This window comes from Geotrypetes seraphini, chromosome 2, assembly GCF_902459505.1.
Source record: "Geotrypetes seraphini chromosome 2, aGeoSer1.1, whole genome shotgun sequence".
Taxonomy (NCBI): Eukaryota; Metazoa; Chordata; class Amphibia; order Gymnophiona; family Dermophiidae; genus Geotrypetes; species Geotrypetes seraphini.
The window spans coordinates 145,032,250-145,176,428 of NC_047085.1; positions in this window are offsets into that span (position 1 = coordinate 145,032,250).

The window sequence follows — 144,179 nt, forward strand, 5'->3', positions numbered from 1 at the left end:
GATATTTCTTTCTCTTGTAGCCTTTTCCAGAGGACTGAGGGCAAGTGAATTGGTGGCGTCTTCCAAGACAGCCACTGCTTGGATGGGTATTTTGTTGTCTGATGTGCTTTTGGCCCCTCAGGCTTTATTCATGCATATTCAATGAACTGATCAGTTGGGAAAGGGTTGCATATGGTTGAGCACTTGTCTCTTTGTCCTGTATCTTTGGAGCATATGTATATGCAACTGTGGCCTATGGGTGGCCTGTATTGGTAGGTTTATGAAGATGATGTTCCCTACACCCTTTTTCAGTTTTCTGCAATGTTGAAGAGAACCTTGGGTTTTGTGGACTTGGATTGCTCATTGTTTGGTACACATTCTTTCATGATTAGTGCAGCACCTTTGCTGCGGGTAGTGACACCAGCCGGGCCCGCAAGGAGACTGCGGGGGTCTGCCGACAGGTGGCAGCACAACCCTCGCGTGGCTCCTAAAGGGGGAGACCCTACACAGTAATACAGTTCTCTGGTGTAATAAAGATAAACCAAAAAGCTCTCAGACCATTGCAATAAGTGTAATAATAAAAACCTCAAAAACTATTATACTGGCTTTCACTCCACAAACACACAGTTTATAATAGCCAGTTTGTCTTCCCAAAACACACTCAAGTACTTCTCCCAGGTAAGTAACCTCAAGTTCCGAATAATGTCCTAGGCAGCTTCATACAGCTCCAAACAAGGAAAAAGAAAAAATCTTTTATTCTTCTTCCTAGAGACCTGGGCTTCAACTAACTCAGTCCTGCTCTTCATCAGGCTCTTGCAGTTTAAACACCAAAACAAACACTTCAGCGCAATGCAGTCCACCCTTTGCTTCTTTAGGCTGTAGCAACTCTCCAGTCTCTGGAGACTGGGAACAGAATTGCTGGGTCCCCTTTTACTATTGGCTTTTTCAAGCACCCGCAAAAATCCCAACCCTAGGTCTTCAGGGAACCCTCCCAAATTCTGCAAGTCATAGGCTTGCAATGCAGCCAACAAAAGAAAACCACACCAGCTTCCTACAAGCTCAATCCCAGCTGGTGTAGAGCAGTTCAATTAGTGCTGTGCACAACTCCAGCACTACTTTCAACCCAGCCCTCACTGCTGTGCAACAACAAAAAAAACCCTCTCTCAAAACAGTTCCTTCAGTAAATTGTCCCAACAAAAATCCAAAAACAGCAAAAATAAGTTACTGGCAAGAAACTGCCAAACTCACATCCATCGGTTCCTCCGATTCAGCTTCAGGCACTCCAAACTCAGCTATGTCCATACATTCTTCTGGAGCCTCCAGCTCTGTAATCTCTTGGGGTGCAGAGCTTTCCCATTCCATGGGCTCCTGGCTTGTGCCTTGCCTTTGCCTGGCCAGAAAAGCCCTATCTGCCAGGTCTTCCTGTGCTGCCTGCTTTACAGTCTTTGAGAGCTGTTTTAAGGTGTTCAAGCCACTCCCTAGCTTACGTGGCTGGGGCACAGGTTTGAGTGCTGTCTGGCTCCCTCTCAGGTCACTGGGAATATTACTGTTAGGGAACTGATTAAACTTCCTAAGGGAGCTTACTCTCCTGACAGGCTCTGGCTCTAGCATGGGTTCCAGTTCGGGGTTAGGTTCATGCTCCTCAGGATAGGCAGCCCTATCCTCAACAGCCTCTGAGGTTCTACCTTCAACTGGTTTCCTGCCTCGGGGAACTGATTTAACACCTGAGTTAACCCTGACAGGTTCATCTCTAGGGATGGAAATGTCACAGTAGGGGTAGGTCACCAACATTTATATGCCATTTGGGGTGACAGGATGTCCAATAGGTATTTGAGCTTTGTGTGGAATGTACCTTGTTCATTTACACAGTTTCTTTTAGTTGCAGGGGTTCCCTCTCTGCCTGTTGACATCGACATCTGGCTATGTGGGAACTCCAGTATATTTTGGTCCGGGAAGCATGCAGTGGAGTCCCGTTGCATGCTTCCCTTAGCTTCTCTACATTGGGCATTGAGATTTGGTGGCTGGGACTTCATGGGATGCAGTGGGACCAATTGATTCCAACTTTGCTGGAGGTTCAACATTGTTATTATTTGGACTTACTACTGTATTTTTGTATTTGGGGCTAATTATTTGTGTAAGGGAAATGAGATTGCTTTAATTCATCAAATTAAGAGGGACTTTATGATTATGGCTTGTTCTTTTCCTTGCATATTTTTGGTATGATCCCAAATTATTCCTCAACAGGTTTGGCAGGAGGCTAGGAATAGTAAGGTGTGGGGTGCCTGCTTAAGAGAGTGAGGCCCTGATTCTCCAAAAGTGCGTCCCGATTTTAGGCAGCTGTAGGTGTCCTACAGCTGTCTAATCAGCCAATCGGGATGCACGTTTTTTAAAAAAAAATGCTCCCCAGGCAGACTGCCTATATTGAAGGCGAGGCCCGCAAGACACCTAGGCCCTGATTCTGTATAGGACGCCCGAGAGAGGCGTCCTATTCAGAATCGGCCTAAACTAAACCCCGATTCTGTAACCGGCGTCCATGTTACAGACACTGGTTAGAGAATCGGGTTATATTAGACACGGCCCGCTACACTTATCGCGGCAAGGGATCTCTCTGCCGCTATTATAGCGGGCCGCGGCCCCCTGACCGATCGCTGGCAGGAGGGTGCCCAAACCCTCCTGCCAGAAGATGCCCCCCCCGACACTACCGACCGCCCCACCCGACACTACCGACCGCCCCCCCCCGACATTACCGATCTCCCCCCCCGACAATATCGATCGCTGGCAGGAGGGTGCCCAATCCCTCCTGCCCGAAGATGCACCCCCCCCCCGGCAGTAACAAACCCCAAACCTCCACTCCACCAAACCTGTTCTTATGGCCAGATGAGTCTTGCACGTCCAGCCGGCAGGCACACCTCGTCGAAATGAGGCGGGCCCACCCCTTCCCGGCCCATCCCGCCAAAGCCTAAGGCCTGATTGGCCCAGGCTCTAGAAGCCTGGACCAATCAGGCCTTAGGCATAGCGGGTCCGCCCATCCGCACTTAATCTAAGGCCTGGCCAATCAGACCTTAGACTTAGTGGGGATGGGCGGACCCGCTATGCCTAAGGCCTGATTGGTCCAGGCTTCTAGAGCCTGGGCCAATCAGGCCTTAGGCTTCGGCGGGATGGGCCGGGAAGGGGCGGGCCCGCCTCATTTCGACGAGGCGTGCCTGCCTGCTGGACGTGCAAGACCCATCAGGCGGTAAGAACAGGTTTGGTGGAGTGGAGGTTTGGGGGTTGTTAGCGCCGGGGGGGTGCATCTTCGGGCAGGAGGGATTGGGCACCCTCCTGCCAGCGATCGATATTGTCGGGGGGGGAGATTGGTAATGTCGGGGGGCGATCGGTAGTGTCGGTGGGGGCGGTCGGTAGTGTCGGGGGGGGTGCGTCTTTGGGCAGGAGGGATTGGGCACCCTCCTGCCAGCGATCGGACAGGCCGCGGCCCGCTATACTTATAGCGGCAGAGAGATCACTTGCCGCGATAAGTAAAGCGGCCGCATTTTGCTGGCCTACATTTTGCTGGCCGCATTTTGCTGGCCTACATTTTAAGCTTCTCCTCTACTAGGGAGAAGCGTAGGGCAGCCTAGGTTCGCCTAAGGCTCCCGGAGGTGCCTTCAGGCCTGCCTGGGGAGCATTTTTTTTTAAAAAAACGTGCATCCCGATTGGCTGATTAGACAGCTGTAGGACGCCTACAGCTGCCTAAAATCGGGACGGCACTTTGGAGAATCAGGGCCTGAATGCTGAAGTGTCTAAGTTTGTGAGGCATGGTCCTAAGTCATGACTTGTTGATGCTTGATTGCCTTGGACTTTACTAAACTAAACTAAACTAAACTAAACCTTAAGTTTATATGCCGCATCTTCTCTATAACAGTAGAGCTCGGCACGGTGTACAAGAAATTAAAAAGGAGAACAGATACAATATGGATTTGGAATAGGATGGAGAGGAGCGGAATTTACAACTTTTGAAATGGTTGGAAAGAGCCCAGATTGCACAGTTGAATAGGAAAATCATTCCACAGCTCAGTAATTTTGAAAAGTAGAAACTTCCCTAATTTGCCAATGTAGGTAATGCTGGATGGTATTCATTTGTCAGATATTGATTTGGATATTTTTTATCTACTATCCAAGATTTGTTAGAATCCATCTATGGGAGTCCTGGTGGTTGCAGCTGGTATTTGGTGGGAGTGATGACAAGCTTCGGCTGTCACTGCTTTGGCAGATAAAGGTTCTTCCAAGTGGTTAATAGTATGGGGTTGATGGTTTAAATGTATTATTGCTATGTTAAACTTGTGTGTAATATTGCAACAGGTATCGGTGAAGCCAGGGAAAACCTATGATCTTGCAGAGAGGGGAGGGTGAGAATTTGGCTTAATATTGAATGTGTATAAACTTAATGAATTTGACAGACAGCGGGGTTGTTACCAACCAGCTGACTGGCTGTGGGTAGTAAGAGGCCATTCTGGAAGAATAAGAAATTAAAATTGAATTTTGAATTGTTACAATTTATATTGGGGTTAGAAGTGTTTGATAAAGCTGTAGTCTAAGTTATTATCCACAATAATTTTGTTTAGATAAGTTATTGGAGGTATTGATGGAATTGGTATGTGTGTGTGTGTGATGGAAGCGGTGCAAGTGCCAAATTTTGGGAAATCCATGGACTGAGTGGGCTGTTAACATTTGACTGAGCTGCTGACCTAGATTTTTATAGAATTTGAGAGACTGGGGAGAGGGTGAGGGAGCTGAGGTAGGTTAAAAGGAGGTGAGCATGGCAAGAGTTAAAGTGAGATGACTGGTTTTATTTATTTAATTCAATTTCTATCCCGTCCTCCCAATAGCTCAGAATGGGTTACAAGCAAACATTCATAGTGGAATGCATTTGGACAGTTAGGGTTAGGGGAAACTGTTGATTTGTGGCAGGGAGAAGGATTCTGATTGGTTTGTTGGGTGAACAGCAACACGTTTTGTGAAGAAAATATTTTATTGTTTGGGGTGGTAGATGGAAGAGAGGAGAGGTGTGAGGTTGTGTGGCTTTGAAGAAAAGTGGGGTGCTGGAGTAAGAGTTTGACTGCCCATTCCCACCTGTTCTTTTTATTGACCAATGGATAGGGTTGGGGGATAGCGGCTCTGGACGTTGTAGTGCCCTGGATGTTTTGTTAAATGTTCAATTATCACTGCAAAATATCTGAGTCCTAAGCCCACCCTAAGCATGATCAAAACAAGCCTTCAACACATCCTATTGGAATTTAGATGAACAGGATATTAAATTTAAAATATGAATTCTGAAAATAGTAATTTGAACATTTCAGCAAGGAAAACATCCAAATGTTACTTTAGGCCATTTTTTTTGGATCTTTTTCTCTTTTGAAAATGAACTCCATGTTTTACAATATATTTGCCATGGAAATTTTGAAAAGAAAAGAGCTCCTAACTGCAATACTCCAGGGCATAAAATCAAAAACTCCCTGTGTGTCATTCTGATTTTACAATTCAAATCAAGATCATCCTTATGTTTGGGGGGGGTAGGGGGGAAAGGTGTAGTAACAAATCCCAATCAGATTTCAAAGAGAAACAACAAAAGCAGCTGAAATAGTATCTTTATCTGATATTTTTAAGATAGCTACAATATCTGAACCACATGGTTGAATTTGCTCTGCAAGCTTATTAGTCAAATTTTTCTTAACCACAGGAAGATAGAAAACCTTCACAATAGGTGGAAGTGTTTCAGGTGGTATCTCCAAAATCTCGGTCACATGTTTGACAAAAGTTTCTCCAGAAGATCTTAAAGACTGTTGAGGAAAATTCATTAAATTGAGACTTGAAGATCTAGCTTCATTTTCCAGAGCCTCAATTTTAATTCATATAATCATATCATCACATGCCAGAATTTTTAATCTTTCATCTTTCAGTTCCCCCATTGATCTCTTCAAATCTTTCACCTCTGGAATGAAAAATGCCAGCTTCTTCTCATGATCCCGTATACTTTCAGTGTCAGTAAATTAAATTGCCCTAATTCAGATACAACTTGCCAGATGGATTTCAAGATACAATATTCTGGCCATGATAGAGTAAATTGAAATTGTATCTGACAGGAAGCAGCAGGAATTTAATCTGCTCAGCAGTCTCATTGATGGAAACAGTCTCTTCAACAGCATTTCTTTCTCTCACCAACAAATGCTGAGCATGGGGTGTAATAGATTAATTTCTAATATGTAAATTAGATTACATATAAATATTTAGCAATTTATTTATAATGCTAAATATTTACAATTTTATAGGATATTTTTAAATTAGGATTTATACCCCCTCTCCTTTTATCAAGCTGACCTAGAGGTTTTTAGCTCAGGCTGGCAAGGTAAGTACTCCGCCGCTCATAGGAATTCTACGAGCATTAGAGCATTTACCGTGCCAGCTCATGCTAAGAACCTCTAGCGCAGCTCACGCTAAGAACCTCTTTTTGAAGTAATTCACCTAAGGCTGTTTCAGTGTCTAGGCCCCATAGTATACGAACATACATGACACATTCAAAAATATATGCAAGAAAAATAAGTGGTTTCAAACATTTGTCATTCTCACTGCTTCTTTCACACAAACGTGGAAGAGCATAATAAAGAAAAACATCTAAGTCCCCTTTTGGCCTAAGTCACTAGACGCAGAAAGTAGGCAGCAGGGAAATGTCCATTCTCAAAAAAAAACAAAAAACAAACCATCCAAAATGAGGTGGGTTTTTTTAATTATTATTTTAGAATGGCCTACCTCTATGTTCACTAGTTTAATCACCCAAACCACCACTACGTTTATCCTTAAGACACATTCCCAATCAAACAATTGCCCAAGTCCCAAACACCCAAAACAAGATGTTTTAGGCAAAGGAGGGGCCAGTCCTTCGCCTAAAAGCTGGATTCTGTAACCGGCATCTGTCAAAAACGCCGGTTACAGAATCCTATAACCATCCCCTCCCCCCCGATCATGACAGGAGGGATTCCAAGCCCTCCTGCTGGCAAACCTCCCCCCCCCAGAACCCGCGATCATCGTCAGTAGGGATCCCAAGCCCCCCCAAAACCCCCGAACCAACTCCAAACGTCTAAAACCAGCTTTGATTATCGGTACTTGGACAATCTGTCTTTTTGATCATCCAAGTACTGACTTAGGCCACTTTTTGAACGTTTATTTTTATTATTATGAGCCCCATACAGTATACTAATTTTGCCAACACCTCCAATAACTTGTCTAAACAAAATTATTGTGAATAACAACTTAGGCCGCAGCATTTTTAAACATTTCTAACACCAATATCCATTGTAACAGTTCAAAATTCAATTTAATTTTTAATTCTTCCAGAGCGGCCTCTTACTACCCACATCCTGTCAGCTAGTCACTAACAACCTAGCTGTCTTTGAAATTCATTAAGTTTCTACACACTGTCACCCTCCCGGCCTACCGCCAGGTAGCGAGGGAGCTGGGCCGGGTGACAAGGCCGATTGCCACGCGCCACTCGAACAGGTAAATGGCCCCTCAGGCAAAGTAATGTCAAGCCCAAGTAAGTAAGGTGAGTTGTAAAGTCAAATAGCACCAAAGACACTTTCAAACAGCTCAGGATTTTTTTTCCAAAAGAAATGAGTTCTGTTTATTATATCCAGCCGATAGAATATTATACCAAAAAACAAAACAAAACGGTCCTGGCTTATAATGCATTCAGTCAGGCTTTTACAAGAATTATAAGAGTTCAGTTCTTAATGGACTGCCTTGCTCCCAGGTAGGCCCAGCAAACAATTAACAGAAAAGCAAACAGTTCTTCAAAGAAAAAAAAAACATACAGTCCAAACTTCAACTCAGTGCTTTGGGCTGGCAAGAAGGCCACAGCCTTGCAAGATACCTGGACTAACATGAATTAGGCAGAGTTCTCTTCACCAGGTTCTTGAAGCAATTGCAAACAAAATTCAAACTCAGATAGAGTAAAACAATCACTGTTCCCAATGCCTGCCTCTACCACTATGGGCAGGTGAGACTGCTCCTTAGAGCTAATGTGGGACTCAGGCTGCTGTGTAGCTTCAATCACCTCTTCTCCATGCAAACATAAGGGAAGAAAAGTCCCTCAAAATATCCCACCCAGATGACACAGCATACAACTACCCCTCAGCTTCAAGCACTCCCCAATAATTCTTATCCCAGTAGGGCTGGTAGTCAAGAACACAAATAGCAAAGAAAAAAACTCTCCATAAGCAGAAGTCCCTTGCTAGTAGCATAAGGTAGTGCTGCTAGCAACACACAAGTCTTTCTCACAAAGTTCCACAAAAGGTTCTGGTAAGCTCCACCACAAAAGAGAGAGATAGAAAAAAAAACCCCACATGCCACAAAATGGCTACTTGCCCATTTCACACCAATTGATTTCCATAGCCTCTGCTTGCTCAGGAACTGGCTCTGGTTCAAAAAAGTCCATGCTTTCCCCTGCTGGATCTGGGTCTGGAGTCTGAAAATCCTCAGCATTCAACCACTCCATGGGGTCTCCTTCCTGGGCCTGCAGCTTTGACTGGGGAGCTCTCCTGTGGCACTGCTCCTCAACTGCACTAGCTAGCTTCTGTAAGCTAGACTTATGTCTATTGGGACTACACCCAAACCTAGCTGAGGTGGCAGTAGGCTTTCTCTCTCTCTGGTTCTCCTGGTGGTTATTGAGGAGATTTTCCTCCTGCCTGCTAAAAGGGGACTGCCTAGGCTGAGCTAGAGGGTAGACAGCTTTGGAAGGTTTGAAGTGTCTTTTACCACAGGTCTGCTTTACTCAGTGGCATGGCAGCACAAATTCTTGCCTTCCCTGTGTGTCAGGGCTGACCGGTGGGTCGGAACTGTCACAACACTCAATATTATACACACTCAATATTGAGCCAAATTCTCACCCTCCCTTCCCTGTGAGATCTGTGGTGTCGCCTGGCCTCACCGATACCTGTAGCAGTAACACACTCAAGTATTACAGCAATAATACATTCAAACCATCAACCCATACTACCAGCTGTCTGGAAGAACCTTTCTCAAACATAGCTGTGACTTCTTCCCCCCCCCCCACTACCACTACCACTACCACAAAACAGCTGTTACAAATCCACACCTACAACCCATCCACCAGTGGCGTAATAAGGGGGGTACGGTCTCTCTAAAGACGTAGCACCCCTCATCATCTCCATTCCCCCGCTCCTCTCTTTGTCACATGCGCCTGTGCCCCTTTACCTTCCCCCATCCCTTTTCTTCTTCCCTGGTGCGAGGTTACTGCCCGTGTCTCTCTGACATCACTTCTGGGGCCCATGCCTAGGAAGTGGCCTGAAAGAGAGAGCCATGCTGCCCATGCTAGAGAAGTTAAAAAGGTGCTGGGAAAGGGAAGGGGCGGGGCATGGAGACACATGGCAGGAGGGGGCGGGGAAGAGGGTGGGGGAGGGGTGCCACCACCCCGGCCACCACTCACCTTTACTACGCCACTGCCCTCCACAGCAAGTTATTAGTGGGTTCTCTGTCTCTCACTGTTTCTGAGAATGGTGTACCTTAAATAGTTATTTAAGGACCTGTTTTACAAAGCCACGCTAGCGGCTTCCACATGGCAATGGCCCCGAAGCCCTTTAAATCTCTATTGGCTTTGGAGCCGTTACCCCGCTGCAGCCGCTAGCACGGGCCCTAAGTGTGTGCCAGTTCTCAGTCTGTTGCCATTTTCTTTGTAGATGGTTTAGATCCTGATTTTCTTGTGTAGAATCTATATTGACTCCTTCTATAATTTTGAAGACTTTAGTGCATTGATTTTCTCTTGTATTACCAGAAGAGATCGGCAGAGCTCCAGAGTCTCAAGGCAAGAGTGAGATGACCGTGTGGGAAGAGGGTTTTAGATTTGTTAGGAACTGGGCAACATTCTGGGGAAGGGGGAGCATATTCCTTAATTAGGGTGGAACCAGGCTGCTGGTATCAACATTTAAAAAGGAGACAGAGCAGCTTTTAAACTGGGGGAAGACCAACAGTCACTCAAAAGCACACGGTTCAGAACAATGTTGCAATAAAGACTATGGACTTGACCAACTTCTTAGAATCCTCCCTGGAAATGGTCACGCAGAGATTGATTTTGGTGGTTACTTTTTTGTTGAAGAGTGACCACAATATGGTGGTGTATTTATTTTTTTTGCTTTTTGATTGTTGAAAGTATTATAGCTAACCCTTTATGGATATGATTGGAAATATGGATTGTGTCTTTTAATTTAATTTCACCTTCTGAAATCTATAAATTCTGTATTGATAAGGACACCTGAAGAAGGTGCCTTGTGCCAAAACACAGACCATGTTGAGTCCTGTTGCTCCCTATGGGCTTTTATTCTGCAAAATTATGGAGACTTATCTACTTCTATTGTTATTGTTTAATAAACTGATCTTTTGTCCAGATTATGTTCCACTCTGGTTTTGTTATCTGTGTATATTCTTTGGACATTTATAAGACCAATTTATGGATTCTGCAATTCGTATATTTCCTGACCTCTCTAGGTCCACCCAGAAGACAGGAATTCTTGTCTTAAAAGTCAAGAGTTCTAGCCTTGAGTGTAAATATTCTATTGAAATTTCACTGTAATTGTTTAATTGCGTTACAGGGTAAAACTTATTTTTCCTCTGAACCCAAACAGCTTTGTGAATTTGAAACTCATAGAGAGGCTGTTAATACACTTGATTTGGTTTCCCAAAGATGATGCTGTTAGTGCTGACTTTTAGGAATAGGTTTGGATTCTTACTATTGTAGTATATTTTTCACTTTAATATTTCTATACTTGCCTCGTATATTGTAGATGGACTTTCTTGATTATTGTGATTGACTTTATTTTCTTGTTTTGTTTTTCTAATTTCTTTAGTCACTTACAGCCTTTTTGACCAAACTGCTCTAGAGGATTTTAGTGGGGGCTTGTGAGGTAAGTGTTCCGATGCTCATAGGAATTCTATGATTACCTATGATCACCTCCAGTAGCTACTTGTCTCGGCTGTGTTGAGGGTAGGGCTTAGTTTTGGCTGACCCTTTGCCCCGCCACAGCCTATATTCTGAAGTTTCACTAGCAAAGTGTCATGACCCATCAAATTGAACGTGCTCAAGAGATCAAATTGTATATAAAAGCCCTATTATTATCTCAGTAAAGATCTTGCTTTATCTAGAAGTGACCTAACATAAATCATAAATCATAGCTCATGTATTGTAACACCATTACTGAAGCTCATGTAAACCACTCTGAATTGACTATCCATTCATTTATAGCAGTATAGAAGTTCTCAATAAACAATAAAACATGGTTTCTGTACAATGCCTAGCTCGAAACCCTGAATGGGATGAATGTAAAACATTATGATCAGATAAATATTTATTGAACTGATCACAGACTAAACCTTCCATGAGTTTAGTAAACAAATGTATGGATGCAACTGGCCTATAATTTAAAACAAGATGGATAGTCTTCCTCAAACTTTCCACCATCAGTCAATAGTTTGCAGTATCACAGTACAGGCAGTCCCTGGGTTATGAACGAGCTACGTTTTTAAAGCTATTCATAAGTTGGATTTGTATAGAATTCAGAACATGTACATAATATAATATGAGAAAAAAAATCTGTGTGTATGTATGAGAATCTGTATTTATGTGTGTGTTTATGTACAGTACTATATACAGTCTATAAAATCATTAAAGGAGGTTTACACTTCTCGTACTTTTGTTCCATAGAATTCTTGCATACTGGAGGGGACGTTTGGATTTGACATTATGGTAACATTAGTTGGATGATGAAAATGATGATGGAGAGATGACTACTGTTGAAGATGGGCCTGCTGGAGACTCAGGATTTACTTCTAAACAGTCAGGGTTTACTGCTTGTTGGGGAGGGTTAGTGCAGGCAAAGGCTCAAATCCTTTTCAGTGATTTAAAAGCCCATGGAAGTTATGAAGAATATGATGACAAATTTATAGCCAGAGTAGGGACTGGATCAATTGCTTTAAAGTGAGAGTGAATTTGTACAACATTAAAGAAGAAGGTTAAGTGCCGATGTAAGTGCTGTGAGTGCATTTCCTGAAATGTTGAAAGAAATCATTACGCCAAACCACATTTTTAATGTAGATGAAACAGGACTATTTTGGGAGAAAAATACCTGCAAAAACCATACATTTTGAAAGGGGAAGAAAGTGCATTATGGAATAAAGCATTGGAGGATAGGCTAACATTATTGCTTGGCGGGAGTGTATCCAAGGATTTCAAAATCAGTAACTTCCATTTCATAATTAAACTACTGCGTTGTTTTGTAATAATTATAGCTTTCATCTGCACAGAGCCTTTCACTTGATCCTTCATTTTCACTTTATCATTTACAATTGTTGTGATCATTGATCGACTGTAGCCTAACGCTCAGATGTTTTACTTCTTTCCAAACGCTTTATTATTTCCACTTTTTGTTCAATCGTGATTGTTTTCCTTTTCTTTGATGCATCACCTGTACTTGCATCAGATTTGCACTTTTGAGGTATTTATGTAAGCGCAAATTCCTAGTAAGAGAAAATATGTGATTCGATTCAAACTAGCTGAACGTTTGCTTCCTCAAGCCACCAATCTCCTACAATCCCCCCTATACACATATCCTGCAACCACTAGCATTTCCCAAATACTCTCATATACACACACACTCTGGAACTTCCAATCTTTCCTAATCCCCTCCATAATACAAACACACCTGCCACTGTCAATCTCTTGAAGCTCCCGCACATAAACCTCCACAACTTTTCTGATCTCCTTTTCTTGGCCTATAATATGCTAGTCCCTTATGCCAGAGCTTCCTCCTTCTGCAGCTGCCTGGGGGGTGTGGGCAGTGGTGGGCAGCAGTCCAGGGAGTTGGACAGCAGCAGCAATGGCAACACTTTGGGGGATTGGGCAGTATCAGCAACATCAGCGTTCCGTGGTTTGGGCAGCCAACATTCCTCCAATGTCATCTTCAGCACGCCAGAAGTGATATCAGTCAGATGAAGTATGCATGTTAATTGTTCGGCTTGTAAGTATAGGTTGTACATAAGTCAGATATTAAAATCTAGGGGACTACCTGTACTTCAGGTTAGAGACTCTGATAATATATATAAACTATAGAGCTTGTGATCAACCTTGCAAGCTACATTATAAGTAACATAGTAGATGATGGAGCATCTGGCTGCTAACCAACAGCTCAAAGTTCCTGGCCTGCATCTAAAAGGGGCTAAGCAATAAGACTCTGATTCTATAAATGGTGTCTAGCTCCTAGGTGCCATTGAGTGCGATTGTCAATCATTCCCTAGGTTTCGTTTATAGAATCCTACCTAATGGCATCTCAGCAGTCATAGGCGCCTGTAGGTGTTAAAATGTTAAGTGTACTCCCATTTAGGACAAGGTTTTCTTGGCCTACATGAATGCACCTAACTCAAACCACAACCAAAGTCCTAAACACACCTACTTGCTGGTACGTGCCTCGGTATAGACTCCTACTTTGAAATGGTAGGCATCTACTCAGTTAGGCACCTACCAGCTAATTAATTTAATGGCTTCTAATTTTTTTTTTTTAAATGGCACTTTGAATTATCAGCACCAATTAAGAAAATTAACCTCCCCTTTTATGAAGCCGCAATAGCATTTCTTTTTTATCGCCGGCTGCATCGAAGCTTTTACTGCTGGCCGCATTGGAGCTTTTACCACCACAGCTGGCGATAAAAAAATGTCAATGCAGTTTCATAAAAGGGGAAGGGGTAATTTAGGCACCTAGATCAGATAGACACACCGATCTAGGCACCTAACTTTGTAGAATCTGGGCTTAAGAACTTACCTCCTCTTTTACTAAGGTGTGCTATCGTTTTTAGCACGTGCTGAATTGCCGCACACGCTAACCCTGCACTACACACCAAGAACTAATGCCAGCTCAATGTTGGCGTTAGCATCTAGTGCGCACAGCAATTCAGCGCACGCTAAGCGTGCGCTAAAACCGCTAGCGCAGCTTAGTAAAAGAAGCCCTTAATCTTGACCTCCCTCACCCCCCAAAAGAAATAACCTTCCTGCAAACACACCATCCTCCTGAAGCCCTCCAAGCACAACTTCCTTTAAGAGTGCAAGGATACATTATTTCCCATGTCTCGACAATCTTCTATTGCCAACAACAGTTCCAAATTAATTGCAGATTTCTCAGACTCTAAGACCACTAACCCAATTAGAAGTTGGGCACTGTTTATAGAATAGCGTGTAGTGCCAGGATCTGTGTCCAACTTTTGGCACGAGATTTGCACCAGCTTCTTGCTTAAATTGGGTTTGAGTCCCCTAAATTCTATAATACTCTATGCATCTTTAGTGAATGTCTTGACCTTTACATGCTCCGCCCATGGTCACACCCCCTTAGCAAGATGCATGCATAAATCCAAATTGTTAGCAATGAATGTCAATAATTGATAGTACCCAATTATTGGTTCCAGTTGGCTCATTACTCAATTAAACTGCATGCTCAAATTCAGCATATGCCCAAATTTGCATGTGCAATTTTAAGCTATAGAATCCGGGGTAAAACTTTTAGAATACTAAAAGTTATTTGCATATCTATGGAAAACTGGTGCATACACATCACTTGTATGGCTGGCATTTGTGCTTGTACCTACAGTAACTGAATGTGCATGTATATACCAAGTTATTCTAGAATTCTATAAAGAAAAGTAAGTGCCTCTTTTCCTTTTTAGAATAGCCACCCAAATATAATCACACGGTTATAGAATAAACCCCATGCATAAGCATTCCACAAAACTGAACAATGCACATACATGTTTTCTTTCCCCAACATAACCACAACCTAGAATCCATCTACTTTCTTCTCAAGTAAAAAATATGCTTGTTTTTGATGCCCATGATTTAACATTTTTTTTTCCAATGAAACTGTGTTTCATCTAAGAAGACTTCATCAAAAATCTTCAACCACAGCTTCTCATCATCCTTCCTTATAAGGGGTTGCTGAAAAGTTCTAAGCCCAACCAAGAAGAGAATGATGTGGAGCCATGAAATTTATAAGTTATTCCACATATCACTGAAACAAAATTGCCAAGAAAAGTGTGGCATAACTTGTATGTCTCAAGGGCTCCTCGGCTAGGTGTAGCTCACTGGCAGAGCCGCCAGTTGTGAGATCATATCCCAGTGCTGCTTCTTGTGACCCTGGGCAAGTCAATCAATCCTCCAGTGTCCACCACTTTGAATGTCAGCTTTGAAATGTTAAAAACCACAAAAAGATGGTATACAATTCCCCATTCCCTTTCTTGGTTGGGCTGAGAACTTTGCAGTGGCTTTTTGTACAATTTACTGTATACTAACTGTCTGTCCTCAAAACCAAACCAACTAAATATTTTTTCCCCTCAAAAGATGTCAAATTTTCTCAATCTAGGGGTTTGTATCATTCCTCCTAAGAAATCTGATTCTTATATAACAATTTATTTACTACTTAATAAAGTTCTCTAGGTGAATTTCCAGTTGATATAATTGCTTTTGAAAATGCTTTGCTTCTTTCCCCAATGAATTGTTCCCATATAAATTTTATTGCTTATACTCCATTGGCCTTTATTTACTGAGTTATTTTTATTTTCTTTAGTCTCCCAAAACAGTGCTTTTCCTTGTTCAACTTTGGAAAACTAAGGGACTAGTTTATGTCTAGTTTTTCTTCCTTTTCCTCCAAGGGGTATTTTAAAGTTTAAGACTGCTTCAGATGGTGGTTTTTTGAAACATTCAACTGTCTGAACCCATAAATAAAAAGGTTGCTGAGAAAGCAGTTTGGATTTCTCAACATAGAAAAAAAAATCTCTTTGGTTTTCTCAGTCTCTCATTGTTGGGTTTTTTTTGTTTTGTTTTGTTTTTAAGTAGAAAGTTCATTTGCAGCACTAGGTGGAAAATAAATATTTGTGATTTACCAGACAGTTGCTTAGAAATGTGAGATTATAAAATAACTATTGAGAAGAGAAAAAAAAGATTTTATATAGATTAAGGGGCTCATAATCGAAAGAGAAAAACGTCCAAAAACCAGCCTAAGTCGGCACTTGGAAGAACATTTCCCCAATACGTCCAAGTGCGAAACTAAAAACGGGTTTTGGACGTATTTCTAAACGACCTAGGCCTTCATAGTGCCGCTGAACGACCAAAGCTAAACAGGGCATTTCAGGAGGAGTGTCGAGGGCGGGAGTTGGGTGGGATGTGGGCAGGCTTAGACTTAGTTGTACAGCATATATAACCAAAAGTTATACAGCCCACGATCGACGGAACTTGGATGTTGTGACTTAGACCATCTAAAACATGGTCTAAGTCACAAAAAAACACCTAAACTCATCAGATAAGCACTGAAAACACATAATACAGACCCCCACATACTACCCCAGTGATCACCAACCCCCCCATCCCCATAAAAATATTAATCACACCATTAAAATTCAGCCTCCAGACCATCATCACCTGGCCGCCTGGCATAGGAAAGCCTAATCGTCCAGCACAGAGGCAGCTTAAGCCATCTTGGGGGTGGGTTAGGGACCCATAGAGAGGAGGACCCATGCCCATAAGTTCCTGTAATCACTGCATTGATACATAAACATGTGCACTCCCCTATACACCCCCAAAACCCTTTTTTACTGACATATAAGTGGCTCCTGCAGCCATAAGGGCTATTGGAGTGGTAGATAAGTGGGTCTAGGGGATTCTGGAGGTGGTTTGGGGGGCTCACTGTAACCTATAAGGGAGATGTAGGGAGGAGAAGAAATGTTACCCTTTTTGTGAAGTTCACAGCAGTGCCCTGTAAGGTACCCCACTATTTAGGTGCCATGTCTGGGTGTGCAGTCCATCACTTTGCAGACCCCTCCCACGTCCAACAGGGCTTGTTCTAGGTGTTTTGGACTTGGACGAAAAGTTGGACGAAAATGTGGTATAAAGAAGGACAATTTAGCGGCTTGGATGATCAGATCGGCAGGACGTATAATTAGACGATTTTCGAAACAAAAAAAAATTTTGGACGTATTTTTTGAAAATGTGTCTTAGGCTGTTTTTTACTTTGGACGACTTGCGAGTTGGATGTAAATGGACTTAGACATCCCTTTTGATTATGCCCCTCCATGGATATGATTAATAAACCTGATGCTATTCCATTTGTTACTTATGTGCTTAATTATTTTTCTATTATTATTGAATGATTTGTCAAAGTTGATTTACCACTTGGTGGCAATAGTCCTTCAGTGGTGTACAAAATGATGGGGCAATATTCAGCTGGCAGGAGTCAGCATACGAGGGGGTGCTGAAAAGTTTGCAGCTCAGCAAAGAAGAGAATGATGTGGACATAGTTCAGTCAATGATGTGAAACAATGTCAAAACATAGAATTTTGTTTCTGCAGATTGGCACATAACGAAATAAGATAACACTCTTTTCGACTACAGTGGCAAAATAATGCTCAGAATTTAGGAAGTTGGTTGGTTGGGCTGAGAACTTTTCAGCACCCCCTCATATTAAATGCTGGCTATTACCTGCTAAGTTAGACCCCCAATATTCATTGTTGACTTTAATCTGGGTATTGACACTGAATATCTGAGCATAAGGCAGTCTTTGGGAGTTACCTGGATACCACCAGCATTCATTAGTTCAAGTTTCAAGTTTATTATATTATTTGATTAAACGCTTTTCAGGATACAAAGCGTTTTACAAAAAAATAAAATTGGATTTCTTAAATCACAAATACATCGTAAATAAAAATAATTACTTTAAAATTAAAAAAACGAACTGGGGTAACAAACACATGAAACAGTAGGAAAGGAGGGAAAAAGAAAAAATACAATTTAAAAAAAAAATGTGTTAATCAGATTAGGTTAGAACATAAGGATGGTGTGAGGAAAAGAATTTGAAAACAGGAAAATCTAAAGAGAGGGGGTAGATAATCTGAATTTAATACAAGACGATAAAATTAGGAATCTACCGGAAAATAAACTTTTAGTTAAAGGCTTCTTTAAAAAGAAAACACTTTAAGCTATTTTTGAATTTTTTCAAATCTTGTTCAAGACGTAAATATAGAGGGAGTGAGTTCCAAATAGTTGGGGCTGTAACCGAGAAGATCAGGTCACGGCGAGTACCAATGATTTTTAAAGAGGGGACATATAGGGAAGCTTGTGAGGATGATCTGAGAACTCTTGACGGGCTGTAAGGAATCAGGAGCCTATCTATAAATGCAGGAGTATTATTTCTTAGTGTCTTAAAGACTAATAGAGCTATTTTATATGTTATCCTATATGAAATTGGTAGCCAGTGAGCGTTAATTTAAAATAGTTGGGGTTTTTTTTGCATTTTTAAATCAACTGGATAGATATGGACTTCTTTTACAAAGCCACGGTAGAGGTGTCTACCATGGGCCAGTGAGGCAAATGCTCTGATGCTCATAGGAATTCTATGAGCATCGGAGCATTTACCTCGTCGATCCTTAATAGAAACCTTTACTGCAGTTTTGTAAAAGCCAGCATATATAAACACCACTGCTGAGTATCAGTAATGCCTGGATAATTGTCCCAGACTCTGCCCCAGACCATCCTGGCACTAACTAGAAAGTGCTGTGGTGGTCTGTCCTGATTTTCAGCATCTCTATGTAGTTGCGTGCTTCTGAAAAGATGGGTATGACCCAGTCTAGCTACTTGACTGAATAGGAACCTCTCCTACACGGTTAAATAGCACTGAATATCAGGCCCAATAATTTTAATAAAATATAAACCTCATGAATAAAATAAGAATAATTAAATACAAGAAGCATATACTGTAATCCTGTTGAGATAGACATGGGAGAAGCCACTGCTTGACCTGGATTGGTGGCATGGAATGCTGCTACTATTTGGGTTTTTGCCAGGTATTTGTGACTTGAATTGGCCTCCATGAAGATTGTATACTGGGCTAGATAGACCATTAGTCGGATCCAGTAAGTCCATTTTTATGTTCTTATGAAGTAAATAAAACATATGGCCATGTCAACTGATGTCACCGCAAGATGGATCGTGTGGATTTTTTGTGGTGCCCTCCTCCTGAAATGAGCCCCCACCACCCTCAATTCTGCCAAGGTCTAGGTAGGCCTCTCTGAGCCTACCTGATGTCCCTGGTGGTCTGTGGAGGTCATTAGGGCAGAAGTGAAGCCCTCTCACTCCTGCCCTTGCGGCTCCCCTTAAAAAATGGCTGCTGCAACAGCTTACTGTACTCCACAGAATACCATGAGCTGCCACAAGAGGTCAAAAACAGCCATTTGCAAAGACCAGCTGCAAGGAGTGAGGGGGCTTTGCTCCTGCCCTATATGACCCTCAAAGACAATCAGAAATATGAAGTAGGCTCAGGGGACCTGCCTAGACCTCAGGGGAATTGAGAGTGGGGGGACTGTTTTGGGAGAGAGGAAATCCTTTGATACCTGTGGACTGGGGGGAGGTAGAGGTAGATTTATTTTAGCACTGATAACTTCACAACTTCCATCATATATTAAGAATATATCTCCTATGTTCCAGCTGTTAATGGATATTAATAATGTACCCTAAGTGACCTGGCTGGTTACTATGGAAATTACAGCACTGTAAATTTAATTGCCACAGAAGGAAGCTTTGAGTAATATATATATATAAGGTTTTGTCTGTTGATAACCAATATGGAAGCATTCCAACAGATTTTTTTTGTTACAACTAATTGAATTAGTTGTTTTTTTTTTAAACTATTTTTTTATGTGAAGCTCAATTTTATCTGCAGACAAGGGGCAGATATGGGCATTTTCTTGGCCCCTTCTTTAGCTATATTATATGTTAATATGCTGATGACTTCAAATACCAGGTGCTCTAGCCGTTTTATCGTGTGCTAAATATTAGCATGCGCTAAACGCTAACACGTCCATAGACTAGAAAGGATGTGTTAGCGTTTAACTCGCGCTAAAACGGCTAGCGTGCCTTAGTAAAAGGACCCCTTTGTTATTATTCTACAATGGTGACATTTTTGGCTGGATTAAGTCATGTGAAACCTTGGATCAATTCCACTACTCACCAAACTTCTTGAATCACTAGTATGCAGGTTACTCACAGCCTATCTAGACAAATTTGCCTGTCTACATCCTTCTCAGTATGGATTCAGGCCCAAACACAGCACAGAATCATTACTGCTCTCGCTATCCACGAGAATCAAGCAAATGCTCAGCAAGGGACATCAATAAATCCTCCTACAGTTTGACATATCAGCTGTGTTTGACTCTGTAGACCATCAGCTCCTACTGAGTAAACTCAGTGAACAAGGCCTAACTAGAACCATACTCAGCTGGTTCAATAAATTCCTGACAAACAGGGAATACTGTGTATGGAAAGATGGAACCTACTTCCAAAGCTTAAAAGCAGTCTGTGGAGTACTACAGGGGGCCCCACTCTCACCAGTGCTCTTCAACATATTTATGAGCACCCTGTGTAATCTCACCATCACTGATAGAGAATGCCTACGGAGAATGTCATATTCCTCCTAATCCTACTGTATACCGACACCAGGGAATCCACCAAAAAAGTTTCCAAAGACATTGACAAAATATACTCCTAGGCAACCTCCAACAAACAAACTAAACACTACCAAAACCAAGTTTCTCTGGTTCTACATTGCAATGCAATCGGCACCCATGGTCCTAAGCCTACCATCTGGTACAACACTAAGGACCTGATTCAGCAAAGCGTGCCTAAAGTTAGGCACAGTTGGGGCATCCAAGATAGGCGTCCTTTGTAGAATCGTGCTCAGTGACGCTCAGCACTGTTTAGATATCCAATTTTTGAGACATCCTTTAGAGCAGGGGTCTCTAAAGTCCCTCCTTGAGGGCCGAATCCAGTCGGGTTTTCAGGATTTCCCCAATGAATATGCATTGAAAGCAGTGCATGCACATAGATCTCATGCATATTCATTGGGGAAATCCTGAAAACCCAATTGGATTTGGCCCTCAAGGAGGGACTTTGGAGACCCCTGCTTTAGAGAATCGGGTTTTAGTTGAGAGTTAGACATCCAAACAATGTCCTTAATGTTATAATACTTTATTATTAGAATGGCAGTTTTATGGTGTTTTTCATTATAATTGTGATACTGGGAGTTGGATCTGTTTAATGCTTTTATTTATTTCTCTTCCATCAGAGAGAGTGACTGGGATTTGAACCAGCAACATTAGGATAGAAGGCTGTAGATTTAACCAGTGTGCCACACAGTGAGCTAGCAATTGTAAAACTAGGTCCATAGGCATTATAAAGGAAGTCTAGATAGACCTGAGTTCTATGGACGGAACTTAGGCACAGTTTGGATGTCATTAATACAAACTGCTAAATAGCTCTCTGGGTTTTTATTTTTGCTTTATTAATATCAAAATACATTTAATAAGGCACCACATAAACAGGGCACATCAAAACAGATATATTGCATGCAAACCTTCTATTTTTGTGGACAAACAGCAATGCTATTTGCTAATTACTACTACTACTATTAATTATTTCTATAGTGCTACCAGAGGAAAAGATCCATTAACTGAAGCACAGCACATGAAAAACACAACTTTAGGTTTTTTACTAAAAAGCTACCCTTTTTTCTGACTAAACAGTGCTCAAATCAGCTCATTCTTGAAAGCAAAAAAAGCACATGACAAATACGTATAGATTGCATACATAACTTCATTTGCAAAAGCTTAAAAACAGAAAAAGACCTTAGCATGGCTTCTACTTCATTGCAAATGAAGGTGTACAGCTGCACAATGCTTATTGTGAGATCATCAAAGTGCACCTGCAAGATAGAATGCCACAATCAAACTATGTGCTGGGATTTGAACCTATGACCTCTGAAAGATAGGAACAGATCTTTTACCCTTTGAGCTACAGCAGTTTACACTAATATCTTTCTTCCTCACATCTGATATGATAGCTTAGGAATCTGCTAAGCTATGATCTTCTCAGATATTTTCACCTTCACATGGCTAGGATCACTAAGCTCTCATGGTAGGAACCCCCACAACCAAAAGGAAACAGCTGTGGCTGACCACACCTAAGTGCCAATTAACGCTTGTTAAGGCTCTTAAATGGTTCATTATCCACTTAGTTTGGACATCTAAGGGCTAGAGTCACTAAGGGCATGGGTCCGATCCGTGAGGGATCCGATCCGATCCGTGTCTGGAGGGCTGATTCACAAATCTCCCTCATGCAAATGAGGGTGATCAGAATCACACCCCCAACTGTCTGACCGGATCGCTCTATAGTGATCCCAATGCATGCACAGACCATTTGTAGATGGTCTACACATGCGCTGGCCCTCTGAGCCCGACAGAGCTAATTTTTCTTTTTTTTTGACTGGTTTTAATTTATTTGCGAGCCCATGGTTTTAACCCGCTTTAAGCCCGTGGGCTTGCACTGCGGGGAAGGGCAGGAGAGTTGGAGGAGGTAGGAGAGATTTGGGGGTGAGAGCACGAGATTGGGGCAGGCAGGAGTTAGCAGGAGATTGGGGCAGAGAAGCAGGGCAGCAGAAGGCAGGGCAGTCGAAAAGGACTGGGGCAGGCAGGAGACAGCAGGAGATTGGGGCAGAGAAGCAGGGCAGAGAGTAGGGCAGCAGAAGGCAGGGCAGTCGAAAAGGACCTCAGCGACTGGTCCTCAGCAATCGCTTATTTTGGATCGGCCAGCCCAGTTGGTGTTGCTTTTTAATTTTAGTGATTTGCTTACATTTGAATGCCGTTCCCCCTCATTTGCATGCGTGGATCGGAGGATGATCAGGACAGAGGTTAGTGAATTGGGTCGGAGGGAAATTGGGTCGTAAAGAGGTCGCTAAGCGGTCGGAAGTTGATCGGTGGGCTTAGTGAATCTAGCCCTTAGTCCCACTCAGCGTTAGGCGTCATTTAGGTACCCTTTATAGAATCATGGTCTCAGAGTTCATATAAGCGTCAGGAGCAGCACAGAGCATATAGCATGCTGGCCTGTGCTAAAAACCACTTCTGCGGTTTTGTAAAAGAGGGGATAAGTAACCTGTGGTATCTCAGGATGCAAAGGAGGCTAATTAGGAAGTGATTTCTGAACAAAATGGATGAAGCGGCCAACACAACATAAAGAAGCTATGAAGAGAGGCAGTTAATGCTAGGGAGACTAGATAAGCTAAGAACTACCACCTAAGTGAAGGAATTTATATATATGTGTTGGAAAAGCCTACTGCTAGAGTTAGCAGCTTGGGCAGGTAGATAGCAAAGAAAAGATCTTTGATTACTGTACAGAGGACATGTAGGAGGAACAGTAATGCACATTTGGCTTATTTCAATGCCTAATACATTTTAGTGCATGAAAATTGATGATTTTGCACTGATATTGATAAATTAACACGTTCAGTTGATTTGTGTTAAAAACTTTCTTTTTTGAACAGACGTTTTGCCTTGTGCATCCCTGATCACACATGCCTTCTTTCTTTCAGTACTTCTCTGATCTCTTATTCCTGCTTAGTTGGAGCTTGGGGAGTTCCTTTTTTAATTTTAAGTTTATAATGTTGTCTTCCGCTTTGACCCATGTGTTGGACTAAGTGGTATATCAAACAACAAACATAAACATAAAAAATTCTAGCACTCACATTAAACATGACCTTGTGAAATTAATGTTAAAAAATCAGAAAATTGGAAAAAATTCAGAAAATTATTTTTGTTGATAGAAACATAGAAACATGATGACAACAGATAAAGACCAAATGGCCCATCCGCAGTAACCATTATCTCTTTCTCTCTCTAAGAAACCCCACGTTCCTATCCCAGGCCCCCTTGAATTCAGACACAGTCTCTGTTTCCACCACCTCTTCCGGGAAACTGTTCCAAACATTTGCCACCCTTTCCGTAAAAAAGTATTTCCTCAGATTACTTCGGAGCCTATCACCTCTTAACTTCATCCTATGCCCTCTCATTGCTGAGTTTCCTTTCAAATGAAAGATACTCGACTCATGCACATTTACATTATGTAGGCATTTAAACAATTTTAACATATCTCCCCTCTCCCGCCTTTCCTCTAAAGCAGGGGTGTCAAATGTCGGTCCTTGAGGGCCGCAATCCAGTCGGGTTTTCAGGATTTCCCCAATGAATATGCATGAGATCTATTTGCATGCATTGCTTTAGATGCATGCACTGCTAATAGATCTCATGCATATTCATTGGGGAAATCCTGAAAACCCAACTGGATTGCGGCCCTCGAGGACCGACATTTGACACACCTGCTCTAAAGTATACCTATACATCTTTATGTCTGTCCCTATACACTTTATGATGAAGGCCATCCATCCATAGCATGCAGACCTGTATGCAGTCATCTGCACACACCAAGAAAGTCCTAGTGTCACAGCAACTGTGTTTTGTGCTATGAAGTAACAAAACCCAGACAGCACTAAAGACCCTCTTATTTGCAAGTGTGCTCATCTATGCTGTTTTTTTACAACCATCTGAAAGGGTTCTAGAATAACACACACATGGTTTCTTTTCACACTGCAAAGATTAACAAAAGAAAACATAAAAGCAGTCTATACATTTCTTTTGATATGTGAGGCAGGATATGTTGCAGTCAGCAATTTCAGCAAAAGGTTGTTATTGCTAATATAATTATGTTTAAGTGCCCTGACAATTTGTGAAACATGTTGCACAAGAAATACCTATATATCACTCCTCCCACAAAACTCATATAGATAAAAGCAGGAGCAATGTGAGCTGAAATGCTGTTTGTGCAAAATACTGTATGTCTATTACAGATACAGATTAAGTGCTCTGAAGTTGGTGAGGATTAAACATTTGTGCTCAATGCAGTTTCAGCACACTTGATCAAGAAATATATGAGGGGCCGCTGAATGATATGGAGCCATGAAACAAGTTATTCCACACTTTTTTTTGACACTTTTCATTTCAAAGAGGCAAATGCATCTAGTAAATGGGCACAAGTATAGGGAAACCAAGCCATTGTGACATCACCGATGAGGTTGACTTTTAGACATTGGTGGAATGAGGCATTATGACATCACAATACGAGGGACCACAGAAAAGTTCTCAGCCCAATCAAGAAGAGAATGATGTGAAGCCATGAAACTTAAGGGTTATTCCACACTTTTTTTTCAATGATATGACATGAAACAAAAAGTACTAGAGCCTAGTACTAGAGCCTGTTGGTTGGAACAATGGACAGTACTTTTCATACTGCTCTTGCTTACGACTTTGAGCAAGTCACATCACCCTCCATTGTCTCAGGTACAAAAGAATTTCAGATTTCATTTACTAATGTTCATTAACCAGTTAACATGCAGTAATGCAAAAGAACACAAGGTTCAATATTATGGAGTCTAGTTTCTTGTAAGTAGCTGTATTTAGATATACAGGAAGCATACTAAGTACATGGTTTACTTCTGGATCCACCATCATCTTAATGGTGCTTAGTCTTCCCCACCAAGTGAGTCACAAAGGGGACCATTTTGTTGTAAGTTCAGCAACTGCTTTCAGAATATACTCAGTATTGTAGTCAATGGTTTCAGCAATGGAGGGTCCAAAGTATAAACCCAGGTATTTAAGTTTAGTGCCCGACCACTGAAGACCTAATTCTTGTACTTCGCCATAAGTTTCAGGATAATTCAATGCCATAACTTCTGTCTTAGACCTATTCAATTTATAGCCCGAGAAAGTCGAGTAGACAGACATCGTATCCAATATCTGTTTAATAGAGTCTGGCATGACGTACAAGAGCACATCATCTGCATATGCTGATACTCGTATTTCCTTCTCACCACATTTGACTCCAGTAATGCGATTATGGGTTCTCAATGCCACGAGCAATGGCTCCAGTGCGATGTTGAATAATAGCGGTGAAAGCAGACAACCTTGTAGGTTGAAACAGAGCAGAATATAATCTAGTATTAGGCGAGGTGTAGAGCTTTGACTTTCTTGATGAATTCTTGCTGAAATCCATATCATTGCATCACTTGAAACAAGAAGGGCCATTCGACCCTGTCGAAGGCCTTCTCCACATCCAAGGCCAAGGCCACCACAGGAGTATCATCATGATTTGCATAATTAATCACATTCGTAAACACATGGGTGTTGCTACACAGCAACAGCCCCGAATCTCTATGGGCTTCAGGGCCATTAGCGCAGTGCAGCTGCTAGCGTGGCTTTGTAAAAGAGGCCGATAGTGGTGTGTGGAACACAGGTCAGTTAGACCACCAGTGGTGAAGTATCAAAGCAACACAGCAAGAAACATTAATAGTAAAAATAATCTGAATCAACAGCATCATATTGAAAAAGCATCAAGAAATAAGCACTAGTGTACTTATGTAAACATAAGCATGACCATCAGACCTTAATATCAAGAATGATAGGAACCAGCCCAGATGAGTGGCAGCTCAGTTATATATATATTATACGTACACTTATCAAGTGTTGTCAATATTAATGTCAATATTAGTAGGTGCAAGTTGTTCAAGATAATAAGCCAATTCCAGAGGTTTTGTGAAATCATTAGTACAATTATTATGGGTAACTCATCTTCGCAGGGTACAACATCCCAAACTTCGATCCAAGTGATTTTAATTTTGGGCGGTACTCAAGTAGTAACTTACAATTTTTAGCAGTCTACTTATTTAAGTCTGGCATAAAAATCAGGGAGTGCCCTTCAAATTTAATTGGAGCCTTTATCGAGCCTGTTGCATTATCTTGAGTACTTGGTTGAACCTCAGTAGCTTTACTACAACCGGCCGAGGGTATATGTCATTGAGGGTCAGTTAGGACGGCACCCTGTGGGCCCTCTATTTCAAATGGTTGTTGAAATTCCAACTCCAGAATTGTAGGGAGTAAAGATTCCAAAAATTTCAGCATGTTGCGGCCTTCATGTGCCTCTGGTAGACCGAATATCCGGAAGTTACTGTTTATTGGCATCTTCAATCTCCAATTCTAGGCGTTCGATTCTCTTGCTCTGCCTTTGTAGCGTACTTATGTTCTCCATATTTACAGAGACTGTTCAGTCTTTTCCATGCACTCATTCATATCAGTAAGTTCAGCTTTAAACGTGGTAAGCTTGGTTCTAATCTCCTCTACTTCATGTTTAGTGTTGGCCATTAGCGAGCACATGGCATGCAGCTCCCCATCAGCGCTGAGGCCGTGTCTTCATCAATCTTTTGCAACGATTTTACTGGTGAAATCAGATTGGTGTTTCGATGTTTACTTGATTTATTAGTAGCCATAAGCAAGCTCTTTTGAAAGATATGCTGACTGAGCAAGTCTCACCCAAACAGATGTTGATTTTGAGGCTTTAATGAAGTTTCATACCGGAGCTCTGAATCTACTTGACCATGCTATTTGGTGCTCACTAGCGCCCCCTAGTAGAAAAAGATGTTTAATAATGCATTACTCAAGTAAGCACATGAAATATATACTTTATATTGCGTACTAAACCTCACTTCCAAAAGGTTAAGAAAATAAAAAGAGAAACCCTACTCACAATGACTGTGGTTCAGAGCAAGTAGACATGTCTGATACACAATCTTGACATGTGTTCAATTGGTTTAAAGAGTACCTCATAGGACGCTCTTTCCAAGTGAAAAATGGATGTATGATCTCAGGAGAATATTCAGCTAAGACTGGAATACCACAAGGCTTGGCGCTTTCTGCCCTAGTATTTAACATCTATATGGCTGCTATAATGCAATAATGTTATAGAGACATTTATGTGACACCTAAAAGGCAATTCTATAAAGCACGGCTAACTATATAGACGCTCTTACATTCACTGAGTGCCACCGAGTGTGATTTTCTATTGTGCATCTATGTTTAATAGAATCGTGCTCAGTGTTGTGCTGCTGGATATCTATAAGACGCCAAACATTTAGATGTCTTTTACAGAATTTGTTCCTAAGTGTATAGCCCTCGTTGAAGACTGCCTGAACTTTATTGGTCGGGCTGAGAACTGTTCAGCAGCCGCTCGTACCATTAGTTCACATCACAGGGGGGGAAAAACGTACACTGCAAAATCTGGATATAATAATTCATAAAAAAAAAAATACTACACTTCTGTTAATGCAAAAAGAAAATAATTAAAGTAAAGGAGAGCAGAACCAAAAATAATGTAAATTCACTTATTTGATAGAATATACCTGCAACTGAGAAGGTGCTACAAATGTTTTCTTAATAAACCTGAATGCTTAGCTATGTTAAATATGATAATAGACTTTAGTAAACTACATTTCAAAACTGACGCAAATGCATTGTTTTCAGTTTAGTACTAGTGTTGGTTATATATGTTCTCCTCTATGTAGTCTATGATGGCATTCACTCAGATCATCCTGATTTAATGGTAATTATGCATTGTGATACATGCTTCATTCTGACTCATGCTTGTTTGTGTAAATATTAGGATTAGTAGAATATTCACTAGGTCTGTGTGAAATATTTGAATTTAAAATTAAGGTTTGTGGAATAGTAAACATGACTATGAGATATGTACATAATCTTTCAACAGATCTACAATTAAAGCATTTGTCACTGAAGATAAACACAAACAGATTACAAGCACTTAAATGTAGGTGACTTGGTGTATTTTATATTTGGATGTCTTATGGGACCCTTTTACTAAGCTGTTCTAAGAAGTAACAGGTGCTGACTGCAGGGTAGAAAGCACTTCCATGGGCTGTGTTCAGGCTTCCCGCAGTAATTTTAGGACTGCTGCTTGCTTCCCACACACTAAAAATTGATTTTAATTTTTAGCACTGGGAGGGCAGAGAGTGGGCATATACTGTGCTATTCGGTTAGCTCAGCGACATTGCCATGCAACTAACCAATTAGCATGTAGTTAGTGTGTGAGCCCTTACCACCTAGAAAATAGGTATTGGTCCATGTTCATGCACTAATGGCTACTCATCAAGGGGGAAATTAGTATGTGGACAAGAAAAACAAAGATGAAAAACCTCACACTGTCCAATGAAAATGTATAACAAAAGTGAGGTAGCACCAAAATTGACCTAGAATCGTGGCTACTAGTGCTGCCCAATTTCCGATTCGAATTGATTCACTAATTCACTTTGGGTGAATCGAGTCGAATCGATTCGTTTAAAAAAAACAAACAAACAACGGCCTCCCGATTCGGTGACTGACCCTCCCCCCTCGACCCCTAAAGCAGGAGCGGCTGGCCGGCCGCTGCCGCTCCTGCTTTAGGGGGTGAGGGGGGATAGTCAGTTGGGAAGTGCTGCAGTGACCTCTGGCTTCCCCCTGACCTCCCACTCTTACATTTAGAACATCTGGATCTCCTGCAGTTCTTCCTGTACGTCTTGGACGGACGACCGAACTTCATCTGTTTGCAGTCGCCTCGCCTTCCCCGTTTCCCTCAGCCCATTCCCCTTCCACCTTGGGGGGGGGGAGACAATATAATAAAATCATTCTCTGAGCTAATTGCTTCATGAAGGGGTGGGGTTGGAGCGTTCAGGAGCTCTCCGAGAAAGAAAATAAATGATAAACAGCTTTTTATCCAACTAGAGTAAACATCAGTGGACGGACAGAAGACAGTCACCAATTAGTGCTCAGGTTCTCTGCCGTCCTACTATTTGCAACCAATGGTAAGGGGACAGAGTAGAGCTACTACTGCTTCTTGTTCCAGGATTTTTGTTTGTTTGTTTACCTAATTACATTAGCGGAACAGCCTAAAAAGAGGATCGCTCGTACTGTAGCGATCCTTGCAGGCTGCCCCTATCCTCTGAAGTTGTTGTTCCCTCTGCTGCGATCCTGCCCCTGACGTCAGAGAAGAGGCGGGACAGCGGTCAGAGGGAACGACAGCTTCGGAGGCCGGTGGCAGCTTGCAAGGATCGCTACAGTACCAGCAATCCTCTCTGCAGGCTGCTTCACTGCTGTAATTAAGTAAAAGTTTGACCGGGAGGCCAGGGGGCAACATGCAGGCCTTTGGAGGGGGGGTACAGACCTTCTAGGAGGGACAGACATTCAGGAAAGTGCAGGCCTTCGGGGGAACAGGCCTTCAGGGAGGTGCAGACCTTCAGGGGGGGACCCTGGTGTAGAAGTACATGGAGGGAGGGAGAGAAGGGGGGTTCAAAGAGATGTTCATATGGACTGGGAGAGGGAAGAAATAATGGGTCTAAAAACAGAGGGAGAGAGATGGTGGACAATGGGATTTAGGGAGGAAAGGAACAGAAAGGGAGAGAAATTGGACACATAGGATGGTGTGGAGGGGGGTGAGAGATACAGATACTGGATAGGAAGGTAGTTGGGAAAAGAAAGGGAGAGATGGTGGATCCTGGGATGGTGGAGAAGGAGGGAGAGATGCTGGATGAAAGGATAGTTGAGAAAAGGAGAGATAGTGGATCTGGGGTTGATGGGGGTCCATCGCTGCAGCTGCGGGGATGGAGATGAAAAAAAGGAAAAATGCCATACCTCCGGGGGATGGAAAGGAAATGGAAGAGGAGGACAGAGATGGAAGATGGATGGTTAGCACGGAGAAAGAAGAAAGAAGGAGACCCTAGTAAGCGAGTTATTAGAAGACAACCAGAGCCTGGGACCAACATGATTTGAATAATGAACAGACAATAAAAGGTAGAAAAAATAATTTTATTTTCTGTTTTGTTATTACAATATGTCAGATTTGAAATGTGTATCTTGCTACAGCTGGTATTAGACTGCGAACGTGAGCTAGGATTTAACAGAGAGAGGAAAAGTCTTTTTTGTTTATTTTGTTTACACCACAGCACCAGTGTGGGTAGAAGAGGGCAAAGGGGTGAAGAGGCTATAAAATAAAGCCAACAGGATGTCTGAAAAAAACACCCAATTGGGCAGGAAAATAGAATTGAATTGAAAAATCGATTCAATAGGCTGAATTGAATCAAAAATTTTTTTCCTGAATTGGGCAGCACTAATGGGTACATATTGGATGGATGGTTCCTTAGAGCAGCAAGTTTCATTTTCTGATCCCCTGAAGAAGCCTAATATGAAACGGGTTCCAAGATAAGTTTTGCTGTTTTTATAAATTGTACATTCATGACAGTTAATATTACATGGAGTTAGTTTTGACTGATGATTGAGGATATCCCACTCAATAGGCTTGTATAGCCAAATGTTTAAAGTCAGCGAATAATATAAACATAATTGAAATGAGTGTGTGACCATTAATAGGAAAAATGGTGCCACTTTACTACCATGCTAAAAGTGGCTTCAGCGCGTGGGAAAGACCCATGTTAGGGATAGCACTGATGAGAGAATGACAAATTTGTCCCCATCCCCATGAGATCTCAGTATCCCTGTCCCATTCCTACAAGCTCTGCCTTAACCGCACAAGCCTCGAACACAGGACAGGATATAGGGAAAAGAACAAAAGATGGATGGGAGTCATGGAGTGGGGGGAGAAGGGGAACAGAACAAAGATGAAAGGGACAAGGTACAGTAATGGTGGGGGAAGAAGGAGAAGCAGAATATCAATGGGATTTAAGTTTGGAGTGGGATGGGAGAGAGACGAAGAACAGAGAAAAAGATGGATGGGACATCGAGATGCTGAGGAGAAAGGGGACAGACGAGACAACTGATGGAACTCTGGAATGAGGAGGGGAAAGGGAAAAAGAGAAGCCAAGCAGTAAATGAACTTTGTGACTAAGTAGAAGAGTGTGAGTTGTGGTGGATGTGAGAACAAAGAAGGGAATTATGGATAGGAGAGATGAGTATGAATTTTGAGGGGATAGTGAGGATAGTGAGGACCTGGCAATTGGTAGGTGTGAGTGGGGTTTGTTGATGGGTGTAGAATATGATTATGGGTAGTAAAGTGAATAAGAAAAAGGAGATATATTGTGGGGAAAGGATAAGACATTGTGTGAATGGCATTAAAGAAAGGAGTGAGGACGAAATGTATTGAAAAGAGATGAGGGTACTGTGAAGAGCTATGAAAAAGGAAGGAGATGGGTCTCTGAAAGGGTTGAGCGAAGGTGGAAATGGGGTTAGAAAGATGTTGAAAAGATAAAATTAGAGGATATAAGGTAATGAAGAGTAGCATGCAGAAAGGGAGAAGAGATAGGGATGGTAGTAGAGCTGGTGAGGAGATGAGAGGCACTGAAGTATAGATGAGGGCTGGATAGTGAGTACAGAAGATGGAAATTGGGAAACAGGGAGGGAGTGAAAGATAGAGTGACGATAGGAGACTAGGGAAAGAGAGAGAGGGGCAACAAGAGTGTTAAAGAAGGGATGAGAGAAAGATGAAAAAGCTATTAGGTAGATGAGAAATCAAAAGAAGAAGATTAAGGACTAGATGGTGAGAGAAATGGAGCACGATGAGTAAAATTGCATATGGGTGGATATAGACATATACAAAAGTAAAAAAAAAAAAAAAAACATGAAAGGGCCAGACAGATGTAGAGAAGAAAGGGAAAATGAAAAGAAAAGAGAAGAGAGAAGAAATGGAAAGACAAACCTGGAGAAAATGTAGAAGAAGACTGATGCATGGAAAATGGAAAAGATACTGGGAACAGCCCAATTAGAAAAATAAAATGTTCAGATGACAAAAATAGGGGGGAAAAAATACTTTTTTCTTTTTAACCAATATTGCAGTTCTTATAGAGTCTAGCTTTCTTGGGGGAAGGGCTCCAATTCATTTTTTTTTAAATCTCCATTTCATTTTTTTTGTGGCTCCCTATTGTCTATCAGGTGAGGCTCTATCCACGTTCATCTTCTGTGATTGAGCGGAAGGATTCTACCAGCATGTACTGTCCATGTAAGAATCCAGCCTCTCCAATTTCCCAGTAGCAGCTCTATTGGTGTTCAAGAGCCCAGTGTAATATTTATAGCACTGTCTATTCATAGGTGTGTTAGGGCTGGTATGATAAGTTGTCTTTATGAAGGGTTTTGAGTTATTTTGCAGTCTGGCCCTATTTAAAAGGAAGATCTGGGGCTCAAGACCTAGTGGTCTCCACATCCTATGGAGTCACCACACAAACAAAAACCTGACTACTTTAAACAGTCTGGCAGTGGAAGAAGTGTGTGCTGTTCCCGAGGTGATAATCACAATTTGAGGTAGTTTTTTTGGGGGGTGGTTTGCATTGAAAGTTATACTTTGGGGGAAAACAGAGTTTGATCAGTCCTGTACAGACTCTGCTCCCACATAGAAAAATGTGTTGAATGGTAATTTTGGTTTATCTGTGGGTTTGTTTCTAACACTTTCAAACAGCTGGAGACCTGAAAAACTAGTTACTATGTTTATTTAAATCAACAAATAAATTCTCATATACTCGTAAATATTGGCAGTAGGGGAAAACCAGTTAGGGGATGTTTTCTACAAGTACTAATTTGAAAAAGATCTATCTAAGGTTTCAGTAATTAAAGTTATAGCATGGTGTTTTCGATTCAAAGTATTTAATATTAGATATGGTTATTACAGGGATATCAAATATCTGGAAGAATATCAAAGAATAAGAAAATATGATACCTGAGCATAATGATATTTCAGTGCAATCCAATTCTATTTATCACCTGCCTATCTAATTTAGAAAATGCTCAAGGCTGGGCACAATAAAAATAAATCACAGTAAACTAATTGTAGTGCGAACAGCTGAAAAGTTCTACATACAGACAGCAGACCACAAGCAGCGATGCTTATCTGTCCCTGAAAGCAATGGAAACTCACTAGATTCATGTGCAAAACAAGATGGTAGGGAAAGGAAAGCATAAAACATAATTACTAGGGTCACTATGGGGCCCTTTTAGGGTTACCATATGGCTCCAGAAAAAGGAGGATGGATTGAGACATCCGGGTTTTACTTCTGCTGAAAGCAATGGAAGTAAGGAAGACAGATAGACTTTACTTCTATTGAAACAAATGGAAGTAAAACCTGGATGTCTCAATCCGTCCTCCTTTTTCTGGAGCCATATAGTAACCCTACCTTTTACTAAGCTGTGTTAAGGAACTAACATGGGGGTTTGCCACAGGGTAGACAGTAGCACAGACCTGCACTACTGTTTCCTGCACTAAAAAGGTAGCTATCCTAGTAAAATTCCCAAATTAGTTGCCTAACATAAAAATTGATGAAATCTGGACATGACAGGTAGAGTGGAGGTATGATAGGCTGGGACAGCTAGGTGACTGGTTGGTACAACATGCCACTTGTCATGACCACCGATAGTGCAGCTGCATGAACTGCCACCTCAAGATGAGACAGTAAGTGCAGCTGTGCTACTGGAAGTCTAGTAGCACAATAAGTTGTCAGTGGTAGCACATCCCGTGATCCCTCCACCCCCTTACACAACTCAATACTCCAATCAAAAGCCTAACCTCCTAACAGAAATCCGATTCCGCTGATCAACACTCTAACCCCTGATACAATCCCACCCACCCCCATTCAACTCAGAACCTATCCCTGACACAAACACATTCCTTGTTAGAGGCCCATCCCTGGGCAGAATCTTGACCTCCCAAGTACAACCCTGCCCCTCCCCCAACACAAACTTGACTGTCAGTGACAACCTTCATACCCCAAAGACAGCCCCTATTCTCCTTTGTCAATGAGGGGTCACCAGTATACAAATCCCATCCCCTTCATAACACTATCTCTCTGACCAAAATACCATGCCCCCCTACCCACCCCGAGCCCAACACTTCCCCTAGTAAATAACTATGCCTCTATAAGTTACATGCAATACATGGCACTTTTAAAATGCCTGTTTATGCCTGCCATTGATCTACCATAAATGATCATGTCTTAATTTAGGCTCATCAATGCAGGTTTATGTTACTATTCTATAACAGAATTTAGGTGCTAAGATACCTTTATAGAATAGGCACTTCCCATGATGCATTAGAGTACTTAAAAGGGATGCTGTGTTATAGAATTGCCCCATATCTGTATAGTACCTCAGAAAATTGATGGTTTGGGGAATTATATATTTATTGGCTGCTGTTAAGTATAAACTGCTTTTGAAAATTGACTTGGTAGTAAATGATGGCAGATAAAGACCAATTAGCCCAGTGGTCTCAAACTCGCAGCCCGGGAGCCACATGAGGCCCGCCAGGTACTATTTTGAGGCCCTCGGTATGTTTATCATAATCACAAAAGTAAAATAAAACATTTTCTTAATCATATGTCTCTTTAGCTATAAATTACAATATTATTATTAAGACTTAGCCAAAAGGAAAGATTTATAAACTATAAAGAGTTTTACATCATGCAAAATTGTCATTTCTTTAATAAGACATCAACTATTTTTTCGGAGGCCCTCCAAGTACCTACAAATCCAAAATGTGGCCCTGCAAAGGTTGTGAGTTTGAGACCACTGAATTAGCCCATTCTTTTTGTCTATACTGCTGTGAAGATTGACTGGAGCAGGGGTGCCCAATAGGTCGATCGCGATCGACGGATAGCTCGCCAAGGCAAAGTAAGTCGATCACCCAGGACTCACTTTGCCTTGGCGATCTATCGGGCTGATCAGTCTTCCTCTCCCCGACATCAATTCTGCAGTCAGAGAGGAAGTTCGGGCCAGCCAATCGCTGCCTGGCTGGGCGGAACTTCCTCTCCGACGGCAGAATTGACATCAGAGAAAGGAATGCTGGTCGGCCCGAAGCAGGGAGAGCATGGGGCGTCGTCGGCTTTGGGGCCTGTTATCCATTGGTGGCGGTTTGGGTCCTGTTCCTCGATGGCGGCAGCAGTGGCTTGGGGAAGGGCAGGGAGAAAGAAAGAAAGGGGCAGGCAGGGAGACATAAGGAAAGAAGAGAAAGAGAAAAAAAGAAAGGGGGCATGAAGAGAGAAAGAAAGAAAGGTCAGGGAGAGAGGAAGAAAAAGTTGGGGGAGGGAATGAGGTCTGGAGGAGAGGAAGCATACAGGCTGAAAGAAAGATTGGATGCACAGTCAGAAGAAGAAAGTGCAACCAGAGACTCATGAAATCACCAGACAAGGTAGGAAAAAATGATTTTATTTTAAATTTAGTGATCAAAATGTGTCTGAATTTATATCTGCTGTCTATATTTTACAATATGGTCCCCTTTTATTAAACCGCAATAGTGGTTTTTAGCGCAGGGAGCCTATGAGTGTCGAGAGCAGCGCTGGGCATTCAGCGCAGCTCCCTGTGCTAAAAACTGCTATTGTGGTTTAGTAAAAAGGGAGGGGGGTGGGTATTTGTCTATTTTTGTATGGTTGTTACTGAGGTGAGAGTGCATAGAGTCATCTGCTTTGACCTCTTTGAAAAAACCCCGGAATAGGAATGATAATAAACAATTCTATGCGTACAGTGTGCGTTGTGTTTTTTTTTTTTATTTTATTGTTGGTAGATCATTTTGACTTGGTCATTTTAAAAGTAGCTCGCGAGTCAAAAAAGTGTGGGCACCCCTGGACTGGAGGATATCACTACTTATTTAAGTCAGTTCTGATTGTCTGTCTCATTAGTGCTGTACTGTATTGGATAAATAACCAATACAGTAGAGCACTAATAGAATCATAGAAACACAGAAAAATAGAAACATGGCAGATAAAGGCCAAATGGACCATCCAGTCTGCACATCTACAGCATCCACTATCTCCATCTCTCCCCATGATATCCACATGCCTGTCCCACACCTTCTGGAACTCAAATACTGTCTTTGTATCCACAAGCTCTATCGGGAGAATATTCCACACATTTACCAACCTTTCTGTTAAAAAGTATTTCCTTAGATTACTCCTGAGCCTATCATCACTTAACTTCATCCTATCCTCTCTCATTCCAGAGCTTCCTTTCAAATAAAAGAGATTCACCTCATGCTCATGCTACTCCAACCAATAGGGATGATTTTACTACTACTATTAATTATTTCTATAGCGCTAACAGACGCACGCAGCGCTATACAGAGTCACAAAGAGTAAGAATCAACAGCATACCAGACTGGCTCCCCAATATTGCACTTTGTTTAATAAAGATGAAACTTTTTGGGGGAAAGGAGCTCTGTGAACAGTATTCAAAATTTAAGTTATGTATATTTAAGCAAATAAAAAGTAGGCTAGTAAAAAGCATTTCAGGACAATACTAAGTTCCGCACAGCAATAAGAACATTTAACTAAAATATGTCTTCTGCTGGACATTTGTGGAAATTTTCAAGCTGGCAGTGTTGATTGCAAAAAGAGATTCAACTTAATGAATATCATTAAAACTAATATGAGAAACCAGATAGAAGTTGAGCACTTTGATAATTTTAAGAGTAAAATATTTAGGAAACAGTGTTAATCTGGACCAGTGGTCTCAAACTCAAACCCTTTGCAGGGCCACATTTGGGATTTGTAGGTACTTGGAGGGCCTCAGAAAAAAATAGACAATATCTTATTAAAGAAATTACAATTTTTCATGACGTAAAACTTTATAGTTTATAAATCTTTCCTTTTGGCTAAGTCTTAATAATAATATTGTAATTTATAGCTAAAGAGACATTTGATCAAGAAACTGTTTTATTTTACTTTTGTGATTATGATAAACATACCGAGGGCCTCAAAATAGTACCTGGCGGGTTGCATGTGGTTCCCGGGCTGCAAGTTTGAGACCACTGATCTGGTCAGTGCTCAGGGCCGCCATCAGAAATTTCTGGGCCCCTTACTGAGCAATCCTATTGGGCCCCCCACGCACCCCTTCCCGCCCCCCCCCCCCCGGAAGACCCCCCCTTCTTCCATGGGCCGAATACACACATACTTTTCTGCTAATGCTCCACCTAAGCCAGTCCCTTAAAATCTTCTCACATCCATTGGGTGATTTGGCATAGAGGAGATATTCATAAAAAGAACGTCCATCAAGATCTTTACTCATAGACTGTGCCATTTGCTTTAAATCATCTTCCATCATTAATCCAAATTGCACAATTCTTTCTCTGTCTTTGTCCTGAATGACATCTGGCCACATTGCTGGATCCTTCCAGTCAACAAATTTATGAGCAGGCGCGGAGAACGCATTTTTAAACAAATGTAGTTTATCCTTGTACTCCTTATGTAATTTTAATCATCTATGGATATGTTTGTATGTTTATTGTTCAAATGGTTTTATTTATTTCCCCAAATTTATTTTTGTTATACGCATTGAAAATATTTGATATTGCGTTTAAATCAAAATCTCAATAAACTTGAAACTTGAAACGAGTGCCCGTGAGATTGTGAGAGGGTTAAATACTCAAAACTTAGAAGAATAACAATTTACTTAAAGTTTTTGCTAAGCCAGCTTTCTGGTATCTTTACATACAGTGGCGTACGTAGCATATGTAACACCCAGGGCCCATCATTTTTTGGCACCCCCCCATCTGTATGAAAAACATGATTTTTAGTAACAAACCACAATTCACACATGAGTACCTAGGAAAAGGCAGCATCTTACATATTGCAGTGAGCAGTACATCAATACACCCATTGTAAAACTAAACAAGCCAGACCAGCACAGATCAATCCTACACCGTCAATCCTAACAGAAAACCATGTCTTTCGAACACACAGAACACAGAAAACACCTTCGCCTAGTATGGAATATGTCATCACAAACTAACCCCTCACTCTTTTACAAAACTGTAGTGTGGATCATAGAATTCTGAGCATCAGAGCTGCTACCACCACGGCTGGCGCTAAAAAACGCTCCACAGTTTTGTAAAAGGGGGGATAAAATAGAAATACACAGTTTCAATGCTCTAGCTCAGAGGTGCCCAAACTTTTTGAGCTTGTGAGCTACTTTAAAATGACCAAGTCAAAATGATCTACCAACAATAAAATTAAAAAACACATAGCACACTATACGCTGAGAAAATGTTAATTATCATTCCTATTCTGGTTTTTTTTCAAAGAGGTCAAGGCAGATGACTTTATGCATTGTCACCTCAGTAACAGCCATACAAAAATAGACAAATATACCCTCCATCCTTTTTATTAAACCACAATAGCAGTTTATAGCGCAGGGAGCTGCGCTGAATGCCCAGCGCTGCTCTTGACACTCATAGGCTCCCTGCGCTAAAAACCACCATTGCGGTTTAGTAAAAGGGGACCATATTGTAAAATATAGACAGCAGATATAAATTCAGAACTGTGCATAGTAAGTGAAGGGAAGTTTTCATCTCTGGGAATTTACCCAGTTAACTATTAAGTTATTTGGGCAAATTCCTTTGAAAACTGTGGTAATACTGCCTCCACTTTGCTAAATTTAAAATAAAATCATTTTTCCTATCTTTGGTGATTTCATGAGTCTCTGGTTGTACTTTCTTCTTCTGACTGTGCATCCAATCTTTCTTCCCTTCTTTCAGCCTGTATGCTTCCTCTCCTCCACACCTCATTCCCTCCCCCAACTTTTTCTTCCTCTCTTCATGCCCCCTTTCTTTTTTTCTGTTTCTCTTCTTTCCTTCTGTTTCCCTGCCTTCCTTCTGTTTCCCTGCCTTCCCTCTTTCTTTCTTTCTCCCTGCCGTTCCCCAAGCCACTGCCACTGCCGCTGCCATCGGGGAACAGGACCCACCAATGGATAACAGGCCCCAAAGCCGACGCCGATGTATGCTCTCCCTACTTCAGGCCGACCAGCATTCCTCTCCCCGACGTCAATTCTGCCGTCGGAGAGGAAGTTCCGCCCAGCCAGGCAGTGATTGGCTGGCCCGAACTTCCTCTCTGACTGCAGAATTGACGTCGGGGAGAGGAAGACTGATTGGCCCGATAGATTAGATCGCCAAAACAAAGTGAGTCCTCGGTGATCGACTCACTTTGCCTTGGCGAGCTACTGGCGCCCCTGCCTTAGAACACTGCCTAGGACCCTGGAGGAGCCCAGGCCCCCTGTCAGCTCCGGGCCCCTGAATGCAGGACTGGTAGTACTGGCCTGATGGTGGCCCTGTCAGTGCTTATAGTTTGTGGGAAACAGAGAGGAAGAAGGAAAATAGTTTGACTGTTTTTAAGTATCCTTTCTTTTTCTGAATATTTCAGCTGTCAAGTGGCATGTGATATGTCTTACTGGGTTTTTTCTCAGCAACAGAAGGTCAGTCTCAATCTTTCTCCCCTCCCCCATCACTTTCTCCAAACAGTAATTGCTTTGGTGGATTACTTCCAGCCTGAACACTTACTAAGAGCATAAGACACAGCTGTGATGATTCAAAACTGTGTGCTATATGTATCCTTGAGTGTTTATTGAAGCAGTACATAACATCGGTAAAAGTTATTACTGTATTTTAATTTTATGCTATGGGGCCATGAATAGTTTAAATAAACATGCCATTTTAATAATACATTTTCAAATGTGTTCTGTAATGAATTACAAGGGGGTGCTGAAAAGTTCTCAGCCCAACCAAGGAGAGAACGATGTGGATATGGTTCAATCAATTATCTGAAACCATTTCAAAACATAGAATTTCATTTTTGCAGATTGGCCCTTAACAAACGAAGGCCCTCTTTTACTAAGCCAAGGTAGAGGTTTCTACTACGGCCTGGGGCGCTAAATGCTCCAACTCTGCTGTGATGTTCGTAGGAATTCTATGAGCGTCAGAGCATTTAGCACTCCAGGCTGTGGTAGAATCTTCTACCGTGGTTTAGTAAAAGAGGGTGGGGGGTAAGATAGCACTTTTTTCAGCTACAGCGGCAAAATGCTCAGAATTTAGGAAATTGGTTAGTTGGGCTGAGAACTTTTCATCACCCCCCCCCCCATATAGAATCAGCCCAATAATGTAGAAGTTTGCCCAGCACTAATCTTATTTCCCAACTACTAGATCTGACACTTAAACATGACTAAGTTGTTTTGATAAAGTAAACACCAAAAAGTCCAACAGGACAGAGAACCTGCTTGTGTCCTTTTATGAACTAAACAAGTTGGTTTTACATCAGTGATCTTCAGAGGAGTGTCCACTGTCCGTTCCCACTTCCTTCTGTACTAAGTTGTTTTCATTCCATTCTCTTCCCATATACCCTTTGTGTTTATCTGTCAGAACTGATGTTAGACATGGCTGGGGACCAGAGCAGAAATTTTGAAGTGGGCCCCAAACACCACTAACAGTTTATGCCTTTCAGCTTCTAAGAGGCTTGGAGCCCTCTCTGGTCAATAGGCCAAGGACAATTGCATTGTCATATACCAGCCCTGACAAGTGCTATCTTTATATTTTGCACACTAAAGGAAGAAGCACATCCATTTCTATTTTTCTGGTGTACTGCATTCAAAGGACTCTTTCTTCACCAATTTGATTGACTTTTTTGAAGTTCTTAATAAACATGTGGATAAAGATGAGCTGGTTGATGTAGTGTATCTAGATTTTCAGAAAGCTTTTGACAAAGTTCCTGTAGAAAGATTTATGGATGACTAATCAGTTACATAAACAAATACGTGCCTGTTTTAGTCAGATGCTAGGGAATACCATAATCTCCTTACCCAAGGTTCGTTATTTTGCCAGTTTATACTAAGAATAGAGACCCAGGCTATGAGAAATACTTTATTAGAAATATAAAAATATAATTCATAAGCCAGCAGCAATAACTAATTATTGTTCACAAAATATCCGAATATATGTATGAAACTCAGTACATAATTATCACACAACACTTGTTAGATAAATGATTCTTACACTCTAAATAATTCCATATAATAATAATTCCTGATTAGCAGCAATCTATTACAGTTTATCACAGGTGCTTCACTTCTCCTTATCCCGAACCATAATAGGATTCATTTATCTAACCCCAGCTGATAAGATAATAGAATTCTGTATTCTCACCATCCGATTAGGCTGTAGCACAGAATCAGGTGAAAGGGAAGACGTCCTCTACTCAGCACTGAAGATAAGAATTCTTTTGGTACAGGAAAGAGTCTGTTAATCACTGGAACAGCTGTAAATTAGGTTGGCAGCAAAGGTTTCCTTTATGTGATGGAATCCAGAGGTATAAAAGTCCGGTTCTCTCTCTCTCAGGTAGAGTCACAAGAGGTAACTTTTCAGGTCTTAATTATTATAGAAAATACACAGAGAAACCTATGATAAGATGCAAGTTCACTCACATTCCAGCATAGACTAAATTAATAATTAGCACGTTTCACTTGGATCTCGTCGGATGACCTCTCCGGACCAATCCAGAAACATAACTTAGATGAATAGCCTTTCTGTATAGAGTTTCGCTCAGGCCGTGAAACAGAGGCATCTTCGTTAGATAAGACCAGCACATGAGGTTAGACTTCCCCAAGATTCACACAGGCTGAACATGTAGGCATAGCTGAATGTCCTTGACTATAATACAGTTCTGGTACATACCCAGAATGCATCAGGCAGAGTTAGCAAAGATGTATTCTTCTTTCTCTTCTTGCTAGGTTTAGGCTGGAATGATTTCTTCCAAACAATGGTTCAGGCTTGATGATGTCAGAGAGGCCTAACCTTCAGGTGCAAATAAGGAAACATCTCTACATTCCTCATGAGAGGCTTCTGAGAAAATTAGAGTCATGTGATAGGAGGCAATGTTCAGTTGTGGATTAGAAATTGGTTATCAAACAGAAAATAGAGGGTAGAGTTAAATGGCCATTTTTCTCAATGGAGGAGGGTAAATAGTGAAGTGCTGCTCTGGGAATGATGCTATTTAACTTATGAGTATTTATAAATGATCTAGAAGTTGATACAACGAGTGAAGTTCAAAGTTGTTAAAGCATATGCAGACTGTGAAAAATTGCAGGCAGACCTTTGGAGTTTGGAAATCTGGGCATCCAAATGGCAGATGAAATGTAATGTGAACAAATGCAAAGTGATGCACATTGGGAAGAATAACCCAAGTCATAGTTACCGGTTGCTAGAGTCCACTTTGGGAGTCAGCACCCAAGATAAAGATCCAGGTGTCATTGTAGATAATACGCTGAAACTTTCCACTCAATGTGCAGTGGTGGCCAAAAAAGCAAACAATATGCTAGGAATTAATAGAAAAGGCATGATAAATAAGACTAATTAATGTTATATCTCTGTCTTGCTCCATAGTGCAACCTCACCTTGAGTATTGCATTCAATTCCGGTTGCCTTATATATATATATATATATATATATATATATATATGTATGTATGTGTATATATATATATATATATATATATATATGTATGTATGTATGTGTATATATATATATATATATATATATATATATATATATATATATATATATATTTATTTATTTATTTAGATAAGGCAATATATATAACAGAATTAGAAAAGGTTTAAAGAAGAGTGACCAAGATGATAAAGGGCATGAACTCCTCTTGTATGAGGAAAGACTAAAGAGGTTAGGTCTCTTCAGCTTGGAAAAGAGACAGCTGAGGGGAGATATGATTGAAGTCTACAAAATCTTGAGTGGTGGAGAACAGGTGCAAGTGGATCAATTTTTTTTTTTTACTCCATCAAAAATTACAAATACTAGGGGACGCTCAATGAAGTTATAGGGATATACTTTTTTTTTTCTTAACCCTAGCACTGTGACATTAAAAAACAAAACAAAAACAAACAACCCCTTTGGTAGCTAAAACTGTAAACTATACTTTGATTTAACTAATAAGATTTGCTTCTTCTTCTTGTTGATTGAAGCAAAGCCTATCAGTCTGCACCCCTGCTTGCATTTCTTTTATTAAAGGAATGTGTGAAGGAGTAAGTCTGTGAAGGGGAGAATGCCACATGAATTTTAAAAAAGAGGAAATATTATTTTTTTCACTCAGAAAACAGTTAAACTCTGGAATGTGTTGCCAAAGAATGTGGTAAGAGCAATTAACAAGGCTGGTTTTAAAAAAAAGGTTTGGACAAGTTCCTGAAGGAAAAGTCCATAGTCTGCTATTGAGACAGACTTGAGGCAAGCCACTGCTTGCCCTGGATCAGTGAAAACAAAGCAAAAAAAAATCACTCAATACTTGTAATAGTCAGGTTATCAGTGATAAACACAAACACTTAGACCTCAAAAATATGCTCAGAGACACGAAGGCAAAAGGCTAGGGGCCAAAGCCCCAAGAAAAATTGCCTCACCACCCAATCATTGCATATTGTGAAGTTAAGTGAATAGCATGACTTATTTAATCAAAGGTTCTGACGGGGCCCGTTTCGATCCTGCAACAGGAAACCAATTTGAATATTCAACATGTTCAAAAAAGAACAGTGGTGTCTCAGAAAGTTAAAGTTTCATTCAAAAAATAAGCACAGAGGTGGCTTAAGTAGTCTGGGGGGTGGGCTAGTGAATCATTCAGTTGAGATCAGAATTTAACTTGATAGGGGATATGGATGTGAGTAACATGATGCAACCAGTAGATGGACTAAGAATTGATATGAATTGGTCACATTTTAAATCTCCCTGACTGGTTCCTTTTTTGTAAATTATTTGGGAAATACACTAAATCTAATTGTATACTTGATAATTGCCCTCCTAATCTGTTAAGAAATGCATCATATACATTTAAGGCCAAATTATTTAAATGGATCACTTTCTTACTTAAAAAGGGATATTCCCGGAAAACCTTGGTCGTATTGTTGTTACACCAATTGTAAAAAGCTCAAAGGAATCTATTTCCTGTAAAACTAATTACATGCCCATATCGAGTATCCCATTGTTTGTAAAACTTATAGAGCAGATGGTTAATGTGGACTTAGTAAACTATCTGGACAAATTTGATATTCTCCATGATCGCCAATCTGGTTTTTGTACTGGTCACAGTACAGAAACTATTCTTACTTCACTATTAGATTATTTATATAAACAATTTAGTGTAGGCTTAAATGTTTTGATATTACAGCTAGACCTGAGTAGTGTATTCAATTTAGTATCACGATCTACTACTGATATGTCTGGAATCTATTGGAATTACGGGAAATGTTCCAAATTGGTTTAATGGCTTTTTGAAATGTTGTTCGTACATGGTATACTCGATGGGGACATATTCTTCTAGTTGGTGTAATTCTTCCGGTGTCCCCCAGGGATCACCGTTGTCACCTACACTTTTTAATATTTACTTGATCTCTTTAGCTAACCTACTAAAAGAATTGAAACTTGAATTTTTTTATTTACACAGATAATATCATTATTTTTCTGCCTTTGACCTCTTTTACAGAAGAGATAATAGCCCAGGTTACTGTAATTTTGACAGATATACAAAGCTGGATATCTATATTTAAGCTTAAACTAAATGCTGATAAAACAAAGTTTTTCTTGGCTAGTCCAAATGAAACTATTTCAGATAGGCACATTTTAATTAATAATCAATCTTTTGAACATGGCTTCTTTATTAGGATTTTGGGAGTTATATTAGATAGACATTTAGCATTTGAAGAGCATACGGACCTTATGATTAAGAAATGTTTTCAGATTCTGGAAATTACGAGCTGCTGTATATAAGTACTTTGATTTTGACTCTTTTTTGACTTCTAGTTTAGTCTTTAATTCTATCATTCTTGATTATTGCAATGTTATTTACCTAGGATCTTGCTAGAAAAATTTAAAGCGTATTCGTTTAATACAAAATGCAGCTGTATGCCTAATTTTTGGTCTAAAGAAATATGATCCCTTCATATTTCTTTAGACCAAAAATTAGGCATACAGCTGCATTTTGTATTAAACGAATATGCTTTAAATTTTTAATTATAATTTCTGGTGGAATTCATTATGTAATGTTTATAAAATGGAGAGAGTTATTGCAATACAGCGGGGATGTTTCAGGAAATTTCAAGAGGTGTGGGAGCCATTAACAAAGTATTGTACTGAGTAGATGTCATTGTTTCTCTTAATTTATGAGTTCAATGATAAGGGGGGAGGGGGGTAATTTTATAATTACATATTGTACATGATATTTGATTACAGGATAGGTATGGGGGAAGGATGGGTGATAAGGGTATATTATTTGTATCATTGATGATTATTGAGTGATGTATTTATGGTTGATTTATTTGAACATATTGTCACACTTGTAAGTCTGAAAATGAATAAAGAATTTACAAAAAAAAAGAAATATGATTATATTAGTTATTTTTACCAACAACTACACTGGTTGCCTTTTGAGGCACGGGTCCTTTATAAATTTGGGTGTTTTTGTTTTAAAGCTCTCTTTGGTTTGGCCCCAAAATATTTATCCTCTCATTTCAGGTTTTATAGCTCAGTAAAGAATACTCATAATGAATTCATGTTTATGTATCCTACTATTAAGGGCTCCTTTTACAAAGGCGTGCTAAAATGCTGCACACGCTAGCTGCTACTACCTTTTAAGCAAGCGGTAATTTTTCAGCTAGCGTGCACTATAGCGCTCGCTAATCCGGTGTGTGCGCTAAAAACGCTAGCGCATCTTTGTAAAGGGAACTCTAAGTCATGTAATTTCAAGAGATTTCTTAGCAAAACAATTGCCTTTCAAGTAGGCAAACAGAATTTCTGGTTGAGTCCTTTGATTTTTTCAAAATCATTTTTATATTGCTTTTAGAAAGGTTTTTAAAACACATTTGTTTGATAAATTTATTACATAATCATTTTTTAATGTTTTCATTGTACTACCTTTTTAATGCTACTTTGTATGATCTTATTGTTTTAATGCTAATGTATAATCTTATTTTATGTAAACATCACTGATTGCCCAGTTCTTCTTGTCTGTGAACCGCCCGGATCCTCTTTGGGTGGGCAGTATACAAGAATAAAAGTTATGTTATTATGTTAATTATAGAGAGGGGGAACCACGCCCATTAGACACTCTAACCACTGCGTTCATGGTGAAACATGTGCACCCCCCAAAACCCTATTGTACTGCCAAATAGGTGCCACCTGCAGCCATAAGGGCTATTGGGGTTGTAGGTAAGTGGGTATAGTAGGTTTTGGAGGGCTCACCATGACCTATAATGGAGTTCTGGTGAGATGTTTATGTGGCACCCTTTTTGTGAAGTTCGCAGCAGTGCCCTGTAATATGCCCCTCTACTCTGTTGCCATGTCTGGGTGTCCAGTCCATCACTTTGCTAGCCCCTCACAAGTTCAAAAGGTCTTGTTCTAGGTATTTTTGACTTGGATGGATTTTGGGATGAAAATGGGGTATAAAGATAGATGACTTAGCGGTCTGGGCAATCAAATGGCTGGATGTACAGTTAGATGATTTTCAAAAAATATATATATATTTTGGACAGATTTTTTGAAAATGGACTTTTTCCATGTCCAACTTTAGTCGACTAGCGACTTAGGCCCAAAACGGACTTAGACATATCTTTTCATTATTCCCTTAAGTTTTTTTTAAAAAGGGGGGGGGGAGGTAAGTCTAATTTGATTATTCTGTCCTCTTTAAATAGTGGTCTTAATAAGAGGATGATGTTATTTTCATTAATTTATTTTGCTTGTGTGGAAGATTGCTTAACGGTACTCTTTTTTTCTTAGGAAGCTTATGTTTGGTTGTATTATTTTAAAAGTTACATAAATGAAACATTTTTTTTTCAAGTATTGATATCTTAAGGCCTCACTGTAATATTTAGGGCCCTGCTCTTAAGTAGGAGGGATCCTTGTTTTCTAAAATAGGGCTGACATGATAGATTTTTTCCCTAGGATCTCAACGAATATTACTTCACAATATGCCTGGTACAGACAGGGTTTATGTTGGTGCTATTGAGATTACACTAGAATCAGAGATTTCTTCATATGGCGAGTTTTATGGAGAAATAACTTAACTCTGCTCTGCATCCATTGTGGGGGGAGGGCCAGGGAGAAGCAGAATCTATATGATTTCATATCCTGCAGAGGAAGCATATGTATGTTGGGTGACGATTGCTCAATGGGGGATGAAAAGTGCATTTTCTTGTACTTCTCTTTGCCCTCAACGTTCCCTGCAGAAAGTGTGGGACAGGCACGTGGGATCTCTTAGGGAGAGGAGGAGATAGTGGATGGGCAGACTGGATGAACCATTTGGCTTTCATTTGCCATCATATTTCTCTGTTTCTATGAAGTGTGCCCTGCTACCCTCACTGCAGTGGCTAGGAGTGGTGAAGGGGTAGTACATGGATATGTAAAAAAGTTAGCAACCTTAGTGCCCACCCAGTGGAATAGTAAGAGGTAGGCAGTTTGCCCTGGGCATCGTCTTGGTGAGGGTGGAGGCAACCCTCCTCCTCTCCGCCCCCTGCTCTTTCCCTGCCCCCCCTGCCGCGTGTGCTCATTGTTTCCCTTCCCCTGCACCTCTGCAATATTTCTGATGCGAGCAGCAACCCCCCAACCTGCTGTCTTGCCAGCGTCGGCTCTTCCTCTGATGTCACTTCCTGGCCTCGCACTTAGGAAGTGACATCAGAGGAAGAGCCGATGCTGATGTGACAGTAGCTTGGGGGTTGCTGCTCGCGCCAGGAACATTCCGGAGGTACAGGGGAAGGGAAGTAGCACGCGTGTGGCAGGAAGGGACAGGGAAGGAGCATGTGTGGGTGAGGGGCAGGGGAGGGATGCCACCATCTTGGGCACTTCTCACCTTCGCTACGCCACTGCGCTTGCCCATCTTCCAATTGGTCCACCCAAAAACTGTCTTTTCGCTGTGCTACTATCTTGCAGAAAGGAACATGAAGAGAACAAAGGCTGATATGTATTAGGGCGTGTCAATTCTAGGGGTAGATTTTTATTTTTCAAACTTTACAAACTACTAGTGACTAACCCCCTCTTTTACTAAGGTGCGCTAACCAATTAGCGCACGCTAAACGATTTAGCGCACGCTAAACGCTAGCACGCCCATAGACTAACACACGCATTAGGGTTTAGTGCACACTAAATCGATTAGTGAAAGAGGGCCTAAATTATGTACTTTTGCATGCTGAATCTAAAGCTATCTTCAGAGTAAAGTAAGTCTTACCTACATCAATCACAGTTGAAATATGTAGAAATTAAGTAATATTTATTTGAACATACAAATAGTCTGAATCACATCTGTAGTCGCATAATTTCAAACTTTACAAACTACTACTGCGAATGTGCAGTGTTGGACGCTGCTTCACCATGCAGCTTAGGTAAGATTTGCCGTGCAGGAGAAAGAGAATGAGTTTTAGGCAGTGAGGCAATAGGAAACAAAAATCATTTCGGGGGTATGACATCTCGGCCACCAGGGTGCAATTTCTAGATGCCTTGGCAAGCCGGCACCTAGGATTTGTTGAGCCTGCCTTATGTGCAAAAATCTTAAACACTATTGGCATGGCATAAACGAGCACATGTATGTAGGCACATTGGTATCATTTTAAAGCTAGTATTCTATAATGGAATCTTGGTGCCCAGATTCTGTTATAAAGAATTAGCCTGGATTCTGTAAATGGCACCTTAATCAGCTGGTGCTTAGAAAAATGGCACCAGCTGCATGTCGATAACGCTGAGGCGCTGTTTACAGAATCGCGCCTAGCGATGCCTATATAAAAAACTTAGGCACCAAAAATGCAGGCGAGGGTTTTAAAGGCCTACGTTTCAGGTGCCTGTGTTTTTGGAGAATCGTGCTTAGCGGTACCTACGTCACGCTCCACCCAGAAAAAAAACACCCACTTAGGCATTAGGCGATGCTAAGCACCATGCGATAGGCACCTACCTTTTATAGAATCAGGTAGGCGCCTATTGACAATTTTTTTTTTTCCAATTATTGAAGCTATTAAGGGGATTTTTTTTTTTTTTATAAATCTTTATTGATTTTTAAATTTTGACAATGCAATACAAATATTTGAACATAAATATTTCATAAAACGCATTATTAAACATACAATTTATATTTAGAACAATCATTTTTCCCCCTTTACCAAATTACTACAATAAGCCAAATTATGTAATTATAATATTATAATTATATATTTTAATAAACAAAATATCTTTCCCTCCCCCCTCCCTCCCCTGGATGTGTAAGGGATTTTGCCAATTAAGTTGGTGCCTAAAAGGTGTCTAACTTTAGGCACCCTTTAGAGAATCTGGCCCTTAATGCTTACTCCCAGCATCTAGGTGCCTAAATTGTCATGTCCAGTTAAAAAATTGACCCCAATGTGGGGAGAATTCTATTCAGGCCATCTAAAGTTAGGAAACTAAAGAACTTAATTGCCTTTATAGAATACTAGCATAAGTAAACAGCACGGAAGTGTTTGGCACTCCCTGTTCCACCTATGCCCCCTCACATTTCCATACCCCAATTGCAGTTCAAAGTTATCGAATTTATGCTAGCTCTATGGCAGACATAAATGCTCACACCTGCAAGTGGCAGTTACATGTGCAGCTGACAGTATTCTAAAAACGTAGTATGTAAGTGCTTGGCATGCCTCTGCTCCATCCACGCCCCTCTTGCAATTACACACTATAGAATTTAAACACTGAAATTATAGACTAACATCCAAGTGCACTTAATTCTGTGCATGCAAATATGGGCACACCCCCAATTTGCACAACTTAATTGATAAAGAGCCAATTAGCACCGATAATTGGGTTCTAAAATTTTTAACATTAATTGAAATTTGAACATACATCTTTAAGTACTGGGATCCATATGCTAATTTTATGCTTGGATCCAAAATGGAGGCCATGGGAGGATTATGTGCGGATCAGGGGTGTTCCTAGAATTTACACACATTTTTATAGACTCAGCTTCTTGTAATATAAATTTTATGCTATGTATATTTTATATGAAAACTGTCTAGATATAGATGGTATATACATTTTAAACATAAATAATTGTAGACATGAAAATTTTCACCAGGTTTTACTTGGTGTAAATCCTCATGCCTAAAATTGGATGTGAATCCTGATGCCAAATACTATTCTATAAATGGAATCCAATTCTGAGCACTGTTTATAGGCTAGTGCTTAGCGTGAAATTTTATTGATGCTGAATTTTTGGCACCATTCGTAGAATTTTGGCCTTAATGTGTAACACTAAATTAGGGCAAAATAGGGTTGATTGTTACTGTCAATTCATACCCAATTAGGCAATTATGTGCATAATTGACATTGTTCTACAATGTGTATACAATTTTGCATGCTAAAAGTGAAAATGTACACTTAAGATTATACAATAAGGTGATACGAGCATAAATTTTTGGCCGTATCAGCACATGGTTTTTATGCCATCTTAGTTCAACAGGTTAAGTATTGATTTACCCAGAGAAAAGTTTTTGAAAATTGCCCACCATCTCTACCAGAGTAGACTGCATTGACCACCACTCCCTGAGTTGCACTGTTTAGTTAGATTCCTAAAGAATGACGTTTTCTGTCCTGCTCCCATGCTAGCTAGTATACAGTAGTGCTGCCCGATTTCCGATTCGAATCAATTCACCGATTCACTTTGGGTGAATCGATTCGAATCGATGTGTATTTAAAAATAATCAGCCTCTCCGATTCGGGATCCAACCCTCCTCCCCGTGCCCGGCTGTCATCGTGATCACGAATCCTGCTGTCGCTGACGCCACCACTCAAAACATTTTTTTAAAAAAACTCTCTCACCGGCTTGTAGATTCCCCTACCTGGCAATTTTTCAAACTCTCCCGGTAACACTAGCCTGGATTAGCAGCTGCACCGCTCTCTACTTCCAGTAGCTTTAGCGAGTCACTTCCCTTCTGCAGCCTCAGGGCCTCTGCTAGGCCGTCCCGCCTCCGATGATACAATTTTCTTCTTCCTCTGAGGTGGGACAACCTAGCAGAGGCCCTGAGGCTAAAGAAGGGAATTGACTTGCTAAAGCTACGGAAGGAGAGAGATGCCTCATCCTCTCCGCTTGAAGCTTCACTCGGAGAGTGGAGCAGCGGCAAGCGAGTGCTTCCTCCTGGCCTGGGTCTCAGATAGTAACGCCCAAGAGCCCCCCCACCACCACCGGCATTATGCCGAGGAATAGAGCAGAGACTCTCCTGAAATGCACGGCCCGCTGTGGCTGCTGAAAACCCGCTGGCAGAGCCAAAGTGACTGACACTTGTTGCCGAGCAGTCCCCCCACACCGATACATGACCTACATCCACGAGAACACACACACAAACGCGCGCACTCGCTCTCCCCCTCGTTTGCACGCTCAGGCTTCTGCTTCTCCTGAGTTTAAGCAGAGCTGACCCTGAATCAAACTTACAACTTTCTATCTAACCAACAAGCTAATAAAACCTTTCTCACTAAACAGGCAGACCTCACCAATCACTCTATTCCCAAACCACTTTAACAGGCAGACACGCTATCCTCTAACTTTTAATAAGCCTGACCTCTCAAGCACACTAACAAACAGACAACCTTAACTGACAATTAACTAACTGTTAACTAACTACTCTATCCCTCAGACCAAGAACTACCTAACTACCTCTATCCCTCCCTCAACACTTACTGACCAACACCTAACAGCCCCCCATCCTAACAAATAACTTTAATCACAATAATAATAAATCTTTTTAAATGGCAGGTAGGACTAGAAGCAGCAAGACTTCAATCAAAACAGGCAGTTCAGCCACCGAGAGTACCCAGGGGATGGCTATGGTCCGAGTACAGATGGAAGTGGAACCAGGACGGAGGGCAGAGGTCTCTGTACAGACCGAGGCCATCCCCTCAAAGATGTCTACAGTCTCAACGCAGACAGAAGTAATGGATCAGCCGGACGAAAGCCTTTTGCTGGAGCTGAGGAGCCTGAGAGAGGAGGTTCAGCGCTTAAGGAGCATCCGAGACGACGAGACCTTCATCGATGGAGTCATCCAGGAGCTGTCTCAGATCGCTGAACAGGAACCTGACAAGACCATCCTGGGAACACCCAAAGCATCCAAACCTGCAAACTTGAGACAAACCGCCGGAATGCAGGAAGTGGCTGGAGACGCTGACACCTGGCAGCTGGTGATTTCCTCCACAGGAAAACGCAGAGGACCTAATTCTGTCTTTTTTCTCACATACAGGCCAGCTCTACATCGACACCACAAATCACCCTGAGGAACAGATATCAGCTGCTACATGAAGGTCCTGAGAACGAGGTACAAGAAGTTGTTCAGCACACGGTTCCAGCTCCGGAATCAACAGTACGGCCCCCCCCCCCTCCTAAGAAGCGCAGAGTGGTGGTCATCGGGGATTCGCTGCTGAGTGGCACCGAGGGACCAATTTGCAGATCAGATCTACAATCAAGAGAGGTCTGCTGTTTGCCAGGGGCCAGGATCCATGATGTAACCGCTTGCCTTAACAGACTCATCAAGCCCCGAGACCACTTCCCCATGATTCTAATCCACATCGGAACCAACGACACCACCAGGAGCACCCCGGACAGCATACCTGAAGACTTCAGGGCCCTGGATGAGAAGATGAGGAGGATGGATGCGCAGGTGGTCTTCTCCTCGATCCTCCCAGTGAGGGGCAAGGGCAGAGCCAGAGAGGATCGAATACAGAGGGTGAACGACTGGCTGTGAGGATGGTGCAAGGAGATGAACTTCGGGTTCCTGCACCATGGAAAAGCTTTGCAAGGGCTACAGGGACACGAAGGGCTACACCTGACCAGAAGAGGGAAGAATGTTCTTGGACACCGTCTAGCCCGCCTACTTCACAGGGCTTTAAACTAGGTAAGTCGGGGGAGGGTACAGGCACAAACAACATACCTGGCGAACTAAACTGCCAATACTTTTTTGAGGCTGAGGTAAGTAGTCACCGAAATTCTGGGTCTGGGTCAGGAGCGAGTACACACACTTTCGAGTCGGGGGTAGGTTCACATCATAATCATGGGTCACATTGTAATTCTGGGTCTAGGGGGAGTACACTTTGTAATTCTGGGTCTATGGGGAGTACACATTTTAGTTCTGGGTCTAGGGAGAGCACAAATAAAGCTAAAGGTGTTCAAGTAGCTCAAGCGGGAATATCCCAACTGAGATGTAACAAAAATACAACATGGAGGGCTATGTACGTCAACGCACACAGTTTGGGAAACAAGATCCTGGAATTGGAAATAGAATTAAGGAATGCCGACCTGGATGTGGTGGCGATATCCGAGACCTGGCTCACAAACTCCCACGTGTGGGACATGGTCATACCGGGTTACAACTTGCTTCGCCGGGACAGGGAGGGCAGAATGGGAGGAGGTGTAGCATTATATACTAAAGATGACATTAAGGTCACAAGAATCACTGATGTCCAGTACACTGAGGAATCCCTTTGGGTTAATTTGGCCAGAGGGAAGGACAAATGCCTGTATCTTGGCGTAATATACAGACCCCCAAGACAACAGGATGACCTAGATATGGAATTAATCGGAGATATAGAGAATATCACCTTGCGTGGGGACACAGTATTGTTAGGTGACTTCAACATGCCTGATGTGGATTGGGACACGCTTTCCTCTGCTTCCGGCAGCAGCAGAAGGCTATTAAACTCTATGAAGGGAGCTGGTCTCAGGCAACTGGTGTTGGACCCAACAAGGGATCAGGCAATTCTGGACCTATTACTTACCAATGGAGAAAGTGTCACAGAGGTCTCGGTGGGCGACACATTGGCCTCCAGTGACCACAACATGGTATGGTTCAATCTTAGGAAAGGTTTCACTAAATCTACCACACTGACCAAGGTCCTCAAATTCAGGGACACAAACTTCCAAGACATGGGTTCCTTTGTTCACCAAGCGCTACAAAGCCAAGCAGAAACTGATAGCATGGAAGAAATGTGGTCGACTTTGAAAGCCACCATTCAGGAAGCGATAAACCGCTATGTTAAATTAATAAGTAAACGGCGAAGGAACAATAAGCCGCAGTGGTTCACTGCGGAGATCTCAGACCTCATCAAGGAGAAGAAAAAAGCATTCATCTCTTACAAACAATCGGAGAAATAGGACTCTAGAGCAGACTACCTGACCAAATCAAAAGCCGTCAAAACAGCAGTCAGGGAGGCTAAATTCCACATGGAGGAATCTCTGGCAAAGAACATCCAGAAGGGAGATAAATCCTTCTTCAGATATATCAGTGACAGAAGTAAAAACTCAGGCGGGATTGTACGTCTTAGGAAACCAGAAGGAGACTATGTAGAAAAGGATTCGGAAAAAGCCCAACTGTTAAATGAATACTTCTGCTCAGTCTTCACCCGAGAAACGCCGGGGCTTGGCCCTCAACTACAGACAAGGGTTGGCTCAGTTGACCCGTTTAGTAACTTCGAGTTTACGCCCAGCAGTGTCTACGGTGAGCTGTCAAAGCTCAAGGTTAACAAGGCAATAGGGCCTGACAACCTACACCCCAGGGTGCTAAGGGAGTTGAGTGAGGTCTTGGCGGAGCCACTGTCCGCGCTCTTCAACCTATCCATTAGTACAGGCAGCATCCCGTTGGACTGGAGGACGGCTAACGTCATTCCACTCCATAAGAAAGGCTCAAAGATGGAGGCTGCAAACTACAGACCAGTGAGTCTAACATCGATAGTGAGCAAACTAATGGAAACTTTAATCAAACGCCAATTGGATAAGATCCTGGATGAGGAGAATCTACGGGATCACCGTCAACATGGATTTACTAAGGAGAGATCATGCCAATCCAACCTGATCAGCTTCTTTGACTGGGTGACGGGGAAGCTGGATGTTGGGGAGTCCCTGGACATCGTGCACCTGGACTTTAGCAAAGCATTCGATAGCGTACCACACCGCAGGTTGCTGAGCAAGATGAGTTCTATAGGTTTAGATGACACATTGACAAAATAGGTTGGGAACTGGGTTGGAGGTAGGCTTCAAAGGGTAGTGGTGAACGGCACCCCCTCCGAAATGACGGAGGTGATCAGCGGAGTGCCACAGGGCTCGGTCTTGGGCCCGATCCTATTCAACATCTTTATAAGAGACTTGGCAGAAGGGCTTTGAGGTAAAATAACATTATTCGCCGATGACGCCAAACTAAGTAATGTAGTGGGCAAATGCACAATGGACGAAGATTCAATGCCCAAAAACATGATGCACGACCTGCTCCTACTGGAGCGCTGGTCTAGGAACTGGCAACTCAGCTTCAATGCCAAAAAATGCAAAGTTATGCACCTGGGCAGCCATAACTCATGCAAGACTTATTCCCTTAATGGCTAGATCCTAACAAGAACGGTAGCAGAATGAGACTTAGGGGTGATCATCAGTGAGGACATGAAGGCTGCCAATCAAGTGGAGCAAGCTTCATCCAAGGCAAGACAAATCATAGGTTGCATACGCAGGGGTTTCGTCAGCCGTCAGCCGGAAGTCATTATGCCATTGTATAGATCCATGGTAAGGCCCCACCTGGAATACTGTGTGCAATTTTGGAGGCCACATTTTTGCAAGGATGTGCTGAGACTGGAGTCGGTTCAGAGAATGGCCACCCGGATGGTCTCGGGACTCAAGGATCTCCCGTACGAAGAATGGCTAAACAAATGTTCAATTAGCTCTTTTGTAATCCACCTTGAACTGCAAGGTATAGGCGGAATAGAAGTCCCTAATGTAATGTAATGTAATGTAAATTACAGCTATACTCGCTCGAGGAGCACAGAGAGAGGGGGGACATGATCGAGACGTTCAAGTATCTCACGGGCCACATCGAGGCGGAGGAAGATATCTTCTTTTTCAAGTGTCCCACGGCAACAAGAGGGCATCCGTGGAAAATCAGGGGCGGAAAAAAATGAGGTGACACCAGGAAATTATTTTTCGCTGAAAGGGTGGTTGATTGCTGGAATAGTCTTCCACTGCAGATGATTGAGGTCAGCAGCGTGCCTGATTTTAAGGTCAAATGGGATCGACACATGGGATCTATTCACAGGGCAAAGGTAGGGGAGGGTCATTAGGGTGGGCAGACTAGATGGGCCGTTGCCCTTATCTGCCGTCTATTTCTATGTTTCTATGTTACTGCCGGCTATGTTTCTATGTTACTGCATGCGAAGGAGCATTCTTTGCGAACGGAGGTGCCTGCGCTGCAGCCAGTCTGTAGGCGGGACTGGGTCGCAAGAAGTAGGGGGCTGGAGGACGGTGAGCAGGATCACGTGAGCTGGTCGCTGTCCCCGAGGCTTGACTTGTTTGGGGGTGAAACCAAGGTGAGCATGTGAGGGAGTGCGAGAACATTATTAGGATAGGAGCAACTTTTCCGAAGCCAACGAGTCAGTGTGTCTGTGAAACTCGCCTACTGTTCATGTCATCCCTGTGTCTAGGCGGGTGACCAAATCCCTTATCAGAGGACTTAAGTTCTGCTGCATCAGCAGAAAAAATACATCTGTACCTCTGGCTCCGCCCGCACGCAGCCCGCGGGCTCTGGCCAGCTTTGCCACCAGGTCTTATAAAAGTCACAATCTCACAGTCTCTCTCGGGCTTGGAATAGGCAGGAGGACTGCAATCCCGGGGTCTCAGTCACAACACTTAGCTATCACCCCTGCTGATAGGAGGCGAGGAGAGGAGGGAGTGGTGCTGCTAGACCTGGGAGGTGAATGGGTAAGGTACTGCTTCTAGTCAGAGGGGAGGAAAAGGGTAGGGAGAGGAGCCCTGATAGTCGGAGAGGAGAGTTGCTGCTTGTCCTGGGGTGGAAAGGAGAGGTTCTGCAGCTAGTTGGTGGGGGAAACTTAAGTAGAGAGGAGGGGAGGGAGAGTTACTGTTGGAGCTGAGTGATGGAGGGAGGTGAGAGAGAGAGGTGCTGCTGGATTGGGAACAGAGAAGAGTGCTACTGGACTTAAAATGGAAGAGGGAAAGCTGCAGCAGGACTGATGGAAGAGCAGTGGAGGAGGAGAGGGGAAGGGAGAAAAGCAGTGGAAGAGGAGAGTGAGAGGGGAAGGGGGAAGAGAAATGTTGCTGCTGCACCCAATTGGGGAGAGAGAGGGAAGGAGGGAGAAGGAAGATCAGGAAGGGAGAGAAGAGGATAGAGAGATGCCAAGATCATGGGAGAGAGGGAAAGGAAAGGCGATACTAGAACCATGGAGGGAGAGATGTCAGGGCATGGGGTGGGGAAGGAGACAGATGCCAAACCAGGGGAAAGAAATGGAAATGGAAGGGGAGGACACAGATGGAAGATGGATGGTTAGCACGGAGAAAGAAGAAAGAAGCGAGTTATCAAAAGACAACCAGAACCTGGGATCAACGTGATTTGAATAATGACCAGACAGCAAAAGGTAGAAAAAAAAAATCATTTTATTTTCTGTTTTGTGATTACAATATGTCAGATTTGAAACGTGTATCTTGCCAGAGCTGGTGTTAGACCACAAACGTGAGCTAGGATTTAACAGAGAGAGGAAAAGTCTTTTTTGTTTGTTTATTTTGTTTACACCACAGCGCCAGTGTGGGTAGAAGAGGGCAAAGGGGTGAAGAGGCTATAAAATAAACCCACCAGGATGTTTTAAAAAAACACCCAATTGGGTAGGAAAATCGAATTGAATCGAAAATTCTTTTCCTGAATCGGGCAGCACTAGTATACAGTATGGGGCTCATAATCGAAAGAGAAAAACGTCCAAAAACTAGCCTAGGTCGGCACTTGGATGATCATATAAGCATATAAGTGGCTTCTGCAGCCATAAGGGCTATTGGGGTGGTAGATAAGTGGGTATAGGGGATTCTGGAGATGGTTTGGGGGGGCTCACCATGACTTATAAGGGAGATGTAGTGAGATGATGACATGGCACCCTTTATGTGAAGTTTACAGCAGTGCCCTGTAAGATACCCCACTATTTAGGTGGCATGTCTGGGTGTTCAGTCCATCACTTTGCAGACCCCTCCCACGTCCAACAGGGCTTGTTCTAGGCGTTTTTGACTTGGACAAAAAGTTGGTATAAAGATGGATGATTTAGCGGCTTGGTCGATAGTTAGAAGATTTTCGAAACGAAAAAATATTTGGACGTATTTTTTGAAAATGTGTCCTAACCTATTTTTTACTTTGGACGACTTGCAACATGGACAAAAACGGACTTAGACGTTCCTTTTGATTATGTCCCTCCACGTTTCTGTCTGTGTCATCAAGATCTTACAGATGTTCAAAAAGACAACATTTACTGCACCTCCCTTTTCCACCTTTCTTGTTGCCTTATCACAGAACTAAGAGCAGGATTTTCAAAAACCCATGTTAAAAAGCAACGGTCTGCTAACGCAGCCATTTAGATACCGAATCCAAAAACCTGAGACATTTTTAAAATATCACACATGGAAATGAGGTCGGCGGACAGCAGTGAAGATTACCTAATTTGCATGTGCCCATCACTGATGGGCACATGCGCAGAAAAAAATGCTGCTGTCAACGCCTCTGTCAAACCCCCCTCCCCCCAAAAAAAACCCAGCAGCGGCGGGAGAGATGCTCGCACTCTACTGCTGCCCCTGTGTTGTGATGCAGCGGGAGAGATCTCCACTGTATCACAACACCCTAACCATCCTGCAGCTGGAAAGATGCCCACTCTCTCCTGCTATATTAACCACCGCGACCTGACCACGACCCAATCACCCCCCCCTCCCGGCAGTAGGATTATAATCTGTCACTATACTGCGTACATGCTAAACAGCTGGAAAACAGTTTAGCAATGGCGTTAAAGTTTTGAGAAACTGGGCCTCAATCAAATTTGCTTGGCAAGATCCCTCCTTCTGTTTGCATTTATATTCCACTCAAAAGATGCCATAGGGTCTTAACTGTACTGAGCCAGGTCAGGCTCTCACCTTTTCACTCAGAATATTTAATGCACTATAAACTCATATAAAAATGGAACATTTTCCTCAATTCTATTTGAAATAACCAGATAAAATTGAAATGGCAAGTCTGATTCCGACTCTGTATTTATTTTTGGGCTTAAAATAAAAAGTGTCTTCTAAATTTTATCTGCACACTTCCATAAAGAATTATTTTCCTCACTTTGTATTAAATTCCTAGCATTGGTGCATAAAGGAATTAAGAGATATTGTACAGTCTGAGCAAAAATGATTTATGGAGATGGCTGAAAGTGAACTGGGAACAATCCTAGAGCTGAAAGCAAATTGGAAATTGAGAGCAGTGGGTCAGAAGAACAGCACAAATTCACCATTGAACCCAGACTTGTCATCTCCTTGTTATCACTGGTACTGAAAGAGGGTTAGCTATGCCCAGACAATTATACAAATCATGTCCAAAAGACAAAACAAAAGCCTAACTGCAGCTAAAAAAAACAACCAAACCTGCAGGAAAAGATGGTGCTATCAGCTGCAGTCCAATATAGCAAGACAACATTAGCAAATATAACAGAATCAACAGGAGATGAAGGTTCAGCTGCTGGCATATTGCATCAGAAGCTACTGCGAATGGCTTTATGAGACGGGAGAATAGATGCAACAAAGGTATCAGAGGAATTCATCAAGTCAACAAAATCAGTAAAATGAAAGGGAAGAGAATATAATTGAGAGCTACAGCATCCATCTACTATACTTCTAAAGGGGAAGTGAATAGAATGTGAGTAAAGTACTCTGTCCCTTAACAAATTATAGAAACATACTTTTAATAGAAGAATAATGACTTACCAAAATCAGTATATGACCCAACCTAAGTGGTGTCTAAAAGTGTGCACAGTATGCATGACTTTTTTTGTTAAAAATAACTTTTGAATATAAAGTGTGTGTATTCCTGTAATTTTAACTAGCTCCTATTTATATTATGGTGTTGCACAATTCATAGAAAGAATGAAAAAAAAAGGGGCTAGGGGGGTAACATAGACAATCAAAACAAATCAACAACTCCCCTCAGGAAAACTTAGAACTACCAAGCATAAATCATAACAAAGAGGTGCTGTAAACATAGCAAACCAAAAGAAAAAGCCTCAGTTAAATTGGCGGGGGGAAACCCACTCTACTATTCATCCATCTTAGGCAGAAAAAAAACTTTTGTTGCTATAAACATGCACCCTCTGAAGTACAAAAATGTCTAATGCAAAAAAAACAGAGGAAAATTGCATTTCTAATCTGCACAAAAGAAAAATAGCACAAAAAGCTAACCGTCACAAGCCAACCTACGATCATTTTGTCTTCGTGGGACTGGCAGAGGATTGGCACATTGAACTGTTGTGGTGCTATTTGCATGAGGATGGCCCTGAAGAAGTAGCGCTTAGGCTACAAAATGATCAATGTCTCAAGTGCAAAGTGGGAAAGAGGAACACGAAAAATAGATACGTGATGCTGGGTTCTATGTTAGGAGTCACTGCCCAGGAAAAGGATCTAGGTATCTGAAGGGACACGTATCATGTATCTTGTAGTTTTCCTTAGGCTGTGTTTGAAGCTGTAAATCCAGACACTGTTTGCCTTCTCTTGCTGAAATACTGCAAGGCCATTTTATGTTTGAGAAGATGTGTGTTCTTATCTTGTTGTGAAGTGAATTCAATTGTTTTCATAGCTGTATTTGCAAGAAGCTTTAGATAAAGAAAAAGGCTCTGCTGACCAAAGCACCCTTTGGACTTCAGCCTTTAGATAGTAAGATGCTTGTTATTTCTTTAAAGTTTCATGTGACCTGTGTCCATATATGGTTTGTATTTACGTCACATGCTGACGACATTGACTCATGTAAAATGATATAAAAAGAGTTACAGAACATTCAATAAACTGGACATGTTTGGGAGATAGTCTATTGTCTCTAAGATATTGTCCCCAGATGCATCTGACTTGTGAATGACAGAGAGTGTGGGGCAGTAATTGGGACCTATTCTTTTCAGTATCATTGTTGAGGAAATGTTGAAACCTTCAGCTTAATGTGCAGCAACATCTAAGAAAGCAAGTGGAATGTTAGGAATTATCAGGGAAGAAATGGAAAACAAAGATGAAAATGTTATAATTCCCTTGTATCGCTCTATGGTACGGCCACAACTTGAATACTGTGTGCAGTTCTGGTTGCCGTATCTCAAAAAAGATATAGTAGAATTATAAACTTATGTAAACCTTTTCCTACCCTTTCTCATTTTTAAGTTCTTGTAAACCGTGCCAAGCTCTATTTCCGTGGAGATGATGCGGTATATAAACTTAAGGTTTAGTTTAGTTTAGTTTAGAATTAGAAAAGGTGCGAAGGTACAAAAATGATAGAAGGTTGGGATGACTTCTTTATGAGTAGAGGCTAAAGTGGCTAAGGCACTTCAGCTTGGAGAAGAGATGACACAGCGGTGATATGATAGAGATCTATAAAATATTGAGTGGAGTGGAAAGTGTAGATGTGAATCGCTTGTTCACTCTTTCCCAAAATACTAGGAATAGGATGGATGGGAGGGATGTTTTTAGGCTGGGAGTTGGTGGTACTTTTCTCCCTGTGCCCGCCCGTGGTTTGGATGGGAGAGGTAGGGTTTTGGTGGCTGGGACCTGATGAGAGGGGGGTTGGTCGCAGCTTTATCAGTGGCAGAAAAGTCTCAGGTGATGCAAAATGAGCTTTACATATGGAAAATGTTTTATGAAAAACCCCTATGTTTGTTAGTAATACTTAGAGGAAAAGTTATCAAGTTGTGTTTGGGCTGCAAATTGTATTGTTTGTCCCTTAATGTGATTTAAAGAGCTCTAACTCAGGTTGACTGTTTCTATCATAGCAATATTTAGATCACTGTAGGTTATACATTAATGAGATACAAAACATGCAAATGCATGTAAAACAGCATATTACAAGGTAAAAATCATAATGCCACTTGCAGTATGCACTGGAGGGCAAATTCTATAAGAAGCGCCCAAAAATTAGGCGCCGAATTAGGCACTGTTCAGCGCAATTCAAGTACAATTGGGTGCTGTTTGGTGAATCAAGCTGAGCGACACCTATTTTGGAGGCGCCCAATAAATAGGCCAGCTCTAGGCATAACTAAAAGGTAGGTGCTTTAGAGGACGCACTGGTTGGAAGTTGAGACAGGATAGGATGGGGTCAGACATGGAAATGATGGCAGGAGCAGCACAAATTTTCAGAGGAGAATTAAAGTCAAACATAAAAAAATAAACTAGCGCAAAAAGTTTTCTAATTTGCTTAAAACAGGAAGTACAGAACAAAACAAAGTTAAGTCAATATTTTAAGTGATTTAAGAAACAAATTGATGTGTCAAATCTTAATAAGATCTTAGGCATCACAGGCTCAGATGCTCATACTAAAAGAGATTTTTCACTGATGAGCAATAAATGGACTGATCAGAGAAATCAAAGCAACTTAGAACTAATTAAGTCAGAGCTAATGGTAGCAATTAATTCTGACTACAGTTGTAGTTTTTGAAAATTGCACTAGAATATAAACAAATTATTAGTTCTGCAGCATCAGCGGACAAACACATTTAGGTTAGACATTACATTACATTGTACTTGTTAACCGCGTAGCCACAAGTTCAACGTGGTTTACAAAAGACTATTAACAGTAAACATAATGCAGAAAAATAGAATAAGTTAGTTAATCAGATAATGGGAGAAAAGGTAGGTCTTCAGCTGTATTTTAAAATGTGTATAGGAATAGGCTGTGAGCAATATTGCTCGGAATTCTTTGTCATGGGAGGCAGCTTGGAACGCTAGAGTGCGATTAAGACATTTCTTGCTTCTGCAACCCTTAACAGAAGGAAAATTAAACAAGGGGTGGGTTTTTGTACTATAATTATATGAAGCTAAAGAAAATCTGTTGACCAAGGGGAAGGGGTAAAACGCGGATCTCACGGACCTGATGGACCTCGCGGATCTAAACCCGCACGTCTTTAAAAATCTGAGGTCCGTGCCGCTTGTAGTTAGTTTCTGGCTCTGACAGACCTCGGTGACAATTTAGCACTGACGGATCCGTCTCAGCTTAGGGAGGGAAAAGTATTAGGATCCGTCAGCGCTAAAATGTCACCGAGGTCTGTCAGAGCCAGAGACTAGTACTGGAGCGGCTCTAAAACGAATCCTTTAAACTGGTTTCCTGCAGCCCAAGTAAATCAGCTCTGACAGACCTCGATGACATTGTAGCGCTGACGGATCCTTATACTTTTCCCTCCCTATGCTGAGTCGGATTCGTCAGCGCTAAATTGTCACTGAGGTCTGTCAGAGCCAGAAACTAACTACAAGTGCATGGACCTCAGATTTTTAAGGACGTGCAGGTTTAGATCCGCGAGGTCCGTCAGGTCCTTGAGGTCCGCGTTTTACCCCTTCCCTTGACCAAGTAAAGAGGCGTTGTTCCATAAAGGACCTTCTAACAGAAGCAACCCAACTTAAATAGTACCCGAGCCTCCATGGGCAGCCAATGTAACTCAGGACTAAGAAACTTGCAAATTTGTACATTTTTCTTTCGTATTGTGACCTATATAATGTAAATTAACTGATTTGTTAATTAAATTAACTGTTAAAAGTAAATTAACCCCCTTTTACTGAACCGCCAAAGCGGTTATTAGTGGAGGGAGCTGCATTGAATGCTCTGTGCTGCTCCTGACGCTCATAGAGTCCCTATGAGCGTTGGGAGCACAGCATTAAGTGCGCTAAAAATTGCTATCGCAGTTTAGTAAAAGGTGGAGGTGGGGGGGGATAACTGTTTTGTTTAATAATATCCATTCCATGAACATGACTCTGTGCCAATAAAAATGTACAAAATGTATTGCAACTAAATCTCCCTTAAATTCATGGCTGAAAGTTGATCACCCTAGCTATTAAGGATCTGAAAACCAGGGTCCAAACAGAACAACTACAACTTCTTTTTCAGAAGTTTACTGTGCTGAAATTGCATACTGTCTCCCTGGAAACTATAACGACTGCTATTGACGCTCACACTAAAGCAATTCATCACCTTCAAATTGAACTGGAATATTTAACTAATCAAAATAAAATGAACAACGTGTAACTGGAAGAGAGAATATAGTTATTTCTGTGTATATTTTGCCTTTGGCTATTCCTAAAAGCTATCAGTTTGTATACAGTGATAGCTGGCAGCTTTCCTTAGCTTGCGGTTTTGCAAAACTATATTGATAGTGCTTGTTTTTTCTTTGCTTGTTTTTTTTTTCCAGCTACCTGCAGCCCTAGCTAATTAGAGCTGCACTTGTGACCTCTTGTTCTTTGCTTCTTGTTGTATTTCCTGTACTTGTTTAGAGCAGGGAATTTCAAAAGAGATTTTTAGAGCTTTGCAGACTTTATGGCACCACAGTGGCATACCAAAGGGAGCGATCTGCCCCTGGTTAAGACCATGAAGGTGTGCTCCCGGGATCAGCATCATGGTCCGGGAACTTTGCTGTTCTGCTGGTGTCAGACTTTCCTCTTTGCCAGGTCCTGCCTTTGCGGAAGCAGAAAGTAGGCGGGACTGGCAGAGGGGAAGGCCCGACTTTGGCAAAGCAGCAAGTTGACTGCCGACAGAGAGAACTCACATACCTCTGAGCCTGCTTTCTAAAGCAGCAGCAGTGGTGGCGGTGGACCACCTTTGGAAGCAGAACTCTGAACAGGCTTCTTGTGGCCTGGCTGCCGAGGCCTTCCCTCTGCCACATCACTGATGATGTGGCAGAGAAAAGCCCTAGCGGAGCAGGCCACAAACAGCCCATTTAGTGCTGCTTCTAGCAGTTGACCACCGCTGCTGCTGCTGTTGGATGCCTGAAGGAATGTCATATCTCACGGTGGGGATTTCAGTTGGGTCCAGAGTTGCTGCACAAGGGGGTTGGAGGGAGGGATAGAAAGCTGCTGCACATGGGGGGAGAGAGGAAAGAAGAATAATTGTTGAACATGGGCTGGAGAAGAGGAAGGGAGATGCAACTGAAAGGTCACTTTGGGCAGCCAAAAAACCTAGAGACTTGAAGAAAGCAACAGGTTTTATTAGCATATATATGCGACTCCTGAGCTCCAAGCTGGCTTCAGAAGTGCCGAAACCAGGGAGTTACAGAGATATTTATACATTCTTCTGGCTATACAACTGAATTCTAGAAAAAACTTTTCACGTGTTACTTTTCTTAACAATCATTGGTGCTAAGCTCACACTAGCAGGTTATTAGCAGGTCACTTATCTAGGCCCTGCAGTCTTTCTGTTGCATGTCGTTTATGCTGAGATAGCCATAAGAAGTTAGAATGTCCAAGCTAACACCCAAGGCAGGCAGGCTAGAACATGAGATAAGATAGGTCCGCAGCTAAACATAATTCAGCATTTTATTAAAGAGAAAACTTAGTTCAACACTTAGGAAAACCAGTCCTAGACTTCTTCACAACAAAGAGGTAGAAAGGTGTGAGAAGGAGAAATCCTGCTTATGTTGGAGGGGATGGAGACATGCATAGAAAAGTAGAAATGTTGGAGATAGGGTGGAGGGCAGGGAGAGATGGTACATAGGGAAAGAGAAATAAATTTTGAGTGTAGAGAAGTAGATCTGGGAGTCCTCAACATATAAGTTATACTGGAAGCCATGTACATGCATCCCAATTTTTTAAATAGGAGTAGCTTATACATAAGGTGACCTTAAGTCCGATTTTAAACGGGACCGTCCCATTTTTAGATCTCCTGTCAGCTTCAGGATGCTGAAATGTCCCGTTTTCAGATGTGCATGGGGTCAACGGGACAGGTGATCACTTCCCTTCCCTCCCTGCTGCGCCAAAGCAAGCCTGCCTGCCTCCTTCCTTCCAGCGCCGAAGCCGAAGCCTGCCTTACCCCCTCCCAGCCAGTCCCCGCTGCTGCTTCCTGCCCACTGAAGCCTGGCCTACCGCCATTTCAAAATCCCCTCCCCCAGTCCGCTGCCGCCCGCCGCAACTAAAGAAAAGGGAGGTTCAGGCACTGGACCACAAACCTTCTTCCCGACGTCAATTCTGACATCAGAGAGGAAGTTCTGGGCCATCCAATTGCTGCCTGGCTGGCCTGGAACTTCCTCTCCAACACCAGAATTGACGTTGGGAAGAAAGTTTGTGTGCTGGCGTATGGACCTTTCTTTTCTTTAGTTGCAGGCGGTGGTGGCGGACTGAGAGCGTGTTTGAAACAGCGGTAGGCCAGGCTTCGGCAGGCAGGAAGCAGCAGCGGGAACCGGTCCGGAGGGGGGGGGGGGGATTGAATCAGTGTAGGCTTCGGTGCTGGAGGGAGGGAGGGAGGCAGACAGGCAGGCTGGCTTTTGCGCGGCAGGGAGGGAGGTAGGCAGGCTTGTTGGCTTTGGGGGAGGGGGCAGGATAAAGTCTGGAAGGCAGTGAGGGGGACATAGGAATAAGCACTTGGGGCACTAAGTACATAGGAAGGGGCACTAAGGACATAGGAAGGAGGCACTGGAGACATTAAGGACACAGGAAGGGGCACTAAGGACATAGGAAGGTGACACTGGGGGCACTAAGGACATAGGAAGGAAGGAAGGAGGGAATAGAAAGGGACAATTGTTGGGCCTGAGTGCAGAAAGAAAGAATGCACAGTCAGAAGAAAACGCAACCAGAGACTCATTAAATCACCAGACAGCAAAGTTAGGAAAAATGATTTTCAATTTAGTGATCAAAATGTGTCAGTTTTGAGAATTTATATCTGCTGTCTATATTTTGCATTATATTTGTCTATTTTTCTATAGTTACTGGGTGACATTACATATTTTAAAGTCATCTGCCTTGACATCTTTGAAAACCCCCCAAATATAAATGATAATTAACATTTTCTCTGTGTATAGTGTGCTTTGTAGTTTTGATTTTTTTTTTAATCTTTATTCATTTTTAAACTTATAATAAGTGTGATAACATATCCATATAAATAATCATAAATATATCACTTAATAATCAACAATGATACATATAATATTCTCTTATCTCCCCCCTCCCCACCCTTATCTATCATATAATCAATACTTATACAACATGTAACAATAAAAATACCCTCCCTCCCACCCCATAATTGAACTTGTAAATTTAAGGGAAACAAGATTTTTCTAATCATTACAATACTTTGTTAATGGCTCTCAAATATCTTGAAATTTCCCGAAACAACCCTTTTGTATTGCAATAAGTCTCTCCATTTTATAAATATGACATAAGGAGTTCCACCAAAAATTATTTGTAGTTTTTTAAAAAAATTTTATGATTACCATTATGAATTAATAAGATATCACGTGTACATGAAAAATGAATGGAAGAAATTGGGGGCGTGATTGGGGGCAGGACTGACAATTAATAGATGTCCCATTTTGATGAAAAAAAATAAATGTTCTTGTTACTTATACAGGATATCTGTCTTGCCTATATTGGATTAATTGAAGGTCATATCCAAGCATCCACTTTTGCTAGTTCTGTTCCAAACTGTCTGACTTGTACAGAGTGTTTGCTCCCATATTGTTTCAGTAGCTCCAAGCTGAGCTGGTTATCTTTTGGCAAATTTATTTGCATTCTGAGAGGGTTTATTCTCCCAGGAGCTGGAAGGCCATTGGGTGTCCTGCACTTCCTTATTAATTCTCCTTTGTAGCTTTGAATGAATGGTGTGCTGACCAAAACATTTCAGTTTATTTAATTTCTTACTTTGTTTATTGGAATTTTCACTCTATAGGAGTATTTTTAATGTTAACTGTACCTGAATTCAAGAGGGCCTGGGATAGGCACGTGGGATCTCTCAGAGCGAGAAATAGATAATGGTTACTACGGATGGGAAAGGATTTGGTTGAAATCAAATAGGGAAGAGGACAAGGTAAATTGGAGGCTTAAATTAAAGAACTATAAACTCCTGATTAAAGAAAAACGTTCAAAACATTATGCACAGAAAATAGGGTCAGCCAAGATAAATAAGTAGAGAATTATTTAAACTGGTTAATAACTTAACCGATACTACACTGGTTTTAAAAGCAGATAATGAATGCTCGCCGTCTCCAGATTCTCTTGCAGAGTTCTTCAATAATAAAATTTTAGATTTGAGAGCAACATTACAATCTCCTATTTGCAACTATGATGCTTCACAATTTAGTTACTTGGAAGATGGCTAAAGGGCTGATATGTCCTTGGATCATTTCCAAGCCCCAGACTGGCAACAGTTTTTAAAGTTGTTCAATAAATATGTCAAATCAAACTGTTTGCTGGACGATTGTCCCCCAAATGTAATGAAAAATGCTTCATCTACTTTTAAAGCGGATTTATTTAAATGGGCTACTTTTTCTTTGATTAAGGGAGGTCAAATTTTGGTTACCCCTATTCTTAAAGATCAGAAGGTATCAGTTGCCATAAAATCCAATTATAGACCCATAGCAAGCATTCCTTTGTTTACCAAATTACTGGAAGGTTTAGTTAATTTAGAATTAGTAAGTTATTTGGATAAATTTAATATCCTTAATGACCATCAGTCGGGATTTAGAAGAGGATACCGTCTTAACTTCAATGTTTGATTATCTTCATGGTCTATTTAGCAAAGGCACTAGTGCCTTAATTCTTCAGCTAGATTTTAGTAGTGCCTTTGATCTAGTAGATCATGAAATATTGTTGAGTTGTTTAGACACAATAGGACTTTCAGGAAGGGTCTGGAACTGGTTTCAAGGTTTTTTGAAGAAAAGATCTTATCAAGTGATTTGTAACAATTACTATTCTGGTGTGTCCCAAGGTTCTCCGCTATTGCCTACCTTATTCAACATCTACATTTCCCCTTTAGGACATTTATTACAGAGTTTAAAAGTAAAATTTTATATATACGCAGATGACATTTCTATTCCAAAAAAAGGAAACTTACATTGATGAAAATTGAATATAAGATCAATGTATGTTTCCTTTTTTGGAATAATATGGGAAGCGTCTTCCCCTATTAGTGAAGGGATGGTTCCGTCAAGCATTACGTCACCATCAGCTGCACCGGGAGATATAAATAGCAGGAAGTAGTACGTCGTGGCCATCTTTGTTTACAATACTATGGTGGTCAGATAATGCGGCGAGAGCTAACTTAGGTAAGAATCTTTGGTTTAAGATATTTCATTATGCAAACCGTATCAGGGTTTTATATTTTTTCTATGTATAAACTAATTTCAAATGGTTTGTTTGACATCTAGGGATATGAGCCTTGAAAAAACCCGCTAGGTGAAACATGTCGGCACAAATGTTCCTACAAGTTTGACCACTTAACTAACACAAGCTAAGTACTTTTAAATACTATAAAATAATCCTCATGATAAAGTTTGAAAATTAAGAATGCTAATGTATTATGGCCCAGTGAAGATTTGATACGTCAAGCCTGATACAGTGAAAGCATTTTGAGTATCATGGTGTTCCTCTGAGGGTCTGTTAGCATTGAAACACCTTATTACCTTGTTGAGAAGTGTGAGACTAAGGGAGAGGTTATAGAGGATATTTCTTCTCCTATTTATATATGTTTTCCTATAGATGTACAGATTTATTTAATTTGATATATTGCTAAAGTATAAAGCAATCTAAGCAGTTAACAATTGTAATTACAATTACATATTAGAAAAATAACTACATAAATTGGATAGAAAGACCCCACCATCCTGATGGGTTTGGCCAAAGGGGAAAGAATTGATCATGCAGATTATGGCAGCGAGACTCCCTTTTGCTGCCTGAAGGAATCCTATCTCTGCCTCTTCCAGTGGCAAAATAAAAATGCTTAAAGTGATAGTGATTTTTGGCATTGAGCCACTAAAGGTTACTAAGCCCTGTTTTACAGACTACACAGTAGAGAATGACACGGTGACGGTTTACCCGCGGCCACCGCATTTAAGCCGCGGGTCACTGCCGAAAACGGGGAAGAAAACTAGCAGTCGCTGCGGTGACGGGGACAAGGCCATTCACCGACCGCGGAAACGGTGAACAGGTTTGTCCCCGCGGGCCAATGTACTCCCTTCTAGGAACCGCTATTTCACCGTGCTCCTCATTTGTCATTTCAACCCTTCCTGCCAATCGCAGCAGAAGGGTACCCAACCCCTCCTGCCGGTCCTCCCAATGGCCTCCCCTAAGATCGCCGGCAGGAGGGTACCCAACCCCTCCTGCTGGACCCCCCCCAACGAACCCTCCCACCCCGGAACCCCCTTAGTCTTACTTTTCAAGTTGGACCGGACAGCTCCTCGCTCGTCTGGCCAGCAGGCCTGCCTCCGTCCAAATGAGGCGGGCCCGCCCCTCCCCCCCCCCCCCCTCCCCTGCCTCCCAATGGCCTCCCCTAAGATCGCCGGCAGGAGGGTACCCAACCCCTCCTGCTGGACCCCCCCCCAACGAACCCTCCCACCCCGGAACCCCCTTAGTCTTACTTTTCAAGTTGGACCGGACAGCTCCTCGCTCGTCTGGCCAGCAGGCCTGCCTCCGTCCAAATGAGGCGGGCCCGCCCCTCCCCTCCCCTGCCTAACCCACAGGATCCTAGGGCCTGATTGGCCCAAGCACCTAAGGCCCCTCCTATAGCGGGAGTGGCTTTAGGTGCCTAGACCAATCAGGCCCTAGGATCCTGTGGGTTGGGCAGGGTAGGGGCGGGCCCGCCTCATTTGGACGGAGGCAGGCCTGCTGGCCAGACGAGCGAGGAGCTGTCCGGTCCAACTTGAAAAGTAAGACTAAGGGGGTTCCGGGGTGGGAGGGTTCGTTGGGGGGGGGGTCCAGCAGGAGGGGTTGGGTACCCTCCTGCCAGCGATCTTAGGGGAGGCCATTGGGAGGACCGGCAGGAGGGGTTGGGTACCCTTCTGCTGCGATTGTCGGGAGGGCCGTTGGGGGGGTCTACAGGAGGGGTTGGGTGCCCTCCTGCCGTGATCGCTGGGGGGAGGGGAGACTTGCAGCCGTAGCCGCGGTCACTATGCTAATCACGGCAGCATTTAAAGTACATGTCGTGTTTGTTTTTGCATTGCTAGCCCCAGGGGTGGTGGAAGATTAGTGATTGAAAAACTGTATGAAAAATAACTATTTTAAATTTAGTGATCAAAATGTGTCAGTTTTGAGAATTTTTATTAATTAATTTTTTCTCTGCGTGTTTTGTTTTTGTATAGTTATTAACTAATATTTAACTAAGTTTTAAAGTTTTAAAGTTTTAAAGAATGTTTCCTTTATACGTAAATAAAGAAAAGTGAATGGGATTGCAGTGGCGGTGACGGGGCGGTGAATGGGGTGGCAGTGGCGGTGACGGGGCGGTGAAGAGGATGGTGAGACGGGGACGGGGCGGTGACGGGGTTGGTGAGACGGGGACGGGGCGGTGACGGGGATGGTGAGACGGGGACGGGGCGGTGACGGGGACCAATTTTTTCACCGTGTCATTCTCTACTACACAGCCCAAATGTCATTATGCAGCACCTGCTGACTGACTAAAAGACATTGCCAAAGACTTTGTTATGCTTGCAAATATACATCAAAACCTAAATTCTGAGACTTATCTACTACAACCATGCAGAAACCATTTTGAGACTAGTTAAACTAATAAAATACAAACTATATAAAGCATAAGAGGCTCATAATCAAAATGGAAATACATCTAAAAACCAGCCTAAATCGACACTTGGACGATCAGTAAGACAAGTCATCCAAGTGCTGATAACCAAACAGGGTTTTAGATGTATCTCAAAATTATTTAGGCCGTTTCAGTGCTGCTGTACGCCCAGAGCTAAAAGGGGCATTTTAGGAGGAGTGGTGAGGGTGGGATTTGGGCAGGATGCGGGCTGACCTAGACTTAGTCGTACTGCAAGTACAACCGAAAGTTTAACGAGGCTGCCTAGACGGAACTTGTACATTTTGACTTAGGCAATTGAAAACTAGGTCTAAATGCCCAGAAGGTATCCAAAGTGGCCAGATAACCACTGCAAACACAAAGTACAGGCCCCCACACACTCCCCAAGGGATCACTGACCCTCCCCCCATCACCACCATAAAAATCATAATACACACTTTACATATCTGCCTCCAGAACATCAGCACCTGGCATAGGAAAGCAAGCCTAGTAGAGCTGCACAGAGGTGGCCTAAGTATTCTGGGGCTATTGAGGTTGTAGACAGGTGGCTCTAGTAGGTTTGGGGGTGGGGGACTCACCATGACCTATAAGGGAGTTCTGGTGAGATGTGTATATGGCACACTTTTTGTGAAGTTCACAGCAGTGCCCTGTAAAGTGCCCCACTACTGTGTTGCCATGTCTGGGTGTCCAATCCATCACTTTGCTGCCCCCCTCCCACCTCCATCCAAAAGGTCTTGTTCTAGGTGTTTTTCGAGAATGGGGTATAAAGATAGATGACTTAGCGGTCTGGCCGACCAAACGATTGGACATATACTTAGATGATTTTTGAAAAAAGAAAAATATTTTGAATGCATTTTTCGGGAATGGCCTTTTAACACTGCCGACTTTGGGCGACTAGCAACTTAGGCCCAGAACGGACTTAGACGTTTCTTTTCATTATGCCTCTCTAAGTGTTCTCACCCCCTCCCCCATAGCATGTGTGTCATATTAAAAAAATCATCCCAATTTTTTGTAACACATGTGCATGTCCCTGTAGCTCGTTATTGATCCTGCAGCATGTAGATTCACTAGCATGTGCGTTCTTAGTTTCAGACTAACTAAGAATAGTGACACAAACAATCACCATTTACCTCAAAATGCGCCCTAAATTGAATATTCAAGGGTCTTATGGTACACTGCAAGGCCACCCACACATCACACATACACCCACAGTCTGAAAAAAAGACGACACAGAAAAAAAGGTGGAGAAAAAGCCTCAGTTAAGTTTCATATGGCTAAAAAAACTCCACTTATGTGTCTTTACTATATCAAAAACATTTTTTCACCACTGTTTTTGATATAGTGAAGACACATAAGTGGAGGGGTTGTTTTTTTTTTAGTCATATGAAGCTTAACTGATGCTTTTTCTCCACTTTTTTTCTGTGTCTTCTTTTTTTCAGACTGTGGGTATATGTTTGATGTGTGGGTGTTCTTAGCTTCCCCATAGCATGTATGTTATCGAAAACCATCTCAATTTTCTATAGCTCGTTATTGATCCTAAAAACTACTGTGTGCATATTCTTGTAACCTGTTCTGGGCTCCTGGGAAGAAGGGCTATAAAACGAACTAACTAACTAAATAAATGTTATCTATTGTTCACTTATGCATCTTCTGAAATTAGCAGAATGGAGTGATATATGATGTTTTATTTTTGTTTTGGCATATGGTGAGAAGTGGCTTTCTTTTTTTTTTTTTTTCATATCTTGGTCTATTAGATGGATTTCAGAATTAAGACTTCTAGGATTTAAGCACATGGAATTTTATATAGCTTTTTAAACCAAGAATTACTGCATTGTTTTCTTAAAGCAGAATGACAGTCTTATAATAAGCTTTGCTCCTCCAATCAATAATTCTGTTTATGTTTGCAATGGAATGGAAGTTGGATTAAACTCCCTAATCCTATATGCTTAAATTTAAATTAGATCTGGATGCTCAGGTAAATCTAATATGATTTTTGTTAAAAAAAAAGAAATTTAACAAATTCAATTGTGAAAGAAATTGTTTCGTGTGTCTATTTGTCATCATTGTGTATTATTCAGTTCCAATTTGCAAGGATTATAGAGTAATTGAAAAATTATAATGGTACTATTATGCCATTATTTATTTATTCACATTTTTAAACATAAACATCACCATAATTATGGGATATAGAGCAAAGTAGACACCGCTAAAACAAGAAACAAATGCATAAATCATGCTACTAGAAAAATGATTGCATTATTCATTCACAATAATAGGTAATAAGATTGAAAAAAAAAATAAGGAAAAAGAAAAAAAAAATAATCCTCAGTGGAGATATACAAAGGAAATATCAACCACTGGAAAAAATAAACCCCAACACTGGTTATACCCCCTCTAGCCAGTCCAGCAATGAACATTTAAGATTATGTAATGACATTAACAATTTTTTTTCCTCTTAGAAAATCTTCAAACTGCTTGGAAAATTATAATATATTGTGACCAGGCGCAACCAAGCTGGGCTCAGCTAGTGGCCGTACCTGGTGCACAAAAATCTCAGCTGAGTGGTTTTGCGAAGTTCTTTTTGTTGGTAGCTTGATATTGGTATAATTAAAGAGTTTCAAAAACAATGGTGCAGTTTCTTTGTATAATTTATTGTTCATAAATCATCCCCTTGTATCATTTCAGCATTCAGAAAACAAAACAATTTTCAGTTCCAAGCCCTCAATAGCAGAAAAGAAAATTAATCTTGTCCAAACTGCAAACTTCTATTTTGCCAGGCACAACTCCTCTTGGGATTAAACTTAGTAGCCAAAGGAAGGGATCCTCTCCTGCATTTCCCTTAACAAAAATGGCTGCCTGGTGGCTTGGAAGGATTCAACAAAATTTCAGTCTTACATTGATTTAGTGCACAATCCAATTTCTCCCAGCCCCCTTTATCAGGAAAGAAGATTACCATATCTCCATCTCCTCCTTGCTAGGCAAATCTGTTTCCTCTACCTCCATATCACAAGTAGGGTCATCGCCAACCATCTTACTATCCTGCTCAAATGCAGAATCACCTTTTTCATTAGCCTCTACCACACAAACCTCTGCCTGGGCTTGTTGCCAGGAGGTGGACTGTGGCTTGCAACCTGCTGAATGACTCTGGCTTGCTGGGTCTGGAGTGGGTGTGCACTCTGAGGCTGGCCCCGGAACTGTTGCTGTGGGAAAACTAATCCCTTTTCTTTCACTGCAGTGAGCTTAGTCCTCCCTGCAGGTGTACTAGGGTAGCCTGCTCTCAGAAAACTTCTCACCTGGCCTCTAAACTAGTTTGAGCTTGTTTGGGTGTGGTCAGTATGCCATTCCTGCTCTTTCCTTTCTCTGGCCCTATGGCTGCTGGGAGATGTAGTCTTTCTACCTGTTTTCCCACAACTGGCTTAGGTAAAGCTAAACCAGATACGCCTGCTTTAGGCAGGGCTTTAGGAGGTTTCATTGTGGGAAGGCTTGGCTTGTAAGTATTCCTATGGGCTGCTTTGGGACTCTCCTCAGCAGTCTTAGAAATACTTTCAAAGATTTTAACCTCATTTCCTTCCTCTGGCAAGGTTTCCTTGCTAGGAACAGGGGCCACCCTGTAACAATATATATGAGGAAATCGTAACACAAAACTAGAGGCTATGGCCTGTGTCCCAGCTCATGATGCTACTTTTAAGAATTTACAATTACAGATATATCTGCAGATATACTGGTACTTAAAGTCAAAAGTCTAGTATTGTTTTAGAATGTGTATGCAGAAGACAATAGACTGTTCTTTTCGAATTTGAAATAATTGGATATAAACCTAGTAACTTAGGAAACGAAGGCAGACGGGAATCATACAACCTATCTAGTCTACCCACCCATTGCAAATAATAAATTCTACAATCTTTTCCACCCTCTTAGATATTTGAAAAATAATAGCTCAGAACAAATATTAGATATACCATAAGGTTACAAAGCAGTACATTTGTAACAAATAGGAGACAATAGCAGGGCCGGATTTAGATGAAAAGAGGCCCTAGGCTATTCCACTTATGAGGCCCTTTCACCTCCCATTTTTAAGTTTGTAAATTACATGAGAGATAATAAAATACATCATTACTGTGTTATATATCAATATGTTAAATGAAACATGTTGTTATTGGTACTAACCATAGCAATCAGTGAATGTATGAACTATACTTTGGTGCAATCTAGTATATACAAACGAACAGACCCAATGAGCCGAACGCGTTGATCTTAACCAATACATTTTTATGTTTGTTTATTAGTCATATGCGTAGAATTTCTCCTTATTTTCGGTTCAGTGTTCACTGTTTTTAGAATATTGTAATTTTAATTTTGCTAACAATTTGAATGTAGGCCCCTCTTGATCTTGAGGCCCTAGGCTGAAGCCTAGTTAGCCTAAAGGAAAATCCGGCCCTGTACAATAGACACAAGGCCCTGGTACTCCTTTACAGATGGCTGTAAAAGCAATTTGACAAATTAAGTAGAAGAAAAAAGTCTGTAAACAGGGAAATCCACTGCTTATCATTGGGAGTAATTAGCATGGACAATATCTAATTTGGGATATCCTACCAGATACCTATGACATGATCTGGACACTGCAGGACTCACATTAATGAGCTTGATGTACCTTTGACTTGACCCAATATGGCATTTCTTATGTTCTTGTTCTTTGATTTCAGAGTTGAAGAATCTAGCCATCAATTTTTATTTAAAGTTAAGTCTGTATAATTAAGAGCAAGGGTGCCCACACTTTTTTGTCTTGCGGGCTATTTTTAAAATGACCAAATCTAAATGATCAACCAACAATAAAATTTTAAAAAAACACACAGCATACTGTATGCTGAGAAAATGTTAATTATCATTTGTATTCAGGATTTTTTTCAGAGGCCAAGACAGATGACTTTAAAATATGCAATGTCACCTCAGTAACAACTATACAAAAATAGACCAATATACCCCTCCCCTTTTACTAAACCACGATAGCGTTTTTTAGCACAGGGCGCTCCCAACGCTTATAGGCTCCCTGTGCAAAAAACCACTATCGTGGTTTAGTAAAAGGGGGCATAGTGCAAAATATAGACAGCAGATATAAGTTCTCAAAACAGACACATTTTGATCACTAAATTGAAAATAAAATCATTTTTCCTACTTTTTTGTCTGGTGATTTCAGGAGTCTCTAGTTGCACTTCCGTCTGTAAATCCAATATTTCTTTCTTTCTGCCCCCTCCCATTTTCTTTCTGTCTCTTTCTTTCTCTCTTCTCCTGCCCCCTCTTTATTTCTATCTTTCTCTCTCCCCTGCCTGCCTGTCTTTCTTTCTCTCTCCACTACCCCCTCTTTATTTTTGTCTTTCTTTCTCTCTCCCCTGCCCCCCCCAACCATCACAGCCACTTCTCCATTTCCCTGATTCTTTCTCTCTCCCTGCTGCCCCCCCAAGCCATCGCAACCATTTCTCCATTTCCCTGATTCTTTCTCTCTCCCTGCCGCCCACCAAGCCACCACGCTGATTTCTCTCTGCTTCCGTGAGCCAGGCCTGGCGCGTACAAGCGCCGGACCCACAAGCCTTCACCTCCGACATCAATTCTAATGTCAGAGAAGAAGTTCCAGGCCAGCCAGGCAGCGATTGGCTGGCCCAGAACTTCCTCTCCGACATCAGAATTGATGTCAGAGGTGAAAGCTTGTGGGTCCAGTGCTTGTACGTGTCTGGCTTGGCTAGGGGAGGCAGGAAGAACAAGATCGCAAAGGCAATGCAATTGACTCACATTGCCATTGCAATCTACTGGTCGATCATGATTGATCATTTGGGCACCACTGATTAATAGCATATAGGCCAATATTCTGCTGAGGTTCATACAAACTACCTATGTGGTCATTTTCCCCCTTTTTACAAAACCGCACAAGCATTTTTTATAGCGCCGGCCTACACACTGAATGCTCTGCACTGCTCTGACACTCATAAGAACTCTATGAGCATTGGAGTAGTACAGAATATTAAAGGGGTAATAATAATTAAAAAAAACATCTAAAAAGTGTCCTAAGTGGCTACTTGGATGATCAAAAAGCCTGATCGTCCAAGTACCCATAACCAAAGCTGGTTTTTAGACGTATCTAAAAACAGCTTAGGCCTTTCCCCTGCCACTAAACGCAGAGGTGTGTTTAGAGGAGGGGAAAGGGTGGGCAGTGGGCGGGAGGTGGGCCGACCTATACCTAGGCGTACAACAGGTATAACCAAACAGTTAAAGGTTGCCTAGTTGGCACTTAGACCTTTTTGACTTAGACGAAATAAAACCTGGCGCCATCAGTTCAGCGGCACGGCAACCTAACTATCGCGGCAGAAGAGATGCCTCATCTCCCCTACTGCGATGCCATCACTCCTCTACCCGAACTGCTGTGACCCGCGGCAGTTCCGGTAGAGGAGTGATGGCATCGCGGTAGGGGAGATGAGGCATCTCTCCTGCCGCGATGCATCACTCCCCCTACACACACACAACCTCGGGGCAAGAGGGAGCCCAAGCCCTCTTGCCCCGCCGATTAACATCGGGCCAGGAGAGAGCCCAAGCTCTCCTGGCCCTGGCAACCCCCCCCCCCCCCGCTGCTACTCGATTGGACCAACCCAGGCCATGTGCCTAAGGCCCCGCCCACAGGAGGGGCCTAAGGCTCCCGGGCCTATTCTGATTGGCCCTGGCGCCTTAGGCCCCACCAGTTGGCGGGGCTTTGGGACAGCTGGGCCAATCCAGCCCCATTCTGCTGTGGACTGCCTGCCGGACGGACGGGTTTGGCACCCTTCTGTCCGGCCAACGTTAAAAAGGTATGGGGAAGATGGGTGGGGGTTGGGGAGTCGCGGGGTCAGCTGGGAGTCGCAGATCGGCTGGGGGGGGATGATCGGGGGGGCGGATGTTGGGGGAGGGGGGTTCGTCGAGGGCAGGAGGGCCTGGGATCCCTCCTGCCCGTAATGTAGTGGGGGGTGGGGGTAGGTGGTCGCCAGGGCCAGGAGGGTTTGGGCTTCCTCCTGGCCCAATCGAGTAGCGGCAGGGGGGGTCGCCAGGGCCAGGAGGGCTTGGGCTCCCTCCTGACCTGATGTTAATCGGCGGTGCAAGAGGGCTTGGGCTCCCTCTTGCCCCGAGGTTGTCGGGGGGGGGGGAGTCGCAGCTCACGCGGGGCAAGAGGGCTTGGGCTCCCTCTTGCCCCAATATCATCGGGGGTCCCGAGGTTGGCTGGGGCAAGAGGGCTTGAGCTCCCTCTTGCCCCGATGTTGTTGGGAGGGGGGGGGGTCATGTTTGACATGGCAGGAGGGCTTGGGCATCCTCCTGCCTGGATGTTTGTGGGGGGGGATTCTGTAACCGGTGTTGTTTTTGACAGACACCGGTTACAGAATCCAGCTTTTAGGCGAAGGATGGCTCCTTCTTCGCCTAAAAGCCCTTCTGTTGGACGTTTGTGGCTTAGGCGTTTTTTTGTTTCATTATGGCTGAAACGTGTAGATGTGGTGTGGGTGTACTTTTAGACGTAGTGGTGATTGGGCGTTTAGGCAGAGGAAGGCCATAATCAAAACAAGGACGTTTGTTTTGGTTATGTTCACTTTCCCTGGTTCTGGGTTGAACGTTTAAGGACTTAGGCCAAAAGGGGACTTAGACGCTTTTTTTGATTATGCCCCTCAACGTGTGCCAGCCAGCAATAAAAATCATTTGCACAGTTTTGTTAAAAAAAAAAAAAAAGGGGGGGGGGTTATGAGAAGCCTTTGGTACACATAAAAGAGTTCATTAATATGAACAATCTTTAAATTACCCTCACAAAGTTTATACTTTGTTAAAATATGTTTTTTTTTTTTACTATGCCTTTCTTTGTCCCTGTTTCCTCATATATCTGCATCATTATCTGATAGAACTGGAAACTGAAAATTGATTCATTCTGCTGTGAAGCCTTCTGGTGGCAGAGCATGCAATTACACCTTTTGAGATGTTTGTAAATATGTCATAGATGAGTTGTATCTGATTTCTTCTGACTGGTGTTCACACCTGCCTCTTATTTAATCACTCAAACAAGCATTCAAATTACATTAAAAATAACACTTCACACTATTTTAAGTGAAACAATCATTGGCCACAGTTTCATTCTCTTCAATTAATAATAAATCTAAATGCAGCAAAAACCGACCTCCTCTAAATATGGAGAGCTGAACCCAAACTCGCCCATCCGTTAATCTCTTGGGAATCCGCCACCCTGATGGCCAAAAACAAAGTATGCAAACTAGGGGTGATCCTTGATGGTGACCATATTTCCAAAATAGTATCTGCCTCATTCTACTACCTTAGGCAATACTTCTCGGAACCAGACTTCTCTCAATTACTCTACACCTTCGTCGTTTCCCATATGGACTACTCCAATGTGTTCCTAAATAGGATAAATACAAAATACTTCCACCGACTACGAGTACAAAATGTCACCATCTGACTCCTAAATAATCTCTGCATATGGGACATGATCGCCCCCAGCATTTTGCAATGCTCACTGGCTACCGATTGACAACAATGTACAGTACACCGCCGCAAATTCACGGTCAGCGATTGGTGGACTCAGCCATTCGCGGTATTTTCTGACTGCCTCTTCTGGTCAGAAAATACCGTGAAAGACTGACCAAATGAAAAGGTCTCTGTCTCAATACAGTGAGAGGGGAAAGCAAAACTACAAATTCCTTCCTCCCACCACCAACATGACGATCGCATCACTCCCGACGTCAGCGTCTGCATGCTTGCGAAAACCTGGAGCATGCTTCCTGTGCGGGGTTGTGCAGGAGTGCGCAGGAATCGGCAATGGGGAAGCTGAGTTTCCCGAGATGGTGAACCAGTGGGTGTGAGCAGAAAGAACTGGGCGACCAAGTAAGCGGCGTAGCTTGGGCCGGAGCAAGAGAGGAGGAGGAGAAGGAGTGCCGATTACAGTACTCTTCCGATATTTGCGGTTTTTCAACATTTGCGGTCACCCTGCAAATTTCGGGGATGTACTGTACATCCAAAGTCCTAGTAATGGCCAACAAACTCTTCCGTGACATGGTTCGAGCCTATATGGCCTACAAACTTCCACTCTACGCCCATAACCAATTGCTTAGCTTACAAGAAGAAAAGCGAAGACCTCAGGACGTGCCCTCCACCTTGAGAATGCTTACTCACACTACCTACTGCACCTCTGGAACAAACTACCTACCCACATAAGATCATTAGAAGAGCTACTGAACTTCTGGAAGGCAATAAAAACTAACTTCTTCCCCTGACCCTTTATGAGATTGTGCCAATCCAAATTCCCCGGACCTCCTTACAAAGGGCTCCCAACTCTCCACTGTCTCAAACCACAAATGCTGATATGCTTTGTCCTATGTTTCATCATGCCATGTGTTGTCATACAATATTTTATCAAACTATTCTACTGTTTGTCAGCCTTGTCCCACCACACTATACTATACACCATATTTATCACACTATGTTTGCCATACTACCATTCCCCGAAAATAAGACCTACCCTGAAAATAAGCCCTAGCATTATTTTCGGGGTAGGTCTTAATATAAGCCCAACCCCAAAAATAAGCCCTAGTCTTGAGATTCGCCACCAACTCTTCAATCCAGCCACCCACCACCACCACACAGCTGATCCCCTGATGACCCTCCATCCTTCCCTCCCCGCCAACTGCGAGTGAGCCCTACCTACAATCAAAGCAGCGTCAGGCCAGCAGCACTCTAAACAGGCTGCTTGGCCTTGTCCGTCGGGGAATTCACTCTGTCACATTACTGATGACATCATCAGTAATGTGGCAGAGTGAAATCCCCAATGGAAAAGGCCAAAGCAGCCTGTTTAGAGTGCTTCCGGCCCCACACTGCTTCAGTTGAAGATAGGGCTTGTTCGCGGTCGGCGGGAAGGGAAGGATGAAGGGTCAGTAGAGGTTTGGCTGTGCAGTGGGGGTGGGGGATGTTCAAGGGTTCTGCTGCATAAGGGATGGGAGGGAAGGATAGAAGCTAGGCAAGGCTCCACGAGGGATGGGAGGGAAGGATAGAAGCTGGGCAACTGTCTGCTGCACAGGGGGAGGGGAGGGAGGGGAGGAAAGATGCTGCACATGTGGGGGAGAGAAAGGAAAGAGGAAGAATTGGGGTGAAGGAGAGGAAGGGAGAGATGATCATGTGCATACCCCAAGAATAAGACCTAGTGCCTTTTTTGCGCCCCATATGAATATATGACACTGTCTTATTTTCAGGGAAACATGGTATATTCTCTCATGCCATATTTGCATCACAGTGTTTATCACTCCATGCACACATGCCTTTCCATTTTTGCCAAGTCGTATCATACTATGGTAGCCATGCTTTGTTAATATGTTTACCATACTATGTTTTGCCAAACTATGCTCATCATGCTCTCTCACCATACTAGGTTTTGTCATATTATGTTTTTACCATGCTTTTTAAATTATGTTTGCCATCTCTGCCAGACAATGTTTACCATGCTATCTTTTACCTTTCTATGTCTGAGAGTGTGGCACAGTGGTTAGAGGTGCAGCCTTGGCACTCTGAGGTTGTGGGTTCAAGCCCAAACTTCTCCTTGTGTTTCCTGATGTTCCAGATACATTAGAGCCCACTAGGATAGACAGGGAAAAATGTTTGAGTATATGAATAACATTCTTGTAAACTGTTCTAAGCTTTCCTGGGAGAATGGTATAGAAAATTGAATAAATAACTCTCAAGACAATATGCAACACTCCAATTCTATTGTCCTACCCCATGGGGCTATTCAGTATCTAAACTTGCTCCCAGGTATTTATATAATATTTGCCAAACACACCTTAACGTGACCTGTTGTAATGTCAAGCCATGCCTCAGATACAACACAGAAACACCATTAAAACTAACAACATAAAGAGTAACAATAAACTATACCAGGAGAGACGGGAAGGAAATTTCTCACAAACTTTCCGTACCTGCTCCTTCCCACCACCCAATTAACATTAACCCACCAAAATCAGCTCCAACATCCTACCTTCAATCCCACCTATCTTCTCCTGATCCAATCCCAATTTAACTCTCATCCTACTACTCTTTCTATCAATTGTCTACACACGTATATTTGACCTCATGTAGCCTCCCACCCTCTTAGCCTATCCCATGTCATCACCTCTCTCATTTTCCTCCCAAAATTAAATTTTTGCCATCACCCTCAACATAGGCTGACTCAACCAATGTTATGCTCCCAGCATAACTGGTAGGGGCTCCCTTACAGAATCAATACCAGCCAAGGGGTGCACAAGAAAGCAAAGATACAAATGGAAGAAAAAATAGCTGACATGGTAAAACGGGCGGGGGGGGGGGACAAGACATTTTTAGGTATGAGTATTAGTGATAGGAAGAAGTGCAAAAGTGGCATTGTGAGATTCAAAGGTAAAGGGGAGAAATATGTAGAAGCTGATAAAGATAAGGCTGAATTGTTTAACAAATATAAAAACAAAAGCAAAAACTGCAGTGGTGATGTACAAGATGCCAAGTCTTTAATGGACAATTATAAGAAATAAATATCAATGAAATCATAAAACAGTTTGTATCCAAAAGGATTGATGAACCCGGGAGCGGGACTGCAGAAGACAAACACAAATAGGGATGGAGCTATGGCGTACACTGATTTATTTTCAGAGGACTGTGTTCGTGAAGAGCTAGCTAAACTAAAGGTGGACAAAGTGATGAGGCTCTGCTGGCTGATCCTTTCAATGCTTCTCTAGAATTGGGAATGGTAGTGGAGGACCGGTGAAGGGTGGATGTGGTCCCTCTTCACAAAAGGAAGAAGTAGGGAACTATGGGCTGGTAGGCCTGACTTCTGTGGTAAGTAAATTAATGAAAACACTTTTAAAACAGAGACTAGTGATGTTTCTGGAATCCTGTGGATTACAGGACCTGAGGCAATAAGGATTCATTAGAGGCAGGACTTATCAGACAAATCTGATCAATTTCTTTGACTGGGTGACCAGAGAATTAGATAGAGGGAGTGTGCTAGATGTGGTGAATTTAGATGTTATCAAAGCCTTTGTTAGTGTTCTACACAGGTTTCTAATAAATAAACTGAATGCCCTTGGGATGGGCCCCAATGTGATGGACTGGATCAGGAACTGAATGAGTGGAAGGCAACAGAGGATAGTGGTGAATGGAGATCTCTCTGAGGAAAGGAATGTTACCAGTGGGGTGCCTCAACGTTTGGTTCTTGGGTCTGTTCTTTATAACATTTTTGTAAGCAATATTGATGAAGGGCTGTCAGTAAGATTTGCCTTTTGGCGGATGATACCAAAATCTGCAACACCTCTGATGGTGTTAATAATATGAGGAAGGACCTAGTGAATCTTGAAGAATGGTCTGAAATTTGGCAGCTATGATTTAATGCTAAGAAATGCAAAGTCATACAAAAACCTGAGGAAATGGTACAGTTTATGGGATGAAAAATTTTTGTGCATGAAAGAAGAACAGGACTTGTGTATGATCGTATGTGATGGATACCTTCCTAAAGTTAGCCAAACAGGTTGAAAAGGTGATGACGAAAGCTAAAAGGATGCTAGGGTGAATAGGGATAAAAATGGCCAGTAGGAGAAAGGAGGTATTGATGCCCTTGTATAAAACTCTGGAGATCGCACCTTCAAAAAGATATAATTAGTATGGAGTTAGTCCAGAGGAAGGCTACTAAAATGGCCAATGGTCTTCATCATATGAGGAAAGGAGGGAGGGGGAAATATGATAGAGACATTTACCGTATTTTCACGTAGATAACGCGCACCCGTGTAAAACACGCACACGGGTATAGCGCACGGGAAACACAAATTTATGTTAAAAAAATTTAATATAGCGCGCACACGCGTATACCGCGCATGCTAAAACCTCCTCCCGCCTACTCCGAACCAGCATCCTCCCCCCCCGCTCGCTTACCCGCGTTTTACAACTTTTTTTTTTCAATCCGATCTGGCATCCCCCCTGCGAACCGGCATCCTTCCCCCCCGCTCGCGTCACCCCCCCCTCCCCTGCGATCCTACATCCCCCCAGCACCAAACATCTCTTACCAGAAGGCTTTGAGCATGCGCAAATGCTCAAAGCCTAGTCCAGCCCGGCGCAGGAAGAAGGAGGATCTTTCCTGCACCGCACCGCCCAGCATAGCCCAGCCCAAACCAACGAGGGAGGATCTTCGGGCACTGGCACTGGCACATCCTGTGCATTGGTGCTGGTGCCGGTGCCCAATCGGGTAAGAGATGTTTGGTGCTGGGGGGATGTAGGATCGCGGGGGAGGGGGGGTGACGTGAGCGGGGGGGGGGAGGATGCCGGTTCGCAGGGGGGATGCCGATCGGATTGAAAAAAAAAAGTTGTAAAACGCGCTCACGCGTATAACGCGCAAGGTTATGCATGGTTTGTAAAATCGTGTATAACGCGCACGTTATATGCGTGAAAATACGGTAAATGCCTACATGACATAAATGCACATGAGACGAGTCTCTTTCATTTGAAAGGAAGTTCTAGAACAGGGGTGTCAAAGTCCCTCCTCGAGGGCCGCAATCCAGTCGAGTTTTCAGGATTTCCCCAGTGAATATGCATGAGATCTATTTGTATGCACTGCTTTCACTGTATGCTAATAGATCTCATGCATATTTATTGGGGGAAATCCTGAAAACCCAACTGGATTGAGGCCCTTGAGGAGGGACTTTGACACCCCTACTCTAGAATAAGAAGGCATAGATTTAAGTTAAGAGGTGATAGGCTCAGGAGTAAACTAAGGAAATATTTTTTAAGAGAAAGGGTGATAGATGGGTGGAGAGGCACATGTGATCTCTTAGGGAGAGTAAGAGATAGTGGATGCTGTGGATGGGCAGACTGGATGAGACATTTGTCTTTTATCTGCCTTCATGTTTCAATGTTTCCTTGTTTCTATGTTTATGTTTCAATGGTTTTAGGAATTAGGGTGGGCTTATGATTTGGACATTTTTCTGCATTAGTTGAACATTTTAGAAAACAGCCAGGGCACAATTTAGATATTTGGGGTTAGACCTATTTAACAGTGAATAAGTGCCAAAAAGATGCCCAAACTAACTAGTTGACCACTGGAAGGATGAAAATATGATCCCCTCACAGTTCCCCCCCCCCCAGGAGTCACTGACCCCTCCCCCCCAAAAAAAGATGTAAATGACACAGTACATACCACAATATAATAGTGCTGAAATATTTTTTAATATATTTATTTATTTTTAAAATTTCTATACTGTCTGAATCCTAGGTGATTTATGATATATTCACAGTACAAAAGAGATACAAAACATCAGAATTTAAATTCACAGTTAATCTTCGATCAGGACAGGTCAGACCCTGTAAAAAAGCATTGACAAACAATTGTGTTTTGAGGAGTTTTCTGAAAGTTCCTCTGTCAGCACATTTCCTTAACTGCTCTCCCAGCGAATTCCATAATTTCACCCCAGCACAACAAAAGGTCATGGCATCAGTTTCTGTATATTTCAGATTAACATTGGCCTTTAACAGCGAATTTTCAGAGCGCAACGATCATTTGGGCTGATGTATGGCCATCTTACTCTTGAAAAACTCTGGAATCGTGCCATGCAAAAATTGATGACAAATCATCACAATCTTATATTGTACTCTAAATATTTCAAAATTAAATAATTTTGTGCAATGTGCTCAGTGCTCCAACTCAAAGATCAAAAGTGAATAATAAGACCAAAAGTTTTGGGAACCATTCCCAGCACCTCCCAATTCATTATTAATACCACTTATTGTAACAGCACCAAATTATACCATGGCGAAGTACAATTGAAATATACTAGGCAGTTAAGATAATATCAGTAGTATAAATGATAAAGAACAATCACTTATCTGAAGAGTCTTATCCAGGAACTAATGTGATGTGATCTGCAAAGTCTGATTCTAGTCCAGTGATTTCCCAAATTCCAGCTGTACTGTACACCGTGATAAAACTATTCAAAACAATGTTCAAAAGAATCCAGTCAAGTTTCACAATGCTTCATCAGGGAGAACATGAAATACCGAATAATGTTCAAGTTTGGCATGCAAGAACAAAAAAAAACAACCCAAAAACTGCAGACAAAATATACAAGATGCAGGCTATGTTTATTATATTATATCAAATGTAGATGCGGTTAATGTTATCACCCTTCAAACAAACCTAAGGACCCGACACGGTACGTGTTTCGGTAAACATGCCTTCCTCAGGGGTCCAGGGTTGAATTAAACCGCAATGAAAATGATAGTAAACAAAAGCCTGTGAGAACTCTGGAAAAATGCGCACCAACGCACTTGGCAAAAAACTTCCACCAAAGTCAGTCCAGCGAACGGCCACCTGGATGGTCTTGGGGCTCAAGGATCTCACGTATGAAGAAAGACTAAAGAAATTGCGGCTGTACTCACTCGAGGAAAGAAGAGAACGGGGAGACATGATTGAAACGTATAAGTACATCATGGGACGTGTCGAGTCAGAAGATGATATCTTCTGGCTCATGGGACCCTCGACCACCAGAGGGCATCCGCTGAAAATCAGGGGAGGGAAGTTTCATGGCGACTCCAGGAAGTACTTCTTCACCGAAAGAGTAGTGGATCATTGGAACAGACTCCCACTCCAGGTGATAGAGGCCAGCAGCGTAACGGATTTTAAGAGAAAATGGGATACTCACGTGGGATCTTTTAGGGAGTGAATTCAGGGGAGGAGATATTTGGAATCGGCAGACTTGGTGGGCTATAGCCCTTTTCTGCCGCTTTTTTTCTATGTTTCTATTATTCGGTATTTCATGTTCTTCCTTTTTTCTCTTCTTTTCCTCTCATACTTCCAGGAGACAGTTTTGGGTGGGCCTATGTCTCATCTATTTTAGTATAAAGACAAAAGGGGGAATGTATATTCTGAGAATCCCATGTATCCTATACTCACTAAATGGACACAGGAACATTATTCACACTAAAAAAAAAAAAAACAACTAAACTAAAATTGATGTGATAAATAGTAGTAGTAGCAGTAGTAATAGTAGGAGTCTTGTTCTGTCCATAAAATGTCATAAAACTAATGTAGTTGTATGGTGTGTCTTGGAAAATTGCAATTTGCTATGGCAGTGGGAAAAAAAATAATCTGTTTTCTACTGTGCATCTCTTTGTACATAAAACCTTTGTATTAGTTTTTTTTCATTGATCTTCCAATGTAGTGTACAATCTACTGAATTCGTTTTTTTTCCTGCAGGTTGATACTTACATTAGCAAATAAAATGAATGCTTTGGATTTTTTAATTGCTCCAAATCCTTCATACATGGATCCCCCCCAGTTAGTATAACAGATGGTAAAACAGGGCATGGATTTTCAGTACATCAGCCAATAATGACTTTGTTCTCACTCTCAAACAACTCTTCATCTCTGTTAAGTACACTTGGACTCAGATTAGCTCATGCTGCTATGAACTGTGTCGGCATTAGGTGAAAGCATGGAATACTAAGCTTTTGTATCAGCACGCATTATTTGCAAACAGTGGTTTAGTTTGGAAGACCAACATTGCCTTTGAAAATGTACACAATAACAGAGTACAATAGCATTCTCTCTGATATGCCTTTGTTTTAATCATGTGCCAAATTTATTTTATACCTTGTTATTTCATGCCAATGTCAGGATATTGGGCAGAGCTCAATATTTGGGCATAACCTGACCACTAGCATTTTATCGATTTATTCAAAAATTTATATACCGCATTGGTGATATTCAGACTGGTACTTGAAAAACTAACCAGATTAAGGGCTCCTTTTATCAAGCCGTGCTAGCGGTTTAACGTGTGTAATAATGTGCGTTAAAACGCCGGCCGTGGTAGCCGCTACTGCCTCCTCTTGAGCAGGCGGTAGTTTTTAGCCAGTGCGGGGGTTAGTGTGTGATGAAAAGTCACGAGCGTCAACCCCACTAGAGCGGCTTGATAAAAGGAGCCCTAAATTAGGACAACCTTTTTGCTGTCCTAACTTTATCAAAATAATTATCCACAGTCCGATGCTCAGAACTCTGGTTCTATAGCGAACAGCGCCTGGGAATAACACAGCAACAGTGCAAAAAATAGCTTCCCAATGCTCAGCACTAATTGCATCTGAACGTTAGGGGAAGGAATGTGCCTTATGCATGCACATATAAGAACATAAGAATTGCTGTTGCTGGGTCAGACCAGTGGTCCATTGTGCCCAGCAGTCCGCTCACGTGGTGGCCCTTAGGTCAAAGACCAGTGCCATGAGTCTAGCCTTACCTGCATACGTTTTGGTTCAGCAGGAACTTGTTTAACTTTGTCTTGAATCCTTGGAGGGTTTTTCCCCCTATAATAGCCTCCGGAAGAGCGTTCCAGTTTTCTACCAGTCTCTGGATGAAGAAGAACTTCCTTACGTTTTGCAATAAGTGTGGCTCTTGTGAACATGCCCAGGCAAACCTGGAAATGTAGCATACATTGATGCCATTCCTCTGTGCCTCTAAATATAGGTCTTCCAATTTTTTAGTCTACTGGAAGACCTGTATTTATGAGCAGAAAATAGGCACCAACATGTGCTTTCATGTTCAGATTTGCTCAGACCTAAACATTTTTTTTTACTCCCAGGGCTTAGAAGCTTGAGGAGGCTTCCTTCCACTTCCAAATTCTATCAAAACTGGCAAATTTTAGGAGAAAATCATGGGAACTTGTCTCTTCAAACACCTCAATGCCGGTTGTGAGCTGTCATTAGGCTTCCAGCGGTAAGGGTGACTTCTTTGTGCTTTGTTCTCTGAGTATTGGGGAGGGAAGAGGAAATTATCTCATAAACATCCATCTGATTATATTAAAAACTACTTGCACTAATCTTTGGTGCTAGAGTCTTCTGAACATTGCACAGATTAATGCCAGCAGTAGTCCAGCTTGAATCAGCTCTAGCACTGCAGTTAGGTTCTGCCTCTGAATGGGTAATCTGAAATGAAACAGGCCTGCTACCTGCACTTTCAGTGATCCCATTGACAGACCCTTCTCAAGACCTACCTGCAAAAATGCCAGGACTACAGAAATTGGAACTTGTAAGGGCTCTACATCGTTCTTGGCACACCAATGCTGGAACAATTTCCAGGCCTTAACATATGCTGTGACTTTCAAAGGTTTTGAAATTTCAGAATATCCTTTCTTTGTTAGGGCTGCCCGTTCAAGAGCCATGCTATAAGACCAAAGTGTTCCGGATTCTCTATGGAAACTGCACCTTGAGACAAGAGATCCATATGGACTGGTAATCTGAGATTCAAATCGAAATTAAAAGCATTTTTATTCAAAAATACTTATAATGTTTAACTGTCCTTATCAGGACGACATTATTATCAGTGCTATCATGTTCATTTTTAACTTACCTAGATCTCTTTTTCCTGAGATCTCTCTCTTTTTTCTTTCCTACCCTACCTTCTATTTTTGCCCAAATTGTTTCTTTTCTATCCAATTTTGTAGTTCTCCCTTCCTATCCTCTTGTTCAAGTAAGTCAATATGTCTTTTTTTTTTTTTTTTGCATTTTTAAATATGTTGATTATTGTGAAGCAACCTGCTAATTTTAACTGTAAATCGCCGAGAAACTATGTTTAAGTGATTTATCAAATTTTAAATGAACTTGTAAACTTGTTCCTTATCAATATACAGTCACATATATTTCTCTCTTTCTCTCTCTCTCTCTCTCTCTTATTTATTAGGGTTATGCTTCAGAAAACAATCAAAGTTTTTTTCTTACAGGTTAATAATAATAACTTTATTTTTATACGGCAGCACCTCTCAGTTCTATGCGGTTTACAATAAGAAAAAAGCAGTACAAAACAGTAATAATACATCAAGTACATTAAGATCATATTAATCAGTTTTTAAATTCTTCCTAAAATCTTGGTAGGAGTGAGAACAATGGCATACCAAGGGGGGGGGAGATCCACCCCAGGTGCAGCCTTAAGGGGGGTGCACAGCCGGCCAGGTCTGGAAAATGGTTGATCGCCCAAGGCAAAGTGAGTCGAATGCGGAGCCCATCCCAGGCTCCGTGATAGACTCACTTTGCCTTGGCGATTGACCATTTTCTGGAAATTGCCGGCTGTGCACCCCCCTAAGGCTGCCGTCGGAGAGGAAGTTCGGGCCAGCCAATCGCTGTCTGGCTGGGCGGAACTTCCTCTCCGATGGCAGAATTGACGTCAGGGAGAGGAATGCTGGTCGGCCCAAAGCAGGGAAGCAGAGAGAACTTGGGGCAGCCGCCACAGCGGCTTTGAGGCCTGTTCCCCGATGGTGGCAGCAGTGGCTTGGTGGAGGGCAGGGAGAAAGAAAGAAAGGGGGCACGCAGGGAGACAGAAGGGAAACAGAAAAAAAAGAAAGGGGGCATGAAGAGAGAAAAAAGAAAGGGAGGCAGGGAGAAAGAAAGGGCAGGGAGAGAGGAAGAAAAAGTTGGGGGAGGGAATTAGGTCTGGAGGAGAGGAAGCATACAGGTTGAAAGAAGGGAAGAAAGATTGGATGCACAGTCAGAAGAAGAAAGTGCAACCAGAGACTCATGAAATCACCAGACAAGGTAGGAAAAATGATTTATTTTCAATTTAGTGATCAAAATGTGTTTGAATTGATATCTGCTGTCTATATTTTGCACTATGGCCCCCTTTTACTAAACCGCAATAGCGGTTTTTAGCGCAGGGAGCCTAAAAAGCGTCAAGAGCAGCCCTGGGCATTCAGCGCAGCTCCCTGCACTAAAAACTGCTATTGTGGTTTAGTAAAAAGGGAGGGGATATATTTGCCTATTTTTGTATGGTTGTTACTGAGGTGACAGTGCATAGAGTCATTTGCCTTGACCTCTTTGAAAAAACCCCAGAATAGGAATGATAATTAACATTTTTCAGCGTACAGTGTGCTTTGTGTTTTTTTTTTTTAAATTTTATTGTTGGTAGATCATTTTGACTTGGTCATTTTAAAAGTAGCTCGCAAGCCCAAAAAGTGTGGACACCCCTAAGATAGAGTGTTGAAGCTGCGTGTGGCTGCCATAAAGGTCATCTCTGACACAACCGGAAGTTGCATCAGAGATGATCTTTACAGCAGCCATATGCAACTACAATGCTCCGGCTGCTGTAAGAAGGCAGTTTAGACATCGCCAGCCACAGGGCAGGGAGGTTTGTTGGACCGGGCCTGTTGTCCGGGGGGGGGGGGGGGAGCATTACAGATCTTGTTGCCAAAATTGGAAAGGTGAGGAAGGGAGAAAGATGGGCCTGTGGTGGATGGAGAGATTGAGAAAAGGGGCAGATGATGGAAGTGGGTAGAAAGGGGAGAGAGAAGAGGTCAGATGATGGAAGTGGGAAGAAGGGAGAGCAAATGCTGAATAGAAGTGTAGAAAGAGAACACATACTGGATGGAAGGAGGGATAAAGAAAAAGGGGGAAGAAGATAGAGTTAGTGAGATAGTGGAGGGGTGAAGGAAAGGGGTGGCATACTGTGGGAAGACATAGTGAAAAGAGGGAAACTGAGGACTGCATAGTAAGAAAAAATTTAATTTAAACGGAGGCAGAAAATAAAGGAAGACCCAAGAAGGAAAGGGAAGAAAGAGAGGAGAGAGAGATGCCAGAGAACGGGGAAGGAGACAGAGATATCAGATCTGAGCGGAGGAAATGAGAAGAGAGAGATGCTAAAAACCACAGAGGGGAGGAAAAGAGAGATGAAAGGAGAAAGATGCCAGACCATGAAGGAACAGAGGGAAGATGGATGCCAGACCAAAGAGGGGGGTGGGGTGTCTAGAGGAGAGATGGAAGGGGGAGGCATACAGTTTCTGGAAGGGGCATAGAAGGAGAGAAGATGTCATATAGAGAGGGGCAAAGAGATGGCAGGCAGTAGATGGAAGGAAGACAGTAACAAGAAGATGAGGAAAGCAGAAACCAGAGAAGACAAAGGTAGAACAAAAAGTTTCTATTTATTTATTGTTTTATGAGACATATGTCACTGTTTCTGTGGTGTTGCATTTTATGCAGAGTCTAGCTTCTTGCTGGTTCAATTTAACCTTTGTCTATGTATTTCTATTTTATCCCCCCTTTTACAAAACTGTGAGCGTCAGAGCTGTTACCACCATGGCCAAAATCCACACTACAGTTTTGTAAAAGGGGTTAGTTTATGATGATATATTCCATACTAGGCAAAGGTGTTTCCTGTGTTCTGTGTGTTCGAAAGACATGGTTTTCTGTTAGGATTGACGGTGTAGGATTAATCTGCACTAGGGCTTGTTTAGTTTTACAATGGGTGTATTGATTTACTGCTCACTGCATATGTAAGATGTTGCCTTTTCCTAGATACTCATGTGTGACGTGTGACTTGTTATTAAAAATCATGTTTTTCGTACAGATGGGGGGTGCCAAAAAATGATGGGCCCCGGGTGTCACATATGCTAGGTATGCCACTGAGTGAGAAACCAGAATTAAACCACAAAATTTGATTTGGACGTCATATCAAAAATGCCGCTCAACACTATAATCTCTTATTCCATTTACCTGCTTGATAGGACAGAGTTCTTTTGAAAAATCTCTTATACATACATCCCTTTAAAGATGGAAATGAAAATAGGAAGCTACTACATCTGCAACGATCAACTTCAGAGAATCTAAAATGCTTCAATAAGTAACATGGAACATAACCTTACAGTGTTTTTATAACAAAAACAAGCAAACTTGAAGATTTGCTCTCTGAATTCATCTGGGATTAAGATCTGAACTTTGACCTGCCAATTCTTATTAGAAAGTAATCCATCATAAGAACATAAGAACATAAGAAATGCCTCTGCTGGGTCAGACCCGAGGTCCATCGTGCCCAGCAGTCCGCTCACGCGGCGGCCCAACAGGTCCAGGACCTGTGCAGTAATCTTCTATCTATACCCCTCTATCCCCATTTCCAGTAGGAATTTGTCCAATCCTTTCTTGAACCCCAGTACCGTACTCTGCCTTATAACGTCCTCTGGAAGCGCATTCCAGGTGTCCACCACACGTTGGGTAAAGAAGAACTTCCTAGCATTTGTTTTGAATCTGTCCCCTTTCAACTTTTCCGAATGCCCTCTTGTTCTCTTATTTTTCGAAAGTTCAAAGAATCTGTCCCTCTCTACTCTCTCTATGCCCTTCATGATCTTGTAAGTCTCTATCATATCCCCTCTAAGTCTCCTCTTCTCCAGGGAAAAGAGACCCAGCTTCTCCAATCTCTCAGAATATGACAGGTTTTCCATACCTATTATCAGACGTGTTGCTCTCTTTTGAACCCTCTCGACTAACGCCATATCCTTCTTAAGATACGGCGACCAATATTGGACGCAGTACTCCAAATGCGGGCGCACCATCGCCCGATACAACGGCAGGATAACTTCTTTCGTTCTGGCTGTAATACCCTTTTTGATTATACCAAGCATTCTATTCGCTCTCTTAGCGGCCGCTGCACACTGTGCCGACGGCTTCATTGTCATGTCCACCATTACCCCCAAGTCCCTTTCCTGGGTACTCTTATTCAATAACATCCCTCCCATTTTATTGACCTTATTAAGGGCTCTTTTACGAAGGCGCGTTAGGGCCTTAACGCACGGAATAGCGCACGGTAAAATGCCATGTGCACTAGCCACTACCGCCTCCTCTTGAGCAAGCGGTAGTTTTTCAGCTAGCGCGCGCTAATCCGGTGTGTGTGCTAAAAACGCTAGCGCATCTTCGTAAAAGGGGCTCTAAATGTCATCTATACGTTATGAAAAAAAAAAATCCAAAAAATGAGATGGGGTGAGTGTTCCCGCTAAGCTGCGCTGGGGTGCGCTGACGCACAAAATATTACCTCGCAGCGCACAAGTTTCTCGTCACAGCGCACACAGTGTAGAGCACAGTTCTTCAACCGCCGGTCCGCAAACAAAATCTTGCCGGTCCGCGAAGGATTCGGTCCCCGCCGCAACGAAAGGCCGGCGTCAGCTGACTTGCAACTTCCTGTTGCAGTCGCTATGCCGGGACTCCTGCCTTCGCCGGGACTCCTGCCTTCCACCGCGTTTGCCTCCTGCCTTGTCTCCGCACCTCCAGACCAGCAGCGGCAGCTGTGTATGCTTTTAACTTCGGCACAGAGCTGCCCCTAATCAATAGTTTAGCGCGGTTTCATAAGGCAGCCTCGGGGCCTTTGCTAGGCCGGCCCACATCGCATCATCGAAGCGGGCCGGCTATCAAAGGCCCCGAGGCTGCCTCATGAAACCGCGCTAAACTATTGATTAGGGGCAGCTCTGTGCCGAAGTTAAAAGCATACAGAGCTGCCGCTGCTGGTCTGAACTCTTGGGCCGCTGAAGGAGGGCAAAAAGCAGCTGTCCTGGAGGTTTCCCTTCCTCTCGCCTTTACAGGTTCCTTTTTTCCACCTTTTTTTTTTTTCCTTCAAACGGCAACGGGCCCCAGCATCGACATCAATCAAGTAAGTTCCACTGTCAATCAAGCGGTTCTGCTCGGCCAAAGCTTCCCCTGTGACATGAGCCACCCTCAGGGGAAAGAAAGTGACCCACAAAGGTGAGGGGAAGGGGGGCAGATGATGGAAGTTGGGGGGGGGGAGAGAGAGAGAGAGAGAGAAGGGGCAGATGATGGAATGGAGGAGATGAGAGAGAGAGAGAAGGGGACAGATGATGGAAGTGAGAAGAAGGGAGAGAGAGCAGAAGGCAGATGGATGTCAGTTGAGAAGGGAGGGCAGATGCTGAATGGAAGTGGGGAAAGAACACATACTGGATGGAAGGAGGAGATAAATAAAGGGGGAAGAAAATAGTAAGATAATGGAGGGGTGAGGGAAAGGGGTGACAAGCTGTGTGTAGACACAGTGAAAAGAGGGAAACGGGACTAAATAGTAAGAAAGAATTTAATTTAGATGGAGGCAGAAAATAGAGAAGGAAGACCAGAGAAGAAAAGGGAAGAGAGAGCAGAGAATGATCAGATCTGAGTGGAGGAAATGAGAAGAGAGATATGCTAAAAACCACAGGGGGGAGGGAAGGATAGAGATGCCAGACCATGAGGGGAACAGAAGGAAGATGATGGATGCTAGACCAAATTGGGGGGTGGGGGGGGGGCAGGAGGAGAGATGGCAGGGAAAGACAGACAGTGAATGGAAGGGGCAGATGCTGGACTGAAGAGACAGAGAAGGTTATCATGCTGCTGTACCGGGCCATGGTACGCCCTCACCTGGAGTACTGCGTCCAGCACTGGTACTTTAAGAAGGACACGGTACTACTCGAAAGGATCCAGAGAAGAGCAACTAAAATGGTTAAGGGGCTGGAGGAGTTGCCGTACAGCGAAAGATTAGAGAAACTGGGCCTCTTCTCCCTTGAGCAGAGGAGATTGAGAGGGGACATGATAGAAACATTCAAGGTACTGAAGGGAATAGACTTAGTAGCTAAGGCAGGGAGAACGAGAGGGCACTCTCTAAAGTTGAAAGGGGATAGATTCCATACAAACGTAAGGAAGTTCTGTGGTAGAAAGCAACATATTTATTTGGCTCATAACTTGCTGGCGCCCGATATTTTTAGCTCACAGTGAAAAAAGTTTGCTCACAACACCCGCCCGCTTAGAGGGAACACTGGTTAATACAAGTTACAGTAGTTAAAAGTTGAAAGAAAATTATTCTACAGAATTCATGTGGATTTGAATGATACTAAATCTATTTTAGAAAGACCTGTCACAATATTAGATTTAGATGTTCTGTTTTATTACAATATAATCTTTATGTAATTTATTTATTTTTCTTTTTATATTTACATTGGGAAAGCCTGCTGTTTATTGTACTTTACATTCTTCTAATATTTTCAAATAATGAAAAAGGAAACCATTTTTTTTTTTCATTTTGATTGTGCCCTGCATCCAAGCTAGATCATATTACTGGTGGCTGAATTCCAACATTTTTCATTGTAACTCAAAGGAGGATACAATCTGGAAAATAATATAAAGGTACTTATGGTGGAAAGTGTGAACACCCCAAACCCACAAAATACCTACTAAATCCACATATAGGTGAAACCTGCAGGGCTCTCCATTATCGCCTACTCTTTTTAACATCTATCTTGTTTCTCAGGCTAATCTATTGCAAGACTTGAAAGTCAAATTTTATATCTGAGTGGACGATATTACAATACTTATGCCAATGACAGCATTTACAGCAGATATAAAAGTTTAGATTGCATTTCTTTTGGCACAGATAGAACATTGGATGATCAAATTTAAACTTAAGCTTAATCCAGAAAAAACTAAGGGCTCCTTTTACAAAGGTGCGTTAGGGCCTTAACGCATGGAATACCATGCGCTAAATTGCCACGCGCGCTAGACCTTAACGCCAGCATTGAGCTGGCGTTAGTTCTAGAAGCGTAGCGCGGGTTTAGCGTGCGCTAAATTCCTGTGCACCTTAGTAAAAGGAGCCCTAAGTTCTTTCCTGCCAGTCCAAATGACAGGATTACGGATAAAACACTTCAAATTAAAGGTCAGACCTTTGCTATAGCTACTTCCATTAAGATCTTGGGGGTGACATTGGATCGTTATTTAACCTTAGAAGCTCATACCGATCAACTGATAAAAAAAAATGCTTTGTGATTCTTTGGAAACTTCGAACCATTAAAAAATATTTTGACTTAGCATCTTTTAGGTTGGTGGCTCAGTCTTCAATTCTATCTGCTCTTGATTACTGCAATATCATTTACCTGGCACCTTATAAGAAGAATAAGAGTAATACAAAACAAGGCGGTGAGTTTGATTTTGGGGCTAAAAGAAATGTGACCATGTGAGTCCTTTTTATCAACGGCTTCATTGGTTGCCATTTGAGGCAAGAACTTTGTGTAAATTTGGTTGCATTTGCTTTAAAACACTGTTCGGTCTGGCTCCAGGATACCTATTCTCTCAATTTAAGTTACATAAGTCCAGTAAAAATACTCAAAATAAGACTTTTGCATTTTAGTTAGAAAAAATGAATTCCTGGTTAAGTACTCTGATTCCACAATCATATCATATTATGCTTTTAGGAAATTGTTAAAAACCTATCTGTTTGCAACCACATTCAAAGTGGTTTACATACAGGTACTTCAAGCATTTTTTCCTATCTGCCCCAGTGAGCTCACAGTCTATCTAATGCACCTGGGGCAGTGGAGGATTAAGGCCCAAATTCTGTAACCAGTGCCTAAAGTTAGGCACCTATTTTGGAGGCGCCCAACTAGATAGGCGCCTATCTAAATTGAATAACGAGCTCAATTAAGCTTTTTAATCAGCTCTGATTGAAACCTAGGCGCCTATCAAGAAAGCGAGATTCTGTAACAAGGCGCCTCTAAAAATTTAGGCGTCCTTCAAAAAAATAGACGCTATCGCATGTTAGGCGTGGGCATGGCTACGTGTTAGGCGCCTTCTTACAGAATCACTGCTCTTAAGCGCGCTTAAGCGCTCGCATGGGCGCCTAACTTTTAGTTGTGCCTAAAGCTTGCCTATTTAATGGGCGCATCCAAAATAGGTGTCCCAGCGTAATTCACTAAACAGCACCCAATTGTACTTGAATCGCGCTGAAAAGTGCCTATATCGGTGCCTAATTTTGGGGCATTTCTTAAAGAAAATTTGCCCTTAAGTGACTTGCCCAGGGTCGCAAGGGGCAGGGTTTGAACCCACAACCGCAGGGTGCTGAGGCTGTAGTTCTAACCACTACACCACACTCTCCTCCAGGACAGAGTGTACTTTGTAAATATTTAATCAGAAAACAAGGACACGAGAAGAATCATAGAGTATATAACATCAAGGGAGTACTGAAAGAAAAAGCATAATTTTTTATAAAGAAGATGATTGCAGTACACAAATGCGAAAGCCACATTTAAGAGAGAAAATTAAATCACCAAGGAGTTAAACCTGAGATATCCAATGAATCAAGAATGTGATGAGGCAATAGTAGAAAAAAAAGAAGAAGAAAGAACTGATGGAAAGAAAACTAATATAAATGAAAACTTACTTGCTCCACTTCATCACTGACGCTGACCCATTCTGCTTCTATTCCTTTCTCTCCTCTCTTCTACCTTCCAAAGTATTTAGATCAATGCTGTCTTGTTAAAATGTTTATTTTATTTTTATTTTTCCTCTAACTCTACTTTTCACTTCTCTATTACCCTCCAGGTACTTTAGTTAGATTGTGAGCCTTCGGGACAGTAAGGGAATTTTCCAAGTACCTTTCTTATTTCTAATCTTAATGTATATTTTCTGTAAACCGCTTAGAACCTAACGGATGTAGCGGTATATAAGAAATAAATTACATTACAAATAAATTACATTACATATTAGCAAAAAAAGATTGTCTGCCACATTCACAATCTTGGGATGAAGAAATTCACTAAAAATACAGCATAAATGCATACACAGAAACTATTTTAGAGATTAAAACGTTTGAATGTATTACTTTATTGCTTGCTCAATATTATAAAAGTGATGTTTAGCAACCGCAATATAAGTTATGAGATGTTTTTCGTAGCTGATTGCCACCCAAAAGGAAATACTGAACACATAGCGGATTAGCAAAGACTTAGAACAGTGGTTCTTAAACCTGTCCTGGGGAACACCCAGCCAGCTGAGTTTTCAAAATGTCCCTAATGACTATACATGAGGCATATTTACATGCCTGACATCTCTGTTATATGCAAATCTGCCTCATGCATAGTCATTAGGGATATCTTTTACTAGTTAATAAGACTAAGAATGTAATAATGCCCCTGTATCACTCCATGGTGTGACCTCATCTGGAAAATTGTGTTCAATTCTAGTCTCCTTATCTCAAAAAAAATATAGAAAAGGTTCAAAGAAGAGCGACCAAGATGATAAAGGAGATGGAACTCCTCTCGTATGAGGAAAGACAAAAATGGTTAAGGCTCTTCAGCTTGGAAAAGAGACGGCTGAGTGGAGATATGATTGAAGTCTACAAAATCCTGAATGGAATAGAACAGGTACAAGTGGATTGATTTTTCACTGCATCAAAAATTACAAAGACTAGGAGGCACTCAATGAAGTTATAGGGAAATACTTTTCAAACCAATAGGAGGAAATTTTTTTTCACTCAGGGAATAGTTAAGCTCTGAAACGCGTTGCCAGAGGTTGTGATAAGAGCAGAGAGAGTAGCTGGTTTTAAGAAAAGTTTGGACAAGTTCCTGGAGGAAAAGTCCATAGTCTGTTATTGAGAAAGACATGGGGGAAGAAGCCACTGCTTGCCCTGGATCGGTAGCATGGAATATTGCTATTCCTTGGGTTTTGGCCAGGTACTAGTGACCTGGATTGGCCACCGTGAGAACGGGCTACTGGGCTTGATAGACCATTGGTCTGACCCAGTAAGGCTATTCTTATGTTCTTACCAATCTGGGTTCAAAAAATTCTATAGCACAGAAATGGTCCTAGCGGACATTATTAATGACTGCTGGAAAATACTAGACAAAGGAAACAATGGGCTATTGGTCCTTCTAAACTTCAGTGCCGACTTTTATACCAACAATCACCCCTGCCTTCTCACCAGAATTGCAAATGTTGGTATCAACAATCAAGCACTCCAGTGGTTCTCATCATTCCTGAGCCATAGGACACAAAGTGTCATACTAAGATCTATTCTATCGCAACCTAAACTAATAAAATATGGCATATCACAGGGCGCCCTCCTGTTCCCCCTCTGCTTTTCAACCTCTATATCAGACCAGTGATAGACATCAGCTTAAAATACCAAATAAATATCCACTCATTTGTCAATGACATACAACTGTACCTACCGCTAGGCTCAAACTGAGACGCTCAAATCTCCAAACTGCCTCTTGGAAATAAAAAGCAGGATGACCCAAAACATGGAAAAAATCAAGCTCACCCACCCGTCAATCTCTTGGGAATCCTCCACCCTGACAGCCAAAGACAAAGTATGCAGCCTAGGGGTGATCCTTGACAGCAACCTTTCACTCTCTTACCATTTGCCTCATTCTACTACCTCCAGCAACTAAGGAAAATTAGACGATACTTCTCAGAACCAGACTTCTCTCAATTACTCAATGCCTTCATCCTCTCCCATACGGACTATTGCAATGCGCTCCTAAATGGGCTCACCACAAAAACCTCCATTGACTACAACGAGTACAAAATGCCACCATCCAACTTCTAAAGAATCTTCACATATGAGACCCGAAAACCAAAGCGTTGTGCGCTGTCCACTGGCTGCTGATCAACAAACAATATATATCCAAAGGCCTAGTAATGGTCTACAAACTCTTCCACAACATGGTACCAGCCTATATAGCTTCTAAACTTTAACCGTACACCCCTAATTGACCGCTTCGCTCACAAGAAGAAAATCAATTACACAAGCTCTCAGGATGCCCCTCCACCTTGAGACTGCCCAGAAAAGATCTTACTCACACTACCTACCATGTCTCCGGAACACATAAGATCATTAGAAGGTCTATTGAACTTCAGGAAGGCAATAAAAACTCACTACTTCCCTTGACCTTCTACAAGAGTGTGCTAACCCAAATTTATCAGATCTTCTGAGAAAGGGAAGAGCACCAACCCTCCACTGTCTCGAGTCTCAAATGCTGATATGCTTCATCCTACCATGCCATGTACTGTCACTCATCATATAACATTCTACTGTACCAAGTTCCCTCCGGTGGTATAATGTATAGCCTCCACTACTATACATGGTCCCACCTTACAATGTACTATGTCTGACCATATGCAAATTATAGTTGGAGTATTAAATACAGTGGTGCCTCACACAACGAACTTAATTGGTTCCAGGAGCAAGTTTGTTATGCGAAACGTTCGTTATGTGAAACGCGTTTTCCCATAAGAATACATGTAAAAAAAAATAATTCGTTCTGCAGCATAAAATATGCTAAGATGACATAAAAAAAGATAAATTTTTGGTTATTATTTTTATTTAGATACATCTAAAAACATAATAGTTTTTTAAAATAACACACATTTTTTAAATTTAAAGACAGACTAAGTAGAGTCTAATTTTACAGTGAGAGAGGGCAGAGTCTCAGCGGCAAAAACTGGGACTTAACTGTTCATTTTTTTTTTTTTTCTACCGTGTTTCCCCGATGATAAGGCAGGGCCATCAAATAAGACAGCCCCCCCTTTTTAGAAAAAAATGTAAAATAAGGCACCCCCCCGCAAATAAGCCACCCACCGATACCTGCGCTTACCCGAATCGGGTGGTACGGTGGGTGACTCTGTGTGGTCCCTGGCACCCCCGACACGATCGGGGCAAGAGGGAGCTCAAGCCCTCTTGCCCCCCCGACTCCCCGACACGATCGGGGCAAGAGGGAGCCCAAGCCCTCTTGCCCCCCGCCTCCCCGACACGATCGGGGCAAGAGGGAGCCCAAGCCCTCTTGCCCCCCCCGACTCCCCGACACGATCGGGGCAAGAGGGAGCCCAAGCCCTCTTGCCCCCCCGACTCCCCGACACGATCGGGGCAAGAGGGAGCCCAAGCCCTCTTGCCCCGCCGATTCCCCAACTCCCCGACACGATCGGGCCAGGAGGGAGCCCAAGTCCTCCTGGCCACGGCGACCCCCTAACCCCACCCTGCACTACATTACGGGCAGGAGGGATCCCAGGCCCTCCTGCCCTCGACGCAAACCCCCCCTCCCCCCAACGACCGCCCCCCCCAAGAACCTCCGACCGCCCCCCCAGCCGACCCGCGACCCCCCTGGCCGACCCCCACGACACCCCCAACCCCCTTCCCCGTACCTTTCTGTAGTTGGCCGGACAGACGGGAGCCAAACCCGCCTGTCCGGCAGGCAGCCAACGACGGAATGAGGCCGGATTGGCTCATCCGTCCCAAAGCTCCGCCTACTGGTGGGGCCTAAGGCGCCTGGGCCAATCAGAATAGGCCCGGGAGCCTTAGGTCCCTCCTGGGGGCAGGGCCTGAGGCACATGGTCGGGTTGGGCCCATGTGCCTCAGGCCCCGCCCCCAGGAGGGACCTAAGGCTCCCGGGCCTATTCTGATTGGCCCAGGCGCCTTAGGCCCCACCAGTAGGCGGAGCTTTGGGACGGATGGGCCAATCCGGCCTCATTCCGTCGTTGGCTGCCTGCCGGACAGGCGGGTTTGGCTCCCGTCTGTCCGGCCAACTACAGAAAGGTACGGGGAAGGGGGTTGGGGGTGTCGTGGGGGTCGGCCAGGGGGGTCGCGGGTCGGCTGGGGGGCGGTCGGAGGTTCTTGGGGGGGGGCGGTCGTTGGGGGGAGGGGGGGTTTGCGTCGAGGGCAGGAGGGCCTGGGATCCCTCCTGCCCGTAATGTAGTGCAGGGTGGGGTTAGGGGGTCGCCGTGGCCAGGAGGACTTGGGCTCCCTCCTGGCCCGATCGTGTCGGGGAGTCGGGGGGGCAGGAGGGCTTGGGCTCCCTCTTGCCCCGATCGTGTCGGGGAGTCGGGGGGGCAAGAGGGCTTGAGCTCCCTCTTGCCCCGATCGTGTCGGGGAGTCGGGGGGGCAAGAGGGCTTGGGCTCCCTCTTGCCCCGATCGTGTCGGGGAGTCGGGGGGGCAAGAGGGCTTGAGCTCCCTCTTGCCCCGATCGTGTCGGGGAGTCGGGGGGGCAAGAGGGCTTGGGCTCCCTCTTGCCCCGATCGTGTCGAGGAGTCGGGGGGGGCAAGAGGGCTTGAGCTCCCTCTTGCCCCGATCGTGTCGGGGAGTCGGGGGGGCAAGAGGGCTTGGGCTCCCTCTTGCCCCGATCGTGTCGGGGAGTCGGGGGGGCAAGAGGGCTTGAGCTCCCTCTTGCCCCGATCGTGTCGGGGAGTCGGGGGGGCAAGAGGGCTTGGGCTCCCTCTTGCCCCGATCGTGTCGGGGAGTCGGGGGGGCAAGAGGGCTTGAGCTCCCTCTTGCCCCGATCGTGTCGGGGAGTCGGGGGGGCAAGAGGGCTTGGGCTCCCTCTTGCCCCGATCGTGTCGGGGAGTCGGGGGGGGCAAGAGGGCTTGGGCTCCCTCTTGCCCCGATCGTGTCGGGGAGTCGGGGGGGGGGCAAGAGGGAGCCAGGCGGAGAGAGGGCAGTTAAGCGCAGTGCCTGCGCGGAAGGATGCAGCTCGGGCGACTTCGTTGTGTGAAACGAAGTTCGTTGTACGAATCAAGACATAAAGTTCGTTGTGCGCAGCGTTCGCTGTGCGAGGCGTCCGTTATGCGAGGCACCACTGTATATAAATATGAATCCTCAATTATAAAAACTTTTTTCTTCAAAAAGAGAAAATCCACTATTCTAAAAATAGCAGTCTACTTTTATTAATTTGTGTAGAGATTTTCTTGATTTTATAAGTCTTTGCCATCACATAAAAGGCATTTGTTTCAAAAGGCCAAAACATTAGTGAGGTATGTGAGTAACAAATAAATCAAATTAGAAACTACTACATTTTAATTCTGGTTGTTCTTAGGAATTGTCACATCTGTCAATTCTTTTCAAAAGTGAGACAAAAAAAAGCAGTAACCTATTTGTTGCTAAAAATAATTTATTTTTCATTTTTATTAATTTGTTTATGCCTGCTGAAGATTTTTAATGTCATTTTCCATCAAAAATCCCCACTGTATCCTATTTTAGAAAAGTTTGTTCCTGTACTTGGGTTTGTTTTTTTCCTATTTATATTTCTCTGCTTTCCTGATAGCATTGTGTGCTGAATGAAGGGTTTTCAACCAATATATAGTTCTTTGTACAACTGACTCTTTTCATGACTAGAGAATGACAGGTGACAATACTTCCCCAGCAGCTAGGAATTAAGTAGCATCCTTGTTTGACAGGTGCAAGCTTTCACGACCTGGCTCATATCTTTCTGAGCCTCCCAGATCACAGCTGGAAAATGAAGATGGGATCTTTCTCAGTTATGACCACTTTGGAAGCCTTCAATCAACAGAGTACACCCATTCTAGATACCATGAGTCCCTTTTGTTTTCTAACCCATGGATGAGGACAGGTGTTTGCGATTTAAAAGATGAACAGTATTGTCAAGGATTTTAAAGCAACTTTTCACAATACTACCAAGGTATTCCAGCCTGACTATTACAATTGAGTATATTTTTATCTCCTATATATCTTATAGAATATACTACCATTTGAAAAGTTTTTTTTTTCTTCTGCTTGTTATCTTTTTCTTCTTGGCATTTCTTTGCCTTTTTCTTTTCCATTTCTTTGAAGGCGACAGCAAAAAAGAATTACAGGGTTTTTTTTTCTGAGCCTAATGAAATCTGAGCAGATATTTCTTTTCCATGTGACTTTAGCAGGACCTTCTTTCATCTCTCACTAGTGAATGCCATCATGTCAAGTCACTGACAAATTGATTTATTTTGCTTAGAAATACACCCCTTGATATTTATACTCTGTGTTCAGCGCACCGAGCCCACACTTAGCGTGTGGCTCCTGAGCATGACCTACTAGAAACAGAACCCCCCTTTTATAAAAGGGTAACGTGGTTTTTAGTGCCGGCCGTGGTGGTAACAGCTCCGACGCTCATAGAATTCCTGTGAGCGTAGGAGCTGTTACCACCAAGTCCAATGCTAAAGCATGTGCTACGCTTTTGTAAAAAAGGGTGTGTGCATGGGGGGGGGGGGGTGATAGAAATTTAGAAAAATTAAGGCAGATAAAGATCATAGAACCTATCTTGTTTGCCTAACTATGGGCTTCTTTGATTAAATGGCAATAGAGGTTATTAGCATAGACCAGCGAGGTAAATGCTCTGACGCTTATAGAATTTCTGTGAGCGTTGGAGCATTTACCTCACTGGCCTGAGCTAAAAACATCTAGTGTTGTTTAGCAAAACCCAGCATATGCCTCCTCTCCCATTGAAATCCAACGTACTTGCAACAAGCTTTCTTGAATTTAGATAAATATTTTGGGGCCTGATTCTGTATAGGACGCCTGGCCTCAGCAGCTGCCTAAGCGGCTTTTGAGAATCACACACTGGCATCCTATATAGAATCGCATCTGTCCTAATAGACAGACACCGAACCCCATATAACCACCCTGATTTTCTAACCAATGTCACAGGTGCTGGTTAGGGAATCACGTTGCCTCTGAGCTAATCACACCAATGGAATCTCCCTGCTGCAATCAGTTTAGTGCAGGGGTAAGGAACTCCGGTCCTCGAGAGCCGTATTCCAGACAGGTTTTCAGGATTTCCCCAATGAATATGCATGAGATCTATTTACATGTACTGTTTTCAATGCATATTCATTGGGGAAATCCTGAAAACCCGACTGGAATACGGCTCTCGAGGACTGGAGTTCCCTACCCCTGGTTTAGTGGCTACAGCAGGGAACCCATCGCCCTGCGAAGTCAGCTAGCAGAAGAGATGTCCACTTCCTCCTGCCAGAACCCCCAAAGCCCCACCCCAAACTGTCCATGGCAGGAGGTGTGCCCAATTCCTCCTGGCGCAACAGCGAACCCTCCCATGGAAGCGGCTTTAGATATCTGGCCAATCTGACTCTTAGGCCGCTCCCAGTGCATCCCAGGATGTACTGGAAAGGATGCCTAAGACCCAATTGGCCCAGGTGCCTAAGGCCCCTCCTATGGGAGGGGCTTTAAGCATCTAAGTCAATCAGGGCTTTGGTTATTCAATATACATAGTTTGTACTGAAAATTCGAAATCTGGTTTGGGTCAATAAAAATATGAAGTTTGTTTTATTAACATTTAGTATTGAATTAGAGAATGACATGGGGAGAAATTTGTCCCCTGTCCCCTGAACTCAATTTCTCTGTCCCATCCCTCTGAGTTTTGTTGCTGTCCCTGTCCCCACCCCATTCCTGTAAGCTCTGCCTTAACTGCACAAGCCTCAAAAACTTATGATTTTAATGTGTTTGAGGCTTGTGCAGATGAGGACAGAGGTTGCAGGAATGAGGTGGGGACAGGAAAAGAACTCGCAGGGATGGGACAGGAAAATGAGTTCCTGCAGGGACAGGAAAAAATCTGTCCACCTATCATTCTCTAATTCAATACTAAATGTTAATAAAACAGACTTCATATTTTTATTGACCCAAACCAGATTTCAAAGCTTCAGTACAAACCACCCCACTATCTGTGAAGGAGCACTATCTTGCTGTCTATTGTTTATTATAACCAAAGATGTTACTAGCAGAAAGTAAATCCCACAGGTTAGTGGCTTTGTAAAAGGGGGCGTATATCCCACCCACATCATCTACCTTTCTGAGTGGCTTACAGTCTTAGATGAATTATGATTTACAATGCCTTCATTTGCAATTTGCAACTGGTGCTGATACAATAGATGTATCTAATGGTATTAATATAAGAACGCAAGAATAGCCTTATTGGGTCAGACCAATGGTCCATCAAGCCCAGTAGCCTGTTCTCATAGTAGCCAGTTCAGGTCACTAGTACCTGGCCAAAACTAAAGGAATAGCAACATTCCATGCTACTGATCCAGGGCAAACAGTGGCTTCTCCCATGCCTTTTTCAATAACAGACTATGAACATTTCCTCCAGGAAATTGTCCAGACCTTTCTTTAAACCAGCTACGCTATCTGATCATAGCACAACCTCTGGCAATGCATTCCAGAGCTTAACTATTTTCTGAGTGAAAAAAAAATTACTTCTATTGGTTTTAAAAGTATTTCCCTGTAACTTCATCGAGTGTCCTCTAGTCTTTGTAATATTTGATGGAGTGAAAAATCGATCCACTTGTACCCATTTTACTCCACTCAGGATTTTGTAGACTTCAATTATATCTCCCCTCAGCTGTCCCTTTTCCAAGCTGAAGAGCCCTAACCTTTTTAGTCTTTCCTCATATGAAAGTTCTTCTATCCCCTTTATCATCTTGGTCACTCTTTGAAACTTTTCTAGTGCCACTATATCTTTCTTGAGCTCTCATTATGATGTTTTAGATGCTTTGGTTATGTGATGTCTTAATTTTTATGTGATTATGTTTTATTTATCTGCTGAGAATTGCAGATCATGCAGAATACATATTTTTCTAAATAAAATAAATAAATACAATGTTTTATGTATGTATTTGTTTAGAACATTTTTATTGTCTATTCCAAATGTTTGCTCCAAGCAAGTTACAAGATAAAACAATGCATGCAATAAAACACAGATCATAAAACAGACATCTTGAAACATAGAACTATAAAACAAGGCATCATTTTAGAAAACAGATGAAAGAACAGGAACACATTTTTTTTCCAACCTGGTGCTGTAGAACTCAGCATAAAATTTTAGCTAGACAGTAGGGATGTGCATTCATTTGAAATGACATTGGCCATGTTGTTTCATATTGTTTCTAACCAAAAATGACAGGAATAAATCTCAAAATAACAGGTTTCTTTCAAACATCATAAACTTCAGCATTTTTTTTTTTACACATTGTTAATAGGTATCAGGTACCAACTAGCCTTAGAAGTGTAACTTTCAGTTTGGAAGGAATCTGCATTTCAAGAAGGGATATTCCACCTCTTGAAAGTCTGCTGTTGCTAGCCCATGCCTAGTTGTGTCTTATTTTTTTGGTAATCTTAGTCACCGTTACCTGATTGGTTTTTTTTTTTTCCTTTCATTAATCCTGATTGACCCGTGTGCTGGATATGCTTCTTGAATGTATATGACTTAATTCTTTACATGGCACTAAAAATATCAGCACCAGTGAAATTTTGCTATTCTATAAATGGCACTCAGAGTTGGGTGCTGTATATAAATAGCATTTGGTGCCAGGCTCCAGCCCAATTTTAGGTACAAAGATTTACACTAAGTAAAAAAAAAACTGGTGTAAATTTTCAAACCTAAAATATACATTGGTTTCCTTATTCTGACAATTAAGGGCCCCTTTTACAAGGTTGCGCTAGTGTTTTTAGCGCACGCACCGGATTAGCGCACGCTATAGCACACGCTACCCGAAAAACTACTGCCTGCTCAAGAGGAGGCGGTAGCGACTAACGCTTGTGGCATTTTAGCGTGCACTATTCCATGCGTTAAGGCCCTAACGCACCTTTGTAAAAGGATCCCTAAGTCTGCAAACTCATCCTAGAAAAAGTGCTACATACCTCATTGCTGAATATCATTGCAGCCACCTTCGAAGTACTCCCCTTGGGAAGTTATTCACCGATGTTAAGTGCCTAGTCCACTCTTCAAAGCAATTTTGAAACTGCCCATTAGAGCTGTCATTGTATTACCCTTGATGTCCTGAATGTCATCAAAATGTCTTCCTTTCAATATTTCCTTTATCTTTGGGTAAAGAAAAAAAATCATTGGGGGCTAGATCAGGCGAGTAGGGCATTTTTTAAATTTATTTTTGCTGTTCTTCTGGGCTTGTTTCCTATGCCTTCAATATTATTTTGGTCCAGCTGTGCCTTAAAATATATGTCCGACTGATATTTGGAATGATATAAGCAGACAGGGAAGGTTCCTGCCTTCTTAAATCACCTGTAGCTGCCTACTCTCCAATATTGTGTGGTACTAAACCAAATAGTGCCTCAGACACCCAGAAACACGATGTGCAGAGGTATGGGACAGTACAGGGTATGGCATTTGGGAGGAGCTGGCATTGGGGGGGGGGAGTTCTCTTAAATACACTCAGCCCTCATGTATCTCTTCAAGTCTTCTAGTCTTGCTGGCAGTGAGCAAGAACCCCTCCCTGCTGCTGACATTGGCCTCAGCCCATCTCCCTATGATGTCTCCTCCTATTCTTTGAACCAGAAAGTGGAGTCAGATGAATGGTTCAGCCAGTGCAAGCTGTGGTTAGGAGTCCGTGCTTTCTTCTGGTGAAGACTAGAAGAATCAAAGAATTATGGGGGAGGGGAATGGGGAAAGAGTGCATCTACAAGACACCCCCCTATGCTGCTGGGGTCACACGGCATGGCAATGCTGTGGGCCGTGGGCCCAAACTTTTTTCGCTATGCCACTGACTACACTTTGGATGTTCAGTCCATTCTTAGATATAATCAGTTCTTCTTTTTAGTCTTCTTTTTTTCTCACTCTATTTTTTCTTTCAAGCATCACTGTCATCTTCCATGCAGTTTCCTTGTTTTGATTTTGTTGACAACTATTACTTTCATGTTCACAGATTCCTCTGTGGCTCACTATTTTACTTCAAGTTATTTTTCTTATTTTCCTGTAGCGCTTCATTTCAAATACTTTCAACTTCAAGGAGTCTGTTTTTTAAGAGTCCAAGACTCACATGTGTATAACAGTGTAGCATCATTCTTATATCTAATATTCGCAGTTTGGAAATTGTGTTAATGTTCTTGCACTTCATATTGTACACTACACAGGTGGAAAAGCATAGTATTATATTTCTCAGGTGGTGCTCATATCCATCTTGTTGACTATAACAAACAATTACTTGTAGCAATGTGATCACATTTTCTATAGCCTCCCATTATCAGTTGATCAATTCTCATCACTGACGAACCTAAAATGCCTCTCAAATTCTTCCCATGATGAGGAAACCATCACCCAACAAGTTTAGCAAGGTTGCAGCAAAGTCTTTTTATTGTTTATAGTACAGATTATCCTATGTACTACCATTTAACTGAAAATATTTACTGTAATACACCCTTAAGCACCCTAAGGGAAGCAACATTTGCCATCTCTGTTTGGAAGGAGTGTGTAGGTCAAACAGTTTTTGTTTAGTTTCATGTGCTGTTTTTGGAATTTTTCATTTTCATTTTTTTTTTTCTTAATGTTATTTTTCATTCCAAGGACAATGTTACACCCAATTGAGCTATTGCAGTGGTTCTCAAACCTGACAGACATGGGTGGGAATCCCATTGTTATATTTTTAAAATGGAGCGGTTTATGGCTATTCAGCAGGGAAATAACAAGAAATTTATGGATGTTTGGGAACCGTTAACTAAATACTGTAAGGATTGATCTCTTTAGATGTCCCTTTAAACATACACATCCAGGGTGGGAGGGTGGGGGAGGGGGGTATGTTTTGGAGTTGGTTTAAAGGGTATGTATTGATTGTTCTTGAAGGTATTTATTTATTGTTTAATAGTTGGAAGGGTGGGGGAAAATCATTTTCCTTTTTATAAATTATTGTAAGTTTAATATGCATTAATTTTAATATTATTTATAAGAGTATTAATTATTGTGCACATCTGTAATTTAAAAATTGAATAAAGATTTAAAAAAAAGAAAAAAACCTGACAGACATTGTTCACCTATGTGACACACTGAAAAAAACTGAATACTACAATTCATAGCTTAACATATTTTTACCCACCCCATCCCTAGTGGTGTAACAAGGGTGAGTGGCATCCGGGGTGATGGCACCCCTCCTCCTCGCCCCTTCCCAAACGCCACCCCCCCGCCATGTGCATACCCCCTTTCCTTCTCCCGTACCTTTTTAATTTTTCCAGGCGCCAGCAACAGCACAATCTTGCTGCCTGCGTTGTGTTGGCTATCCCTATGATGTCACTTCCTAGGCGCGGGGCCCGGAAGTGATGCCAGCGAGAGGCAACACTGACGCAGCTGGCAAGCTCATAATGCTGCTTGCAAAGGGAAAATGAAAGAGGTATGAGGGAAGGGAAGGGGTGCGCGCAGCTGGGGGCTCAGGAAGGAGTGGGGGATGGAGAGGAGGACAGGTGCCTGCACCCCTTATAAAGACTGCGCCTGGGGTGGACCGCCCAACTGCACCCCACCTTACCCCTCACCCCTCACACAACTTTATTAATATCATTTCATCATTACTAACAATAATAAAAGGGATATACAGAAGTGAGGGTGGTGCCCACAAGGAGTTCAAAATAACACCTGCTCTCTATTCTCCGGACATTTATAAGGAATCCACATTATTTATCCTCTAGAGATTATGATTATAAGGACAATTCTATAAACAAGGTGCTAACATTTATGTGTATGTTACTTGTGTAAATACGTAAAGTACCAGGCTATATGCTCATATGTGTGACACCCCTCCGAACCTCCAGACCCTCACCCTATGCCCCTAAACCTACCCCAACAACCAACACCCACCCTGTACCATTATAGAAGAAAGGTCAACCAGATGGATGATTACTTCCTCTGGCTGGCGGGCCCACCTCTTCAAAATGACAAGCCTTCCCCTTCCCAGAGCATCCTGGGATCCATAAAAGGAGGATAGATTGAGACATCCGAGTTTTACTTCTACTGAAAGCAATGGAAGTAAGGAGGACAGATAGAGACAACTGGTCTTTACTTCTATTGAAACGAATGGAAGTAAAACCCAGATGCCTCAATCCGTCCTCCTTTTCTGGAGCCATATGGTAACCCTAGGCCTAAGGCCCTGATTGACTTAGATGATCGGGGATTCCCTTGCCGCAATCAGCTGATGGCAGGCAGATGTCCTAAACAGAATCAGCCCCTTAGCCCAGTGATTTTCAATTTTTTTGTTCCATATTTCTCATACGGAACAAAAAAGTGTAATATCACTGGAACAAGTGTATAGTTCTCAATGAAGACCACTCCAACTTTGTTGGTTGGGCTGAGAACCTTTAAGTGACCCCTCATAAAGCCCCCATTTGTGCATATAACTTACAAAATACCATAAGTTAAGGTCATTGCTGCCATATTCAGGTGTTCACACTAACACCAGCTGGCATAAGTGAGAGCAGCTAGATGTTAGCCGTACTTATACCAACTTACACTAGTAATCTATAATGGAATGTAGGTGCTTTGGGTTTGTTTAAGAATGAGTTCCTTTCACACAGCCTTGGAGTACGTAAATGAAGGCATCCATTTATAGAATTACCCCACATAAGACTTCCAAAAGAAATGAAAAAAAATTGGACGTGGGATTTCCTCTTCTACTGACTTTATTTAAATATTTTTTCTTCAATTTTAAATTCTAACTTCATAGTTTCATAGTTTATTTAAATTTTGATTAAACGCTTATCCAAAGGTACAAAGCGTTGTACATAATTTAAAATAGATGGGGAACAAACGTTTTAGATAATGAACATAAACAAACACTACAGAAATACTTATAACATGAAAACATTGGGAAAAAATGGGAGAAATACAATTTCTTAGAAAGAATACAAAAAAGGAAAATACAATAGGGAAGGGAAATGAGTTAAATAATGCGGAAGTAGGTGCGTTCGTACGTAAAAAATCAGTTGAAGGCGTCTTTAAAGAGCAAGCATTTTAGGCTACTTTTGAATTTCTGCAAGTTTTGTTCGGCTCTGAGGCATAGGGGGAGAGAATTCCAAATTAAAGGGGCAGTGACTGAGAAAATGAGAGTACGACGAGTACCAATTATCTTTAAGGATGGGACGTTAAGGGAATGTTATGGTCTTTGGTATCCTGGTATTCCTTTTCAACATATTTGTCATGGATAATAATCAATTGTAGATATAACAAACAAGGATATAGGCCCCCGCGTAGATCATAATGCTCACAAAGATATTTCAGAGATAGTAAAATGGATGACACAGTTCTTACCCACTGCACAAACAAAGGGAGGCAAAGAGTCCAAACAGAAAGTGAGTTGTATGCTGTAGGGATAAAGGCATTATTTTCCCTTCTGTTTTTTCTTATGAATTTGTTGCAGTGATCTAGGCTATCCTTCTGACAATTTATTTGTCACTGTGACCTGGCACTTATTAGTTGTGACTTCTGAAAAAGGCACTGTTTGCCCAGACCTGATCATGTTGCATCCTTTCACTTTAACAACTTCTGTGCCATAATCTTTTGGAACTGAATGCAGTTTTTATGAAAGACATTTGGAATTGGATTGATTCTTCTTATTTTTTAAATAATTTTTTTATTAGCATTTTCATAAACATACCTGTCCATCTTATACATATATAATACAATTCGACCTACATAATATTATATCTAATACAATATGAAATATAGGGCTCCTTTTACTAAGGTGCGCTAGCGTTTTTAGCATGCGCTGCATTGCCGCGTGCGCTAACCCCACGCTACATGCCAAGAACTAACGCCAGCTCACTGCTGGCATTAGCGTCTAGCGTGCATGGCAATGCAGCGCACGCTAAGCGCGCGCTAAAACCGCTAGCGCAGCTTAGTAAAAGGAGCCCATACTATGTAGCTATACAATCATCCCAAATAAAGAAAAAACACATATATTATAACTCATTAAAGAATTAAAACATGAATCTAGAATAACAACAACAACAAAGCTACAGTCTCTTTACAGAAATAGAGGAGCCTAGAGTATTATAGTAGGTTCCTACAAAAGTCATCTAGCGGGGCCCATTTCATACTGAAACTAGCAATATTGTTATGTTTAAAAGCTATAATTTCTTCATATTGCCTAATTATACACAAGTAGTTCCACCATTCGTAAAAATTGAGATTAGAATTATCCTTCCAATTGCAGGCAATATGATTGATTCTTCTTTTACTTTTTTTAATTTCTTTGCATTTTAAATAATACATACCATATAGCATGCATTAGGAAAAACGTTCAATTGCATTGTACACAAGTTAACAGAAAGTAAATCTAGTGGAACATAAATATCTGTATAGAAAAAGGAAAAGCAATAAACGTCCTATAAGCCCACAATTTAAAAAAGGAGATCCAAATGAAAAGAGGCTTGCTCCCTAAAAATAAAGTAAAAATGCAATCAAATTCAGAAGTTTAACCTAGATAATTACATTACCGTATATACCTTCCATTAACTAAGTTCCTTTACTTATAGCTCCCCCCCCTCCATCAGAACCTGGGATCTGTTTAGGTTGCTTGTTGTCAAGAAAAGCCTTAAATTGCTTTGGGTCATAGGAAAGGTATCTATTAGAATCAAAAATAATTAAACATTTACAAGGACAATGTAAAAAGAAATGAGCACCCAAAGACAAAACTTGTGGGCACAATAACAAAAACTGCTTTCTCTTCTTCTGTGTAGCCACACAGATATCACGTAAAACCCAAATCTTCCCTCCCAAATACAACTTATCAAGATTCTGAGACAAAGGCTGGAAGGCAGGGAGGGGGACACAAACTTGGGACAGAGAAGGAAGATAGGGGGCATGAACATGGGACACAGAAGGGAGGGAGGAAAGGGGCACTAACTTGGGACATAGGAGGGAGAAAGGGAATAGAAATGGAGAATTGTTGGGCATGAGTGTGTGAACGAGGGGGAAAGAGATAATGCACATGAGGAAAAGAAAATAGAGGAAAATTGGGCAGCGAAAGAGAGAAAGAGGAGTGAGGTAGAAATGCATGGGAAAGAGAAGGATGAGAGGGAGAAATGTTAGATATGGTGGTGGAGAGAGAACAGAGGGATAGATTGAAGGGGATGCAAGGGGGAGGAATGTTGGACATAGTGATGGAGGGAGAGATGTGGCATGGTACTGTAGAGGGGTGATAGAAGGAGAAATGGGCATGGGGCTGGTGGGCAGTGGTGAAAAATACTGCACATGATCTGGGGGATGAGAGAGTGAGAAATGTTGGATTTGGCAGTAGAGGGGGTGGGAGAGATGCACCCTGGATCTCTCTCTCTCTCTCTTTCCCCATTCTCTTTGCAGCAAGGGAGGGAGTGAGAGAAAGACAGATGGACAGTGAGATAGAGAGAGGGAGACATGTTGCCAATAGGGGTGGAGGAGAGAGGAAGAAAAATTGAGCTCATGGAGGGACAGAGAGATATGTTGGTTGGGTTAGGGAATGAGGTCTGAAGGAGAGGAAGCATGCAGGAGGCAGAAAGAAAGAAATATTGGATGCACAGTCAGAAGGAAGTGTAACAAGAGACTCATGAAATCATCAGACAACAAAGGTTGGAAAAATAATTTTATTTTCAATTTAGTGATCGAAATGTGTCCGTTTTGAGAATTTATATCTGCTGTCTATATTTTGTACTATATTTGTCTATTTTTCTATAGTTGTTACTGAGGTGACATTCCATATTTTAAAGTCCTCTGCCTTGACCTCTTTGAAGAAAAATGAATATAATGAACATTTTCTCTGTGTATATTGTGCTTTGTGTTATTTTAATTTTTTTGATTACCATTAAACTAAACTAAACCTTAAGTTTGTATACCACATCCTCTCCACAATCGTAGAGCTCGGCACGGTTTACAGGAATTGATATAAAGAAGGAACTCCAATGAAGGGTTACAGGAACTTAGTATAAAGAATGTTTAGAGGGACTTAGTATACCATAGAGCAGGGGTGTCAAAGTCCCTCCTCGAGGGCCGGAATCCAGTCGGGTTTTCTGGATTTCCCCAATGAATATGCATTGAAAGCAGTGCATGCAAATAGATCTCATGCAGATTCATTGGGGAAATCCTGAAAACCCGACTGGATTCTGGCCCTCGAGGACCGACTTTGACACCTGTGCCATAGAGGGAGGAAGTATTACATTTTTGAGAATAGCCAAGTTTTCAGATGTTTTCGGAATAGTTGGAAGGAGCTCAGATTCCGAAATGGGATAGTAAGGTTATTCCAGAGCTCTATGATTCTGAAGGAGAGGGATGTCCCTAGTTTTCCTGCATGGGATACGCCTTTTAATGAGGGGAAGGATAGTTTGAATTTTTGGGTGGATCTGGTGGTATCAGGATTCGAGGAATTCCAAGATAGAGGAATAAGGAGAGGAAGGATGCTGTGTAGGATCTTAAAAGTTAGGCAGGCACATTTAAAGTGAACCCTGGAGATTACTGGAAGCCAGTGAAGTTTGGAAAGGAACAGGGAGACATGGTCAAATTTACTTTTTGCGAAAATTAGCTTAGCCGCAGTATTGTGAATCCGCTGAAGTCTTTTAAGGCTTTTCTTGGTTAGACTTAAGTAGATGGAGTTACAATAGTCCAGTCTGGAAAGGATGATGGATTGTACAAGGACAGCAAAATGTTGTTGTTGGAAGCAGGATCTCACTTTCCTCAGCATGTGAAGGCTAAAAAAGCATTTTTTTACCAAGGAGTTGAGGTGGTCGTTGAAGGACAGTGTAGAGTCAATGATGATGCCCAGAACTTTGCTTGAGAACTCAAGCTGCAGTGTGGTGCCAGAGGACAGTGGGATGAGGGTGGGTAGCTGATCTAATTTTGGGCTGAGCCAAAGTAGTTTTGTTTTGGACTCGTTTAGTTTCATTTGTACAGTGAGGGCCCAGGATTGGAGGTTTGTTATACATGAGGATATGTTTTCAGAGAAGTTAGTGAGGTTCGAGTCGGTCTCGAGGAAGACAAGGATGTCATCAGCATAAGTGTAAAGTGTTTTCAGGGGAGATAGATGGAAGGTTTCATGGAGGACATATAGATGTTGAAAAGAATAGGGGATAGAGGAGAACCCTGCGGACTCCACTTATCGGTTTCCAAGGAGAGGACGAGGTGCCATTCATGTTAACAGTGTAAGAGTGGGAACGTAAGAAATTTGAGAACCAGTCTAAGACTGTGGAGTTAATGCCTATCTTAGAAAGTTGGAAAATTAGAATATCATGATGGACAATGTCAAAAGCTGCAGAAAGGTCGAAATGTAGTAGAACAGCGAACTTATTACAAGAATGTAGTTGTTGAACCTTTGAGATTAATGAGGCCAATAGGGATTCGGTGCTGAAGTTGGGTCTATAGCCATATTGGCAAGGTAGGAGAATGGAGAATCTCTCTAAATAGGATGAGAGTTGGGTAGAGATGATGGACTCTAGCATCTTGGTCAGGAGAGGAATATTTACTATTGGGCCATAGTTGGATGGTATGGAAGGGTCTAGATCAGCTTTTATCAGTAGTGGGGTCAAAGCAATATGTCCCATTTCTGCAGAAAATAGGCCCGATAATAAGGCAGAGTTTATAAGTTTGGTGAGTGATGAGATGGCCTCTGTGGTAATTTTCTCATATAGGTAAGAGGGGAATGGGTCCAAGGTACAGTTGCAGGATTTCATTTTGAGGCAGAGTTTAGAGACCTGGGATTCAGATGCGTGCTCAAAGACAGTCCAGGATCTGTCAACTGGGATAGGGTTGGAGACGGCTAGGGTAGGATTGAAATCGGTGGGCACCAAAGAGTTGTAAGAGACTGCTGGTGGGAAGGTAGTGACCTTTTCGTTGAAGAATTTTGCTAGATCGTTGGCTGATGGAGAGGAGGGGAGAATGGTGGAGTCGTTTTTAGAGGTTAAGGAACACCAGATGTTAAACAATGCACTACTCTGGTTGTTGGATCTGGAGATTTTATCACCGTAGAAGTTCTTCCTTGCTTTTTTTAGTACTGTATTGTAGAACTTAATATTGACCCTCCAGGACTGTCTATCTGCAGGCGATTTAAAATTTTTTCCATTTACGCTCCAGTACTCGACATTTCTGCTTCAGTTCTCTGTGATACGGAAAATACCAAGGGCCCTACGGGAGTAGGAGACAGTTTTAGTAGATAGTGGGGCAAGGGAGTGGTAGGTAGTCTCGGGGAGGGTGACCCATTATGTTTTGTTTTTTAAAAAAAATAATTTTTATTGATAAAGCAGCCAAACCATAACAAGAAAACAGAATCGGAGGTGCAACAGTATTCAGAAACAATACAGTCAATCCTGGAATGGCTTACAAAAACAGGTTTGAGAAAGCACCGGAGATTACCAACAAATATTGTGTGTATATGAAAAATGAATGGAAGAAATTGCATTACAATTAGTACTATTATTATGGGGGTGGGGTCAGGCAGAGCTTTGGCTGGTCTGGGTGGTGCTTTGGCGGGGGTACTCGGTTGATATTTGTTAGACTTAGGGGATACTTGGCTTGAAGAAGTTGAGAAACACTGTCCTATCGAAAATGCCCCTCCACATTGTTTAACTTGCATTTCTTTTTTTTTTTTACCAAATTATTCAAACCACCCTCATACTGCATATTGCAGCTTAGCAGATTTCATTATTTATGTTTGCAAAGATGTTCAGTTGATAGCTTTTGATATTTTTTCAACCCCCCCCCCTCCCCCTACACACACACACACACAAAAAAAAAAAAAAACCCAATGAATTAAATAAATGAACCTTTGTTCATCAGGAGCTGTCAAATTAGCAATAACTAGAAAGCAGTTGTCAGGGAAAATGGATCACGGTGCTCATGTCTTGGCAATGAGTGTCCCTCTGAGGAACTATTAAGAAGATGTAGTCATCGGATCCGTATACAATTTTAATGAAGCCACAAGCAAACAAACTGCAAACTGATATGGGGCTGAATGCTGCTTACTTCCTGAGACATTTATTACAAACTTTTTAATTTGTATGCTACCATTTTGAGTGAAAAGGTGTGGCGGACGTGTTAGTCCACTTTCCAAGGTAGTCTAAAGAAATAAAACAAAACAAAGAAAGGAAATAAGGTGATACCTTTTTTATTGGACTAACTCAATGCATTTTTCCCACTATAAAGACATTTAAAACTGCTCTGCCATCTTTCTGTCTCCTGCCCAACCCTCCTTCTCCTTCTTCCTACCCCCAAAATGCTTCCATGTTTTGCATATATAGGCTGATATTTGTCATTTGTTTTGTTTTTCTGATCTGAAGAAGAAGGGTTACTTTCAAAATCTCATAATAGAATGCATTGAGTTAGTCCATTAAAAAAGGTATCACCTTATTTCCTTTGTTTTATTTCTTTATGCTACCACTGAATGATATGTAGATGGGAAAAGGTTAATTTAAAAATCCTTCCTCAGTACTCTGGCAAAATCCAGAGACGCAGCACAGCTGTTGGCAATGCTGTGCATCAGTGTATCGCAAACTGTGTGCCCCGGAGCATTCAGGTATGCCAAGATGCTGGCAAGGAGGAGAGGTGCTGGTGCCAGTTGACTGCTTAAAGGAGGTTCCTCGCACAGCGAGAGGCAAATCCTGTAGTCAGTCAGATGGTGCTTTCACCTCTCCTACTCACCGGCGCCTCTGATCCTTCTCACCTCTCCTTTTGCAGCACTCTCCCCCCCCCCCCAGCGATACCAGGAAGCTCAGGGCCACGGCTAGAGGACATACGTGGACGCCAATGCGATGACCTCACGCATGCACATGACTTCCAGCCGCAGCCCTGAGATTAGTGTACCAGCAGCTTAAAAAGTTTGAGACACACTGTTGTGCGTGAAACCTGTTCCCCTACACCTCTCAATTACTAGGGAGATAGCTGTTAGTCCAAATGAATGTCATTCGTAGATAAGAGAATGCACTGTGGCCCAGATTCTGAAAACAGTGCCATAAGTTACCCCCTCTTTTACTAAGGTACGCTAACCGATTAGCGCGTGCTAATTGAATTAGCGCACGCTGAATGCTAACGCGTCCATAGACTAACATGCATGCGTTAGCTTTTAGCACGCGCTAATCGGTTAGAGCGTTTTAGTAAAAGAGGGCCTTAGGCTCCGGTAGGTGCCAAGATCGTGCCTACCGTCGCCAAACCTAATCGCTTTAATTGGCTTTAAACAGCGTGATAATTGACTACACCATTTAAAAACAATTAAAAACTTGCTAAAAAAAAAATAAAGTAGGCACCGGAATCACAAAGTGGGTGTGGCTAGTGGCTGAGATGACCTTAGACACCCTATGCGCAGGGCAGGATTAACCAATAGGCCAAATAGGCATGTGCCTAGGGCCCGAAATGGTCAGGAGGGCCCGATGAAGGAGGACATCAACACTGTTTTTTCCTAACAGTGATGGGCCCCTCCAGCATCGATCGGCAATGCAGGCTTTCCCCTCTCCCCCCAATTGGTAATGCGGGCCCCACCCTGATTGGCAACACAGCCCCCCCATCGATAGAAAGTAAAACAAGCAAGCAACGTGGGTAAGAAAGGCAACGGAAACTGTAATTGTGCAAGTGGTGCTGCTTGCCCAACGCTTCCCTCTGACGCAGCTTCCTGTTTCTGCCTGGGCGCATGGTGGGGTGGGGCAGGGGGCCCAGTGTACTTGTGTGCCTAGGGGCCCTCAACGAATTAATCCTGCCCTGAATGTGCCCCATGTAATACATCCCCTGGAGCTGCTATTCCATCCACTGCTTCGCAGCCAAGCAATGAAGGCAAAGGCCTCAACACTATTTTAGAGGCCCAATTCTAAGTTTCCAAGTTTATTAAAATCTTACTATCACACACCATTGGCGGTATAAGGATACTACTACTACTACTACTATTTATTATTTCTATAGCACTGAAAGGCGTACGCAGCGCTGTACATTTTAACTTGTAAAAGACAGTCCCTGCTCAGAAGAGCATACAATCTAATTTAGACAGGACATTTCAGGGTTGGGGAGGCTATAGTGGGTATAGGTATCTGACAGCAGTGAGGGGGAGCTAAGAGTTGAACACAGTTTCAAAAAAGTGGGCCTGTAGCTTGGATTTGAATATTGCCAGGGATGGAGCACAACGATTTGATTCAGGCAACCTATTCCATGCATACGGCGCTGCAAGAAAGAAGGGATGGAGTCTGGAGTTGGTAGTAGAAGAGAAGGGTACAGATAAGAGGGGGGGGATAAGAGTGGAGATCAAGGAGGGGAGGGGGAGCATAGGGGGAGTTGAGCGAGGAGAGATATCGGGGGCTTTAGAGCGAATGCACTTGTAGGTCAGCAAGAGGAGTTTAAACTGTATTTGGAAATAGACAGGGAGCCAATGAAGCGACTTGAGCAGAGGGGTAATGTGAGAATAGAACAGTGTCAGTTGCACGCCTAACTTAATTGTTAAATTAGGCAAGAATTGTCTTTGAGTACTAATAATAGCCAATTAAGCACTGAAACTGTTGCCGATTTGCAAAGACAACGTCCCATCCTCCCGCCCCCCTGACGCAGCCAATAGCAAAACGCTGGTCACCATTGTCGGAGGAGGAAAGCACCCAGGACGCTCTACACAGCTCTGCAGAAGCAGCTTTGATTTGAAATTCCCAGGTTCAGCTTGCCAAAGATAAGTAGTTGTAACCTGAAATTTAAGTCGTTTTCTGACTTTTTTTTATAATGGGGAGCTGTGCATAAATTTAAGCCTGTGCCTAACCACTTTAACACAGAGATTTAAAAGCATAAATAACGCTGCACAAGGAGGGTTTTATTTTATAAGCCAGTGAGGTGTTTACCCTATCTAGTCTTTCAGCAAGATTTACTCTGACTGAAGACGGGGATCTGAGGCCTTTTCCTCCTTGTTTAAAGTATATAACCTACGGTACTTGACTTGAAATTTCTAATTTCATAAGATTTCAAAAAACAGAGTTGGTATATATTATGTGCATTGAACAGGACCTACTCTCCTACATTTTTTGATAGAACAAGTCACCTAATCTCCTAGTGCCCCAGGTACATTAAATAATAATATTGACTTCATTGACTTCATTTGGCTCGTTTTAAAGCTAAGTTGGCTGTGGTTTCATTTTGCATCTTGGGGATTAGGCTGGGGAGGACTCTATGAGTGGGTTTTCAGTTTGTTCACTCTCTCACTAGTTCACAGTTTGTGACTTATTTAATTCTGCACTGTTGATTTTGCACACTAGAGACACCCGATGATGGTGTGCAGGCAGGGTGATTCACCTTCGTCTTTGTAAGTGGAAGCGCTGGAGTTTGTTCTCCCGTCGCTAATAACCTCACACTGAGAGCGTCCCTATTTCCAAATTGACATTTATTATTAGTGTTGTGTGGTTTGTCAGTAGTGATTGGCTGATATACACACTCATAGAGTCCTTATTGACATTGTTGCCTCTTTTTTTGTATCTTTCCAGGTACATTAAATAGCATGTGAGCCCACCAGGACAGATGGGAAAAAATGCTTGAGTACCTGAATAATTTGTAATCCACATAGAATTGTAGGATATGCAGAATATAATTAAATAAATAAAAATTTTAAATGTAGTGGTGGCAGTATGATTCTATCTCATGCTACCAAAGGTTCATTGTTTACATTTTGTCCTCCAATCACCATATATTCCTCCAAAGGACAATCTTTTTTTGCCCAGTGTTCATGTTTGGCTCTACTATCCCAAAAGCATATTTACTATCCTATAACCTTATCTAAGAAACTAGAACTGATGCGGTCTATCCAATGCAATATTTGAATCAGCACTCCAAAAACTCAAGGCACCAAGAATGATTTTTTTTTTTTTTTTTTAGGGGGGGGCTTGTGTAATATGTGCTTGCAGATAAACTACAATACTAAATTATGATTTATAACTTATAGAGGACATCCTTTAGGCAGCCATGTAGGCGGAACATGTTGAGTGAGAAGAGTCCCCAGTTGACATTGAGGAAGCAGCATATAGGTAAGTGCTTTGTTTAAGCATTGTTATAAAATAAGAAAGAGCAACGAAAAGTATTGAAAGTTTATTTAAAGTTATATAAATTACTGACACATATAAAAGAAAAAGGAAAAGATAAAATAGGTGAAACAGCTGGTCAATGAAGAGTGCACAGCAGTGATTAAAATTCTAAAGTCATTACGAATCCAGTGTATATTTTCCCGATGGTAAAAGAGATCATCAATTGGAAAAGCACATCTGAAGACACAGCTAACAGGGTCATAAGGAATAAGTGATTACACTATTTTATGTTGTATATATTTATATACAAGAGCATACATGTGTGTTTCTTTGTTGCTATTCTAAACATTTATGTGCATAGCTCACACAAAAAATATCTTCTAGTTTATAGAATTCTACCCTACTTAGTAGATCTACCCGTCGCACAGGAGAAGGCAATGGCAAACCACTCCTGTACTCTGCCGTGAAACATCACAGGGTGGATTCCTCACTGTATACGTTGCCATAAGTCAGTGTTCAGTTATATGAACAAATCATCCCGTGATACCAGTTGGAGAAATGGCTTCCTTGATGTGCATAATAGTTTATTAACAATTTCCATATTCCAGAATCATTTTACAGTGTTCCCCCGGTGGTTCACGGTTGGTGGTTCATGGTCCCAGTCATTCGTGGTATTTTCTGACTGCAAACCACCGACAAAGAAGGGCAGCGGGAGAGGCAGGAGAGAGCAGCCGGAGCGCCGCGAGTGCAGGAAAACACTCGCGGTATGCTCCAACCGCCTCTTCCTGCACTAAGTCGGGCCTTATCCAATCAGGAGCTGTGATATAGATATTGTGTATTGAGAAATCACATGTATTTATTCATTTATTCCAATTATTGTGTGGATTAATATATATTTCAACCTATAACCCATTCTGATCTCTTTGGGAAGAACGGGATAGGAAAATTAATTAACAAAAAATGTTATTTATTTATTTAACTCACACCAATACTTTTGCATTTCAGCTTCAGATTTTTCACAGATAATAAACTTGAATACAAGTTCACTTACTCTGGCCTTTCTCTTTTGGACATACACGGAAATAAAGGTTAACAAATAAAGTTTGACAAATAAAAAAAATTAAGGTGATACCTTTTTGTTGGACAAACAATATATTTCTTGACTAGCTTTCAGGAGCTTATGTTCTCTTCCTCAGATCAGAACAAAACAATCTAAAGATGACATTACCAGATAATGTAAGTGAACCAGAGAGACAAAGCAAACTTGTATCCAGGCTTAACACCTGTGAAAAATCGGACGCCGAAGATATTTTCCATTATTTTTGTTAACCTCTATTTTAGAGTGACTATTACAGTTCTTTTAACTCTCAATGCTATATCCTGGTCTAGTCTTCATGGTCTTGAAGCTAAGAAAAGTTCTGATGGATACATGTAGTAAACTTAAACAAAATTAAGGTCTATTAAAATTGGCATTCGGTACAAGAAAAGTAAAGGTTTTCATAAAAGGCAGGGAAATGGGCCAAAGATAATCCAATATAGTGGCAATTTACAGTAAATGGAAAGCATTAGGAAATCCATTTTTACTGATGCAATTTCTAATATAGTATAACAAACACATAATATCTATTAATAGGGAATTTGCTCTGGAATTGATTTCAATGTGTCTCCTTCGGCAGTTAGGGTTGTATGAATAGTATGAATGGAGCCAGTTATAATAAAGTGAAAAGGAATTTCCTGATACAATGAGCATTTCCTAAAGTCCCATTTCCTTCTAATGTAGTTCAGTAGAGCAAACTACAGGCTATAGTGAATGAATCTTGTTATATAGAAGAATGATAGGGCAGCAGGAATTATTTTAATGGACTCATCACTTGAAATGGATCCTTTACAGTTACTTCATTATGCAATTGGAAAGGAAAATAAAGTATACATTTGAAATTCTTATACTTTAACTAAAAATTTGATGCATGCTTACAATTATCCTGAATGATTTGAATTTCTGGAAATGTGTTTTAAGGTTTGCTGATATGTAAGTTATGCATGGGAGGGAAATTGCTTTCTTTATCAGTTGCTTGAGTTCCTGAATAAATTCATGTAAACTGTTCTGAGCTCTCCTAGGAGAAAAGTATACAAAAATGAATAAATAAATACATATATGTGTGTGTGTGCGCGCCTGCATGCGCATCTGCCTGTCTATTCCTGCATGTGTATTGACTCTAAGGCAGGGGTGTCCAATGTCGGTCCTCGAGGGCCGCAATCCAGTCGGGTTTTCAAGATTTCCCCAATGAATATGCATGAGATCTATTAGCATACAATGAAAGCAGTGCATGCAAATAGATCTCATGAATATTCATTGGGGAAATCTTGAAAACCTGACTGGACTGCGGCCCTCGAGGACCGACATTGGACACCCCTGCTCTAAGGGCTCCTTTTACTAAGCTTCGCTAGCTATTTTAGTGCGTGCTAGACGCTAATGCCAGCATTGAGCTGGTGTTAGTTCTTGGCGCGTAGCGTGGAGTTAGCACGCGCGGCAATGCATCGCACGCTAAACATGCTAGCGCACCTTAGTAAAAGATGGGGGTATGTATTTTTATTATTATGAAAGTAAAGAGCAAAGAGGCAGTTTGGAAAGACCAATTCCGAAACTGCTATGCTTCAGTATATCCAAATTCTTATGTCTCAGAAATTGAAACCACTTCTCCATAGAAATATGCTAGCCTACTGCCTGGCTTCCCTGAGTAGGCCTGTTCTTACTATTGAAAGCTAAGCAGGGTCAGGCCTGGATAGGAGACCACCTGGGAATACCAGGTGCTGTAGGCCGAGGGGCCCTATGTTGGGCAGCAGCAACATAATGGAGTCACATATTGCACAGGAGAAGGCAATGGCAAACCACTCCTGTACTCTGCCATGAAACATCACATGGCTTCCTCACCATGCATGTTTCCATGAGTTGGTGGCCAACTCAGTGCCATAATCTATCCATCCATAGAAATACTATATTCTGGTCTGTACATTTCTTTCCAAACCCCTGTCCAATCTTATTCAATGGTCTGTCCCCCTTGCCAAATTTGATCTTGTTCCATTAAATTTAAAAATAATTATTTTGTCCCCAGAAGCACAAAAGAATAGATATTCTCGACTATCAATTACTTTCCAACATTCATTGAGTTGGAAAGAATAAAAAAGGCTATTGTACAGTAGGTTCAAGATATGCCTTAAGTGCTCCTTTTCCATCTCATAGGCCAAAATGGAACAAAGCCTTTGATTAATTTGGAAGTTTCTGGTTTTAAGATAAAAGCTTATTCAACCACAAAATATAATGTATTTTATGAAGTAAATTTTCATTCAGAAATGAAATGCTTATATTAGTAACCAGTTTTTACAAAATTTTGCAAATGGACCCCAAGTCTCTTTAAATTTTTTATATTGTCCCAATTGTTCAGAGTTCATTCGCTCAAATGTATAAAATTGGCACAGGGTTTCCCACCAAAAGTTATGATTTAGTCTGTCCCAGTTTTTCAAATATTTTCTAATTAGCTGCATAGCAACTCTTGTCATAATAAGAAATAATCTATTCTTGCTTGCATTAATTGGACTCTTAGGTGTTAATAAAGTCCCAAATAACATTATGGGGGTAATAATCAAAAAAAAAAAAAAGTCTAAAAAGTGTCCTAAGTGGCTACTTGGACGATCAAAAAGCCTGATCGTCCAAGTACCCATAACCAAAGCTGGTTTTTAGACGTATCTAAAACCAACTTAGGCCTTTCCCCTGCCTCTAAACGCACAGAGAGAAAAGAGGTGTGTTTAGAGAAGGGGAAAGGGCGGGCAGTGGGCGGGAGGTGGGCCGACCTACACCTAGGCATACAACAGTTATAACCAATACAGTTTAGTCGGCACTTAGACCTTTTTCACTTAGACAAAATAAAACCAGGTCTAAGTGCCGAAAAACGGGCCGCTGAGCTGATGGCCATTGGCGCCATCAGTTCAGTAGCCCGACAACCTAACCATCGCGGCAGGAGAGATGTCTCATCTCCCCTACCACGATGCCATCACTCTTCTACCCAAACTGCTGCGACCCCCCACACACAACATCCTGGCAAGAGGGAGCTCAAGCCCTCTTGCCCCAGCCAACCGCGGCACCCCCAACATATCGGGGCAAGAGGGAGCCCAAGCCCTCTTGCCCACCCCGACTCCCCGAATCTATCGTGGCAAGAGGGAGCCCTAGCCCTCTTGCCCCGCCGATCCTGCCCCCCCCCCCTGACTCGTTCGGCCCAGGAGGGAGTCCAAGCCCTCCTGGCCCAGCCGATCCTGCCCCCCTGACTCGTTCGGGCCAGGAAGGAGCCCAAGCCCTCCTGGCCCAGCCGATCCTCTACCCCCACCCTCTCCTCTCCCTTCCCTGGTCTTCCTTCTCCCTCCTTCCCTCTCTCTCCCCAATTGGGTCACATGCTAGGTCAGACCAAAGGACTCAAGCCTACTATCCTGTTTCCTAGCAGTAGCCAATCCAGATGACAAGTAGCAAGAATTCATGTCATTGTAGCACCAGAAATAAGTAGAGGCTGGCCCTAGTTCTTTGATTAACTCTTTCTTGCTCACTCGTTTTTTGTTCTGTACCCCAACTAGGATTATTTTCATAAGAAATGCTGTTTTACCCAATAAAGAAGCAACATTTCAGACAGTTAAAAATGTCAACCCTCAAGTGAATATGAGTGTGAGCTTCCTCAGCAGTGCCATGCCAGTGGGACTCCAATAGCCATAAATTTCTTGGAAAGATGAAGCAGTGCCTGCATTCAGTGGAAGCTTCACTGATTTGTTTCCTCTTTCTGCTGTGTGCTCACCAAGTTAATGCAGGGCTTGAATCCTACTTTGCCACTTCCTCCAGCTCTGGTGCCCGTACAAAGCTCCCTGTCCGTTTTCTTTCCTCACCCCTATGCTTACGCAGGCCAGAGGCTCCATGCCACCCTCTTTCCGGCACTGCCCAAGTTGACACCTCCTATCCCCTCCCCCCATGACAGCATGGAGCCCTGCTATTTTCCCTTGTGAACTTACTCTTGCTTCTTCCTCTGGGAGTTCCACAAGGGAATAGGAGCGTGATATAAGCTACAGGTCTTGCTCTCCTTGCCGCTGTCAATGGATGACCCTTCCCCCTCTTTCTTTCCTCTATCATGTCACCCCTCTCCGCTCTTGCATTTTCTTTGCTCTCCCTTTATTTTGGAATTGTTCTCCAGTCTCACCCCCTGTTCATCTCCGGCCCTCACTTCTCCCTCCCCGCTTTTCCATCTAGCCCCAACCCACATACTCTTTCTTTCTTCTCTCTTTCTACCAATTTCTCCCCTCTCCTCCTCCATCTCTATTTAGCCCTAACCCCCGTACTCTTTCTTCTGTCTCCCTACCCCCTCACCTTTCTTCCTCCACTGCCCTCTCTCTCCAGGACTTGACTAAATGCTGTTTGCTCCAGCCTGTCCCCTCCTCCCTCCCATCTGCCCATTGATGGTGTGAGGAGCTGCACTGAGACCTGCATACTGAGGATCTGATCAGGATTCCTCTATCAGCAAGAGCAGCCAGCGCAGCCAGTACTCAATACCAATGCTCTGAGAGCCCCCTCCTCTCCCCTGGCAATCGGAAGCCCCTCTCCTTCAGCGAGGAGTCCAATACTTCCATAGCATGACCTTCCCTTCCCCCCCCTCGAATCCACAGAGAAATGGTCCTTGCTCTCCTCCTCACATGCTGCAGGCCCTCTGAGCCCAGGGCCCCCATCTCTGAGATTGGAGGCAGGAGAGTGAATGAAAGGAGCTGAAACTGTTTCGGGGCCCCCCTCAGTGCCCCAGAACCTCAGAGTGAAGCAGTTTGGACTCGGGGAGAGGCGGGTGGGTGGGGCCGGCAGACATGGAGAGTTGCTGTAAGGTCCCACGATGACTACCGGTCCATCCCCCTCTGACATCACTTACTTTGAGCAGAGCCAGCAGATGTTGTCATCGCAGGGCCTTGCAGCAATTCAGCATGTCTGCTGGCCCCACCCCCTTATTCTGGAGCAGAGCCGGCCATGTTGCTGTCGATGCCGAAGGGTAGAGGGCGTCTTGCCGTCAATGCCGGGTGGACCAGCATTGCTGTCGCAGATGACGTGGGAGGGGGGGTGGAGGGGGCCACGTTGCGTTGCATTTTGGAAAAAAAAAATTGAAAAAGTGAGTCCTCTGCCCTCCTTCAGTTGGCCCCCCCTGACAACTTCGGGCCCTAGGCATTTGCCTACTGGGCCTACCCTTTAATCCGACCCTGTAAGCATGCAACTCTTAAAATTATTACTAATTAGGGGGTTCTAGAATGAGCAGATCTAAGATGGCAGTTTGACGTTGTAGATCTGCTGAAGGAATCTTTGAAAATCAAATATCTCTGTCTATAACTGAAACTAAATTGGCAATTTTTCTGGCAATATGTCTGAGAAACCGGGTAAAAGAAAAAATGTAGAAAATGCATCGCCTAACGAGCAATTAACAAAAGGTGAGGATGAAGCAACAGCTATTCTAATTGAACTGCGAGCATTAAGGGATTTATTATCAGATACAAAACAAGACACAGAAGAAATTAGAAGTGAGATCGTAGGTATAAGGGCTGAATTACAATCCTTTCATATCAGAATGGAAAACACTGAAAACAGATTGGAGGTTGTGGAAAACAATAAAAAAAATCTTTACAAGGGAGAGTCCGGAACTTGGAGGCAAAGAGGATGGCTGTGTGAGTGCAGAGCTGGTAATTCACACTGAATATTTATCCTTCTCTAATTCCCTTCAATTTGACAGATTTTGATTTCTAATGGCATCAGGAAAACAACTAACCCCAGTGACTCCATATAAAGTGCCTTTACCATCTGACTCCATGGAGATCCTTGAACAACTGATGGAAGGTATGAAAAACCTGCAGGTGATGCTAAAGGATAACTCTCAACAGCCTCAGGATAATTCTTTAAAGTTAGCCTCACTCCAGGAAGAGATGACAAATTTGACCTTTTATTTGTTACTTTTTCTTGTGGCCAGGGCAGGTTTGCCTATGGGAAATCTGAAGATTGTCCTGATCTAATATAAATACAGAGCTACCTAATAATTACCTGACTTTCTGGATATAACTACCAATAATTGATTATTTTTTGGCATTTGATTGGAGGCAATTAAATAGCTGCAAAAATGTAAACTTAAAACCGATTAAATACATTGTCAAAATTTAGGGATTCTGTGTACAAATCTGCAGTAGCGATTCAGCCCATTCATTGCCTATGGGCTGCATCGCATTTGCCGCACCAGGACTCAGTATAGCGGCTTTGTAAAAAGGGACACTTAGGGAGGTCACATCAATCCTATGAGGGGCACTAAACTGAAAGAAGCAATAATTGAGGGCGAGAGAGCTAAAATGGTGCCAAATCAGCCTGTCATAAAATCAGGTATCATAGCCCTAATGAATGAACTAATTAGGACATAAATACCACAAGCAAGGGCAGATTTGAAAGGAGATGTGAAAGAATTAAAGGAGCGAATGACGCAGAATAAAATAAACATCCTGGAGCACAGAGATGTCACTGCTTGCTATCTTTTAAAAAAAGAGGCAAAATGCTTTTAATTGGTCACTAATGATTTGAGAGAATGGCAGTCTAATTTGGAGAACAAGGCGAGACATTGAAAAATTGGAAGCTATGGTATCCTGAATACTGAAAAAAAAATGATGATTTCTAGGACACCCTGGAAATCAACCAGCCAGCCAGATCAGGACCAGTGTGGGAGCCCTGCTCCGCCCCCCCCCCCCCCCCCCCCCCCCCCGATACAGCCGGGACACAGAAGACTTAAAAAACACACCGCCTGCACCTCACCACCAGCCAGCTAGATCGGGACCAGCGTGGGAGCCCTGCTCCGCCTGCCCCCCCCGATCCAGCCGGGACACAGGAGACACAAAAAGACCCAGCGACTGCACATTTACATCAGCCAGCCAGATCGGAAACAGCGTGGGAGCCCTGCTCCGCGCCCCCCCCCCCCGATCCAGCCGGGACACAGGAGACACAGAAAGGCCCAGCGCCTGCACCTCACCACCAGCCAGCTAAATCGGGACCAGCGTGGGAGCCCTGCTCCGCCCCCCCCCCCCCCGATCCAGCCGGGACATAGAAGACTTAAAAGGCCCAGCGCCGCACCTCACCACCAGCCAGCTAGATCGGGACCAGCGTAGGAGCCCTGCTCCGCCCCCCCCTCCCTCCCGATCCATCCGGGACACAGGAGACACAAAAAGACCCAGCGACTGCACATTTACATCAGCCAGCCAGATCGGGACCAGCGTGGGAGCCCTGCTCCGCCCCCCCCGATCCAGCCGGGACACAGGAGACACAGAAAGGCCCAGCGCCTGCACCTCACCACCAGCCAGCTAGATCGGGACCAGCGTGGGAGCCCTGCTCCGCCCCCCCCCGATCCAGACGGGACACAGGAGACACAAAAAGACCCAGCGACTGCACATTTACATCAGCCAGCCAGATCGGGACCAGCGTGGAAGCCCTGCTCCCCCCCCCCCCGATCCAGCCGGGACATAGAAGACTTAAAAGGCCCAGCGCCGCACCTCACCACCAGCCAGCTAGATTGGGACCAGCGTGGGAGCCCTGCTCCGCCCCCCCCCCGATCCAGCCGGGACATATTAGACTTAAAAGGCCCAGCGCCGCACCTCACCACCAGCCAGCTAGATCGGGACCAGCGTGGGAGCCCTGCTCCGCCCCCCCCCCCCGATCCAGCCGAGACATAGAAGACTTAAAAGGCCCAGCGCCGCACCTCACCACCAGCCAGCTAGATCGGGACCAGCGTAGGAGCCCTGCTCCGCCCCCCCCCCCGATCCAGCCGGGACACAGGAGAGCCGGGACTCAAAGGGAGAGCCATTCCTCCTCTCTAACACTCTGATCCAGTCCAATCCCGAACCCCAGACACCAAAAATGAAGCTATCCCTGCATACACACACACTAGCCACCCTCTTGATAATCCTCCTCATTTCTAGTTGGAAAGCAGCAGCAAACAACTTACCCACCACAACCACAACCTCCATTACAACCAACTTCCAACTTCCCAACAGAAGAACACTCACATCAAGAAACTCGAACCACCACGCCAGCACTCAACACCCTATCACTGTATCCTGGAGAAGAAGATCAACCCATCCCAAAACCAAACCTCAACCATCTCCCAAAACACTCATTTACCCTGAAACAGCTCACATTATTCAGACAGACATGGCTTCCCTTACATGTGCCTATGTTAACATCAGAGCCCTAGGATCCAAAACAGAAAACATAAAAAATTGGATAAAAACCGAAAACCTTGACTGCCTATTCCTCACTGAAACCTGGTTAACCTCAGACACAGACCCTAGAATAATAGAAGTATGCCCGCAGGGATACAAAATAACAGTGACCTGCAGAGAGAAAAAAAGAGGAGGAGGACTAGCAATAATAATCAAGGACTCCCTAACCCTAAGCATACAAGAAAAAACATCCACCCCGCAAATGGACTTCCTCTCTTGTCATCTCACAAACCCAACACTAAAAAACTCACTAAACTGCATGCTCTGTTACATAACACCAGGAAACTGGACCACAGTGAGACCTGAATTTGAAAACTTCATCTACCATAACTTATTAACAGCAGAATATAACCTTATCCTAGGAGACATAAACCTTCACTTAGAAGACACAACTTCCACACCAGCAAATAACTGTCTATCCTTCCTCAATGCCTTATCCTTCCAGATCCTAAACCCACAAACCACCCATGAAAAGGTCATCAACTGGACATTGCAGCATTCATGACTCACCAACCATCCAACCCAGCAATCCAAACTCCCAACGGAACATGGTCCCCATCCCTATGGTCAGACCACTACACATACAACTTCAACATCAACTGGACCAAGACCAAACCCACACCTCAATCCAAAAAATCCACATACACCGCACGCAAACATATCGAGCCAACCATTTTTTGGTCAAAAGTAGACAAAACTATCCAAAACTGCGACCCAAAAGACTTCACCTCTCACTGGAAGAATGTGACCTGGCCCCTCTACAAACCAAAACCAGAACCAGCAGGAAATCAGACCAGTGGTTTGATAATGAATTGCTCCAACTCAAAAGACAGTGTAGAAGATTAGAAAGAAAATGGAGAAAAACTAACCTAGATCAAACAAAAACCGACTGGAAAAAAATCAACATACAATACAAAAATCTACTAAAGGACAAGAGGAAAACCCACTACACTAATCTCATAGGCACGGAAACCCAAGATTCCAAAAAACTATTCCAAATCCTGAAAGATCTAACAGACACCAAACCCTACACAACCACCAATAACACCCCCCCCCTCCCTCAGCCATCCTCTTAGCAGAACACTTCAAGAACAAAATTACCAACACCAGAGCCACTCTCAACCTTACCCCACCCCATCAAAATACAATCACAGTTTACCCTTCAGAAAAAGAGTCAACTGCAGCAGACAGAACATGGTCACAATTCCCCAACACACAATGGTCCGAACTCAATAAATTCTACAAAAAATACAGCCATGCCTCCTGTGACCTCAACCACTGCCCCTCATATCTCCTTACTACCTTCAGTGTAAAATTCCGCACCATACTTCTACAATGGATTCAATCCACGCTCACAGAAGGCATTTTCCCTGATGACCTCAGCGAAATCGTCATCACCCCAATCCAAAAAGACCCAAAAGTGCCACAAAACCACCCATCTAACTTTAGATCTATTGCCTCCATTCCGCTATTTGTCAAAATTATAGAAGGCCTAGTAGCCAAACTCCTCAACAACTACCTAGATGACCATAACCTACTCCACCCCATGCAATCAGGCTTCAGAACCAACTTCAGCACAGAGACACTACTAGGCTCCCTTATGGACACTGTCAGACAACACCTTAGTACAGGGAAAAAAATGTTTCTCATACAACTGGACCTAACTGCTGTATTCGATTTAGTAGATCACAACATTCTTCTACAGATCATAGATGCAATAGGCATCTCAGATAAAGTATACTCTTGGTTTGAAGGCTTCCTAAAATCTAGAACCTACAGTGTAAAATCAAACAAAGAAAAATCAGAACCTTGGTCAAACCCCTGCGGCGTACCACAAGGATCTCCACTATCCTCTACCCTCTTCAACCTTTACACTGCTTCTCTAGGAACACATCTGGACAATCTAGGCATAACCACATATAGTTATGCAGATGACATCACCATCCTCATCCCATATGATCATTCTAAACCTACCATGACAGACACACTTCACCGAACACTTGAAACAGTCACAACCTGGATGAAAGATCACAAACTCAAACTCAACCCAGACAAAACCAAATTCATCCTTCTCGAAAATGACAAGGTCCAAACCACAACCAACTTAGAACTCAACGCAACCAACTATCCCATCCAAACCACCATAAAACTACTTGGCATGACCATAGACAGATGCTGCACCATGCAACCGCAAATAAACAAAACAATCCAGAAATCCTTCGCAATCATGAGAAATCTGAGACTAGTCCGGAAATTCTTTGAAAGAACACAATTCCAACTTATAGTACAATCTATAATACTAGGTCTACTGGACTACTGCAACATCCTCTTCCTTCCTTGCCCTGTTACTATGATTAAACAACTTCAAACAATCCAAAACACAGCATTGAGACTCATCTACTCATTGAGAAAACATGACCATATCACAGAAGCCTACATCAACTCACATTGGCTTCCAATCCAAGAAAGAATCCAATTTAAATTCTACTGCATGTTATCTAAAACCCTAAACGGAGACAGCCCATCTTACTTGAACAACCGCCTCATCCAAGCACCCACTACCAGACACAGAAAAACGCACTCCCCATTCATACCTCCCCCAATCAAGGAAGTAAAACGATCAAAACTACACGACGGCCTCCTAGCCACTCAAGCCGCAAGACTGGATAACCAGATTTCCAACCTTCTGACGTCCACCCCAGACTACAAGACATTCAGAAAAGAAATAAAAACTATACTTTTCAAGAAATTCCTGAAGCAGCCATAACATCACGTACTCTTAATAACTCTAAAACTGACAATTGATCTACCCTTTACTTCACTAGTAATAACACCAGAGCTTCCATTGTGACCCCTTCTTAATTCTTTTGCAAACCGAATTATCCTTAACAACCTGTGAAATGTTTAAAAGATCTACTACTTACCTCTCTAGCTAATCAATAGTTCTCCCATTGTAACAACGTTTTTATTAATCTTTTGTAATCCGCCTTGAACCGCAAGGTAATGGCGGAATAGAAATCCCTAATATAATGTAAATCAAGACTTCAGAGAAAGCTTGCAGTAAAGGTAGAGCATAGCAATAGCTGCAAAACAATTACCGTGTCCTGTATACTCAAATACAAACTGAGATTTATGAGCCAAAAAAATGGCCCACAAATGGGAGCCTTGATTTATATTTGGGTCCTCAGGTCTGCACATTCCTTTGCCCAATTCTCTTGTTTTTGAAGGCAAAGTAATTAAGTACTTGATGAACTGTAATCCAAGAAAGAACTGTAATTCAACTATTTGGAGGAAAAGTGGTCCTATGTGAGAACATTAACCCTTTTAATTTTTTTACCTCTTCACTAATAAATGCTTGGTCTGGTGCATGTGTCCGTGCTGGGTGATGTGACCTGCTATCAGGTCACCCATGCCAGCCACAGCATCCACTATTTCCTCCTTTCCCTAAGAGATCCCATGTACCTGTCCCACGTTTTCTTGAATTCAGATACAGTCTTTGTCTCCACAAACTCTACCAGGCGACAATTCCACGCATCTACCACCCTTTCTGTTAAAAAGTATTTCCTTAAATTACTCCTGAACCCGCAGGGATCCCATTTATTCTTAAAGTCTGGCACGCTGTCTGCCTCGATCACCTGCACTGGAAGCTTGTTCCAATGATCAACCACTCTCTCTGTGAAGAAATACTTTCTGGTGTCGCCATGAAATTTTCCGCCCCTGAGGGTCCCTTGAGAAAGAAAATATCATCTTCCACTTCGACACGTCCCGTGAAGATAGAAACATAGAAACATGATGGCAGATAAAGGCCAAATGGCACATGCAGTCTGCCTATCCGCAGTAACCATTATCGCTTTCTCTCTCCAAGAGATTCCACGTGCCTATCCCAGGCCCTTTTGAATTCAGACACAATCTCTGTCTCCACCACCTCTTCTGTGAGACTACTCCATGCATCTACCACTCTTTCTGTAAAAAAGTATTTCCTTAGATTACTCCGGAGACTATCATTTCTTAACTTCATCCTATGCCCTCTCATTGCAGTTTCCTTTCAAATGAAAGAGACTCGACTCATGCACATTTACATTACATAGATATTTAAACGTCTCTATCATATCTCCGTTCTCCCGCATTTCCTTAAAGGAAACAGATTGAGATCTTTAAGTCTATCCCCATATGCCTTAGGATGAGGACCACATACCATTTTAGTAACCTTCCTCTGGACCGACTCCATCATTTTTATATCTTTTTGAAGGTGCGGCCTCCAGAATTATATACAATATTCTAAATGAAGTCTCACCAAAGTCTTATACAGGGTCATCAATACCTCTTTTTTCCTACTGGCCATACCTCTCCCTAAACAACCTAGCATCCTTCTAGTTTTGGCCTTTTTAAGATCATCACTTACAATCACACCCAAGTCCGGCTCTTCCGTCATGCACATAAGTTCTTCACTCCCTAAACTGTACTGTCCCTCAAGTTTTTGCAGCCCAAATGCATGACCTTGCATTTCTTAGCATTAAATTTTATCTCACTAAAATCTTATAAGAATAGGCTGTCACACAAATATATAATCACATAGACAGGTATTTCAGAGAGAAACCAGGGGTCTCAAGTGCTCCCAGCCAGAAGCCCGATGTATATTACAAAGCTAGTGGCTTATTCGGTGAGCTATCATCGGTCCCGTTTATACTCTCTATACCAATAATTTATAGTTGTTTTTATCTTTTTATGTTTTTATATACACTTTTTTAATGCTTTTTTGTGCTCTTTTCTACATTTAGCACAGCTGAATTACTAATATATTGCTCTTCCGTTTAATGAAAATTACTTAGCTTTCATGTTCTTTGGCTGAAAGTATCATATATCAATTTTCTTTTCAACAACGACGGAAGATCTCCGTTTCACTCCTATTCATTAAACAGGAGCTTCATCAGGAAAACGCCAAAGGCAGCACTAGAAATAAAGCAAAACAACTTTTATATTAAATGTTTTTAAAATTTTAAAATTATTTTAATTTTATTAAAATTAAAAACAATACTAACGTACTCAATCACATTAGTGAGCACTAAATACATGTGTTAAACAGGGCTCCAAGACGCTGCTAATGGGTAAAACTTTACAGTGATTTAGAATCTTATTAAGGATTTTTTGTAACCTACATGCCAAAACTAGTACCCCGTCTCTCAACTTAAACTGGAAAAAGGACCTAGTCACAGCGAACAGACGAATATAAAAGAGACTCATTCACACAGCGTACCTGTTAACCCCCTGGCGCTGCAAAAATATCCGAGCTGATATATTGAAGAGACTGCTCCGTGCAAAGACCCAAACAACTTAAAGGGTCAAAAAACAGCACAGGGCCATATTGCAAGGCTTTAAACTATTGGGAGCGTCTGACGTCACTTCCGGATCACCTAACCGATACCCACACACACACACACACATTACTTAGCGATACTAAATCTAAACAGTACAGGACAAGCATACATTCAGTCATAACCCAATGGAAAGAAACGTACTGATTAAATAAATGAAAAAATAGATAACTAAATAAATAAATAAATAACTGACCTAACCAAATCAGAAAAAGACCTGCCAATTGATAGCCATATTCAAACCCTGAGGTTGTAAGCTATGCAAGCGGTCAATCCACCTCTGTTCCGTTTGTGTGGGTATCGGTTAGGTGATGCCGGTTAGGTGCTATCCGGAAATGACGTCAGACGCTCCCAATAGTTTAAAGCCTTGCAATATGGCCCTGTGCTGTTTTTTGACCCTTTAAGTTGTTTGGGTCTTTGCACGGAGCAGTCTCTTCAATATATCAGCTCGGATATTTAATATAAAAGTTGTTTTGCTTTATTTCTAGTGCTGCCTTTGGCGTTTTCCTGATGAAGCTCCTGTTTAATGAATAGGAGCGAAACGGAGATCTTCCGTCGTTGTTGAAAAGAAAATTGATATATGATACTTTCAGCCAAAGAACATGAAAGCTAAGTAATTTTCATTAAACGGAAGAGCAATATATTAGTAATTCAGCTGTGCTAAATGTAGAAAAGAGCACATAAAAAGCATAAAAAAGTGTATATAAAAACATAAAAAGATAAAAACAACTATAAAATACTGGTATAGAGAGTATAAACGGGACCGATGATAGCTCACCGAATAAGCCACTAGCTTTGTAATATACATCGGGCTTCTGGCTGGGAGCACTTGAGACCCCTGGTTTCTCTCTGAAATACCTGTCTATGTGATTATATATTTGTGTGACAGCCTATTCTTATAAGATTTTAATTAAATTTTATCTGCCAAATTTCAGACCATTCTTCAGGGTCTTTCTTCATGTTATTCACACCATCTGGCGTGTTTACTCTATTGCAGATTTTGGTATCATCCGCAAAGAGGCAAATCTTACCTGACAACCCTTCAGCAATATCGTTTATAAAAATGTTAAAAAGAACAGGCTCTAGAACAGAACCTAGAGGCACACCACTGGTAACATCCCTTTCCTCAGCGTGATCTCCAATGATCACTACCCTCTGCCACATACTATCACTCCCAAGTCCTGCGCCTCTTTCATGCACAAAAGTACTTCATCCCCTAAACTGTACCATTCCCTTAGGATTTTGCCGCCCAAATGCATGACCTTACATTTCTTAGCTGCCAAATTTCAGACCATTCCTCAAACCACTATGTCCTTCCTCATGTTAACCACACCATCAGGGATGTCTACTCTATTGCAGATTTTGGTATCATCTGTAAAGAGGCAAATCTTACTTGACAGCCATCCAGCAATATTGCTTACAAAAATGTTAAAAAGAACAGGCCCAAGAACTGAAACTTTAAGCACACCACTGGTAACATCCCTTTCCTCAGCGCAATCTCCATGGACCATTACCCTCTTCTGCCTTCCATCAACCAGTTCCTGGCCTAATCTGTCACTTTGGGGCCCATCCCCAGGGAACTCAGTTTATATTTTAGAAGCCTATGTGGATCACTGTCAAAGGTTTTACTAAATTTTGAATAACATCACATCTAGCACACTCCCTCTATCCAGTTCTCTGGCCACCCAGTCATAGAAATTGATCAGACCACATCTGCCCTTCTCCAGTCCACTGATACCACTCCCGACTCTAGAAAAGCATTTAATAGGTCAGCCAGTGAAGCCACCAGAACTTCCCTATGTTCCTTCAGTACCCTCGGATGTACACTATCCAGCCCCATCTTTGTCCACATATAGTTTAGTTTCCTCCTCACGAACACAATCCTCTAAAAGTCTATACCTCCATTCTCATTTGCTTTTGTCTTCTGTGGTCCCGTTCCCTGTGCTTCATCTGTGAACACACAACAGAAATATTTGTTAAGCAATTCAGGCTTATCTTTATCAGGTTCTACATATTTCTCCCCTTCACCTTTGAGTCTCACAATGGCAATTTTTCACTTCCTCCTATCACTAATATATCTTTAAAAAATGTCTTGTCCTCCCATTTTACTGTGTCAGCCATTTTTTTTCCAATTTGCATCTTTGCTTTCCTGACTACTTGACCAGCCTCTCAACTTTTCCAGATATTTTTGCCTGTCTTTCCGCAATCGTTTCTAGTTTATGAATGTTAATCTCTTTTTCCTTGCTTTCTCAGTTACTACTGTTAAGAACCAAAGCAGCCTTCTTTTCCTCTTACTTTTAATTACTTTCCTTACAAATTGGTTGTTGCCCTTATAATTGCTTCTTTCAGTTTTGCCCACTGCTTTGCTATTTCTTCCAGACAACAATCCCTTGACGTAATCCCCATCTGAATAAAGTTAGTTCTTTTTAAAGGTTTGAACACTCAGTTTCAAATTAGCCCTCTCTATTCCTGTCCTAAAGTTAAGCCACTCCATGTGGTGATCACTGGATGCCAAATGATCACCCACTATAACATCAGAAGCATGTTTCCCATCTGTAAGTACTAAGCCCTGTATGACCTCCAGTTTTCATTTTGGCGCTGAACAGTTATTTTCAGCAGCATTAACTGGTTATGTGCTGCTTAAAATTAGAAGTTATCCCCAAATGGTTTGGAGCCATTTCTGACTGGTTAAATTACTTTGAATATCAACCCCATAAAAATCATGTAAGAATATTTGAGGGAAGATGGTGATTGCTGCTTGAAATCCTGCCTGAAATCACTACTTCTTGTGCCTTAAACACTATGGGGCTCATTTTCAGAAAAGAAGAATGTCTAAAAGATGGCATAAACTGGCACTTGGACATTTTAATTGCTGAAAAGTCCAAGTGCCGATCTTTGAAACTGATTTTTTAGACATCTTGCAGGTCGTTTCCCCTTCAGTGTGGTTAAATCTTAAGGAGCCATGTTAGAAGTGTGTTTTGGGTGGGATTTGGAAGGCCTTAGGTCTTGGACGTTGTGCAAGGATAATGAAATCTTTTTGAAGAGGTCCAGGGTATCATTAAAAAGTTTGAAGTTAGACCTGTGTTAAAAGTGCATAAGTGCCAATAAAATGTTCAAATTGACCAGATGACTATTGCATGCATGAAGGCATGCCAGTAGATCTCGAGGACCGAACTTAGGCAGCCCGGACCTAGAAGTTATCATTGAAACTTGATATACATTTATGAAAACTTTTTTAAGTTGTTATTGGCAGGCAATGACACTTCAGATTTCCTGCTGATCCTTCACGAGAGTCTGGATTTCCTACAATATTCTTCATCAAAAGCAGAAGTGCCAATCACCTCCATCATGTGTTACTTCTGCTATTCCCACCTTTCTTATCCTTTGTTCTGTTTGCTCCCACTCATATGTCATTCCCTATCCTTGTCTTCAATTCTGCACCATCTCCTTTGGCAGTCCCATTTCTGAGCACTTGATAAAGAAAACAATCTAAAATATTAGCAGCTAGTCCTGTGGCAGGTGTTATATTAGAACTTTAGTATGCATGCACTAAATAGCAGAAAGAGAAAACTATTTTCTGCAAACTTACTAAAAAGCCTAATTGCTCTGTGGTGTGCTTTTATTTACACGCGGGCAGACACTAATTTTAGAAGCACCTAATAGAATCCTCAAAGATGGGTTTATTGTGAATGATAGAGCCTTAAAGACCTATATTGAAAAGTGAAGTCCCTAAATTTATGATAGGAATCGAAATTATATTCCCATTTTTAGCCAAATGTAAGACTTGATTTACCAATGTGTGTTAATGTATTAATGCATATGAAGGCTTATTAATGCACAAAGATGAGAATTATGTACTCTGAAAATAGGCTTCATTGGAAATAATGGGACTTTCATTATATAATGTTCATTAAATTGCATTAATGCATGTTAATGAACATTAACTCACGTTAACTAGGGATTTTCACAGGCAATTGGCTTTTTTTTCCCACAAGTTTTGCTGATTCTTTTTTAGTTTGTTTCATACATTCATTTTAATAAAACATTTTTAATGTCTTAGAACTTTAGAACTTTTTTTAATGCATGCAAATTGTACAGATGTTAATTAATTCATAGGTTAACACATTAAACCAGTTTTGTTTGCACTAAATTTTTGTAGGCTTGCTAACAAATCACATCCTTAACAATAGCAAATTAATGTACATTTGTTAATCTAATTCTTAGGCATGTGTGTTTTTAGCTAAAACTAGGCCCCTAACCTCAATTACCTCAAACTGAGGCAACTAAAGTATTCCTTTTTTTTTTGCTATTCACTACATCTCTAATTCTATATAGCTCCATGTTCACATTTGTGAATAATATGCAAATTTGCACATGTAATTCATAGAATAAGGTCAGTTCCGAATGTAACATATGAGTAATTTAATAATGACCTGATAAGTGGCATTAATGAGGGGGAGGGTGTGGCACAGTGATTAAAGCTAAAGCCTCAGCACCCTAAGGTTATGGGTTCAAACCCACACTGCTCCATGTGACCCTGAGCAAGTCACTTAGGGCTCCTAGCGACAATTTAGCGCGCGCGATTCTGCACGTTAAGGCCCTAGCGCGGCTTTGTAAAAGGAGCCCTTAATCTCCCATTGCCTCCAGTATATTAGATAGATTGTGAGTCCGCTGGGACAGATGGGGAAAAATGCTTAAGCATCAGAATAAATTCATGTAACCTTTTCTGAGCTCCCCATGGGAGAACAGTATAGAAAATTAAATAAATAAATAAATAAATAATAGACACCAATAAACAATTGTGCACACCACTACCCTCACTATTTGATAAGGTTCATAATAAATTCCAAAAGGCACAACTTTGATGAGAACATGAATTTGCGGTCAGGGCGCTAGGTGGTTAAGCTCATGAATTATTGAATACAGTACTAGCATTTATGCATCTAACTGCCTACAATTAGGCATGTAGTAAAGAAAGTGAAAAATACTGGATATAGATCGTAACTTCCCAAACTCGTGAATAAGTAAATGAAAAGGCCTCAGCCCCACCACTCCACCGCTGTATTGTCTTATTACTGCGGGAAGAAATTACGTGGTGCAAAGCATCACTGGCGATTTTATTCTTCCATTTTTTTTTTAAATTATTTTGTTAGTAATTTTTCATAAATAATGTATTTAAATAAATAAATTAGTATAAATAGTGTGCCTTGCAAGTAGTAAATAAATGGATTCCGTGCACTTATCTTATGCCAGCTGAACCCTGGGAACATGACCCGACATGTTTCGCACCATCTGTGATGTATCAAGGGTCCCCTGGGTCGCCTATGTCATTTGACTCTGCCTGTTTTGCAAAAGAGCTCCAAACTCTCAATGCATAATTTAGATGATGATGCAGTGATGAAGGATTTAGATTTGTTAGGGACTGAGTGACATTCTGGGAAAGGGAAAATCTGTTCTGAAAGGATGGATTCCACCTTAACTGGGATGAAACCAAGCTGCTGATGCTAACATTTAAAATAGAGATAGGGTAGCTTTTAAACAAATAGAAGGGTGGGGGGGGGGGGGAGCCAACAGTCACCTAGGAGTATATGGCTCGGTGTGGAGTATGCATGAAGGATACTATTGAATCAGGACATTTAGGGCTCCTTTTACAAAGCCGTGCTAGGGCCTTAACGCACGGAATAGCGCACGCTAAATTGGAAAAAAGTGGAAAATCACTGGACTAAGACCTAGATTCACTAAACTTACGATCCATGACTGAAACATGAGTGATTGGAGGCAAGCCCACAGATTCACTAACCATCTTCATGCAAATGGGGGCAATCGGAAACATGCCTCCAACAGACTGCATGGATCGGATTGAGTCGGGGAGAGCCCTGACAGTAGTGACAGGAAAAGCAGCCTTCTGTCACTGCTGTCAAGACTTCTGCTAGCTTTTTATTTTTTTAATGGGCCACAAAATATCAGGCCTATTAAAAAAATAAGAAAAAAAGCCTCCCCCTACCCGACAAAGTGCCCCCATGCCGAACAACCCCCCATGCGACCCACAAATGGCAGGAGGGATGCCCACTCCCTCCTTCCACCAGCCGCTCCACCCAACACTGCCTTTTCCACCCATGCGAATATGGCAGGAGGGATGCCAATTCCATCTTGCCACCAACCGACTCACCAACTAGCTGCTACTGCCTCCTTTGGAGCAGGCGGTAGATTTCCAACTAGCACACGCTATAGCGCGTGCTAATCCGGTGCGTGCGTTAAAACCGCTAACGCGGCTTTGTAAAAGGAGCCCTTAGAGAATCCCGAAAGAATTCCTATGAGTATCGGAGCAGTGTTGGAA